This window comes from Lontra canadensis, unplaced genomic scaffold (assembly GCF_010015895.1).
Source record: "Lontra canadensis isolate GAN:19392208 unplaced genomic scaffold, GSC_riverotter_1.0 scaffold11, whole genome shotgun sequence".
NCBI classification, from domain to species: domain Eukaryota; kingdom Metazoa; phylum Chordata; class Mammalia; order Carnivora; family Mustelidae; genus Lontra; species Lontra canadensis.
Window position 1 is genome coordinate 1,474,174 of NW_022631005.1, and position 144,179 is coordinate 1,618,352.

At 36.8% G+C, this 144,179-nt stretch overlaps 1 protein-coding gene across 4 annotated transcripts; it reads left to right on the forward strand.

The window, feature by feature from the left end:
• Positions 1-18,801: 18,801 nt before the first annotated feature.
• Positions 18,802-87,229, forward strand: MTX2 (metaxin 2). Of its 4 annotated transcripts, none has more exons than XM_032855966.1 (11): positions 18,802-19,045; positions 19,780-19,819; positions 45,172-45,219; positions 46,430-46,476; positions 69,711-69,783; positions 73,306-73,382; positions 74,685-74,777; positions 75,274-75,312; positions 75,694-75,819; positions 77,122-77,198; positions 86,771-87,229. In XM_032855966.1, the coding sequence occupies exons 5-11, from the start codon at positions 69,723-69,725 to the stop codon at positions 86,952-86,954; spliced, it is 657 nt and encodes a 218-aa protein (XP_032711857.1). In that variant the 5' UTR covers positions 18,802-19,045; positions 19,780-19,819; positions 45,172-45,219; positions 46,430-46,476; positions 69,711-69,722; the 3' UTR covers positions 86,955-87,229. The 4 variants fall into 4 exon arrangements, with proteins under 4 accessions (XP_032711857.1, XP_032711858.1, XP_032711854.1 ...); XM_032855967.1 differs by lacking the exon at positions 19,780-19,819 and adding an exon at positions 86,392-86,428 and having other exon boundaries at positions 86,771-86,866; XM_032855963.1 differs by lacking the exon at positions 19,780-19,819.
• Positions 87,230-144,179: the final 56,950 nt, after the last annotated feature.

The following is a 144,179-nucleotide window of genomic DNA, read 5'->3' on the forward strand; positions in this document are numbered from 1 at the left end:
ATATTGGACTAGGCAAGAGGACACCAAAAAGTTAAAAAGACTCCTCTTCAGTCTGGCTGGGAATATAGCTGGGATAAAATTAAGGAAACAGGGTGATGTGTACCGGGTGGTAATGAAGACCCAGGGCCAGAGAATTTAGGAAGGCCTTTATAGACAGGACTTGAGAAAGGTTAACAAGGTAGAAGAGGGTGGACCTGCGGGGAAAAAGTGATAAGGTTTTTCCAGGTGGGATAACTAGAGTCATCAGAAACATGGGAGCAGGAATATTCAATGCTTGTCTTTGAAGAGTGAGCAGGCCAGTTTGGCTGGAAATAATTATATTATTATTTAATGAGTCTTTAATCCCAAATTGTGTATAGCAGCTTAGCTGTTATTTTAGCAAATGTGGTAGCTATTATTGCTATATTTAGCCAGCCTGTGGTACATCAGTCTCTCCAACTGTTTACAATTACTTTTATTAACTCTAGGGAAATTATTGATGTGTCTCAGAATCTCACACTGACACAGTGGAACAATCGGCAAATATTTATTGAATCCATACAGTATGTGAGTCCTCATGAGGCATAAACCTAGACTGGAAAGGTTCTAACCCTAAGGGAGCAGACTGTTGTTGCTGTTATAAAACCCCCTCAAGGAAAAAACAAAATAAAATACAAGATCATACAGCCAATTTAGCACTTTAAAAAGTAAACCTTCAAGCAACCTATACTTACAGAAATGATCTTACTCATACTTAGGATGAGAAAAATCACTGATGAATCTAAACCTCTAGCTTGGGTCCAAGTCTCTTCTTATCCCCATATGAAGACAAGTATTTGGGGCGCCTGGATGGCTCAGTGGGTTAAAGCCTCTACCTTCGGCTCGAGTCATGATTCCAGGGTCCTGAGATCGAGCCCCACATCGGGCTTTCTGCTCAGCAGGGAGCCTGCTTCCTCCTCTCTCTCTGCCTGCCTCTCTGCCTACTTGTGATCTGTATTTGTCAAATAAATAAATAAGATCTTAAAAAAAAAAGACAAGTATTTCCTTTCTCTTTTTAACCTACAGATCTCTCTTTTTTAAATTTTTTATTTATTTGACAGAGAGAGAGATCATAGGTAGGCAGAGAGGCAGGCAGAGAGAGAGGAGGAATCAGGCTCCCTGCTGAGCAGAGATCCCAATGCGGGGCTCGATCTTAGGACCCTGAGATCATGACCTGAGCTGAAGGCAGAGGCTTAACCCACTGAGCCACCCAGGCCCCCCTCTACAGATCTCTTCATGGTGTCCCATAGCATACCAAACTCTAAGTTCTGCAAGAACACATCTTCTCCTCTCCCTAACACACCATTTCTCTTCAAACAAAACATAACAATAGTAGAAACCATTTTCATTGTCACTTTTATCACAGAAGGCCAGCCACCAAAAAAACTTCAAAGCAAGCAAAGCCAAGCCTGTCCTTTCTCTAGTAATTTCCACACTGGTAAATGGCACTATTTCCAGATTGACCTTCTGACCCAGTCACCAGGTCAGAAACTTGGGGCCCTAGAAGAAGACCACGTTGAGATGGGGGATAATGGCGTACGTGAAGGTGGTAGAGATGAGACTGTCATGAGGCCAAGGGGTGTGTCTGTCTTGATCACTAGATTTCTACAGTACTTGGCACTTAATAATTGTCCTATAAATATTTGTTAAATTAAGTAGAAACTTGCCTAAGAGTGGACATTATTGCTTTATCAAAAGGGAGAAATAAATTAATATTCATCTTTTGCTTTTTCTAGATAGCATGAAGTTTGGCCTACAGATTCTTGAATTGTTACTATTGGCACTTTCGTTTGGTTTCCTCAGGGGCTGAACAGAATTCTGAGAGCTACCTTCAAAATCTAACCAGTATTTACAATCTGACTTCTAAGGGAAATTGAACTCAGTGTGTTGAGCAGCCAATTTATAAAAATACCTTTGGAACACACTTGTTTGAAGATCGAGGATTCGCTCTTCTATGTGATAAATGCTAAATGACTATTTCAGGTGCTAGACACTAATAGTGAATGAAGGAGGGCAAGATTGCTTACAGAGGGCTAAGTGAGAGAACTTTTCAAGATGGAACTTTTAAACAGAACCTTTAAGAGTGGGCAGGAGTTGGGAAGACAGAGAAAAGGAAGAAGGGCCTTCTAGATGAGAGAAAAATCGTGAACAAAAGCAGGAATTAGAAGAGGTCAGGAGGGATAGTGAGTAACTGTCTTAAGTTGTGAAGAGAAGTATCAGAGATATGTAGAAAGAATGTTACTGCAAGAGTAGCATTTTTAGGAAGATTAATTGGTGGTTGTCTGTGGCATGATTTGGAGCTGAAAGAGACTGGAAATGTGAAAATTAATTAAGAGTCTATTTCATAAATCCTGGCATGAGATAATGGCCTAACCCAGAGTGGTAGTGGATATACCAAGAACATGGAAAAAGATAACAGGAAATGAATGATATTTTGTTATTTCGCACAGCAGAAATTATTCTCTAGGCTTTCTGATTTATAACAAAAACATAAACTTCAGGGACTAGTCTCTCAAATACATCATTGCAAAACCTTGTATTATTTTTCTTGAAGTAGTTTTTGTTTATATAAAAATCACATTAATGTTATATAATTATACTGATACAGTAACCAGTAGAACTTTTCAATTTAAAAAAGGCACACTGATACTTGTATGTCTGGCGAAATTGTGGGTTAGACAATCTGAAAAAGTCTCTTGTTATAAAACACTTGGAAATCAGGGTAAAATAAAGCATCCCCATACACCAAAAGTGAAGACTGAGTTGAGAATGAAAACAGTGTGGTGAAGGATGAAGTTATGACTGCCATGGAGAGTTTACTGGTTTTGTTAACTCAGAATCCGGGGTTTATTATCCCATGCAAGAGCATGAGAGGCTTTGGGCCAGTATCAAGTTGGACACCCCCACAAATGCTAAAGTTCCCAAGTATTATGTCCTCAGAGAAAGGGCAAGCAAGGAAAAATCTGTCTACCAACACAAGGAGGCAACCAGGAGTTTTTCACCTGTATTCTAGGTGAACTAAAATCATATTCACGTTAAATTCATAATCACAGGTCTGCACATGGATTTGTTGTTTGAACTTATACTATCTCTAGGGGCCCAGGAACTCTCCCACACTGAGAAATCAACCCCCCCTCCCAAAAATGAGGTTTAGGCAAGGTTGGTATTACTCATGGAGTGCTTGGTAGAAGAAAATGAAAACCTTTCTGGAAGGGTATGCATTTAGTCATACTGGCACATAGTTTCCACAGAGGAAGCCTGGCAGACTAAAATTATAAAATACACAGGAAATAATTTACTATGAGTGAAGTTTTGCAAATACATCATATGGCATGATTAGGCCCCAAGAACTTCAACTCTTGGAAGTATTGGTTAGATATTATAAAATATCTGATTTATACAAATGTGGATTCCAAAGAGGACATTAAGAACATAATAAAAGAACAAACTATTTAAAATTTTAAAAAAGTATTTTGGGGTGTCATTCTGGGCAGACTGTTAGGAAAAGGGAGCTATTTGGGCATCAGCATGGTTAAGACTGATGGTTGGGAGTTGTCAGCATTCCAATCATGGTGTCCAGGGAACTGCTATGAACTTTCATCCTATTCAATTAGTGCCTATGCTAAAAATGTCAGATATCAGGGGTGAGGCCTTGTGGCAGGGATCTCCAATGAGGTGGTGATAATTTAAGTCAAATTAAGTAAAAGAACAGTGGTTGTGAGATTTCTCTCCAGTTGGAAATAAGACCCCAGCAGTCCAGTAGAGTGTAGGGCTGGTGATGGTGTTAAGGAGGTGTCAAGGTTAGCTACTGACAAGGACTAGGGTGACTGTCAAGACCCCAGTCAAAAGGGCTTGAGTTTAGGACAGATATATATCTAGGAGATGGGTTACCAAATAAACTGGAGAAGAAGTCCCATAATGCAGATTATGTATGCACAAAGAAGACGGGGGCAGGGAAGATGGAAGGCAGGTAGGTACGGGTACCTTTGATCCCAGAGTTAGAACAACAAGACTCATTCCAGACCCTACATACTGATGGAAATGGGGTTTCCGATATGCTACCAGGCTTGGTTCGGATTTGTTCACAGCTGGAGCAAATTGAGGACTTACGTTGGTCCTAAAATTCCATGAGGCAGGCACCCATCAAGCTGACTGTATTTAGATATCTCCTTATCTCTAGACTGTGCAAGGCCTTGAGGCCTTAAAAAAATTAAGAATATTGTATTAGTGTTGGATAATCAAGCAATTGTCATGCCTTCTAATTTACTACAAAATATCATGCAGATGTTTCTTTCATGTGACCTCTATTTAAGTGAATGCTACATCTCAGTGAACAGATTTATGATAAATCCATCCAACTTTTTGTTGTCTTCCACTGTCCGTATTAATTTCTTTTAATGTGTTTTTTGAGAGAAGCACTTTCTCCTATTCTGACAAAGTATTTCTCGAGGAGTGACTTTTCCTTTAAAGTTTTTAATTTAAAATGTCATTTAGAATGTTGGAATATTTAGGATGGTTTTTATTTGAGAGATAGAATCCCAGTCAGCCCTGTCCTCACTCTGCTGCCATGTTGTTGCCCACTTAGTCGGGAAGGACCCTGGCAGGAGCTGCTCACTTCTGGAAAGAGCCTGCAGCTTCTGGATTCCCAGGGTTGGGGATTTGCTTCTGAGAACCAGAGTCTTTATGACCCTCCTGGGTCAGACCTCTTGGGAACTGTGCTGCCGGATTGCTTGTGAGTTTCCAGAAACTCCTGGGCCTTTTGACTCAAATGGCTCCTTGCTGCCCTCTGCCCTCAAGAGAGCCCCCCCTCCCAACCCCACCCCTGGCCCCAACGCACCCTCCTGTTGTCTCCAATTCTGGGAGCCTGCCTTAGAGTGTCTTCCAGTGTGCTGTTCGGCTGTACTCTTAGAGTGTCTTCCAGTGTGCTGTTCTGTGTGCTGTTCGGGTGTGACAACACTGGCAGTACTTTGTGGCAATCTTCCAGAGTTAGAAAGTTGTTTCCTGTAAAACAGAAATAAAATTCCTAGATTCTGTTGTTTGACTTTGAGGGCAGAGAGGAGGCTAAAGAAAATTGGTTTAGAGTGTGCTCTAAAATGTCCAGAGTATGTTCCAAGATGCGTCTCATTTTGAGAAATTCATTTGGAAGAAAAAAGATTGGTTAAGGAAACTCTAGGTTAGCTGGAAAACAGAAGTGTAGAAATCTGCATGCCACTCTCCATTATGGAAACTCAGAATTCCTAGGAGCATGTTAATAGTTCTTAGAAGTCCTCTGGTAGAGAAACCTCTTTAATTTAGATCAATCAGTGCTTTCCAAACTTTTTGATCTCCATAACATTTTTTGAAGAATACATATTATTATCTTGAAGGAACTAGGATGGCGGGGACCAAGCTTCAGAAAACACTAATTACCTGTATCTGATGGCATTTGCTCAGGCTTCATTTTCTTTGTAGCTTCTGCCACAGAGGCCCACTTTTACTCCCTGGATCTTTCTTTGTTGGCCTTTGTGACCTCCCTTATTCTGATGTTCCTTCTACCCCCTCTCTGTGTCCTAAACCTGGGTGCTCTCCAACATTCAGGCCTCGGTTTGCAGTTCTATTTTAAATTTTTTAAATAACTCTCTTCCTTTGGGATCACATTCTATCTTCTGGTTTCAATCAATACCCATATAGATTAAAAAAAAAAAAATGAAACCCTAGTATCTCTCCTAGCTCTAGTCCTGCATTTCAAAATGCCTCCAGAATATTTTCACTTGTATATTCTGCTGTTACCTCAAATTCAACATGTCTAAGCTTGTCTTCCCACAATATGTATCCTTTTCAGTGCACATACACAAACAATAACCTGTTACAGTTCATAAAGGTAGAGAAAGCCCCATATTAGTAGCAATAAAAAGATTAAATACTCAGAAGTATACGTAATAATAAGTGTGTAAAACTGGATGTGAAAAATTTAGAACACTCCTGAAAGTAAAAAATGTAGACTTGAATAGATGGAAAAGCATCATCTATTCTTGGATAGGATGTGTCAAGATTATAAAAATGTCTTTAAGTCAATTTATAGATTGAATGCAATTCCCCCCAAAATATCAACAAGGTGTTTTTTTTTTTTTTTAATGGAGCTGTATAAATTGATACTAAAGTTCTTATGGGAAAATAAGCAGGCAAGAATATTCAAAATAACAGGTCACCTGGGTGGCTCAGTTGGTTTAGCATCTGCCTTCTGCTCAGGTCATGATCCTAGGGTCCTGGGATCTAGCCCCACATTGGGCTCCCTGCTTGGTGGGAAACCGGCTTCTCCCTCTCCCACTCCCCTGCTTGTGTTCCCTCTCTTGCTGTGTCTCTCTCTGTCAAATAAATAAATAAAATCTTAAAAAAAAGAATATCCGGAAAAACATTAAAAAATTATGAGAAAAGAAAGACGCCAAAGAAGGTAAACTACTTCATGTAAAAAGGAAGGAAATTTTAAGAAAATCAACATTTATTTGTTTATTTGTGCAAATGAAATGCAGAAAGGGTAAACCAGAAATGAGATTGGTTACCTCCAGGAAGTGAGTGGGAATGGGTAGAAATAATGTGTAGTAAGAATGAGGAAGAGTGACACTTATCTGTGTCTGTCTTTTTGTGTTGCTTTGACTCAGAACCATGACAATGTTTCACACCCTCCCTCCACCCTCCCCAGCAAAATAAATAAGTAAAGTCAGCCAGGACTTGGGAGGAAACTTAAGTGGAACATGAAAAGTAACAAATAAACTTAAGTGCATTAAATGAATAACATAATTGCACTGAAGCAGTTGGGGAAGGAAAGAACTAACCTAATCAACCTTGGAAAACAGTTTTTGACCATAAACTGCAAGGTAAAACTCAAAATCCTGCACAGAAATACTGTACTCTTCTTAGTAAATTTTTTTTTCTTATGGGGATATGAGCTTACAATTCTGAAACTACTTTATGTGTATACTGTAATTGAACAAATAAGAAAATATATTGTGGATAGTGAGAACCACGTTTCTCCCTGTCAGAGAAAGAAGTTACAAATAATAAAAGGGGGGAAACCTAGAATGAATTTAGTGGTATTGGATTAAAATTGAAGGTATTAGTATGAACTTATGATTTTATGTATATATGTGTGTGTGTGTGTAAAACATAAAACATATACATACACACAGAGAGATTAATAGTTTGGAAATAAATATAGATGTGTGTGTGTATGTGTTATTATACGCACATATATTTCCTATCTTTGTTCACTGAGTGGGCCTGGGAGCAATGAAAACCCAATAGGACTGGGCTTATCTAACAACCAGGTCTTTGTTTCTAAATATCACTCTCTACTAAAAGAAACCAGAGGTTTTTTTTTTAAAATGGCTGATTCCAGGGCTAGGGCAGGGAAAATACAAAATGCACCTGGACCATCTTCTAGTGTCAGAAAATAAGGAAATGCTCAAAAAATGATAAAGGTATTTTGAAAAGACACAGCAATCAACGTGTACAATTTACCAATAACTGAGTCTGGGGAAATTTGAGCAAGAAAATAAAAAATGACACTTTGGGATTATAACCAATAGAATAAAATAAATATCCATGAATCCACACTGAAATAAATAAATATTTGAAAAAATAAATAAATACAAGGGGAGAAAGCACAGCTCTTTCTGCAGTAATATTCTAATCCATAAATGTAGAAGGAATGATAAAAATAGAAAATCACCATTAGTCAAATACCAAAGCAATAACAGTTGCAGGCAAGACCTATCAACACATAGTACAACTAGTGGACAAAATATCAGAAACAAGATTGTAGAGTCTCAAAGTATCTCTTACAATGTACTTCTTACTTACGAGAAAAATGTAACTGTACATTGAAGAAAAGTCACAGACACTAACTTAACTAAGGGGATCAAATTTAACATGACCAGTAATAGGATATATTGACTTGTATCCTGATATGATAGACTGAAAAAGGCACAACATTGCTTTGGAGGTACTTTTACCAAAAATAATAACATCAATTTATCATGAACATATCAGAGAAACCCAGATTGAGAAACATTCTACAAAATAACTGAACAGAATTTTTCAAAAGTGTCAAAGTCATGGAAGACAGAAGAAAAATAAAAACAGAGAAACTCTTCATGTCTTGGAGGAGACTAGAAATAAGACAACTAAATGCAATGTGGGATTCTGGATTAGAAAAAGGCAGTTAGAGGGAAAACTGGATAAATTAGTATATGGTATGTAGACTAGTTAATTGTGTCACATCAGTGTTAATTTCTTGGCTTCAGTAACTTACTATGTTATAGTTTACCTTTACAAATACACCTGGGTGGCTCAGTCAGTTAAGCCCTTGGCTCAGGTCGTAATTTCAGGGTCCTGGGATCGAGCCCCACATCAGGCTGCCTGCTCAGCGGAGAGTCTGCTTCTCCCTCTCCCTGCTGCTCTGTCTACTTGTGCTCTCTATCTCTCTGTCAAATAAATTTTTTAAAAAATCTTAAAAAAAAACAAAAATAAAAAGACTTATGTCTTGCTGTAATCATACATTTCAACAAAATAATGAGCATTAAAGGAAAGTGGAAAGATACATTGATAGTTTATCATGAGAAAAACATATAGGCTATTTATATGACCTTTAAGTTGTTATTAGATATCAAAGTAAATTTTTTATTATTATCTTTAAAATTCTTTAAAATTCATTCATTCTTTTTTTTTTTTAAAGTAAGCTCTATGCCCAGTGTGGAGCCCAACATGGGGCCCAAACCCATGACCCTGAGATCAAGACTCAAGCTGAGATCAAGAGTCAGTCAATCAACCAACTGAGCCCCCCACATGCCCCTAAAATTTATTCTTTTAGGTATCATCTTCGCTCACTGTATTTTGATATCATTTTAACATACTGAGATTTTTTTGTTTTTCCTATTTGTGTGTAAGTATGTGTGTAACTACACTTCTATAGATATCTTATATAGGCGGGTTCTATTCACTCAAATAGGGGTGTTCCCTTCTCTCTATCTAGCTATAAGTCCTCTGGAGAAAACTGGATGAGGATCCTGTGTGGAGACATTGAATTCTCCTAACCTTTCTTAAGCTAGTGAAAGGTCTTCTTTTTGGAGTTTCTGATACTTTAGTTGCAGTCAACATACAACTAATGTGCTTTGAGTAGCCCGCATGCGTATCTTTTTTCTGAAATTGGAAGAGTAGCCTGATGACACTACTAGTGGGGGGTACATGAGTGGTTCAGTTGGTTAAGCATCTGACTTCAGCTCAGGTCATGATCTTTGGGTTCTGGGATCAAACCCCAAGTGGGGGCACCTGGGTGGCTCAGTGAGTTAAGCCTCTGCCTTCGGCTCAGGTCATGATCTCAGGGTCCTGGGATTGAGCCCCACATCGGGATCTCTGCTCAGCAGGGAGTCTGCTTCATCTCCCCCCACCCCCCTGCCTACCTCTCTGCCTACTTGTGATCTCTTTCAAATGAACAAATAAAATCTTAAAAAAAATAAAAGACAAAAAACAAAAACCCAGGTGGAGCCCCAGGACCAGCTCCAAGCTCAGCAGTGAGTCTGCTCATTCCTCTGCCCCTCTCCTCTGCTTTTGCACTCACTCTCAATAAATGAATAAAATCTTAAAAAGAAAAATTAATACAATTTTGAACAAAGCAGAGGCATCTGTTCCTTGTAATTTTTATACTTGGAATTAGGTTCTTTACTGACAGTAAAATGCAGACAAAACTCAATAGAAGATCTCACCAAGATACTAGCCAATAGGATCCAGGAGTACATTGAAAGGATTATTCACCACGACCAAGTGGGATTTATTCCCAGGCTGCAAGGTTGGTTCAACATCTGCAAATCAATCAAGGTGATACACTACATTAGTAAAAGAAAGGACAAGAACCATATGACCCTCTCAATAGATACAGAAAAAGTATTTGACAAAGTACAGCATCCTTTCCTGATTAAAACTCCTCACAGTGTAGGGATAGAGGAAATATACCTCAACATCATAAAAGCCATCTACTAAAAGCCTACAGTGAATGTCATTCTCAATGGGGAAAAATGGAGAGCTTTCCCCCTAAGGTCAGGAACACAGCAGGGGATGTCCACTATCACCACCATTGTTCAATATAGTACTAGAAATCCTAACCTCAGCAATCAGACAACAAAAAGAAATAAAAGGCATCTGAATCAGCAAAGAAGTCAAACTTTCACTCTTCATAGATGACATGATACTCTATGTGGAAAACCCAAAAGATTCTACCCCAAAATTGCTAGAACTCATACAGCAATTCAGCAACATGGCAGGATACAAAATCCATGCACAGAAATCAGTTACATTTCTATACACTAACAATGAGACAGATGAAAGAGAAATCACGGGGTTGATCCCATTTACAATTGCCTCAAAAATCACAAGATACCTAGGATTAAAACTAATCGAAGAGACAAAGGATCTGCACTCAGAAAACTAGAGAACACTAATGAAAGAAATTGAGGAAGACACAAAGAAATGGAAAAACGTTCCATGCTCATGGATTGGAAGAATAAATATTGTTAAAATGTCTATGCCACCCAAAGCAATCTACACATTCAATGCAATCCCTATCAAAATACCATCAACTTTTTTCACAAAGCTGGAACAAATAATCCTAAAATTTTTATGGAACCAGAAAAGACCCCGAATAGCCAAAGGAATGTTGAAAAGGAAAACCTAAGCTGGTGGCATTACAATTGTGGACTTCAACCTCTATTATAAAGCTGTAATTCTCAAGACAGTATGGTACTGGCACAAAAACAGACACATAGATCAATGGAACAGAATAGAGAGCCCAAAAATAGACCCTCAAATCTATGGTCAACTAATCTTCGACAAAGCAGGAAAGAATATCCAGTAGGAAAAAAGACAGTCCCTTCAACAAATGGTGTTGGGAAAATTGGACAGCCACATGCAGAAGAATGAAACTGGACCATTTCCTTACACCGCACACAAAAATAGACTAAAAATAGATGAAAGACCTAAATGTGAGATAGGAATCCATCAAAATCCTAGAGAAAAACACAGGCAGCAACCTCTGTGACCTCGGCCACAGCAACTTCTTGCTAGACACATCTCAAAGGCAAGGGAAACAGAGGCAAAAACAAACTATTGGGAGTTCAAGTTAAAACACTTTTGCACAGCAAGTGAAATAGTCAACAAAAACAAAAGATAACCTACAGAATGGGAGAAGATATTTGCAAATGACATATCAAATAAAGGGCTAGAATCCAAAATCTATAGAGAACTTATCAAACCCAATACCCAAAGAACAAATAATCCAATCAAGAAATGGGCAGAAGACATGAACAGACACTTCTCCAAAGAAGACATACAAAGCCAACAGAACACAGGAAAAAATACTCAATCTCACTTGGCATCAGGGAAATACATATCAAAACCATGATGAGATACCACATCACAACAGTCAGAACGGCTAAAATTAACAAGTCAGGAAACAACAGGTGTTGGCGAGGATGTGGAGAAAGGGGAACCCTTTTATACTGGGTGGGAATGCAAGCTGGTGCAGCCACTCTGGAAAACAGTTTGGAGGTTCCTCACAAAGTTGAAAATAGAGCTACCCCATGACCTAGCAATTGCACTATTGGGTATTTACCCCAAAGATACAAATGTAGTGATCCAAAGGGCCACCTGCACCCCAATGTTTCTAGCAGCAATGTCCACAATAGCCAAACTATGCAAGGAGCCCAGATGTCTACTGAGAGATGAATGGACAAAGAAGAAGAAGAAGAAAAAAGAAATATTGCCTTTTATAATGACATGGATGGAACTAGAGGGTATTATGCTAAGCAAAATCATTCAATCAGAGAAAGACAATTACCATATGATCTCACTAATATGTGGAATTTAAGAAACAAAACAGAGGATCATAGGGGAAGAGAGGAAAAAATAAGGCAAGATGAAATCAGAGAGGAAAACAAACCATAAGAGACTCTTAATCATAGGAAGTGAGGGTTGCTGGAGGGGAGGGGGTAAGGGGATGGGGTAACTGGGGGACGGACATTAAGGAGGACATGCGATGTGATGAGCACTGGGTGTTATATAAGACTGATGAATCACTGACCTCTACTTCTGAAACTAATAATACCTTATATGTTAATTAATTGAATTTAAATTAAAAATCTAATTGAAGATCTAGATAAAATTCATGTGGGTTCATATGGATGACTGGGTTCAAGAGTGAAGAGAGAAATATTTAGTCCCTTATAAAAAATTTTCCAGAGACAAAATAGAAACCATTGCTGGGATTGTTAAGAGTTGCTGGTACCCATATTAATTGTTTCTATTTCATTTGAGTTCTGGGATACCGTTTAATAAAAAGAAGCTGGTAAATTACCAAATATTTCACACTGAAATTTGAACTGAGAAACAGCCATAAAAGATTCCTTTTAATTTTGAAGAATTATAGAGTGAGATGTTTTCATTTTATTTGGAAAGGAAAAAGTTAAGAATTGCCAAGAAAAAGGATGTTGTGCCCCTTAAAGACTGTAAGATTTAAACATGTACCAAAATAAAGTTTTGTGTAAGATAGTTGGCAAGCTTTTGGATTACTGGAGGTGTACTACACACCAGCCCAAGAAGTTATTTTTCATGTATTTAAATTTGGTATACTGACAAGGGCATTTTGCTTATACTGAAGAGTTGTGGTAGCTATGGCAACACAACTTGAAACATTTCTTAGGTAACATTGCCTATGACTTTAAATGGGTACAGACACCCTCCTTCCTTTCCTCCCTCCTTCTCTTCGTTCCTTCCCTCCTTCATCCCTTTCTAAGACTTTATTTATTTGAGAGAGCAAGCACGCAAGCAGCAGGTGTGGAGCAAAGGGAGAGGGAGAAGCAGGCTCTTCACTGATCGTTGACACAACATGGGGCTCAATTCCAGGACCCTGAGATCATGACCTGAGCTAAAGGCAGACAATTAACAGACTGAGCTACCCAGGCGCCCCTATACAGACCCTTTTTCATAGCACTTGTTACGCCGTGTCTAAATGGCTTGTTCGCCTGACCATCCTTTCAACTGGATTGTAATTCAGAGCAGATACTGAATTTTGTTCACTATAGGGTCTCCAAGATTTGGGTGAGGGCCCAGCATTGCAAAATGGGGTCCAATAATTACCTGAGGAATGAATGAATGAGTGAAATGAATCATTCTCTAAGATAGAGTCTAATTTGAAAAGAAGGCAAAGGAAAATATTGGTGATCATGTCATTGGGCATAATCTTCAAGATGCTGACGTTCTATCAGAGGTGACCTAGTTCTCCATCATGGGAACCTTTTTCTCAAAGTGACTCCAAGTGCTCAGGAGTGCTTTCAAATTTCTGTTGTCTTAGGACCATCTCTTTACCTTGTTTTCAACACTCATGTTGTAGATGCTCTTGCTTCAGGCTTCTTAGTCACCATCACTGACTCTTCAACTTTGTGTACCGGTTGTAAGATTAAAATGACAACTCTGAAAAGTTTAAAACCAATGCCACACTATCAGCAAAAACAAGGGTATCTACAACCAATCTACAAAATTTGCCAGTTTCTGTCACATACCATTCAATATTAAACAAGAGTAGTTACACAACGAGATGTGCTTGCCCAGCTGTACAAAGTCTTTCATAAGGACATACAAACAATAAGGTATTTAGGATGTGGTTCTATCTGCACGTGTTCTTCTCTCAGTATTACTATGGAAGTGAATCTCTGCTATGGAACATGGAGCTAGTCCAAGATAAAATCTCGGCAGTATAATTAAGGTCTAATAAGGTCTATATTATGCAAGGCCTAGATGTAGACCGGTCAGTCACCTTTATCCACAGTGATGAAAATACTTTTTTCCCCCAATGGTAAAAGTAGCATAAAAATAGTACAGAGAATTTAAAAAACAGCAAAAAGAAAAAAAAAATCAAGATCCCACCCTACTGGATCAAGGCTTTATTACATTTGAAAATTTTTTTTCATATACACGTTTTTACGTAGATATATTCAGAATAAAGTACATTTCTAATTCTGCTTTTTTAAATTAACATAACATCATTCATGTTTCCATGTTGTTTTATTCACACATATTATTTATAGTTTCAGAAAGTACATATCCTTGTTATCCAGCTGTGGAAGGGTGTTATATACACCATGGGATGAGACAATTGTGTATGGGTTTTTTGTTTTGTTTTGAAAAACTGTAAGTTCATTGCTATAGTGATTTAAGGTTGAGTTAGCTCATTACACTTATGTGAAAGTATCTACTTTTGCATAAATATAGTAATATAATAAATAGCTATATAAATAAATATAATAATTCTGTTGAAGGCCTCCTCAGCTTTTCCTCTTAGTTAACACGATCATTTGAGTTTCTCTCCTCCTCCCCAACCCCAGGGGCTTTAGTTAAGGCATCATTACACTTTATTAGCCCCTTTGTGGAAATAAAAAATTTTTTAAAGATTTTATTTATTTATTTGACAGAGAGAGAGATCACAAGGAGGCAGAGAGGCAGGCAGAGAGAGAGGAGAAAGCAGGCTCCCTGCTGAGCAGAGAGCCCAATGCGGGGTTCGACCCCAGGACCCTGAGACCATGACCTGAGCTGAAGGCAGAAGTTTAACCCCTGAGCCACCCAGGTGCCCCAGAAATAAAAAAAATAATAAAGAGATTAAGTGACTTTTGTAGTTTTAACACTAGCGGTAGCCCCATTATAGCACTCTCGATTCTTCTTGTGGATGGGGTACTATGATATTGGCTGCCTTGTGTCTTTTCTCTCATTTTCTTTCATAACAGATCCTGTACCTCCCTTGCCGGCTTGGTCAGTGAACGCATTCACTTGGACAAAGTGTTTCATTCAAAGGTGATTAACATCCAAACAATTATAATTCTTCCCTGAGATTAATTTATGGAAATTGAGGCTTCCAAGCTAAGAAGATGTCAAGTTGGTGCTCTAAGCAACTATTTTTCTGCCTACTGGGAGAAGATGTGTCTTTAGGGAGAAAGAATAAAGCTGAGCCGAAATGAGAGGTAGAAGGAGAGCGAGAGAGCTGACACTCTGGTTCCTAGAGGTTTTCATTCAGTTTTGTGAACTACTCTGGTATATTTTCTACCACTACAAGGCAATAAACTTAAACTTGCCTAACTGGGTTTGTTCCTTTGTAACTTGCAGCCAGGAAAGTCCTAACGAACTCAGTTCCTGGAACAGTAGATAAGACAATTTTCAACCACCCGAGAAAAGCACCCTCACTAGATAGAGTTAAAAGACTCAGCTCCTAATAATAACATAAAACTATGAGAATACCTGACCTGGCAGCGTATTTTGGAAATTAAGCCTTTTAATTACTGTTGAAAATCAGTTAATATTCAAAGAATCCAGGCCCACTATAATCAATAGTGTAGATATTTCCTGAAGTGTAGTGTTGTAGTCCATACGCCTGTAGTTCATTCGAGGGTGTGCTAGCCTAAGATACAAGAGGGTGGGATCAGAAAGTGAGAAACCGGTAAGAACTTAGTTCTGGGTTGATCATAATTTCTCAGGAATTAAACAAAATGGATGAAAGAGGAGCTGAGAGGTGTAAGGACAAATGGCTGCTACATTTCTGTACCCTTTAAAAAGTATCTTTGTCAACCCCATATATTAGACTGCCTATAGTTGCCTACAGCTCCATTATTTTTAAAGAAGTAAAAACTGTTAGTAGATTAACAAAAAAGCTCTGGGGCATAATATGGTTACCTTAGTGTTTTTAATTGTACTAACACTTTATTGGGATGGATTGAATTATCCATAATTAATTCTGTTGATGGAGATAGGAAGGGGGGGACTAATTTCATAATAAGGCTTGAATTTATTTTATCATTGTCAAGTAAATAGTACAATTTTGAAGGAATCTCAGCCTAAATTTTATCTTGCAGGCATTTTTCAAAAAAGAAAATATTTACATTTAAAATATGAACATTCTGTCAGAGAAAAATGAAATGCAGATAAAATGCCTTGATACTTTAATGTTAATAAAGTGTATATTCATGATGACAGCTCTGTGTTTCCTACTTAATATCGTAATATAAAATCTAGACTAGAGACATGAAGCTGTTTTCATGGTAGTACAGTTTTGCAAGAAAAGTGATTTTGTTAGGGCAAACAATATTCATATCATGCATTAATATTTTATTTTAAATAATTGTGTGATTATCCTTTTAGTAACATACTGATTCCCTAACACTTCTGTTTTATAACCTCATCCTTAAAACCTTCAGTGGCTTGTTTTCTTGTATTTTCCTTAATTGTGATCTTAAACAGATCTTCAGTTCTAAATCTGCCAGTTGTTCTAATACAGATGCATAAATACATTTACTCCAGTTGGTTATTTATTCAAAGACAGCTTGTTTGTGGATACTGTCAGGACATCTGCATTTTATTGGATCTAATTTTTAGTAATAAAGACCTCCCACATTATAGATTCTTTCCAGTCTAAATTAGCCTGTGTGGGAAGCAAAGGAACCATCAGTCAGGGAGAAAAAGTGAATCCATATGGTGCTGATGAGTCTTGTTTCCCCAGCTACAATGATGAAAGGGTTGGGTATAGACAGTGCCCCCAGCAGATCCGTTTCTTTCTCAAAAGCTTTCTAGAACAGGGTTGGTGTCAATCACCAGTGCAGTACCTTTGGGCCAGTCCAGATCATCGATGTGCTAGGCATCAAGGCATAGACACCTAACTGAAATTTTGAGGGCACACTCTCCTTTGCCTCTCATCTTGCTCTGTTTTTCTTGCATGTATGCCAAGTCCCTGGATCTTGCCATTCTCCTTCCACTTTGGGGCTCACCTTTGCCCTTTGGACTTGTTGGATTTTGGATTCCCTGGTCCAATTCTAAGGCCTTTGGTTCAGGTTCCCACATAATCTCTGTGATATGGAGAAATCTTAAAAAAAATTCTGCAAGTGTCAAAAAGTAGTCAAAAATTTTATTCCAGCTTTTAAAAAGTGACAAACCAAACTTGGTAACAGAACTTCAATAGGTGACAGATCTTCACTTTTACAAGTTATACTAGTTCACTGTGCAGAGAAACAGACAGGAATTGAAAGCTTTTCTTTCAATTGCCTCCCCATATCCTGGAACAGTTCATTTCTCTTGGTCAATATCATTCATGGGCTAAGGAGGAGGAAAGTGGGCATATTCTTTACTATCAGTGTTATCTCCCTTAGCACAAACAAGAAAAACCTATTATTTCAACCCACTGTCAACTCTGAATCTCAGCCAGTGAGAAGATACTGTTTCTTAATACATTGCTATATTTATGTTCAGGTACCTTTTTGAGTAAATTTAAATTAGTTTAACAAATTTCCTAGTTGCAAAGGGTGATACAAATATTGACGATTTATTCTTAAAAAATTTATTATTTAGTGTAGTGGGTAGAATTGTATCCCCCCACCCCCAAAAAAAGGTATGTTCAAGTTTCTAATCTCTGGTACCTGTGAATGTAAGCTTATTTGGAAATAGCCTTTGCAGATGAAATCAAGTTAAGATGAGGTCATACTGGATAAGGGTAGACTTTAATCCAGTGACTGCTGTCCTTATAAGAAGAGGGAAATTTGGATACAAATATACTCTGCCATGTGATGATGAAGCCAGAGATTTGAGTTGATGTGTCTATAAGCAAAGGAAGGCCAAAGATTGCTGGCAACCTCCAGAAGCTACAAAGAATCAGGAGAAAGCTAGAGTCCTTAGGACATCCAGCCTCTAAAACTGGGAGAGAATAAATTTGTTGTTTTTAAGCCATTTAGTTTGTGGTAATCTGTTACGAATTTCTCAGCAGTGAAAGGGGGCCTTGGCTCACCAGATGATCTCTGAAGTCAGTTTCACTTGTAATATTTTATGCCTCTAAATCTGTAACATATCCTTATGTTTCCTTAATTGTATGCTTGTATAAACTGTATAAAAAGTCACTTATGGATTTAATGTCTCCTCCTTTTCCTGCCCCTCTCACCTCCCCCACTCCAAAGGGAGAAGTGTGTGAAACTTATTCTGCAAGATGAGCTTCTTTTCGGGTGTCTAGAATTGAAGGGCAAATTATTTCTCAGCTTAGGGGCTTCTCATGCCTCCTCTCTGCCAAACACCTTTGAATAAAGGAATAAACACTAATGTCTGTCCATGGACTAATCAACCTAGCAGTATAGAGAAACAGAGGAAATTCAACCCAGATTTGAATCTGGGCCTCATCATACTCCCTGAGGAGGCAGTTTAAACTTTCTAAGCCTGTTTCCTTATCCATAAAATGGCCATAACAATATCGACTTCTTGGTTGTTGAGAAGAAGACACTAAATAGAATGCTGTATACGCTTTTTAAAGGGCTTGGTATGGTGCCGCTTAAAAATATTACTTGCTGGGGCGCAGGGGTTGCTCAGGCGGTTAAGCACCCCACTGAGGTCATGATCTCAGTATTGTGAGACCCAGCTCGGCGCCCTTCCCTGGCTCTGCAGTAGGGAGTCTGCCCCTCCCCCAGCTCGGGTTCTCGCTCTCAAATAAACAAAGAATTCTTTAAAAAGAAAAAAAAAAACATTATCTTGCTTAGAAAATTCTCGCTTACAGAAAGGATAGAAAGGATACTGAAAACCTCCAGGATCCCTCTTTCCACCCCCAGGTTGGAGCCTAAAGCGATCAGGAACCAGGGACCCCACCCCCCGGCCGCGGAGCCTCCGCGACCAGATTAGGACTCGGGAACCCCCGCGCCAGGGGAGGAGCGCGCCGGTGACGCGGGCGGAAGTGCTTTCTCTCCACTGTCAGCTGCGCCGGAAGTTCCTGTCCAGGCCTGGCGGTAACCTTGGGGTCCTCACCGCTTCCACCCGCACGTAGGTGGGCTGTGCGAGTCCGAGCCTCAGCCGGGATCACTCCTGGTAGCAGCAGGAGACGCACGGGTTTCAGAAGAGGACGTCAAGGGCCGGGGGGTGTAGGAACCGCGGGCGCAGAGCCGCCCAGCAGACATGTCTCTAGTGGCTGAAGCCTTCGTCTCACAGATCGCAGGTAGCGCGCGTGGCCTCGGACTGCGGGCGGAGGCGGGGGCGGCGCGGGGCAGTCGCGGGGCAGTCGCGGGGCAGTCGCGGGGCACAGCGTGGAGCTTAGGGCTGCAGCTTTGCCTTTTGTGGCATTAGGTGCTGAACCCAGGCCTGGGGATAGAGGCGGGCACGGAGTACCAGCCTCATCTCACGGATGAGTAAACTGACGAGGAGACACTTAGCCAAGGTCACATCGTAGGGGCAGTAATACCGCCTTCCCTCTCTTGGGCGTACTTTGTGCTGTTGGGTCCGGAGGAGCTAGGATGCATGGAGGAGGCCCTGAGTTCGTATGGGGGGCGTGGCCACAAGGGCCAGGTATTACAAGGCTGAGAGTGGCGGTGGCCTCGGTCGTGGGATCTGACGTTTAAGGTGATTGTCATTAATGAGTTGCCCTTGTTACCTGATGCAGTGTAAGGACCACCGAAGCTCTTGCTTCCTCTCCAAGCAACATAGTATTGCTATTTGCTAGATCTGTGGGAATCGCCGAAAAGTCTCTCAGTCTCGGTATACTTTTTGGAAAAAACTTTGATTTGATGGACTGAACGTGGCTGATGTAACTAGATTTCTCTTTTTGAGTTATTTACCATAGTGAAAGAAATTAAATACTGTTGAGGAAGTGAGGAGAGTAGACATAGGTATTGTAGGTGTAGGTTGATGGGTAATAGCTAATCTTTAAATGGAGTTAATCTTAATTTCTTGCAGGATTTTCAACATGAGTAAAGAGAGTTACCAGGATAAATAGGTACATTTGAAATAAAGTAGTATTTTGGAAATGGAAAGTACTGAATGTGTAATAAAATTTGCCAAAATGTTTTTCGTAGCACTGTATTTGTGTGAACATACATTTCTTTCTTTTTTTTTTTTTTCTTTTTCACTTAAATACATTGTTTCTGGAAGAGAGAGAAGCTCTCACTAGATTATAAGCTTCATGAGAGTAGGGATCTACTTGTTTTGGCCCACATTAAATCTGGAACACCTGTTAGTTGGTGCTTAATAAATATTTGTGACCTGAATCAATGAATAATCTTGAGATTTCAAACAGTGATTATTTCTGTGTATGTTAAAAGTTAGATTGTTGACTTAGGGGTGCTTGCGTGACTCAGTGGGTTGAGTCTCTGCCTTTGGCTCAGGTCATGATCTCAGGGTTCTGGGATCAAGTTCTGCATTGGGCTCCCTGCTCAGCAGGGAGCCTGCTTCACCCCCCTCTCTCTGCCTGCCTCTTCGCCTACTTGTGATCTCTCTCTCTCTGTCAGATAAATAAATAAAATCTTAAAAAAAAGTTAGATCATTGATTTAATTTCCATTTCTGCTATGTTTAAAAAAAATCAACTATTTCACCATTGTATGCTGATTTTGGTATACTGTATGCATATGTCCCAATGTGTGATTTCTTTTAAAGTAAAAGTGGTAAATGTCTTTCAAAAAACTTTTGATAAGTTTGGAATTTTATTTCAGTTAGTGAAATTTAAGAATTCCTAGGAATTTTATTTGTGTGCCATTTTGGCTATTTGTAATTTATTACTCTAGAAGGAAGCATTTAAAGATGAATAATTCAGTAGATGGTGTTGGGACATCTTCTAAGTTATAACACCATAAGAATAAATTCCAAATGAGTTGAAGATCTAGATGTAAAATAAGGACAAAACCAAATTGTAATAAAATAATTACAAGAAAATACAGGTGATAGTTTAATCTTGTGTAGCAGAGGAGGCCTAAGCAAGACACAGAATCTAAAGTCCCTGGGAGAAAAAATTAGCAGATTTGATTGCAGAAAAATTTAAAAAGCTTTACATGATAAAACATAAGTTTCCACAAAAATTAATGAAAAAGACAACAGGATCAAGAGTAAAGGATAGGAACAAGCAATTCACAAATAGGGAAATGCAGATGGACAATGAACACATGAAAAGATGCTGTCACTAAAAGTAGACAAAGTTTTCCATTTAGTCAAATGGGCAAGAGTGAATATGAAATTTTCTAGAACTGACAAGGGTATGGGGGAAAACATCTATCCTCAAACTGCTGGTGAGTCTAAATTATTACTGCTTTTTGAGAACTTAATATAGTAATATTAATTAAAATACTATCCTTTAACCAAGAAACTTTTCAGGGAATTTATCTGATAGAAATACCATTAGGAGTACCTTTATTTCTTATGCTCCACAAATAAGTGAAACCATATGATAATTGACTCTGTTTGACTTAACTTCACTCAGCATAATCTCTTCCAGTCCTGTTCATGTTGCTACAAAAGTTGGGTATTCATCCTTTCTGATGGAGGCATAATACTCCATAGTGTATATGGACCACATCTTCCTTATCCATTTGTCCGTTGAAGGGCATCCTGGTTCTTCCCACAGTTTAGCGACTGTGGAGCATAAAAAATAATACGGAGGACATGGGGAGATGGAGAAGAGAAGGGAGTTGGGAGGAATTGGAGGGGGAGACGAACCATGAGAAACTTTGGACCCTGAAAAACAATCTGAGGGTTTTGGAGGGGCGGGGGGGTGGGAGGTTGGGTGAGCCTGGTGGTGGGTATTATGGAGGGTATGTATTGCATGGAGCAATAGATGTGGTGCATAAACAATGAATTCTGGAACACTGAAAAGAAATTTAAAAAGTAAATAAAAATTAAAAAAAAATCCCAAATGGAAAAAAAAAAAAAAAGAAATGTTAAAGAGAGTTCTTTAAATGAAATAGAAGGGTACTAATTAGTAACAATAAAACATTTGGAAGTATAACTTTACAGGTAAAAATAAACTTACAAGAAAGTTCAGAATAATCTAATGTAAAGGTGCTGAGTTAATCATTTGTAAGCTAGTATGAAGTCTAAAAGACAAAAATAGTAAAAAAATATAATTTGTAAAGGAATACAAAGATAAATAAGATGTATATTGTGACATCAAAAACAAAAGTTTGAGAGGATAAAAGTGTATAGTTTTAGAATATGTTAAAACTGAAGTTTTAATGAATTAAAATAGACTGTTTTTATAAAAAAAATAAAAAAAGAACCATTATTTAAAGCAGTATATAGCAGTATTCATTATATCATTAATTTTAGTATTAAAAAAACACAGATGTTCTAAATATATGTCAAATTATAGAATGTCCACATTATTACAAATAATAGAAATGTTAAATATTTTGGCTTGAAATTTATGATTACCTTAAGTAAAAACAAGTTATAGGATAATATATATACTGTATGAACCCATTGTTACTAAATAAACCCTATATAAACTTGTATATGTTTAAGCAAAGAAAAATAGAATATCCAACTCATTTTAACTAGTAATTTCAGAGTAATAAGGGTAGGGAGTTGGTGGAGGGTAGAGTAACTACATTTCTGAATTCAAATTGTTATAGTGAGAATATTTTACTTGTGTATTTTAAATGATTATAATTAAAAAAATTTAAAAGATTGTATTTGGCCAAGCAGTGAAATAAGGGTTGACTAAAATAACAATTTATATGAAACACGTTTGACTTATAAGTGGCTATGAGTGTGACTCAGATCAAGCAACTATGCAGAGTGTTTTATTTCTGACAGTAATTTGATTTTCTTGGAAGAGGTCAACCTCAAGAGATTAGAGATTCATATTTATATAGTGCTATTATAAATACAACAAATAATTGTGAATTGGTTTTTGTAGTTGAGTGCTCTCATTTTTAGTGTATTGCTTATTATTTTTCCTTTGAGTGGTTGTGAGCCAACACACTCACATTTCTTTAGAAACATTTAAAGGCGTCTTGCATCTCTCTGTGATATTCTTGAGAGCCCATCTTTTAGGAAGACTTCTCTGAACTCCCAGCTTAAGGGAACTATTTTTGTCTCGTTACTACCAGTGTATTCGCCTCCAAAATCCCGCAGTTTTTACTCCTTACTCTACCTTAGCGGCTTACTCTCTTTATCTCCACTGCTATTTCCTTAGTTCAGGACTTCATCATTTCTCACTTGGATTACTGTAGTAGTGTCCGAATTGGTTTCCATGTGTCTAGTCTGCCCTCTTTCTAATACAGTCTCCATACTGCAAGCCTCAGTGGGCTTTTGTTTATGTTATTTTATTATTATTTTTCTAAAATACAAATGTGACTCCTCTTGTTTCAATGTCTTCATTAGTTCAGAACTGTCACATGGCGTATAAGATCTGTCATAAGTTAGTCCATCTCTTCAGCCTCATCTCTTGTCATTGTTAAATTCTCACTTTCCTAAACTGTAGAGTTCATCTTTGGCACATAGTGTCCTCTTTTTTTTTTTTTTTTTTTAATTTTTAAAAAAAGATTTTATTTATTTATTTGACAGAGAGATCACAAGTAGGCAGAGAGGCAGGCAGAGAGAGAGGAGGAAGCAGGCTCCCTGCTGAGCAGAGAGCCCGATGCTGGGCTCAATCCTAGGACCCTGGGATCATGACTTGAGCCGAAGGCAGAGGCTTAACCCACTGAGCCACCCAGGTGCCCCACATAGTGTCCTCTTAAGGGACAAACAAGAGTTTGCACATTTTATTTTATTTTTTTATTTTTTATTTTTTAAAAAATATTTATTTATTTGACAGACAGAGAGCACAAGTAGGCAGAGAGGCAGGCAGAGAGAGGGGGGGAGGCAGGCTTCCCGCTGAGCAGAGAGCCCGATGCGGGGCTCGATCCCAGGACCCTGAGACCATGACCTGAGCCGAAGGCAGAGGCTTTAACCCACTGAGCCACCCAGGCGCCCCGTGTTTGCACATTTTAACCTGTAAGTCTCTCTTACATTTTTTCCTGTCAAATGAGAACTGGTTCTTTTTCTCTTTTTTTTTTTTTTCTCTCTGGTAGTAATTATGATACATGGCCATTGTAGACAATGAAGTAATCCAAAAGAATCTGAAGAATAAAACAGCAATCACCTAAAATCTAACACCCAGATTAAGACTTTAACGTTTCATCATCATCATTAAAACTTTGGTGAGCAGTGGGTTGGGGCCTCTACCTTCGGCTCAGGTCATGATCCCAGGGTCCTGGGATCGAGCCCTGCATTGGGCTCTCTGCTCCACAGAGGGCCTGCTTCCTCCTCTCTCTCTGCCTGCCTGCCTGCTTGTGATATCTCTCTCTCTCTGTCAAATGAATAAATAAAATCTTTAAAAAAAAAAACAAAAAACACAAAACTTTGGTGAGCAGAGCCAACTTGTTCTCTGCCCCTAAATTAAAAAAAAAACAACACATAAATAATACAAGATGTACATACTTTTTTGTAACCTGTTTTGTGTTTAACATTGAGATGTGTGTCCTTGTCTAATGGAGGTACACATCATCATTTGCAGTAGTTACATAGTATTTCATTGTAATGAAGAAAGCATAATTTATTTATCTAATCCTATTTTGGTGGGTATTTAGTGTGTTACATTAGTTCAACCAGAGGAGCAGAAACTGGAGGATCTTGAACTCTAGCTCTAGCTTTGTATCTATGTCTCTGCACACACACACACACACACACACACACACACACGGAATTGGCTTGTGCTGTTGCGGGGGTTGGCCAACCAAGGACCGCGTCCACAGAGTAGGCAGCCAGGAAGGGGAGATCAAGGAAGAAAAGGAAGAAGAAGAGGCACGTGTAGCAGGTGCTGCTTGCAGTGTATGAACTCATAGGCCCTCTGTTAAAAAAAACTTCCAACAGATTAAATCTGGCACAACCAGGATAATCTCCCTTTAGATGAATGTAAAGTCAACTCATTAGGGACTTCATTTATATCAGCAAAATCCCTTCACAGCAGCATCTAAATTAGTGTTTGGATAACTGGGAGAAGGTATTTATGAGCTACAAAATGGCTGTTGCTTCTTTTGTCCTCCCAGAGACTGCTAGAGAATGGCCCTGTAGCTCATTATAACCAGAAACAGGAGAAAGGGAATTCTGGCAGCTGTAGTTCAGTCTAGCCAAGTTGATGGATCCTAAAGCCATCCCTGGTATATATTATTTTTCTCTAATGTGAGCAGTGCTTTCATAGACATATTTGTGGATCTACTGTATAGGTTCTTTGATAAATTTCTTAAAGTGGAAGAGGATTTTGAGTTGTTTTTGTTATTTAATAATATGGAAAGGAAGGGTAAATTGTGATTTTGAATTTTTAATTTTTGAATTAATAGCTTGGATCTTTAGATGATGATATGCTTGATTTAGAACTTTGAAGAGGGATAAAAATAATCCTGGATATTGGATCATTAAAATTTTTTTTTTTATGATTTTATTTATTTGACAGAGAGGGACAGAGAGAGAGAGAGGGAACACAAGCAGGGGGAGTGGGAGAGGGAGAAGCAGGGTTCCTGCTGAGCCGGGAGCCCGATGCAGGCTGGATCCCAGAACCCTGGGATCACAACCCAAGCCGAAGGCAGACGCTTAATGACTGAGCCACCCAGGTGCTCCCAAAAAACTCATTTTATTTATTTTAATAGTAACCCATTTTTAATATTTTAATAATAACCCATTATTTATTGTCAGGGAGAGAGAGCACAAGCAGGGGGAGTGGCAGAGGCAGAGAGAGAAGCAGACTCCCTGTTGAGCAAGGAGCCGGATGTGGGATCCCAAAGGCAGCTGCTTAACTGACTGAGCCACCCAGGCACCCTCAAAATTTTTTATAACAGCCTGTGTATTTTAAATTTTCATTTGCTTGTGTGTGTGTGTGTGTGTGTGTGTGTGTTTTTTAATGGCAAGGTTTTCTAGTACATTACATGAGATTTTTATTTATCTTTTTAATTTTTTGCTGTCACTGGGGTATGTATCCTAGGGGAGGGTGGAATATTCCCATTTGGGTTGTGTGAGCACGTGAAGCAGTCACTGTAGCCAAAAAGGATGGGGTACTGTGGTGGACAAGCCTGACCCCCTTGCTTATCCCTGTGCTAGGAGTGGCTCCAGGCTCTAGGGCTCCACAGAGCCCTCAGATACACACAAAAGGAGAGAGAGGTGTTGAGCATCAAACAGCAGAAATCTCCCATAGTGTCAATCACTTTTTTTTTTTGTTTTGTTTTGCTTTTATTTTTAAGTATTCTCTATACCCATCATGGGGTCCAAACATCCAATCCCTGAGATCAAGAGTCACCTGGTCCTCTGACTGAGCCAGCCAGGTGCCCATCAGTCATTTCTTTCACCTTGCTTTTACACTTCTGGTGGACTGTGGAGTAAGTCAGACCTGGCTACTTACTACATATGTGATCTTTATTTTATTTGTAAAATGGCGAAGATAACTTTATATATGTTAAAGATGATGAGAAAAGATACTAGTGCTTAGCCTTGTGTCTGACACACTGTAAGTGTTCCATAAGTGTTCATTAGTGTCATTTTTAGCTGTTTACCTTGTTAGTTTTTCTCTTTTACCACTCCCTGATGGAGTGAGTGGTGGTCTGTTTATTAGACATTGCCAAAACGTTTTAGCCTTAAAAACTTAGCTGATAATTATCTAGTTACTGATAATAGGAGTAAGCACCCCTTTTCGATTCACTATTCTAGATGATTTAGATATATAATCACTAATATTAACAATTTGATCCTGTTTGATAGATATTATTCTTATTTTATGGGTGAGGAAATTGAAGCTTAGGTAATAGAACATAAAGGTTAGGAACCGGACGATAGCAGTAAGACAAAACTGAGTTCTAAGTTCAACTCTGCCTCTTGTTCTGTGATTTTGGGCAGACTGTCTGGGCCACAGTTTCCTTATTTGTAAAAGGGGTAAGATGTTTTATAACATGTTTCATGCATCTAGTTTACTGGTACGTGGTAGTTTCTGTTACCACTTTCATTGGCTGAGAGCCTTTGAGGATGTTATATTTGTAATGTTATTCTTTTGCTATTTTGGACAGCAAAAGTCCAAAAGTGTCTATTTCTAGTAACTCTACCATTTTTCTGAATGACCTTATTACTTCCCCAGTACCTTGCTATACTTGAAGCGTATCAGTTAATTTCATCATACTGTAATAATCTTTTGAAATCAGTACAATATCTGTTCTGTTCTTTATTTAGAAGCTCAGTAAACTATATAAAGCATAAAAAAAAGACTTGCTATATTTCATTTATCTCATTGTGGGCATGTGGGCGCTTAATTATTTAAATTTATTAATAACATCATTCTAGGAGTAGCATTATTTTATATTATGATCTGGAAAAGTAGTTTTATGGGTTCCATGGAACCCATTTGTAAGCATCTTAAAAGTATTATCAAACAGGCATGTTTGGGGCACCTGGGTGGCTCAGTGGGTTAAAGCCTCTGCCTTTGGCTCAGGTCATGATCTCAGGGTCCTGGGATCGAGCCCCAAGTAGGTCTCTCTGCTCAGCAGGGAGCCTGCTTCCCTTCCTCTCTCTCTGCCTGCCTCTCTACCTACTTGTGATCTCTGTCTGTCAAATGAATAAATAAAATCTTAAAAAAAAAGGCATGTTTATAACATTTTGTTTTTATATTCTCAATAAAGTATTTTTTATTTCATCCCTCTTCCGTGTTAAGTACTAGGAAATGTAGACTTTATTTATTTATTAGAGAGAGAGAGAGAGATTTACTTATTTAAGAAAGAGAGAGAGCATGGGGTGGGCAAGGGTGGGGCAGAGAGAAGGGGAGAGAGAGAGATAATCTTAATCATCCTTGCATTTAGCACAGAGCCCAAGTCAGGGCTCAGTCTCACAGTCCTGAGATCATGACCTGAGCCAAAATCAAGAGTCAGACATTTAACTGATGGAGCCAGCCGGGCGCTCCGGAAATGTGGACTTTAAAAGCAGTTCGGAAGGGTACCAGAAGCTCAAAGAAGTGGAAAACATAGTTTAAAAGTCCTTTGTAAAATAGAAGTGATGCTATTGCTCACAAGGTTTATTGAGAACGCAGAGAGTGATGGAGCTATTATATCTGATAGAGCTCTTATATCCGCATGCCTGACTATCTAATGATGATGATTGTAGCAGATAATTGAAAAAATACAATTCAGGGGGCGCCTGGGTGGCTCAGTGGGTTAAACCTCTACCTTCAGCTCAGGTCATGATCTCAGGTTGCTGGGATCGAGTCCCGCATCTGGCTCTCTGCTCAGCGGGGAGCCTGCTTCCCTCTCTCTTGCCTGTCTCTCTGCCAACTTGTGAGCTGTCTCTGTCAAATAAATAAATAAAATCTTAAAAAAAAAAAAGAAAAAATACAATGCATTCAATTCTTGTTCTTGAAAATAAAGACATATTGTTAGTTTTACTTAGTATTCTGAGGATTCTCCAGGATTGAGGAAGGCACTGAGGAATTATTGAGAAGTTACTGAACTGGCCATCACATTCAGAGAATCTTCTTTCATTTATATTTGTCATGTGGATGATCTCATACAGTTGTGCTTAAGACTTGGTACATGTAAAGGGGATATCGAAGGGGCAGATGGAAAAGCAAAGCCAAAGATAAAATAGGTTCTACTTCAGAGTAAAGGCAAAGTACAATTTATTGAGAGCAGTGTGGCTTATTTTATTTTATCATACTTAAATTCGTGAATAGGTTGGAAACTGAATTCTCAGAGGCAGCGTTCGTTGCCTTTTAAAAAACTGATATGATGCCTTTTAAAAAACTTTCAAATCAGAAAAATTTGAAAGTTTCTGATCTTGAAGTAGTCCATAGTTAATCATAATGTGAGTTTTAATTTTCTTATATGCTTTATTAACACTCCATACTCTGAAATGACATGATTTTTAGCTTTTAATGTAAAAGATTTGGTGATGGGTATCCCATAAAGATTTGCTAGTCTTATTTCCGTGAAGACTTTTGAGTTATTAACATTAGCTCAAGCCTTCCATATTTGAGTGAAAATTGAAAGAAAATATCATCAAACTTATTTAACATTTTTCAAACGTTTTTGAAATTTCTTGATAAGCAGTTATCAGATGGACTGAAGATACCAAATGGAGATGAGCTATTAAATTCAGGTTTCTCATTTTTTGTTCAAAGACAGAAATTATAATATTCAGCAAATGCAGTTACAGACATTTATGTGTAGAAGTATTTGCCTTGCCAGTAAGAGAAATGCATGTTTTAATTTTTTATTGCTTTGTAAATGATCCCTCTATTCTTGAACACTCTTCTTATTTTTGTACGCTCCATAAATGAATCATGGTTTTGAACTTTTCTACATCAGTAATAAAAATGAAATTTGATTGGTTAGTGATAAAGAGGTTTCTTTTCATAAAAACAATCATTTTGTCATGGCAATTCCCATTAACTGCAACTGCGTTAGCAAAATAGAAACCGTAAAAAGCATTTCATTGTACTTATACACTTAGCTGTGTTTTTGTGCTGATTATATATTTTTGTCTTTAAGACTTAAAAGCCAAAGAAGTTTCTTCATGACTTAATCCACATTTGGATTTTCAAAAACGTTTGTTGGGTATATGTATTCCAGGGGATAAGTATCCTTAGATATTGTCTTGGACTTGGCCCCATGTCATATTCTATTACCTGGGCAAACTAGAACACTGACTAGAACGTCATACAAATAAATTATATCACTTGTTAGACAGGAAGAGGGGCTTAATTATTCCAGCATTTATTTCTGTAAGCTAATATTGGCAGCTGATGCTTTAATGATTTGACCTTTTGTTGACCTCCTTTTCTTTTGATCATTAGTCTTTACATTATAGGGGAATGTTTTGGCATCATGAATGATAAGCTTCTGATTTTTTTATTTGATAAATTTGAAAAAGATATGTGTTAATGAGAATGTACAAATAAAAGCTACTTTTTTTCATTAGACATTGTTATAATTGTAAATTTTTTTTTAAGATTTTATTTATTTATTTGACAGACAGAGATCACAAGTAGGCAGAGAGGCAGGCAGAGAGAGAAAGGGGGAAGCAGGCTACCTGCTGAGCAGAGAGCTGAAAACGGGGCTTGGACCCGGGACCCTGAGACCATGACCTGAACTGAAGGTAGAGGCTTAACCCTCTGAGCCACTGAGGCACCCATAATTGTAATTTTTACTGTCCATCAGTTTAACATCCTAGTTTGGCTAGTGGATGAGAACTGGTTATATAATGTTAACTATTTATGTGGTAATTTATATTTATTTCTTAGTTGAAACTGTAAATTCTTTTTTTTTTTTTTTGAGATTGTGAATTATTCTTTTTTCTTGCTTGAGAGAGAGAGAGAAAGCAAGCACAAGCAGGTGGGGGGAAGGATAGAGGGAAAGGGAGAAGTAGATTCCCCACTGAGCAGGGAGCCCGACCTACCGGGGCTGGATGCCAGGACCCCAAGATCATGACCTGAGCTGAAAGCAGATGCTTAACTGACTGAGCCACTTGTGAATTAGTCTTGATGTATTTTCTTCTCAGACAGATTTCTTCTTGTCATATATACTTGTACTGATTTTCCATACTGTCATTTTGTGGCTCTTTGGAGAAGGTAAAATAATTTTGATATTAAATATTTCAAAAGGGAGACAATGTTCTAGAAATGATAGAGTGCAATTTAAGGGCACGTGTAAATTATTTCATTATTTACTGTTTTGGATTATCTTTGTATCATAGGTAAATGGCTTTACTGGTCTGCTTTTTATAAAAAGATTATAGTAAGATTTGAGTTTAGCCAGCATAATTACATCATTTTTTTTCTTGGATTCTTTTTTCACCTCATTTCCTGAATAATGTAGCAACTACCAACAGAACAGAGTTTCCAATGGAGGTAAGCCATTATAGTCACTGGGTTCCAAATTCTGGGGACTGGAGGTCAGGGAGCCGTGATGTGGTCAGGAAGTTGGAGAGTGAGATTTCAGGAAGGTATATTTCCTTCTAGAGGGAGGGTGGAAATGTCAAAATCTATGCCTGAAGCAGTAAGTGGAATTTATAAATATAACATGGTCAGGAGTCAGTTTGGTAGCTGATTTAGATGGAATTCTGAGGCTTTAGTCAAATGGTTTAATATTTAATTCTGTCTTTAATGAAAGATCTGTGACTAACAGTAACTGTCCAAACTCTAACCGTTCAGTTACTATTGTAGTATATAGATCATACCGTGACTTAGGGATGTATAACAGCCATTTTATTATGTTCATGGATCCTGTGGGTTAGTTCAGACAGATCACAGGAAAGATGGCTTGCTTCTACTTCACAGTGTCTGGAAAGACTCTAAGGCTAGGGATCCAACAATTGAGGGCTGGAAACATCTGGAAGCATCTTCACTCGCACATCTAAGAATTGCTGACAAAGAACTCAGCTGTGGTTGTCTTCTAGAATATTTATATATGGCCTTTCCATGTGGCCTGGGCTTCTTGGAGCCTAGGAACCTCAGCGTAGTCAGACATTTTACTTAGTGCTCCAAAGGCATGTGTTCAAGCTACCAAAGGAGAAGATACATCACCTTTTATGACCTTGCATTGGAAGTCTTGAAGTATCACTTCTGCCATATTCTGTTGGTCACAACAGAGTTACAAGTCTGCCCAGATTCAAGGGGAGGGGATTTAACTTCACCTCTTAATGGGCAGATGGGGTAGGTGGGGTGTTGGTGACGTTCTAGAAGAACTTGTAGGACAGATTATATTGTTGTGGCCATTTTTAAGAATGTAATATGCCACAGTGGACAAGGTAGTAATATACTGGTGCAGAGGGGTCACCTGAGTCTGTTTTAATTACATCTGGGAATGGAGTAGTCCCGTTTACATAGGTTCTAAACAAAATGGGGTGGATGAGAGGTGGGTGTAGATAGAATGGTGTGTAAAGGTGGTAGGGTGTTACTGCACATTACAATATATTATCTGTGGAGCTCTCTAAAACAAACCATGCCTGGGGTTGCCTGGGTGGCACAGTGGGTTAAGCCTCTGCCTTTAGCTCAGGTCATGATCTCAGGGTCCTGGGATCGAGTTCCGCATCGGGCTCTCTGCTAGGCAGGGAGCCTGCTTCCTCCTCTCTCTCTCTCTCTCTCTCTCTCTCTCTACTTGTGATCTCTCTCTGTCAAATAAATAAAATCTTTAAAAAAAACCACAAAAAACCAAGCCTGTATTGTAAGGCATTTCTCAAACCTCATGCACACATTTGCACACCTTTTTTTCTCACCAAAAGCCTGTTACATGTGAAGGTTGAGGGCAGCTCTAGGACAAGCATATATATATATATACTTGTATATATATATTATATACATATATTTATATATATATATATTTTTTAGATTAAAAAAAAATTTATTTGACAGAGAGATATCACAAGTAGGCAGAGAGGAGGCAGGCAGATAGAGAGGGGGAAGCAGGCTCCCTCCTGAACAGAGAGCCTGATGCAGGGCTCGATCCCAGGACCCTGAGATCATGACCTGAGCCGAAGGTAGAGGCTTAACCCACTGAGCCACCCAGGTGCCCTAGGACAAGTATATTTTTAAAACACTCCATAGATGATTGGGCTGTGCACCTCTTGTTAGGAACCATTAAACAATTTGGAGAGAAAGTGAGTTTATGAGTTTCCACTGTTGAATTTAGTACATATTATTGAGATACTATCATTCCTTAATTTGCTTTGATGGTTTTATTTCCAGAGTTACAGCAATTTTTTGTGGTCAGATATCTTTCAGGCTTTAGATAGCAAAAGACCTACTTGATTTCCTACAGAATGTATTTATTTGTTGATTACCTAATATGTGCTAGGTCCTCTGCTAGGTGCTGTAGAAGAGTAAAACAATTCTTGCCTTTGATGAACTTACATTCTTTTGTAGGGCACATCCATTGAAATGGATAATTTCAATATAAAGTGGTGTATTTAATAGAAATGGTAATTAGGAAGTCTTTACTGAGCATGTTTTGTCCCTTCTCAAACTGAATTGGGATGTTAGATTTTTAGTAAACATCTCAGCTCTTCTCCCTGCCCCTCACCTTCTCTCTGGCCCACTTCTGATTTTATTTTGGACCAGTTCAGATTTTATCTCTTCTTGTGCATTCTTTCTTGTCTTCCTCAGGCAGGATATGTACTTTTGGTTTGACACTAATGTTAATAGTAATTATTGATATGTTCTGTAAGCTAGAAACTGTATAAGGCACTTACATGATTTATCAAATTTTATTCTTCCAACAGCCTTACAAGGTAGGTAATATTTCCCCTTTTCACAGGTGAAGTAATTGAGCAAGAGTAGGTTAAGCAACCTGGTTAAGATCACTCCGATAATAAGCTGTAGAGTTGGGAGGGGAACTCAGATATGTCTGACTTTAAGACCTATGTTTTTTCCCTAGACTAACTATATTCGTTACTGCATTAAAACAATTTTTTAAAAATATTTTATTTATTGTAGCAGTGGAGAGAGAGAGAGAGCATGTATCTGTGCACATGGGGAAGGGGAGTGGAGGGGTGAAGGGGGAGAGAGAGGGAGACAAGCTGACTCTGAGCTGAGCGACTCTGAGCGTGGAGCCTGTCACGGGACTTGATCTCAGAACCCTGAGATCATGACCTGAGCTTAAACCAAGGGTTGAATGCTTAACGGACTGAGCCAATCAGGTGCCCTCACTTATCCATTCTAAGTGGTTATATGTATCTCAGTCACTTGTTCTTCTCTCCCCAACCCCTTCTCCATGCTCTGTTTCCCCTTACCCACTCAACAAAGTTAGATCCTAGACAGCAGTGATAGTTTTATGTTCATATTTGTCTTTTCATCATATTTTGGTAGTTTAGTAGTTTATAAAAACCTATGTTTGTTTAGTTAAATGCATTTAATATGTATTTTCCCTGTCTGGGGATTTTCTATCTCTGCACTCTTATTCATGAAGAGATTCTGTGATGGTTGGGCTATGTTATCTTTTTTCTTGGGTTTTGTTTGTTTGTTTGTTTGCTTGTTTTTGTTTTGGGGGAATCTTGCAGTTTTGCCAAGATTTTAGAAGGCATAATGACACATTAAATCCTCTGTAAGATCATTTGTTTCATAGCTAGCTGAAAGGAGTGAGGGAGGAGGAATGGAAAGGGGTTGGAAAGGAATGGTTACCTAGCTTGATGTGAGAGACTGAGTATATGGAGAGTACTGAGAGTAGTAAGCACATAGTAGATATTTAAAAACATAGGTGCTATTACTACAGTGATTGTGTTTGATTTAAAGTAGTGGGAGAATTGTTCTTTAGTTTGAGGGACATCTATTTTCCATTTTCTAGGATTAGATTTGGGGAACTATTATAACTTGAATATTAACATTGTTAACATTGTTGAGGTCTGATACCTGTGTGGGGTTGTTTGTCTTCTCTGATGTTTTTTGCGGGGGGGGGGCAGAAATTGCACTTTTCATCATAACCAGCTGTTTTTGTATAGTTCTGCTATTGGTCTCATACTCATCTCCATTTCTGAGAAAAGTTCAGACATGGTGTCAGTGTTTCTTCTTTATGAATTTCAGATTACCATTTTTTAGAAGAGAATTCAAATTTTGAGTCCTGGCTACCAAGTTCATATCTATTCATAATCACACGTAGTTGGCCTGCTTTCTATTGGAAATTAATGAAAAATGGCTGATTATTTTTATAATGTGACAAAGTCTAAACATGACCATTTGAGAAGATGATATGTACTTACTAAGAAAGGATGTAAGGTTTTAAATTTAACTTGTATTCACTTTAGCCTCAGTTATTGGCTTGTTGTTGCTGTGAATTAGTTTTCTTGACCCTAGTTAACCTCCAGAAGTTTGTTAGTTTTATGAAATTGATCCTTGAATGCCATTTTGAAATTGATTTCCAGTTTCACATAGATAGGTTTAGGATGGCTCATGTCAAGCCTCATAATGACTAACTTAATTTTACTTTCCTTATTGATTACCTCTAATGGGAAAACTATCATTTAACCACTTTGATTCCAAAAAAAGTGAGGCCTTCATTCATTAATCTTAAAGGCTTACTCTGGAACACTATAAAATTGCAACATGCCACTAAGACATGCTTTAAAACATGGCTTTAAGCCATATGTGCAAATATTTAAGTAGAATAAGATGGACAAAAATCTTCTTGAATAATTTAAACCACACAAGCCCTCACTACCACATTCTCTGAGGCAAATGAATGAAAGCGGTGAAAAGAACTTAAATCTTCTATCAGGTATATTCTTTGTCCCAACGATAGTCTTTTTTTGCGGTACTTACCATCTGCTTCAGATTTACGGGAGTGCTTGTGGTGTGTTTGGATTGTTGGTCCTCATCTCTACAGTATCAGAATCTCAGAGTTTAGACTTTGGTGGAAATACATAACTTTATGAAGTTCCATAGATGATTCTTATTAAGGGTTGAGAACTACTGTTGTAGGATGATTATAATTACTTTAATTCTAATAATTAATTATTATTGATTTGTTTATTTGTGTAAGAGGTTTACTTTTTTAATTTAAAAAAATATTATTTGTTTATTTGACAGACAGAGATCACAAGTGGGGGGCAGGCAGAGAGAGAGGAGGGAAGCAGGTTCCCCACTGAGCAGAGAGCCCCATGCAGGGCTCCATCCCAGGACCCTGGGATCATGATCTGTGCCGAAGGCAGAGGCTCAACCCACTGAGCCACCCAGGTGCCCCTGTGTAAGAGGTTTAAATGTGTAAGAGGTTAGCTGGTGACAGCTGTGTGTTCACTGACTGGAGCCAGCCTACCTTGGGTCAGACCCTGGCTCTTGTTACTTACTAACACTGTGACTTATGCAAATTCCTTATGCTTGTGCCTCCGTTTTCTTACTGTAAAATAGGCATAATAATAATAGTGTCTACCTCATAAAGTTGTGAAATAGTTAATATGTCAAGCACTTAAGTGTACAATAAACACAGTAAGGGAGCTTAAATTTTCTATTTACCTCAACTTTATTGAGGTATAGTTAACATATGCTTTTAAAGTATATAATTCAGTGATTTTTTAGGATATTTACAGAGTTGTGATTATTACCACAAATTCTAGAACATTTCCATCACTCCAAAAAGAAGTCCCTTGCCCAGTCACTTACAGTCATTTCTATTCCCAGCCTGAAACAACTGTTACTCTACTTTGTATCTTTGTAGATTTGCGTATTCTGAACATGCCATATAAATGGAATAATACAGTTTGTTTTCCTTAGTGACTGGCTTCTTTCACTGAGCCTAATGCTTTTGAAGTTCATCCCTGTTATAGCATGTATCAGTAGTTGGTTCTTTTTATTCTGTTGTATGGATATACCACATTTTGTTCATTCATTCATCAATAGTTGGTCATTTGGGTTGTTTCCACTTCTTGACTATTGTTAAAAATGCTGGTATGAACATTCATGTACAAGTCTTCCCATGGATATATGTTTTTTTCATACTGTACTCCTGGGTGAATACCTAGTAGAATTGCTGAGTCATATGGTAATTCTGTATTTAACGTTTTGAGAAACTGCCAGACTTTTTATATTCCTCCCAGCAGTGTGTGAGTTCCAAATTCTCTACATCTTTTAAACACTTTTTATTTTCTGTCTTGTTGATGATAGCCATTCTGTGGGTATGAAGTAGTATCTCATTATTGTAATTTTGACTTACATTTGACTAATGATATTAGACTTACATTGACTAATGACTAGTGATATTGAGTATGTTTTCATGTGCTTATTGGTTATTCATAGATCTCCTTTGGAGAAAAGTCTGTTCAAATCCTATGCTTATTAAAAATTGTGTTATTTGTCTTTAATTATTGAGTTGTAATAGTTTTTTCTGTATTCTGGGTATAAGATTTATGAGTCTTGGGGAATCTCAGCTGTTATCACTGTCATCAACATTATCATTGTCTACCTAGATAGAAATGTAGGTAGTGTTTGACCAGAAGGAGATAGATTCTCATTATTTTCTAGTTTCATTCAGGGCCTAATGTTGTGAGGGGGAACGTTCTGCCCTCTGCTAGTTTTCTTGAATTTTCAATTTGTTTGCTTTCTGTCTTCCGCTTTCTGAGTGGCAGGTTATTAGAACTCATTTGCCTTGCATAGTCATTCTACTCTATCATGCATTCATGTACTCTCACTTGGGGTCATTTTAATTGCCCCTATAAAAGGGACCCCAGAGTGTTCCTTAGCCCCTTCCACCATGTGAGAACTGAAGTCAGAAGTCAGAGACTCACAAGAGGGCCTTCACCAGAGCCTGACCATGCTGGCATCCTGATCTCAGACTTCCAGCCTCCAGAACTGTGAGAAAGAAATTTCTGTTGTTTGTACGCCACCCAGTCTGTGTATTTTATTATTGCAGCCCAAATGAACTAAGATAGTAGTCTTATCACCACTTACAGAAAGCTTACCTGCCAGTGTTTTTAAGTTTATGGAAGTGTCACCATGACATTACACTTCACTTCTCCAACGTGAGCCATTTTCTGACATGAACATTGATATCAGACTATTGAGGTGATGGGAGAATGGTTTTAAACTCTGTTTGTGGGAAGAGTCACTTCCTGCTTATACATTCTGTGTAATATCTTTAAACATCCCCTATGAAACAGTAGCTCAGGGGACATTGCTATTTAATACTTTCTTGGTCTGTATTTTCTTGGATACAGTGTTATCTTTGAATTGTACTATAGTCTGCAGATTGAATTGCTTTAAATCTAGCACATAGTTCTTAAAATTCTAGTTTTGATAAAGTCCCATGCCATCATACTGAAAGCCTAGACATCTTAGAAATCCATTTAAAATGAAAGCTTTATATCATAACTGCCTAAAACTTGATAGGTGTCTGTGTTGATATCATGGAGATCATCAGCATAGTAATTATGTCAAACTAGTACACTTATTTCCTTCTTTTCTCTTTGTGTTTTGCAGTAACTTGCTCGTGTTTGTGAGCTGCCAAATGCTTTTGGAATATTTTGTTATCTCAGTAGTATTGCATTTACACCTTTGGCAGAAAGCCATCCAAATTTGGGGTTAGGTTATACATGTTTCTTACTCCATTTGTATAACACTGTCTAAATAATCTTAGGAAACTGAAGAGATGATATCTATGAGCTTTTGGAATGTAGTTGCCTAAGGATACACTGGCTCTGACTTCATTAGTGCACAAATGATAGGGTTGTGTAGAGTTATTATAGCATTAATCAATTTGATGGATTGGAAATATGACAGTACTGAAGCAGCATGTAATATTAGTGCCTATTATTCTACAAATTATGTCTTCACCTACATTCATATGCCAGAAGAGTCATGTTGTGCATTAAGAATGCAGAACTTAAAAAACAACAACAGAGGGCACTTCTTTCCATGGCCCTTCTCTTGTCCTCTTAGATTAGATCATCAAGAAATAGACTTTGGAATTAGACTTGTCTATTAGGTCATAGCACTTTCATACTATAGAATACTCTGTATTGAATGGCATAGATAGATTATCTGCCCTCCAATGACCGAATTTGATACTTGAAAGAATATTGCAGGTAAAATGTAGCATGTTTAGCATGTGTAGAGATGTAGGCCTATATATATGTGAATTTATGGGCCAGTAGTTATTTCTCTATATAAGTTATAATGGACTAGTAGATTTTTTTGTTGTTGTTGTTATATTGTATTGGTTAGTAAAACTTAAACATAGTGGGTACCTTAAAGATAATTAAATGAGAAGCAAATATGCATTTTGGGGGGCTGTGGGTAATATTTTACCCTGTGTGCATTTCCAACACTAATTTATTTATTTATGCTTTCATTTATTTTATCTTACAGCTTTCAAAAGTCAAATTTTTAATTAAAATTTTTTAATTTTAATTTTTTAAAATTTTATTTATTTTATTTTAAAAAAAGATTTACCCATTTATTTGAGAGAGAGAGAGAGAGTGTGTGTGTGTGTGTACACACATCAGTAGGGGGAAGTATGGGGGAGAGAACCTTCAGGCAGACTCCCTGTTGAATGCAGAGCCCTACATGGGGCTCCATCTCATGATCCATGAGATGATCTGAGCCCAAGCCAAGAGTCAGACACTTAACCGAATGAGCCACCCAGGCAACCCCCTTCTTTTTTAGCTTTGTTCTTCTCCAGCTTAAAGAGGAGTGGAGAAAAATGTCTTTGAAAATTTAAAAATACTCATTTGGATGAAAAAACTCCTGTTCCACTGAAGACTGAAAATTTAGGAGGCATCTCCTTTGCTTCTGGTAAAAAGACACTAAATGTAAAATAACCATGGCAATTTTGCCTTTGCAGAATTGGAAAATAGTTTTGTAAAAGGCTAAGTAGGTGGCTAAGTAGGTAAGACAACAGAGTTTGTCAGATAGAAACTTAGCTGTGAGGTGCTCTGAGCTTTATTTCTAGATGTTCTTTTATTTATATCTATAAAATAGGAATTTTTTAAAATAAAAATAATAAAAAGTTTCATAGGTCTTTTGCTAAGGAATGAGAAGCCATTCTAATTTGAGATAATGGATTAATGTGTGTCACTAAGTACCTTAGAGTAAGTTATGGTTGTGTTATGAATATGGTGTAGTAGTTTCTTATTATGAAAGAGTTTCTGAAAGGTGGGTTGTTTTACTTTGAAACTCTTAAAATAAAGCTATTAGCTTTAAATGATACTTAAAAAATTAAATCTAACTTAATTTTTATTTTATATTTTAGCATATATTACTGTAAATGCCACATTCAGTTTGGAGCAGTTGGGAAGCCAAGTCTTTAATAAATAATCTCAGGACCATAGGATTTTTCACATTCTAAGGACTTATTGTTTAGAACGAGAGATAAGATATTGACATAATAATAGAATAGAGTAGAAGGTAATATATGATATAAGACAAGTACAAACTGCTATGGACATTATAGATAAAAAAGAAATTAGATTTGTTCAGTTCAAAAGCCTTCTTGATGTAGGTGGCATTTAACCTTGGTGTTGAAAAAGGTATAGGATTTGGGTATGTGGTGGTGCCTGGAGTATTCTCGACAGACGGGAAGAAGTTCAGCAAAGTCACAAAGGTGAGAAAGTATGAAGTATGTAGGGGAAATTTTAGGTAGGATAGGAGGGTCTTGTTGTATCCTCCCCCTCCCTCCATTAATTTGTGTGTGTTCTTTCCAACCTTTTCTCATCGTCAAAAAAGATGATTTCACTAGAATAGAGGAGGACTCATCTTTGTTTAAGGGTGTGTGAATGGCCGGGTTCCCTGCTAAAATGTCAGATAAGTAGTTAGGTGTGTATCCCCTGTGTTATATAAGACAATCCTTTGAAGTACAAGAAGAAAGTCCTAGACCTTGGACTTCAATTTATTTTTTAACTTTTTTTAAAAAAAGATTTTATTTATTTATTTGACAGATATCACAGGTAGGCAGAGAGGCAGGCAGAGAGAGAGGGGGAAGCAGGCTCCCCGCCAAGCAGAGGGCCCAATGCAGGACTCAATCCCAGGACCCTGAGATCATGACCTGAGCCGAAGGCAGAGGCTCAGCCTACTGAGCCACCCAGCCACCCCTAACTATTTTCTTTTTTAATGTATGCTTTATAATGTGCATGATTTGTTAGCTTAGAAGTACTGACTGTATGATATCTAAATCTGTCTGGCCCTGAATGCCTAAATGTTTTACTGATGGGGATGTTAGATTTTAAAAAGTGATGGTGCCTGGGTTAGAATTGTAGGCTGTGGAAAGGGGAGTACTGAGATGACATGTCAGATAAGTCAAGGCCTGGGGTTAGTCTTAGGAAGGCTGCAACAGTAATATCAAGTGGGAACTGTACATTTGGTAGGAAGCAAAGAAACATATTTCTAGGTTTAGGGTCAGTGAAGGCGTAAATTTATGGAATTAGATTCTGCCTACTATGTAGGCAGCTGTTTGATATTTTTATATTTGTGTTATTGGTTATAGTGTTTAAGTTTTCCTGGTCAAGTTTCCCTTTTTTGGCCGTGCTGTATAATTTCCTTATCTTCTCTACTGCATTCTAAGCCTAAACAGTACAGAGTAATAACGGTACTAATAGTGGTAATAATAAAAACATTTATTCAGTCAACATTTACTGATTAGGTACTAATTCTGGGGAAGAAATGGTAAGCAAAGATCAGAACTGAACACTGGATTCATGATGTTTATGTTCTTTAGGGGAGATAAACAATCAGCTAGTCCTCAAATTGGTGTAAAACTGTTGTCTGTGATAAGTGGTACAAAGGACAGTGCATGATGTCAAGCTTGTGAAGAAAGTGAACTATTCAGGGAGGGTCAGTAAGGCTTCCCTGAGGACAGGACCGGCTACAGAATGTGTAGGGTCCAGTGCAGAATGATGACACAAGGCCCCTTGTTCTAAAGAATTCCAAGACTAATGGCAGAATGTGAAACTGAGTGTGGAGCCCTTCTAAGCACTGGCCCTGTGCAGTTGCTCATGTAGCATGTCCAGGGATCCGGCCCAACATCTCAGCATGTTTGAGCTGAGACACTGCAGGGTGGGAGATAGCTCTAGGTCAGAGGATACAGCAGAAATGAATCTTTGGGGTAGGAAGGAACATGGTGCATCCAGAAACTGACTGAAGGCTAGTGTGACTGGAGTGTAGAAATAGGTGGAGTGGAGTTATGATGAGGCCAGAAGGCCAGAGAGGTAGAGAGGGAGAGGTATGAGGCCAAGTTGAGGAATCTGATCTTTTTTTTTTTAAGATTTTATTTATTTATTTGACAGAGATGACAAGTAGGCAGAGAGGCAGGCAGAGAGAGAAGAAAGCAGGCTCCCCGCTGAGCAGAGAACCTGACGTGGGTCTCGATCCCAGGACCGTGGTGGGATCATGACCTGAGCCGAAGGCAGAGGATTTAACCCACTGAGCTACCCGGGCGCCCCGAGGAATCTGATCTTTACTACAAGAGCCACGCCAACTGTTGATGTGTGGGAAGCATAAAATTTACTTTTTTTTTTTTTTAAAGATTTTTATTTATTTATTTGACAGATCACAAGTAGGCAGAGAGGCAGGCAGAGAGAGAGAGGAGGAAGCAGGCTCCCCACTGAGCAGAGAGCCCAATGCGGGGCTCGATCCCAGGACCCTGGGATCATGACCTGAGCCGAAGGCAGAGGCTTTAACTCACTGAGCCACCCAGATGCCCCTAAAATTTACTTTTGATGTGCTAATAATACCAGTATCTTGCACCTTGACAACATTGCACAGTGGTCTGTCTTGGTCCCCAATCCTACCAAACTTTCTTTACAGAAAATTTGAGTTTCACCTTCTATATGTATTCCAAGGCCAGTCTTTCCCAAAGGCAAGTTTAAAAAGGCACTTCATACTGTGAGTGTTTTTGGTGGTAGAAATTGAAAATAGCATAGGTGAGTCCTGAAATTTTATTCACTATTGAATTAGTTTATGGTCTAAAACATTTTAGGTCAATGGAAGTAAAACTAGCAAGGGATAAAAAATGTTTTATTATTGTTTAAGATGTTTCTTTTGAAATGCTACAGATTTTTAAGGTATGTTGTTAACACTGTAAGTTCTTAGTCTCCCTCTCTTTTTCACATGGCAGGAGAAAGGGGTGGATATTGACTTGCCTAACCTTGGGAAAGAGGAATAGGGAAGCACTTGGTTTTTGGACTTTGTCTTTCCCGTAATAGTGTTCTCAATAAAGAAAACTTCAGTTAATATTATCCAAACCAAGAAATAGAAATAGAAATGTTCTTTGTCATGTGTGGATAATAGTGTTCATGATTCATGGATTTACTTATGAAGGCAGTTAATAGAGTTCATTTCCTAGAAGGATACTTGCATGGTTGGTTTGTAGATCCATTGCCATGCCACACAACTTAGGATTTTCACTTTTGGCATTCTATTGAATAACAGTCTAGCTATTTCTTCTCCCATGTCATATTTAAAATGTAATTATTTGAGCTGGTTCATGTAGGGGATGCACTTAAATCAGTGATGTTTGTATACTTTGAGCTGCTCATGGGTGAGATAGGTAGTTGATCATTCTTTGCATACTCTACCATTTCTTGCCTCCTGGTCCATGGATACACTGGCATGCCATGCTGCTAAACTGATATATATATATATAGATATATCTGTATCTCTCTATATATATATTTGTATATACATACGTAGTTGTATCAACCCAGTTCCTTCTCTTTTTAAATGATAGGTTCTGTTTGTGAAGATAACCTCAGATGTTTTGGCAGAGTTACTTTTCGAGAATTTTATTTTTGACAGTAATTTCTGAGTTGAATATATTTTGTATTCTGGATCAAGGAAAACAGCCCCCTCCCACCTAGTTTCCATCTTTAGATTCTATTAATAACAGAAATTTTAGTATTTGTAGGCAACTTCTCTTTTTGTGATCAGGTAGTAGGTAGGTCTCAAGGTTTCTTTGTTTTCACATATGTCGTTGTAATGGGTCTGGAGAATCCATGGTGGTGATAATAAACTAACTTTTTCATGGAACACATAAATTGCTGCTCATATGAAACTGCGATATTGCTGAGTAGTAAAGTAACTTCTGATTAATCAGAATACTTAAATTATATTGAGCAGATGCTTAATGCTAAGTGTATGTTATTCACTGTTTTGAAAACTTGTAATCCATGTCTATCACATACAAAACCTAGCTAACCGAAGTTAAAATTACTACAATATTTAATTAGAACATCTCATTGCTTTAACAAAGTTAATAATACTAGGTTCAGTAAAACTTAGATTAGCCAGAATATTTAGGGAACAGAATGGTAGGTTTAATCAATTACCCCCGTCTTTCTTTCTACACACAATTAACATATGCAAAACATGCTACAGGGTAGCATACATAGATGGGACATATCTGTACCCTCAAGAAACTTAGTTTCAGTATCTTTGAAATTTTTGTTAATTTTATTCTTATGCTTTATTGTTTTAATTAGATTTAAATGCATATAATTGAATCTTTTAAAAATTAATTGAATCTTCAATGATGTAGGATTTTACAACAAATGAAACTCATTGTATTGTTTCTCATATAGATGTAAATGTTTATAGGTGTGCTGACCATACAGTTTAGCCTAAAAGGTTATTTTTTAGTAATTTGCTGATGTCAGCTTATTTTTGTTTCCTTGACTTTTATTTTAAAAAACTATGTTACACAGGTTAACTGGGTTCTTAGTAAAATTCTGCTTTGTTAAAAGTTTACAGTATCATATAATAAATATTTAGTTTTATTGCTTTTTTGGTATATGAGTTGAAACTCGGTAGTTTTTGTTTATATGTATAATATTATGAGCAATAGCGTATAAAACTATGTATGGTGCATTATTTGCTCGAGGTTTTCATGGTATCCCTAAGTACGAGTCTAATTTTGTGTAGCCCAAACCAAATGAAAAGTAGCATTTATAATTTACAATAATATGATTTTGTTCCTTTTCGTTCTGAAGTATGAGTTAAAGCAAATTAAAGGGGTCCTCCCCCGCACTCCCTGGACTGTTCAGTGCATCTCAACGAGAGGTTAAGTGTTATGGTCAAGCCTGGCTTCAGGCCTAAAATTAGTTTTACTAGCTTTATTTCACATTGTAGGTACTTACTGCTTCATCGTTCTCTTTGACTTTGTTTTTGTGTAGTGGTGGTGGTGGGTTCAAGGTAACAGAATGTTCTATAATACAACATGGTTCTCCTGTATGTTTAAATACTACCAGCTTATAAAGAAGGTTGCATAGCCTGAAAGAGATATATTTGATTCTTTCATATAGTGTTACTTGTTTGAAAGTTTACTTTGTTAAAGTTTATAGTAAAATACTGTTTCACTTTTTTTTGATAGTGAATCAAATTCAGTATCTCATTTTTTTAAAGATTGATTTATTTATTTAAGTAATCTCTGCACCAAAGTGGGGCTTGGACTCACAACCCTGAGATCAGGAGTCACATGCTCTCCTGACTGAACCAGCCAGGCACCCCCAAATTAAGTATCTTATAAGTAACATTTTGGAGTGCCTGTGTTTGGAGGATAAGGAATAGTAGCATATAGGCTGTTTTAGTTTTTAAATTTTCACTTTTGATTGGACAGGATGTCTTCCACCTCTTCTCTGTTGAAATTACAACAGCAGCACAACTCCCTACCAAATAATAAACCAAACATACATTTAAAAGAAGTTATCTAACCTACTTATACCATATACCATACAACCTAAGGTAGTGTGATTGGTTGCTCTATTTAAAGTAACCTTGGCAATTAACTTTAATTAAATTCTCTAGGCAAATCTTTGTGCTTATTAATTGGGTTATTGATACGTTTTTGCTTTATGTACTAATTATCACTGCCTTGTTTCCACAGCTGCAGAGCCTTGGCCTGAAAATGCTACCTTGTATCAGCAACTGAAAGGTAGATACTTGTTCACAATTAAAAACAGCTCATATAAAAAAAAATGGCTCATATAAAAATATATCTAGGGGTGCTTGGGTGGCTCAGTCCATTAAGCATCTGCCTTCAGCTCAGGTCATGGATCTCAGAGTCCTGATATGGAGCCCTGCATTAGGCTCCCTTGCTTAGTAGCGAGTTTGCTTGCTTCTCCCTCTCCCTCTGCGCCCCCACCCCTGCCTTGTGCTCTCTGTTGCAAATATATAAATAAAATCTTTTTAAAAAACAAAAATATTGTTACCAGAAAATCCACAACCCCTCAACATCATTTACTTCTGAGAGAACATAAAGAAGGGATTCTCTTGTGCAATTTGTCTAGGAGATTTTGCCTAAACTTGAATCTGCCAGTGTAAACCAACTATTCATGGCCTATAAGGTCCTTAGTTTATTATTGACTCATTATATTGGCTGCTGTAGGCAGTGTAAAATGATGTGGCTGCAGTAGCAGTTGGCAGATTTACTGCACCAGTAGCTGACACAGCAGATTTTTAAAGTCCTGTGGTAAAGTGGGCTCTCAGTGAAAAGGAACTGTTAAAATGTATAGGCTAGGATGGTTCAGGCTCCCTCTAGCAGCTCTTCATATATCATCAGATCACATTATGGACCCCATTTGGGGCTCAGCAGCCTGCTGCAGTTGTCAGAAGACTGCAAAGTAATGAAGACTAATAGGCAGCAGCCCTAGTCTTCTAAGCATGGAATTTTTATTGCAGCAAACTTGTCATCTTTCTTTTGTGTGACAGACCTAGACACATTGTGCAATATTAACTGCAAGCTGGTTTTATATGATTTTGAATGCTTTTAACTAGAGGGGTTTGAGCACATACCATTTTACTTAATTTTAATGAAAAGAAGAGGAATAGTATTTCTTGAAAAGTTGAAAAATGAATTTGTTTTTAAGTGAGTGATTTTAATTAAATATTGTTGATAAAATAAAAAAAAATGATCAAATAGTTTTAGAGGAAATAGTCTTTGTTATGTACATATTGTGATAATTTAATCAAAAATTATGATTACCCAATTGTATTGATATAGAACTTCATAGTTCCTGTGGTGAAATCTGTACCTTTTATTTTTAAAAATAGGAATAGTGTTTTAAAATAAAAATATTTACAAGTATATTTTGCTTATTTAGCAGTCTCACTTTTGACTCAGACTTTTCATTGTATTTCCACAGGGGAGCAAATTTTGCTTTCTGACAATGCAGCTTCTCTTGCTGTGCAGGTAAATATGCAAATAATGTAATAATTTTCACTTTGAGTTACAACTGTTTTTTTCTCTGGGCAGTCTGCGATGTTATATATTTATGATCTTTCTGTGTGATTTACCATTATCAATATAACATCTTTTCTGTGAAGTGTGATTTTATTATGTAATATTTTCAGTTATTGTCAGTATATAAAATAAAAGTCTTCATTCTTTTTTTAAAATCACTTAATATGCTAGATTATTCTCTTAATAGTTTAGCTTTTGGCTAGATATGATGGTATTGATTATTTGTGGTGATACGTTCATTTATGGACACAGTTATTATTTGTAAAGATTTATTTACCACATATTTTTAAGCATCATTCTTTCACTGTGCTCATTCTAGTCTAATCCATTTGTTAATCTTAAAGCAGATATTCTCTTCTCTAGCTGTTTCTTATATATTTATTGATTACATTAGCGTCTCTTATTCCCAAACCACTTATTAAATGCAATAAGCTCTTCATATTGTATATCATAGTTGTGTAATCCAAAGAACAGTTAGTGGTCCTGTAAACTTTAAACTGCACCACAGGAAGAATAGAATACTTGGGGATTATTTGCTTTAAAAACTAAAAAACACTGTATATTAACTAACTGGAATTGAATTAAAAACTTAAAAAAAAACAAAACAAAACAACAAAAAAAACAAAAACAAAGCCCTTACAGATAATGCTTACAGGGCTCTGTATAACCTTCACTGATTCTATTTCCCTCTCTCTTCTCTTTCATTATCCTGAATTTGCTTATCATATGATGGGACTACAGATAACTTACACATACAAAAAAAAGGAGAACAAAAATAACTTGTATTATAGATTGCTTTTTTAATTCGTGTAAATTTAACAAATTGTATATGTTGTTTGTTTTTTTGGTACTTGACTTTGTTTTTTATATTTGTCCATATTGATAGATATACCTCTGATTTACTCATTTTTATTGATAAGTGTTATCCCACTGTATGAATACACCACAATTTACTAAAGAAAAAGGGAGAGAAATGCCTATGGAGATTATAGAATTAAAGTTATTCAAACATTTGCATATGTAGCTGTTACTTATTTAGTTAGCTTACATAGTTTGAATCACAAAGAGGATTTTATTGTCTAGCACTGAAAGATAACTTAAAAGAGAAACTAAGACATGTGGCATTTTTGGAGATGGGATGATGAGCTTCTGGAGGACAGAAAGAAAGGTAAGAGAAAAGCCTGTGAGCTTTTGCTGTGTTCTAGGCATGATGGTAAGCACTTGGTCATCTCACATTTTTTATTCAACTTGATATTCTCTGCATTTGGTTACTATGTCTGATAGCATGTCACTTAGTATATTTTTACTTTCATTAAGGCAGGGAAAGAAGGAAAAGATGGAAAGAAGAAATGTGTTTGGATAATAATTTATTCATATGAGTATCTTTCTTTCTTTTGGATTTATTTTAAAGATTTTATTTACTTACTTATTTGTCAGAGAGAGAGCACAAGCAGGCAGAGGTAGAGGGAGAAGCAGGCTCCCCAGTGAGCAAAGAGCTGGATGTGGGACTTGATCCTAGGACCCTGGGATCATGACCTGAAAGCCGAAGATAGTGGCTTAACCGACTGAGCCAGTCAGGCATCCCGTCTTTAGGATTTATTTTAAATCTTTTTACCAAAAATGTAAATTACATATATTTTATTTATTTACCCTTGTTTTACCTTCATTTTTTAAAAGATTTTATTTATTTATTTATAAGGGAGTGAGAGGGAGAGCACAAAGGGAGAGGGAGAAGCAGTCTCTCACTGTGCAGAGAGCCTGACAGGGGATTTGATCTATCCTAGGACCCTAAGATCATGACCTGAGCTGAAGGCAGATGTTTAACCAGCTGAGCCACCCAGGCTCCCCCTGCTTATTTTATCTTTAGATACTACTATTACAACTTGTGTATTTTTTTCTTAACATTAACTTTTGAGAAGCAAAAATTCTCAGTTGATTTTATGTAATAAATGTGGACTTTATACTCTTATTAATCTTTTTTTTTTTTTGGTGAGGGTGAATTTAAATTTAGCTTTCAGATACTAATAACAAACTGCATAGCATATCAGGTGTACTAGGTAAATGTTTGTTGAGTGAAAGATTCATAAGTGTGGTAAAAGCAATTCCGCGTGATAACTGAACGTACAAGCAAATTATTTGCTGTGTATAAAATAGTATTTTTCAATGTTTATCTTTGAAAAAAATAACTTCATAGCACAGTGAATATGTTCATTGAAGCACTAATTCTTAACCCTTTTTAAATTGCCATTTTTGGGATAACTTTTTCAGGACCTCATGAAAACTATAAACCATTTCTCCAGAAAACATTCCAGTGCGCACACATGAAATAGACACATACCTTAGCTTTTCTGCATATGGTTTCAGGGGGTTTATGGATCTCCTTGCTGAAGCTGTTTGGGGATCCCCTGTGAAAAATTATTGAAGTCATTTTCACCAATTAAAAGGTATTTTGAGAAGGAATAGAGTGGTTCTTAACTGAAGGAGATTTCTACCCATCAGAAGACATTTGACAGTGTTTAGACATTTCTGGTTGTCATAACTGTTGGGGAGGGTGCTGTTGGCATCTACGGGGTAAAGGCCAGGGGTGCTGTTAAACAGCTTTCAGCGCACAGGATGGTTCCTCCACAACAAAGAATTACCCAGCCCCAAAGGTAAATAGTGTGAATGTTGAGAAGCCCTGGAATGAACTAGTTTTTAGTACAAACCAAGATATCAGTATGTTACCATTAAAATAATAATAATAATAATAATAATAATAATGTTTTAAGTAATCTGGGGAAGGGAAGAAAAAAGAAACCTTAGTATACACTTTATTTAGCAACTCTGTTTTTATGGTTCCTATTAATTTACTTTCTCTCCATGGCTTCTCAAAATATAGTTGTAATTAATAGTAAAACCAGAAAAAAAAGAGAACCTTTTAAAATGCAGAATTTGCTTAACCATTTCAATTTTTTGTTATCCTACATATGTCACTTAGATGATAAATTAACCAGCATATATTAAAAATTCTTAGTTTTCTTCAATATTCTTTGACTTGACAGCTGATAGTAGCCATGACTATAAATGTGACTTTTCTAGATATCTGATGTAAACTTTATGGAGTAATTTTCTTCTATATAGTGGACCAGTATCCGTTTAGAAGAATCAGTTAAATGTGTAAAATTGATCAAAACAATGTGACAGGTATCCATAAACTGGATATTTTCTAGAAGATACCAGATATCAGGCATCAGATATTTTAATAGTCTGCCAGTTAAGCCATCAGGAAATTTAAATTTTACCTAGAGCATAGACTTGGCATTTATTATAGTCCTGGAACTAAGTGGTTAGATCTTTTTTGATTAAAGGAACCCTTATGATTTCAGTTTAAAAGAAAATAAATTTTTTTCCCATGGCTGTTATTTCCTCTTAGGTTTGCTTTTTCCTCACCCACAAAGTACTGGTATTAACCAGCAGTGTTCGTCTGGTCATATAACAGTCCTGTATGTTGATTAGAGTGAGGTATTAGTGTAGCATGTTCCTCTGGTTCTCATGAGCAGTGTGTGTGTGCGCGTGTGTATAGTGGTCTGTACATACATGTATAAGCAGTCTTTGTGTATGTGTAATTGGGAAAAGAACTTTGTTAATCTCTGTTACTGAACAGGCAAATCCACAGAGAGAGAAAGTGTGTTAGTGGTTGCCAGTAGCTGAGGAGAGGTAGAAATAGGAAGTGAGAGGTATTGGGAATAATGTAATGGGTACAGGGTTTCTTTTTGAGGTGATGAATATGTTCTAAAATTAGACAATGGTGATAGTTGCACAATTTTATAAATATACTAAAAATTGAATTGGACACAAATAAAAGGATGAATTGTATGTTGTATAAGTTATTATATCTATAAATCAGTTATTTTTTTTTTTTAAGGATTTTATTTATTTATTTTACAGAGAGATCACAAGCAGGCAGAGAGGCAGGCAGAGAGAGAGAAGGAAGCAGGTTCCCTGCTGAGCAGAGAGCCCAATGTAGGGCTCGATCTTAGGACCCTGAGATCATGTCCTGAGCCGAAGGCAGAGGCTTAAACCCGCTGAGCCACCCAGGCGCCCCCAGTTATTCTTTTTAATTAAAAAAATAATAATTCTCTGTTACTACTCTCACCTCCTAAACCTGAACTATTGTCCAACAGATATATAATGTATATAATGTTGGCCACAGACATAGTTAAAATTTTTGGGGGCAGCTGGGTAGCTTAGTGGGTTAAGCTTCTGCCTTCAGCTCAGGTCATGATCTCAGGGTCCTGGGATCGAGCCCTGCATCAGGTTCTCTGCTCAGCCTGCTTCCCCCTCTCTGCCTGCTGCTCTGTTTACTTGTGATCTCTCTCTCTGTCAAATAAATACATAAAATTTAAAAAAATTTTTATAGTAGTCCTATTAAAAAATGTAAGAAGAAACCGATGAAATGAATTTTAATCATGTTTTATTTAACCCATTGTATCCAAATGTTATTTTACCATGTGATCAGTACAAAATTGATTAATGGGATGTTTTACGTTTTTTATATTAAGTTCAAAATATGTGTATTTTACACTTAGAGCACATCTTCATTTGTACTAGCTACGTCTCTGGCTCTCAGTAGCCACATGCAGCTACTTGTATTGAACAGCACATGTCTAGAAATATAGTATGAGCCAATACCTATGAACTCCTCTGCAGTTTTTCTGAGTAATGTCTTATTTTCTTTAAGAAGTTTATGACTTTACTGATTTGGTATATGCTGTCTTTTATAGCAGCTTCCACAAATGAAATGGGAGTTGGTCTCTTCCAAATATAGAATACCGTAAACATTACTCTTTGTTGTTCCTCTGTAAAATGGAGATATAAAGAAGCTATTTTATTGGATGTCATGAGGGTTGGATGTGTTAATATATATAAAGTACTTAGAAAAGTACTTGGCACAATGTAAATATGCAGTGAATGTTGGTTATTATTTCCTTCTCTCTTACTCATTGACAGAAGTGTGTATAATCAGTATCAGTAGGAGGAATGGAAGCTTGCAGGCTTTATAATGCTTAAACACCTGGGAGTAATTAAAATAAATGTTAGGTTTAAGAATTTTTTTGGAGGTGTGCCTGGGTGGCTCAGTCAGTTAAGCATCCAACTCTCGGTTTTGGCTCAGGTCATGATCTTGGGGTCCTGGCATGGAGCCCTGTGTCGGGCTCTGCACTCAGTGCCCGAGTCTGCTTGTCTCTCTCCCTCCCCCTCTGCTCCTCTGCTCCTCCCCCAACTCGTGTCCTCTCTCAAATAAATAAATAAAATCTTAAAAAAAAATTTGGGGGGAGGGACATATTTGAATTTGTGTGAACATTATTAATTTTTGTAATCATTCACGCCGTACCTAAAAAATGTCAATATTAAATGCTTTAATTCAAAGTATTTAAAAAAAATTCTGAATAGGATTTGTTTTAAAAGTGAGTTTCTATTGAAGACTTTTATTTAAGGCATTCTACTGAGAGCTTTTATATGAAGTATCTCATTTAATCCTTACCATAACCCTGGTGTAAGGGACTATTATGTACCTCATTTTAGAGATGTGGGAACTGGGACTGAGCTTTGCCCAAGGTCATAGAGCCCACAGACTGTGGAGGTAAACAGACAATAATGATTGAGTACCTATCATGTGCTCATTACAATGCTAAGCACTTTATCCTTATTAACTCATTTAATCCTTAAAACAACTTGAAGTTTAGGTGCTATTATAATCCACATTCTGCAAGTAGTGTTAGTGAGAACAGCAATAATAACTGAAACTAAAATGTACACAGTACTTACTCCATGTGCCAGGTCTTGTTAAATGTACCTTACATATCATAGATAATTTTCACACACAGCAACTCTAGGAGGTAGGTAGTAGTAGTAGTCCCATTTTACAAAGTAGCAAGTTCAAGTGGAGAGGTTCTCAAACTTACATGGGTGTACTTGGCAGAGCTGGAATGCAAAACCAGGGAGTCTAGAGTCAAGAATCCATGCTTATAACACTTTGTTGCATATCAGTTCAGTCCAGGGACACAGATCTTTGAATTTTTATTCAAAAATAAGTGGACATTTAAATTCAAAAATCATTTCTGACATTTCCTAGCAAGTTGTATCTTCAAATTTATAGATTACTTTAAGATGTGAAAGATAAATGTGTTTCAGCTTTTGGATCTCTGAAATGTGATAAAGGCAGTCTTACCTAAGTTTTCAGTTATTGTGAAGCTCAAGTTAGATAACAAATGAGAAATTCTTTTGAAAAAAAGTGAAAGCAATAGAAATAGCATTAGAAATACAAGATGATGTTGAATGCTGAATTAGTGCCTATATTTTATGAATGCATATAATAAAATTGTTACTTTCTAGTAAGTTTTAGAAAGGGTGTTGTTTATTTTAGGAAGCCAGCTTACAAAGAAACCTGTTTTCCTTTTTTGTATGGCTTAGTCTTTTGCAAAAGTTTGGATTTACTTTTAGAAAGTGTCTTGAACTGATGACAGTTATTAGAATGCTGCATACAAGAGAATGCTACCTTTCATTTACTCAGTTTTTATACTCACTTCCAGTAAGAATAACATTTAAGCTCAGATTAAGGGAAATATCATTATTCTACTTAATATTCTCATTTCCCCCTTCTCGTGAATGAGTACTCTGTCTTTAAAAATGAAAGGGCAGACAACAAAAAAAAACTATTTTTTTCTGTTGAATATGTTGTATCATTTTAAAAAGTCAGCATTTTTATAGGCCCTATTAATTCTGGGCCATGAACACTTATATGTCACATCTGCTGATAAATTGTTAGCTGACCCTTGCTTTTTTCCTTTTAGCAAATGATGCTTTTTAGGTAGACGTATTAATTAGCAGTTAAATGATAATATCCTCCTGTAGTGATTGGGAAGAGCAGGAGAGAGGAGGAACTCTCTCTCCTTTGGATTGTGAGTCACTTGTGCCACTGGAGAAATAACAGTGCTTATGAAAATACATCCGCTGTAAACATGTCTTGTCATTGAGGTGGCTGCTGTGGACAGCTTACCTTGAGAATTGTGGAGAAAATTATTTTGAATTTTCAGTTTGGTTGGATACCTTTTTTTCTTTAAACAAGTTATTTATGGTTGTCTGCAGTTTTTTTTTTTTTAAGTGTCTGTTCATACCTGATAAAAATCCAAGTAGGATGCCGCCAGTGTGTATGTCTTAATAGAGAATTAAGAGAATACTCTTCTATGAAAAAAATTTTTTAAATTGATGTAGCTTTAAGTTTCATAGACTGTAAAAGTTTTTTGAGGTTTTTTTCATCCCTTCACTTTGATCATCCTCTGCAAAATGAGGCTTCTGTATTTACTTTCAGGAATAGAAGAAGGAAAGGAGTTTAGAGGTAGAGAAATTTAGGGAATATTTATTACATAGGAGACTTATAAAATCTTTTCAGTATTTTAGTAAAATGAGAAAAATGGAAGCTGTAGGATGTTTTCTTTTATCACTGAATTTAAAGTCTTCAGATTGACTGTCTTCTATTACCTTTTATATGCCAGCAGTATTAAAGTATTTTGGTGATTTATGCTTATAAAACTTGGAAGGACTTAAATACTTAGAAGATGATCTTCAGAAAAGATAAATTTAAATTGAGATAATTAAAATTGAACTTAAATTGCAAACAATTTAACAGATTAAAAACATTTTCTATATCAATATTAATTCCTCAACATAAATGGTGTGATATATACAAAACATTTAAATTTGTGTTACAGGATTTGTGAAAATGAAACATTCAAAATAGAATTCGGTGGCTATTAGAGTTGTCATTTTTAGTGAATAGTGAAATAAAATGGTTATGGAGGGTAATGGGTTGCTAACATAAGTATCTAGTTAACATAGCAAAAATACACTTTGCTGCAGTCAGGAGAGATTTCAAGTTAGAATATCAACCATACACTTTTCTGCTTAAAAAGTAAATAGTGAGCAGGATTTTAAAATTTGTTGCTGTTAAACAGAACAATGAAGACATAGCAGGATGAAAAAATGACAGTCTATTTTTTATACAGAAAAGGGCTAGAATTCTTCATTATTAGATATACAGTATCAGCATAATCGATCTAGCAGCATTATATTTGAGCTGAAAATACACTTAAATTTGAGGCCATACACTAGCCTGTGTGAACAAAACATCTTTCATATAGTTCTAAGATGAAATTACCCTTGAATGAATAGCATCTTCATTTATCTTCAAACCTCTTCTGTGCTCTTAGTGTATCTACTCTTTCAACATTCCACAACAAGAATTACATTACACCATTATATGAGAGTACTTCTGCAGTGTGAAATAGATTGGTTTGGAAAATGAACCTGGCTTTGCTATAAATTACATTCTCAGGTACAAAGGAATTTGTTATTTTGTTTAAAATAGTCACAAATATAATTAAGGTCTTAATTTATGTTAAACTACAAATATAGCTATTACTTTAACTGGATTAGGAACTTAATCTGTCACTTCAGGAATGATACCTAACACTTTTCATTTGTAACCTTAGATACATTATTTCAATTACAGGGTCTGCAGCTGTTTGATATAAAAAAATGAATCATTTTATAGGTAGGTTTGTTCATGGTTTTTAATTTTAAAACATGCTTCTTCAGTAAGGTGAAAAATAATTCTTTGGTTGTCATCACAGATTTTCTTTTGTGTCCTGGTAAAATGAGATATGAATTAAAATTCAGAACCATTTTTATTCTGTGCCCTGAAAATGGTATTGCATGCTTTAGAATAGTCCTTAGTGAATTCTTATGTGAAATATTTCAAATTTAATTATGAGATGAATAGAAGCTTTGTTCTAAAGAAGAAAACCCAAGGTCTGCTGTCTAAGGATAGCTTTACATGGTTAGGCTGAAAATTGCTTGTTCCCTGTTAGAATTTGGATAACTTTGTTAATGGGATCTACATACTTTAGAAGCTATGCTTATAATCCCTTAAATTCCATAGTATTACTCCATGTGAGGCACTTAACCTTTTAAACATTCAAGAACAATTCTTTAAAATTTTATAGTATTTTTATATTTTCATTGGCAAGCAATGTTGATTTTATTGCTTAAATGCATAGGATTTCTTATGTATTTAACTTGTAAGACAAGTAAATGTTCATTTTGTTTTTGGAATAAAGAAGAGGAAAGAAGATAGTTGGTGCTGTTTATTGGTAAATGATCCACTATTGAGTTACTATTAGTTTATCAAAATGAGTATGTTTTATATCCCTGCCATCTGCTATTTAGCTTATCTTAAGAATTTAAAATTTGTTGGAGTTTTTTGTTGTTGTTGTTATTTTTCTCAGTTGGGAATATTTATCTGTAAATAATGAAACAATCATTTATAAGAGCTTAAAAAAAGTAGTTTCCTTTCTTTACTCCCAAACTGTTCATTATTGAGTGCCAAATATCTGACTGGTATTGCTTTAGGTTCTTGGGTTATATAAATTGGTCTCTGTGACTATTTCATAGTTCCTGATACTTAGTATCGACCTCACAGCTTACTTTTATTTACATTTAATTCTAACAGGGAGAGCTTGTACCTTTTCCTATTCTGGTTATCTTTTTTTGTTGCTTTCCTTCTGAACTTGATTTTTTTTCTACAGCTATCAGATGTTGATGTATCTAAAGTTGAGTCAGATATTCCAAAAGTAGTTATCAGGTGATAGTTGTGTTAAGGGAGATCTGTTCTCTGATGTGATCTGTCTCATTTGTGCTTTTACTAGCATTTCATGTTTTTGATACCAAATTTGCTCTGTTTGAAGCTATTTATGCTCATTGAATTGTGTTTCTGATAATTTTTCAAGTTAAATTCCTGTTACTATTTTTCTAAAACAATATCTGCTTATTGATGTATTTGTCATTTTATTGATTTTTAAAAATCTGAATTTAACAGGAATTACATCTAACTTTTTAATGCAGTGAGCTTTGGTTCTATAAAATAACAAAATACTAATCTTTCTTGTAGCTTACTAGTTTTCTACAAATTTAGGTATGTTTTCATATTATAGTGAATATCTGTGGCTTAGTCATTGAGCAAATGTACATGAGAACCTATAGTATGCTGAGGATAAAGTAGTGAGTAACATGGAGGTGGTTAGTGTGTGCTAACAGAGCCTACAGTCTGGAGGCCTTTTATCAGTTCATTTATCAGTTTCATCAGTATGTGTGACTTTGAAACATTATTCAGAAAGTAAAAATTTGTTAATATCAAAACATCTTTATTCACTTGTTTTTGCCTTGTTTAAAATATTTTATATAAGATACATACTGTGATCATAGAAATCATATTATTTATTCTTTACCTTATTATTCTTTAAAAAAGTACTTTTGGTTATGTTCCCTTATTTAATCCTTTTAATATCTATTTAGGGATTTTTTAAATATTGTGCCCAATTGTACTGTTTTGATTATAAAGGAAAATTATTTACCTTTTTCTCTTAAGGAGGTGTTAAAGGGTAGTAAGTGAAGTCAGCTTTCTTTTGAAATCACCAAGGTTAGTCTTTCTTCTTTTGCAGATGAGTATTTGTTTCTAATATTATTACTGTTAGTCTTAATAATATATTTATTGAACTACTATGTGCCAGATAGTATATAAGATGTTTTACACATTAGTACTTCAGTTAATCTGCCTAATTAATTGTCTTCACTTTAGAAGTGAGAAAGCTTATGAGGTAAAGGAACTTTCTCAAGCTAACAGTCAGTCAACAAGATTCTACCCAGAGATGTCTCACTGGGAGACTTAAGTCTTACTGTTCTATTCTGACTCTTAATATTGATAAAGAGGGGGGTGCCTGGGTGGCTCGGTCAGTTAAGCATCTGCCTTCGGCTCAGATCTTGATCCCAGGGCCCTGGGATGGAGCCCCACATCAGGCTCACTGCTCAGCAGGGTGTCTCCTTCTCCTTCTCCCTCTCCGTCCATGTGCTCACTCTGTCTCTCTCTCAAACAAATAAATCTGTAAAAAATAAAAAAAATTGATAAAGAGGATTTCTATTCTTCTTCTTCTCCTTCTCCTTCTCCTCCTCCTTCTCCTTCTCCTCCTCCTTCTTCTTCTCCTCCTTCTCTTTCTTCTCCTCCTTCTCCTCCTTCGTTCTCCTTCTCCTCCTCCTCTGAAGTTGTCGTCATCTTCTTCTTCTTGTCGTCTTCTTCTTCTTCTTTTTTTTTTTTTTTTTAAGTAGGCTCCATGCCCAGCATGGAGCCCAACACAGGGCTTGAACTCACAACCCTGAGATCAAGACCTGATTTGAAATCAAGTGTCAGATGCTTAGCCACCCAAGTGCCCCCAAGGATTTCCATTTTTCAAAAGACATTCTAGTGTTCTACTTAAACAGCATCTTTCTTTCTTTCTTTCTTTCTTTCTTTCTTTCTTTCTTTCTTTCTTTCTTTCTTTTTTTAAAGATTTTATTTATTTATCTGACAGACAGAGATCATAAGTAGGCAGAGAGACAGGCAGCGAGGGGTGGGGGCGGCGGTAAGCAGGCTCCCTGCTGAGCAGAGAGCCCGATGTGGGGCTCAATCCAGGACCCTGGGATCATGCCTTGAGCGAAGGCAGAGGCTTTAACCCACTAAGCCACCCAGGTGCCCCAACAGCATGTTTCTTAACTCTGTATTCTGTTAGGATCTATTAGATTATGCTAGGGACTTAACCAGTGACAATTAAAGAGTGGGAATGTGCTGGGTCACCCAGTCTTAAGAGTAATGTATGGTGTGTTATGAGTCAGCAACAGAAACTTGCCCTACTCTAAATGATGGTAAAGACAGAGTCTCAGTGAGATGTGTAGCATTCTCCCTGTGCAAATGTAGTGACCAAGCCAGGCCTTTTGTTGGCTGGCTGTGTTTCTCTTCAACCAAGTTTGAGCCCTTCTCATCATTTTATGAACTGAATATTTTTATTTACTTCTTCATTTGTTCATTTTTGGTTAACATAATGCAATTCAAACAAGATGTGTGATATTTCAAGGTTTTTAATGTTATAAATTCTATTTTCTATCTCCTGTTAACATGATATTTATTGTTTTTTATAAAAGAAATTGATGATTTTTGGCTTTAAATATTTTATTTATTTATTTATTTGACATGAAGAGCACAGCAAGCAAGGGGAGTAGCAGGCAGAGGGAGAGGGAGAAGCAGGCTCCCGGCTGCAAGAAGCCCAATGTGGGACTCCATCCCAGGACTCTGGGAGCACAACCTGAGCCAAAGACAGATGCCTAATGAATGAGCCACCCAGGCGCCCCGAGTTTTTGGCTTTAAGTTTAATTTCAGGGGCACCTGGGTGGCTTATTCACTAGGTGTCTGCCTTTGAACCCTGTGTTGGGCTCCCTGCTCAGCAGGGAGCCTCCCTCTCCCACTCCCTCTGCTTGTGTTGCCTCTCTCTCTGTCAAAATAGATAAATAAAATCTTTAAAAAAATTAATTTCAATTAAGTTTGCCCCTCCAGAATCTTTCTGTAATATTTTTAGTATATTTCTTTGGAAATAAAGACATGAAGAAACTAGATATGCATAATTTTTGAGATGTTTTGTTTTATTGGATTTCTTATTAATATTATTGTTTACCTTATCTTAATTATAAGATCTCCATGCTTATTTAAAATATCCTGAATATTGGACCATATGCTCAGATTTTAAAGGACTCTTGGTGACAATGGCTTCTATTTGTGTTACTTCTCAGTATATTTTCAGAAGATAATACTACTGTTATTGGATAGCTTCTCATTGCTTCTTCTTTAACTGTGTGTTAAATTGACATTTTAGTTTAGTTTTTTTTATTTTTTTATTTTAAAAAATGTAATTTTTTTTTTTTTTTTAAATGAGAGAGAGAGGAGGGGCAGAGGGAAAGGGAGAGGGAGAATCTCAAGCCGGCTTCATAGCCAGTGCAGAGCCTGATATGGGGCTTGATCTCAGAACCCTAAGATCATGACCGGACCTGATACCAAGAGTCAGATATTTAATTGATTGAGTGACTTAGATGCCCGTTTTATTGTTGTTGTTTAATTATTATTTGAGGGGGAGAGAGAGAAAGCATGAGAGAAGGGGGTAGGGTCAGAGCGAGAGGCAGACTCACTGCTGAGCAGAGAGCCCTATGGACTCAATCCTGGAACTCCAGGATCATGACCTGAGCCGAAGGCAGATGTTTAATGGACTGAGCTACCCAGGCGCCTCCTTGTTTTTGTTTTTAATTGAAGTATCGCTGACAGATAATGCTACATTAATTTCAGGTATACAACGTAGTGATTCCACAACTCTATACGTTATGTTATGCTCATCGTAAGTGTAGGTATCATTTATCACCATACAACTCTATTACAATACCATTGACTATATATTCCCTGTGCTGTACCTTTTATCCCTGTGACTTGTGCATTCCATAACTGGAAACCTGTATCTCCTGCTTTTCTTCACCCAACTCCCCCCCCACCCCCACTCTGCTCCCCTCTGGCAACCATCGGTTTGTTTTCTGTATATATGGGTCTTTTTGTTTATTCACTTGTTTTGTTTTTTAGAGTCTGCATATAAGTGATCTCATTCTTTTTTATGGCTGAGTAATAGTCCGTGGTATGTGTCTTTGTATGTACACACTATATCTTCTTTATCCATTCATATATCGATGGATACTTGGGTTGCCTTCATATCATTGCTATTATAAATAATGTAGCAGTGAAATAGGTATACAGATATCTTTCTGAATCAGTGTTTTTGTTTTCTTCAGATAAAGGTCCAGTAATGGAATTACAGGATCATATGGTATTTTTATTTTTAGTTTTTTGAGGAACCTCCATGCTGTTGTCCGTAATGGTTGCACCAATTTTCATTCCTACCAGAAGTACATGAGGGTTCCCTTTTCTCCATATCCTCACCAACACTTTTTAATTTCTTGTCTTTTTGATCCTAGCCATTCTGACAGGTGTAAGGTGATAAATCTCACTGTGGTTTTGATATGCATTTCCCTGATGACTTCATGTGTCTGTTGGCTATTTTTATGATGTCTTTGGAAAAATATCTATTCAAGTCTCGTGCTCACTTTTTTTTTAAGGTTTATTAATTTATTTATTTTAGAGAGAGCAGGTGTGTGCACGAGTGGGGGGAGAGGCAGAGGGAAAGGGAGATGGAGGGAATCCCAAGCAGACTCCCTGCAGAGTGCAGAGCCCAACATGGGTCTCCATCTCACAACCTTGAGATCATGACCTGAGCCAAAACTGAGTCAGACACTTCACTGAGTGAGCCACCCAAGTTCCCCTTCTCACTTTTTAACCAGATTATTTGGGTGTTTTTTTGGTGTTAACTTATGTCAGTTCTTTTATGTTTTGGATATGGACTTTTCAGTTTTTAAACTTGGTGGGCTATAGATGGAGGGGACAGAAGAGATCAAAGATAACAATTCTTCTAGGTTGTGTTTTTATTCTGCATAATAATTATAGCTCTACCCCTTCTCCTTTTACTCTTTTTTTTTTAAGATTTTATTTATTTATTTGACAGAGATACAGTGAGACTGGGAACACAAGCAGGGGAAGTGGGAGAGGGAGAAGCAGGTTCCTCACCGAGCAGGGAGCCTGATAAAGGGCTATATCCCAGGACTCCAGGATCATGACCTGAGCTGAAGGCAGATGTGTAATGACAGCCACTCAGGCTCCCCTACCTCTCTCCTTTTCTTAACATCTCAATATTGCCATACTTGCAGGAAAATATTGACAAAGATTATGCTAATTTGTAGGTACTTTTGTCACCTCTTCCACAAAAGAAATGGAGATGGCCTTTAAGGTTGGGCTTCTCAACATTTGAGTAGAGTTGCTTATATGGTTTCAAAACATACAACGGTGCCTTAGTGACCAGGTCTTCGAAAAGAGAGCAGAGTTGTCTGCTAAGTGATATTAGAGAAGTCCCTATTAAAGACTCCCAAGTCTTTTGGGAAGAGACCACCAAAACCTGCTCATCCCACAGTTTTTCCTATTTTGGTAAATGGCAGTTCCATCGTTCTAGTTGTTTATGTCAGAAACTTTGAGCCATCTTTGGAGTCCTCTCTTTTTCCTGTATTCACATCCAGTTGTCAGCAAAACCTTTTGGCCCTAGCTTAAAAATACAGCCAGAATCTGACTTCTTATTCCCTTTAGCACTCTTGTCTTGATCCAGGCCACCATCATTTCTTGCCTGGATTGTTGTAGAATCCTTCTAACTAGTGCTCCTGCTTCTATTCTTCTACTCTCTACAGTCTAATTTCTGTATAGCTGCTTGTAATCCTTTAAAGTGTTAGTCAGATTCTTGCAGTCTTCAGCTCAGCACCTTCCTAAGATTGTTCGTCTCACTCAAAGTAAAGGTTGGAATCCTTAAAATTATCTGTAAGTCCTACATGATCTCCTGGTTATCTTTGATGTCGTCACTTAACCACTCACTTCCTTAATCTCTATTGTCAGACTGGTCTTGTTCCTCAGACACACCAGTTGACGCATAAGACTGCATCAGCTCTGTTGAACTTGGACTGCTCTTAGATAAGATACGTGGCTTGCTCCCTAACTTTCTTCAGGTTTATGCTCAAATGTTTCCTTACTGGTGAGCCCTTATCTGACCACTCTGCATATAACAGCAAGACCTTCCTACGGCTTTGTACGAAGGGATCGTAGCAGGTATCACTATACATATTTTCTAGTTTATTTGCTTGTCTTCTTTCTCCATTGGAATGTAAAATCCATGAAGGCCTAGACTTTATGTTCACTGCTCTGTTCTCAATGCCTAGAACAGTTGTGATACATAGTAGCTGCTTACTCTATCAAGTATGCGAATGAATGCATAAATGCTTTCCATCCATTCTTCTACACAATCAGAATTGTGTCTTCCTGTCCAGTTAGTTCACAAGAAGCTATGCATTGGGCCAAATAAATTAGCCTCTTGCAGGACTTACTGAGTTTGTTTTAATGTTTTGCTCCAGGGCTTTGGAGGAAAAATAATACAAAAAGCAGTTCTGCATTTGGCCTATGTTGTCTCATGTCATTCAGTAGCCCTTACAGAAGATTCCAGATGAGAAATGTCTTTTGGAGTTAGTATGAGAAGTTCAGTTGAGGAGCGACCCCGTTCTTTTTTGAAGACTACAAATATTCTGTTGATGGAGTCACCGCAGTTTATACAGTCTCTTATTCATGGGTATTAGGCTACTGTTATTATTAGAAGTATAAATATTATAACTATAATAGGGCGTAGGCATGAATATTGTTACATATATCTTATAAAATATTAACCAAAGATGTTCATCTGTTTCTAGCAGCACAATTGTAGGGTCAAAGGATATGTACATTTAGGGTTTTTGTAGCTGCTGCCAAACTAACATTGGGTTAGACTGCATTGATTTGTACTGCAAGCACTGGTTGAGTATCAGTTTTGTGTTTTGAAATTTGACTAAGCAGTTTTTAAAAAAATGTTTTTATTATCAGAAGTTTTGTTGCTTCATTAAGAAAATTCACATAGGATTAGAACTAGAAAATTTATTGAGTTTTAGACATCTTTAGTCTTCATTTTGTGATTTGATATATTTTCAGATTTTCATGTTTGTTCATTCATTTATCGAGCTGATCATCATTATCTGGCACAAAACTGTGTATTAAAATAGTAAATGCTAGTTCTAGAAGACAGAGGTATCTGGAAGGAGAAGCAAGAAGCATCAGAAGCTTGCCACCATGTTACTGAAAGATTGTTATAATAGGATCCCTGTCTGTATTCCCTATATTCTATTAACTACAACATTTGAAAGGGTTTTCCCAACATTTAAACTGCTAGTTTTATAATCTAATCAAAGTAGTGGCATTATTTACAATAACAACTTTTGAATCTAGGATTTAAGGTATTTGTAAGGGTTGAATAGACTGGTAACAGATCGTTCTTGTTCTTTATACTTTTGGTTTTACTTATGTACAAATAAAATATATTTTATTTTTCAAAATCATTTTTTACAAAAAAATTCTGAGCCATGGTTCCCAGAAGATATGATTCAGAAGTAATTACTGAACAAATAGAATTTAGAATCTTCATGGAGTATCATAGGTGTCATCTTCTGGGATTATTTCTAGAATTTCTCTGATTTAAAAGTTCTCAGTGAATGCTCTTTCTAAAGCATTCAGAGTCAAGAAAAATTTATAATCCTTTTGTAGTTACTTTTTTCCTTTCTCGTAATAACAGTTGGTTACATTATATATTCTTTTTATTTTTTATTTTTATTTTATTTTTTTAAAAGATTTTATTTATTTATTTGACAGACAGAGATCACAAGTAGGCAGAGAGGCAGGCAGAGAGAGAGGGAAGCAGGCTCCTCGCTGAGGAGAGAGCCCAATGTGCGACTCAGTCCCAGGACCCCAGGATCGTGACCTGAGCTGAAGGCAGAGGTTTTAACCCACTGAGCCACCCGGGTGCCCCTATATATCCTTTTTAGCTTGGGGTTAGGAATTTTAGAATCAAATTTGCTACCTTATTAATAGACGTTTGAGTTGTTCCCAGTATTTAATTATTATGGATCAAACTCTATGAGCATTGTTGTACATGCATATTAATGACTATATGCCTTTTTGGGGGGTATAGTTCTGGGCATGGAATTGTTGGCTGATAGGGTGGGCATATGCTTAGTAGTAATTACTAAACAGTGTCAAGATGGTTGGATTAATTTATACTCCCACCTGTAATGTATGAGAGGCTCGTCATATATATACACACACACACACACGTCTACTGACCCACCCTTACCCCATTCCCAAATCTGGATACCCAGAGACAACCAATTTTTAATTCTTTTAGCTGTATTATTTTTCCGGGTATTTACCTCTGTATTTTTAAGATGCTTGTGTTACTATTACTTTTAAAAATTTTAAAGTATCTATTGAATTCCACTATGAAATTCTCCTCTTACAACTCACCTTTCTCTCCTTCCCCATCTTCCCAATTGTGTTCTCACTTTTTTTGGTCAGATTAATACTAATACTTAGTATTTCCATTAGAATGTAAATGTAAATATATTTCCATTAGAATGTAAATATTGATCTCAGTTGAGTAGCTCAGTGTACTATGCACATAATCTTTCTGTGTGCTTTTCTCCCCTCAGGTTAGTAATTGTTTTATTTAATTCATTTGGGTAGTTTCTTTCATAAACTTTGATTGAACTATGATGCTCTCCCTCACAATGGTCAAATGCATCAGATACTTTTTTTTCTTTTTTCTCAGAAATACTACCTTTGAAACTTCTGTTCCTTCTACTCTAATTGGAGCAGTTCCTTTCTCTGCTGGCTTCAGAGCTGTTTTCTTACGACTGCTATTCACCATCATCCAGGGAATTCTTTTTGCTTTTTTTTTTTACGTTGGATCCCTTATTCTCTGGATCCCTATTCTTTCCCACCCCCTTCCCTCCCTTGGTTTGTTATTTTTATTTTGTGCAGCACGTTCTTCATTAGCTTTCTGAGAAAGGGTACATGGGAAATAAAAATTTAAAGACCTTGCTTATATGATACTGTTTTTATTCTTTCTTCATATTTGATTAATAACCTTGGCCTCATGTAGAATTTTAGGTTGGCAAGATTTTTTTCTTAGCATTTTGAAGGCCTTATATTACCATTGAGCTTTCAGAGTTGCTTTTGAGACATGAATGTCATGTATTTGCTCAGTCCTGTGTATGCTTCACTTTTTATTTTTCTTTTTCCTGTTTCTTTCCTTTCTCTCCCTTCTTTTCTCCCTCCTTTCATTTCTGCCTTCCTATATGCCGTGATCAGATTCCTTAAACTCTTTGTATATTAATGTGTTCCCGTATTAAAATAGGCATATCTGTTGTACCTAACTCTTGGGCAAAGCTCTTATGCAAGTACCTGGCACAGGGTCATAAGTGCTCAGTAAATATTAACCATTATAATTTTTCTTTGAAGTTGTCTTTTCTCTGCAATTTTTCTTTCCTGTCAGTTCCTTTTTTTTTGCCTTATTTTGGCTCTAAGTTTTATGTTCGAGGCTTTCCTCAACTATCTCTTGGTCTGTACTAACAATTTATATTTACGAGTGAGGTGCTAAAAAGCTGATGGGGAGATGAGGGTACTTTTTGACATGCAGGCTTCACTGTGGACTGATTGCACAGTGAGTTGCTCTTTTTGTTGGCTCCTACCCTACCCTCCCCCACCCCGACCTAAACTGTCAGCATTTGTAGGGCTTTTCCACAGTTACTTCTTGTATCTTGGAGGGACTTAATTTGGTTGCCAGTGTGTGGGAGCTAAGGGGGAGAAGGGTGCTGTGGGTCTCCTCAGTCAATGTGTGCACTCTCCCTTAACCTTTCTCTTTTCAGTGTGACAGCCCCACCGCACCCACACAGTGCCCTCTGCTATGCTTGAGACTTGGTCGGGAGTCTCTCTGGTTCGGTTTCTTCAGAAAATAAACCTCTGTCTCCTGCCAGGTTGGGGGCAGGCTAGTTGTGTGATGCTTATACAGACTTTCAGTCACTCCTCTTATTTTTAGTCCTTTACCTCATCTCCACCTTCTGTGGTACTTGGTGCCTCCAGTTTTGGAATCTCCTAGTTTCTGTGATGTGGACACATTGATTTTTTTTCTCTGCATACTCATAGGTTCAGCTTCCTCTGCCCTGCTAAATCTGTTTTCCATCCAACAGAAATGGGCAGATATCTCTGGTCTCCTTTGGTCACCTCTCCCCCTTCTTTGTGTCATTCTGGATTTACTAGTTTTCTATCTCTTCACTATTATTTTAGTAGAGTTTTTTTTTTTTAAGATTTATTTGTATATTTGAGAGAGAGAGGGAGCACGTGAGAGAAGTGTGTGTGTGGTGGGGGAAAGGGACAGAGGGAGAGAGAGAATCTCAAACAGACTCCCCAAGGAGTGCAGAGCCTGATGTGGGGCTGTATCTCATGACCCCAAGACCATGACTTAGGCCGAAATTAAGAGTTGGATGCTCAACTGACTGAGCCACCCAGGTGCCCTTATTTTAGTAGAATTTTTGAAAGATTGCAGAGGTAAATGTGTAACTTCAGTTCTTCGTGTTTACACGCTTATTAAATTTAAGGGTACTGAGTACTATGTTCTACGTGTGTGTATCTATGTTTAAAAAATTCCTTACCTTTCAAAGAATGAATGTATTTATTGACTCTAGTTTTAATTTATTCATTCTTAAGTTCTTAGTTTTCACAGGTTAATAAGTTTATCTGACCATTTTAGCAGTTGGAGTTGCTCAGCCAAGTAAACTCTATATTCGTTCTTTGTAAAATTGAAAATATTATGGTGCTTAATGTGTCACTGTCATCAAAAGTTGATGGATCTCTTGCAGAGTGTGTGGACACTCTAATATTGTGCAGATTATTTTTATAAATATTTAGCCTGGTCACTTTCAGATGATGTCAGCCTGTCTTGCTAAGATGTCTTTTATGCACGGATTATAATGACTGTAGATCCATGTTGTTTAATAGAACTTCCTGCGATGATGTAAATGTTGTTACTTGTTTTGTCCAATAAACAGAGTAGCCATTAGCCACATGTGGCTATAGAGCACTTGAAATATGGCTAGTATGACTGGGAAACTGAATTAAAAATTTTATTCAATTTTAATTTATTTAAATTTAAGTTAAATAACCACAGGTGACTGGTAGCTACCATATTGGACAGCACAGTTCTAGATTCTGATAGTATGTGCTAAGTTTTTGGTGCAAATTATTTTATATTTTTAATCACTTGAATTAGTTTGGAATAACGTATCCAGCTGAAGAAAAGGAGTTAGCAGAGTTATCCTAAATTTGCTTATTATAATTAGAACTACATTTTTTCTTTGGATTTACATAAGAATAAAAATATGAAGACTGCAATTTCAGAACTGAAAATAAAATGTGTTTTAGGTTGGTGTATCATGCTGTTTTATTTGGGGGCTGATAAGAGACAGAAAGTGAAAGTTGAAATTATTATTTTGGTACCTCTCAGGAATTTTCTTCCATCCTACAAAAGAAAGGAGAAGTACTGTTTGACTCAAAGCCTGGTTTGGATTTAATATTTTTTATATCCTCAAAGACAGTCATAGTAGTGTTCTGTTTTGCATTTTTAATGTTTGAATGAAAATATTGTGTTTGTGGTATCAGACTTCTTTGTGAACTAACTGCAGGTTAATACATAAATTACTTTTAAATCTGGGATTGTAGTAAATGTAAAATTAATCTTTGGCTAACTAGAATTATGCCATTAGTTGAGGTCTGTGCTGAGTTTAGTGTTGCTAAATTGGTCAAATGCAATCAATTGTATTGTATTAAAGTGAAAAATTCACAGGACTGGAAACATGGCTTTGATTGCAGAACATTACCATTTTGCTTAATCTTTTTTAGTAAAATATAGCTTTTTGGAATAGTGGTTAGTACAGTTACCACTGTACATTTAGTTTAGCAAAATATACAATATTTACTATTCTTATAGTAGTATAATTGTTGACTAACAAGGGAATATTATTCAGACACTTAGAAGATAATATTAAGTAGTTCTTTCAGATTCTTTTTGTTCTTCTCTGAAGGCCTCAGTTCACTTTTATTCCTTCATTCTCAGAAGGTGATTTCTTCTCCGATTTCATAGAATGTGAATATTCTCTCATTTTCTTGTCCTTCTTGCTTATCAACTTGCAGTCATTACTGATCCAACCAACCCTTGCATTAGAGTGGGAAAGGTGTCCTGTTTCCTGATAAAAGACCAGATACCTATAACTGTGCTCTTAAAATCCCTTTTTACCTTCTCATGGATCTTGTATGCCTGTTACCCTCCCTCTTTTTTGTCATTTCAGTGTTTCTGGTGTGTTTTTTTCTTTTCTATTTATCTTTTAACAAGTTCAGCCTTTCTTCATCATCGGGTACAGATATATACATCGTAGAAGCAAGACCCTTCTAATCCCTTCTTCCTTTTTTTGAAAGAGCTGCTGATACTTCTTGTCTCTAATTCTTCCATTCCTAGCAATCTGTATTTTCATAAGCCTTCCACATGATTTTGATCCTAGTCTATACTTGTGGATCAGTCAAGTAGTTCACTGTCATTGTTATAATTTGGGAGCACAGGTTATAGTATTTAGAAGACAGCGTACACTTACACAGAGAAGAATCAACTCTTGGTTGAGATGGTGTTTAAAGCTAGAAGCAGTAGTTTTTGGTGAATTAGTTAGAATTTGGTTTGGCTATGAGTTCTAGAAAACCCAAAATACCAGAGACTTAAAAAGGTGGAAGTTTATTTCTTCTTATACGCACAGGTAATCGGGTTCAATGACTCCCATGATTCTCAAGGAACTAGGCTTCTTCGTTGCTCTGCCATCTTCAACTCTCAGCTTCTATTTCATAGTTCAGTCTGACTGCTGTGGCTAAAGTCATCCTTTTTCATATTCTGGTGAGCAGGAAGGGAAAAAGAGGAGAGGCCATATCTCTTCCTTTTAAAGAAACTTCTAGCAGTGGCCCAGAACTTTAAGTCCCTTTGGCCGGAATTTAGACATTGGTCACATCCGGTTGTAAGCTTATTTCAGATAGCCATGTGTGAAGATATAATTCATGGTTTTTAAAAGGGATTGCATAACAATCCATGATTTGGATTCACCATAAATGACTTACTTCCTTATTGTTAGACATTTAAGTTGCTTGTGAGATTTTTTTACTGTAACATAGTACAAATCAACAACTTAATGTCTTAAAAAAATGAATCAGTGGGCATAAAAACTACATGTTAGAATACTGAGTATTATAGGAGAGAACTTGGAAGTAGCAGAAATAACATTTTGAGAGTTTTTCTCTAAGTCAAGAAAGTAAAGATCCCGTAAAGAATAGTGGAAAGGAATACTTTGTAAAATTTGGATGTTAGTCATCCTTAAAGAAAATTAAATCAATATTTAGTATTGCTGGCTTACACAAACTAATGTGGTAAAATAAGTGTAGATAATTTACATTTTTTTTTCTTAAGAGTGTATAAATGCTTTAAGTGTCAAGCATTTACTGGTGTCTAAATTATATTGATTTTTTTTTTTTTTAGTACTGAAATGACGTTTTATTTTGTTTGGAATACAGATCTTTCGCTTTAAATTGTTTCTTTTCTAATAAAGTGTTACTATATGAGCTTTTATTTAAATTTAGGAACTAAATAAATAAAAAGTTGTGTTCATTTTATATATACTTTCACTAGGCTAACTATACTTCTCTTGATTTGCAGGCCTTTTTGCAAATGTGTAATCTGCCTATCAAAGTGGTTTGTAGGGCAAATGCAGAATATATGTCTCCGTCGGGTAAGTTTTTAAAAATTCTGTTAATATTCTGCATTGATAAAATTGTAGTGCTGGTCCAGTTTGTACCTACTATTTTAGAAGTCCCATTTTTGTTGTTTACCCTTGGAATAATTTTCCCATGGTTTTGTAAAGTAACAGTTGTAAACTTGATAGTCTTTAGGTGGACATGGCTATTCGTTTCAACTCTGTGGTGTTAGTCAGTTACTGGAAAGTTACAGAAATTGTTTTAAGTAGTAAATAGTAAGAAAATACATAATCTCAGATATACCCAGTCTTATTTACATAGGACCGTTTCCACGTCAGAAAACCAATTTTGATAATAATGTATCCATTCATTATTATTATTATTATTATTATTATCCATTCATTCATTATTATCCACACTTCTCTAAACTATGTTCTATTATATAGAGGGAAGAAGAGAGATTATGGAATAATTAAATTTACTTGTCAAAGATCTTAAGTTCATCTCTGAGTGCTTTTGGTTTGTAATGACTTCTTTTTGTTTAATTTTATTTCAACAGGTTTTAAGATATCTATTAAGCTTTTAGCCTTTTTCCTATTTTTTATAATCAGTATTGCCTTTTCTGTGTGTCATATTGTAGATTAGGGTAAAGTTTTAAATAAATATGGTTCAGATAATTTTTAACATCAAAATATAGTGCCACAAAGCTGATAAATAAATGTTAACTAGAATTGGTAAGGATTATAATTATGGTTCTGCTGATCCAATAATAACGTAGAATCACACCTTTATGGGTAAATCCATTGAGTATAAATGATTGGGATAAATATTGTTACATTGCTTTTTAGGGAGACATTTATCTCCTCACTCTGAAAATAACTTAGAAATGATTTGTATAAAACATTTTTTTTCTTTTCATCTTAGTTTCTTAAAGGTGGTAATAATTGTCAAAAGCTGTGAGAACAGCCTCCATACACACTGGAAAGTCTACATTCATACATCTACACTTACAGATTTATGAATATACTTTCTAAAACATCTCCATAAAAAAATTTCTGGACTTGTAAACATAGACATATTTTAGATTGTTGCAGGCCATTAATTGACTCATTTTCTGTTAATTTTGAGTGTAGGTTTTATAAACTTTTTGAATTCTGGTGAGATGAATCATATTGTGTTCTCTCTATCTTTATCCTTTATGTAGTTATACAAAAAGAGTGTAGCTACATGTAAAAAAGTTGATAATCTAATACTAAAGTTGATATCTTTGGCAAATGAGGAGAAGCCCTAGAGTTCATCCACCTGTTTCCCAAAAGGACTGTACTAAGTACCACACAGGTAGATATCTTTTTATAGACTCTATGAAAGACAAATAACTATTATAGAAGCTACAGAACATAAACACACACATGCAGACATACATTCATAGGAGTCTCCTGTAGGTAGATGAAAGTGGCACTTTCTGTTAAGGAATTTATTTAAATTTCATCATAACTCTAGTATTATTCTCTTTCATCATATGATTGGGGGGATCAGGGGAATGTTTTATTTGTTTGCTTGATCTTATTGTAGTAGATTTTTAAAGCAGAGAACATTGTGGAATAATTAGAAATCAAGTCACTCTTAGCTAAGAGTTAGGAAATTTTTACTCTAATCCTTTTGTGACCTTGTCACATATTGACAGTTTCCTTGGGAAATTTCACTTTTCTTTTTTGAGCTTCAGTGACTTCATCTGTAATATGTGGTGGTTGGATTAGATGGTATTTGGGCTCTTTTTATTTCAATATTTTGTGAATCACAGACTTCCTTGCTTTCTTCTTGCTTCCTTTGTTTAAGTCCTAAAAAATGATTATTCTGCCTAAAATATGAAATAGTGTCCTCTGTTTGTTTTTTTAAATTATCTTCAATTGGTGCCAGAGAATAAATATCTCACAGTGCTTTTCTTGATACCTGCAATAATAAGGATATAACATTGGCTCCACTTTAAGTCAGGCGAGTGACAAAAACGTTATTCACTTCTAATTTGTTGCCTTGATGTATATATTTCTTTATATTTAGGGATACATGAGTACTCATGTATTTGTTGCCTTGATGTATATATCAAGGCATGTAATGATGTATATATCAAGGATGTAATTTATTGCCTTGATGTATATATTTCTTTATATTTAGGGATACATGAGTACTCATTTGACTACCCACACTGCTTTCCTGCTTCAGAATCTACAGTACTGAAAGTATTTTTAAAAAGAGAAAATACAAACTCCTTCTTCCAAGAATGCCAGACTGGATATTAAAAATGAGAAATACATTTTCCTTTCAAAATATTGTATATGACCTAAAAATAGCCTTCAGTCTAGGCATTTATCCACGCATAGTTTTCATTCTCAGATCATTTTATCTCAGAGGACCTGTACTATTTCTAGCATTAGAGTACTTACAAAGATTTTATCTCAAGTTAAAAAACATTATGGCCTAATACCCAGATAAATTCTTTTCTTTTTTGCAAGATTTATAAAGCAGTAGAAGCAAGGAATGTGGAATTCAGTGTTTTTATATTGGTAACATGGAAATGTCTTCTAAATGTATTGTTGAGTTGTTGTTTCCCTGAAGGCCTGCTTGCCTTTGATAATGCGTGTTATCCTAGGGATTTAGATGAAGCCTTGTTGGTACTCTAGGCCTCATCCATTACCCTTGGTCTGAGTGGGGCAGAGAGGAGTGAATCTGTTGAAAAGGACTACGAATCAGCCTACTGTTAGTGTGAACTGTATTTGACCTAGGTCTGATAGCAAGCTTCATCCTCTAGCTTTTGGGGTGAACTTTATTGCTATTTGGAGACTTATTTTGTTATCATCTCTGATAATTTCATCAACTATTGGTATTTCTAAAAATGAAATCCCACTTTTTTAATGTGGTATTTATTTAGAGAAGCCAGTTTTTATAAGCATGCTTCTTATTTTTTCCCCCCAAATGTGTCTGGGAACATACTTTGTGTTATAATTCATAAACTAGCATATCTTCAAAGATTGCTAATTCTTTTAAATTCCTAATTTTTTTTGAGTCAAAGACATTTATTATTGTACCATTGTGTGCTTAAAATATTGAACTTAGTGGTATCTGAGATTTAAAAGTGGATGTAAAAAGAAGTCATCTTCTTAAATGTAGTTTAAAATATAGATTGATTCATTGTACTCTGAAGAGAAAGTCCAATTACATTTCTTTCAAATCTGTCAATGGTCGTGAACCAGTGTTCTGCCTTGGTTCATCTAATTTCCATAATTAGTATTTACTGCTATATCATATAGCAGTTTGTTAGTGTTAGTTCTGAAAAGCTAATATTGTGATCAGTTCTTATATACAAATGAGAACTCTAGAAATGAATCTCCTTTTTCTTTTAAAATTAGTAATCATTTAAAAGTTTATAGAATTTAATGTACACATTTAATTATAATTTTCAAAAGTTATAGGGTTACAAAATCAGTATATTAATAAAACACAACCTGTTTTTGTATTAATTTACTGGAAGTGTCTTCATATATTTTTTTCCTCCTCAACAGGTAAAGTACCTTTTATTCATGTAGGAAATCAAGTAGTATCAGAACTTGGTCCAATAGTCCAATTCGTTAAAGCCAAGGTAATAAAAAAGATATTAAATATATTTGATCACAGTTAGTCTTTTTTTAAAAATTTTATTTATTTATTTGTTTATTTAATTTTTAGATCACAGTCTTAAATAAGTCATTCATCATTCTTTAATGTGTCTTAATATTTGTATTGATTTTAACCTAGTTTTTAAAAAATGCCAATATAAACTAGTAGAGAAATATTTCTAAAGTATAAGTTTTTTCCTCCATAATGTAAATCAATGGCAAAAGATGTAATTTGGTCTTTACAAAATGGTAGATAATTTTCTAACTTGCAATTAATGAGAGTTTTGGTCATAAATGAAAATTTAGGTTGTTATAAAATGTCAGGTTAACCTTTGAGAGAGAGATACAGAATATATTTAGAAGTTGAACATATTAATATATACATTTGAGTTCAGTATAAAGGACAACCCCCATTAACATTTTGGGGAACATCCTTCCAGACTTTTCTCTTTGCATATACAGAAAAATGTAGATCATGCTATTATGTGCTATTTTGTAACCTGCCTTTTAAAATCATAAATATGTTTGGAAATTCTTCCATGTTAATGACTATAGAAATATATTATCCTTTTAAGTTGTTGTATAGTATTTTATTGTGTGGATGTATTGTAATTTATTTACTTAAGCCTTTATCAGTGGACACATAAATTGTCAGTGTTTGGCTCTTATTATGTGTTAAGATAAATATTCTTCTACAGACACCTTTGTACACTTGTCAGATTATCTCCTTTGGATAGATTCCTAAGAGTGATGCTGAAATATTAAAAGATACTCATTTTTAAAAATCTTACCACAGATGGCTGGATTGAACTAAAGGGTTATACCATTTTATGGATCTACTCATTATTATAGTATATTAGAATTTTAAAATTAGTGTCTATTTCCCTATACATTTACTAACATTTTCTTTCCATCTTTGACCACTTTATAAGCAACACATGTCAATCTTTTGGCATTTGTTTTATTACTAATAAGGTTAGTCTCTTAAAAAAAATAAGATTTACTGACCATTCTGTTTTCTTCTATTGTGAAATGATAATATAATTTTGTCCATTGAAAGATACATTTTTATAGTGGCATATAAATACTGCTTATTAATATTTTATAGTGATAGATTATTAACTTTTTTCATGTATAATTTTAGAGATATTTCAGAAGTTTATTAGACATTTATAGTAAAAACATTGATGTAGATAAAACATTTATATTCACTCAGTAGTAAGATAACTGAAAGTTTTTGTCTATTTAATATGATGCTCTTTTAAATTTTTTTAAATTCCCTTTAGGGCCATTCTCTTAGTGATGGGCTGGATGAAGTCCAAAAAGCAGAAATGAAAGCCTACATGGAATTAGTCAACAATATGCTGTTGACTGCAGAGGTATACTAGAAGATAATAGGCCTTGAAAAGAAACTTTCCTCTTACAAACGATCATCTTTCTTATGGGTTATTGAGAAATAGGAATATAGTCAAGCAATTCTAGGGCTAGGATGGTTACTGAAATTATTTGGTTATTATGTTGAACAAGTTGTCTGACATTTACAGGTCTAGTTTTTCTGTTGGTAAAAAGGAGTGATTCTTGTCCACTCATTATTTGACTTTGGCCTTGGGAGGTTTACTTAAATAATATCTCTAAAATAGTTTAATGGTATTTAGAGATGTACTACTTTATGAATAGGAAATGCTTTTATTAAGTATTATCATTAATTAAATTTAATAATTCTGTATAGCAATATTAGCCAGAGGAGGGAAAACTCTCATATATGTGACTTTTATAAAGTTGGTTTATAAAAAATCACTATGGCAAGAAATAATTTTCTTTATCCATTTTCTTTTTGGTATTCTAAAGTTTTAGTGACTGTTCTTTTGTTCCTAGTTGTATCTTCAGTGGTGTGATGAAGCTACAGTAGGGGAGGTGAGTGGTTCTGTAGCATTTATCTTAATTAAAATTTAATGAGAAAACACTTTTGCTCAGAATCGTAAGTCCCTGCTCATAAATGAAACATTGTGGTTTATACCATTAGTGATATAGTTTTTCACTTACTTTAATTTTGCTTGCACATACATTTTAGGGAAGCTATGTGTCATTGTTTGATGTAACTGGTTGCAAAGTACATAAAAGTTTATATATTTTTAAAGGGAATGGTTTGAAATTTTAATTTTTTAGATTGCAAGCTATGTATTTTTTTCAGATTGCTGTATTTGTGTTCTGAACATATATTTTCCTAAGAATTCTGTTTGTAAAAACAGGCTTTGTTTTTAGAATCATGTTTGTCACAAAATCTTTTTGCTCTAGATTACTCATGCCAGATACGGCTCTCCTTACCCTTGGCCTCTGAATCATATTTTGGCTTATCAGAAACAGTGGGAAGTCAAACGTAAGATGAAAGCTATTGGATGGGGTAACAAGACTCTGGACCAGGTGAATCCAGATAGTTCAGATTGAAGTAGGGGGTTGCCTCAACTTTAATGCATTAAGAAATTCATGTTTTATATTTATAATTTATATATTTTTATATATAATTAAAAAAATAATTTTATGTATAATTATATTTTATATATAATATATATTTTATATTGCACATACATTTTAGGGAAGCTATATGTCATTGTTTGATGTAACTGGTTATATAATATAATATAAAATATATTATATAAAATTATATATTTTATATATAATTTTATATATAGTTATAATTTATATTATATTTCTATTAAATTCATGTTATATTTCATCTTTAAAAATCTCAGCACAATAAAAAAATTAGGAAAACATTTACTCTTATTTTTTTCTGACATGAAGTGAGTTTTGTTTTATAAAAATCATACATGCTTATTATAAAACAAATTATCTAATACAGAAAAGTTCAAAAAGGAAATAGAAATTGCTTGAGATCCTATCATCTAGAAATTGCCACTGCTAACTTTTTGGAGAACATTCTTCTAGCTGTCTCTGAATAACGTTTTCCTTAAATGGGATCTTATACCTGCCACTCTGTAATCTAATTTTTTTCTATTCACCAATATACTGTGGGCATCTATGTCAATAAATATAGATCTGCAGCATCAGGGCTTTAAAAAACCCTGTTATATACAGCTCTTAATATATCTTTTTGTTTGTTTTAAATTTATTGAAATAGCAAAATTAGAAAATTATATAGCTTTTCAAGGTCATGAGATTGAACTAATTCAATCATTAATAATGTTTCTTTTCCAAGGCTACTTGGAGTCTTAGCCAGCCAGTTTACTGCTGTGTGCCATTGACCACACTGGGGATTGGGGAAATGAATAGGGATCGAGTAAATAAAATCCATCTCCACTAGTGGGAAAACAACTCAAATGCTTTTACTCATGGTGGGTCAGCAGCAGTGTTACCATTATGAAGCAGCTTTTTTAAAATATGTAAAGTCATTTGAAGCTATGGATTCAGGAAAACATTTTTTTGTAGGGGGTAGAGTTTTGAGGTAGAAACTTTCTTAATAGTAATCCTTATAAGTAACTTAAATGTGCTTGTGTTTAAAGGAAGTTTTCTCTCAAATTTTCTTCTTATTTCTTATATAGAAAGTATTACTTATGTTCTATATGTGTTCTATAGCCTGATTCTAAATATATGGTAAAAGGTTACCTAAATTTACATTTTTGTTATAAGCTGTGATACAAATTAAATTTTAGACATTGTTTTGCTAATTTAAATGTTTTCCTTTGGGTCTATTGCCTATGTTAGGTCTTAGAAGATGTAGACCAGTGCTGTCAGGCGCTTTCTCAAAGACTGGGAACACAACCATATTTCTTCAATAAGCAGTAAGAAACTTTTTCTTTTTTTATTTAGTTTCTTTTCTATATTGTTAGATTACAGACTTATTTTGCCATAGAGGAATTGTTTTATCAAGAAATATTTTTGATAAGATTTTGTTTTATTTTTCATTTTTGCCCTCATTAAACATTTACTTAGCACTTCTTGGTTATCAGGCACAGCTCTAGGCTCTGGGATACTAACATTTCTGAAATGCGGTCCTTGCCGTTAAAAATTCTTAAGGGCAGACGTGTAAACCAGTCATTATTTTATGATATGATAGAGGTACTGCTATCTATGTGTATGTGCTGTGTATGGAACTACATCATCTTAACAAAATTCCACACTTGGAAAATGCTGTTAAAACATGAAGTCTAACCATACTTGTTTTTACAGGGTGATACCCTGGGGACCAGAAAAGTGAATAAAACTAAACAGTTATCAGTTTTGTTGGATGGACAAGCACTGTTACAAACTTATCTTTTAAAAGTTAATGAAAACTTTTATAAAGCACAGAAATTAGTATAAAGGATATGGATTAAATGTATATGTACATATATCTAAGTTGAATAATTCATTAAGACAATTATTTTGTAATCTGGAAAAGAATATCTAATATAGGCAAAGAATGAATTTCCCCTTTTTAAAAAAAAAAGTTACAGTTTTAATATATTAGAATCATCCTGTGATTCAGTTTAAGATGGGTTTAAATTAACATTTTTTTTTTTAAGATTTTTATTTATTTATTTGGCAGACAGAGATCACAAGTAGGCAGAGAGGCAGGCAGAGAGAGAGAGGGGGAAACAGGCTTCCCGCTGAGTAGAGAACCTGATACAGGAGTTGATACCAGGACCCTGGGATCATGACCTGAGCTGAAGGCAAAGGCTTTTTAACCCACTGAGCCACCCAGGCACCCTAAATTAACATTTTAATCTTAATGTTTTACTTAGAAATTCTAGCCTTTTCTTGGCTATGTAGCAAAAATTTTCCTTTTTAATTTTTAAATAAACATATAATGTATTTTTATCCCCAAGGGTACAAAGTCTGTGAATCACCAGGTTTGCACATTTCACAGCACTCACCATAGCACATACCCTCCCCAATGTCCATATCCCCACCCCCTTCTCCCGACCCCACTCCCCCCAGCAACCCTCAGTCTGTTTTTTGAGATTGAGTCTTTTATGGTTTGTTTCCCTCCTGATCTCATCTTCTTTCATTTTTTCTTTTCCTACCCCACCAAACCCCCCATGTTGCATCTCCACTTCCTCATATCAGGGAGATCATATGATAGTTGTCTTTCTCTGATTGACTTATTTCGCTAAGCATAATACCCTCTAGTTCCATCCACGTCATCACAAATGGCAAGATTTCATTTCTTTTGATGACTGCATAGTATTCCATTGTATATATATATACCACATCTTCTTTATCCATTCATCTGTTGATGGACATCTAGGTTCTTTCCATAGTTTGGCTATTGTGGACATTGCTGCTATAAACATTCGGGTGCCCGTGCCCCTTCGGAGCACCACATTTGTATCTTTAGGGTATATACCCAGTAGTGCAATCGTTGGGTCATAGGGTAGCTCTATTTTCAGTTTTTTGAGGAACCTCCACACTGTTTTCCAGAGTGGTTGCATCAGCTTGCAATAATTTTTTAAAAGGTTTATTTGCTATTATTTTATCTTTATAGGCATTCATCTTCTGTAACCATATCATACATCTTTTGTTAGAGATATTAATTAGTAGCAAAAATGACAATGATGATAGCTTAGAAACATTTGTCATATTAATGTATACTATGTATAACTGAAATTTGGGGTCCTGATTACTGAAGCACAAAGGTCATAGGATTCAAACCATGAAATCCTGGTAGGTAAAGCTTCTCCAGCTATGTTCCTAGTTCTAGTGATGTCTGCTATGCAGAGTCAATTTGTTTAGTCTCTAACACAAAAGAAATGTATCTACATATTAGTGCCAAGTCGTTCCTTTTTCTTGGTGGTAAAGGAATTCTTAGGGCTTAAAAAGCCCAGAAGAGGTGTGTTTTATCCTATGAAGTGCATCATTGTGTGTTAGGAGTTAGTTTTGTTATGCATGCTGTCTTCATGGGAGGCCAGGAGAGTATATCTGACTTATTTTTCTCATTTCATTCATAACCAGGTATCATGCAGCATGTGATTTAGTGGAAATATCAAAACAGATTTTTTTTTTCTTATAAGATTACAGTTATATTTAAGCTCATAATGAGAAACTGAACATTTAGAACAAGCATAAAACCAAAGATTTGCTATGGAAGAACCGTATTAAGATGTAGGTTTTTGAAATAATTTTACCTTGTATGAGACTTACATAAATGTTTTCCTCTAATGATTGAAAAATAGATTCATTTTTTAATTTTAGTTTTATCCCATTGTCTAACTGTGATTAGGAAAAAGTCATTTGTATTTTTACTTTAATGTGACAGAATTTTTCTCATTTTTTTATCTGTCAGGAATCATTACTTTGTGAGATACTGTACTTTAGTGACTAGAGCGCTGGCTTAAGTCTAGATAATGTAGTATTGGATTCCAGGTCAGTGGCCCTGAATTGTGTTCTTGGCTCTGATATATACCTGACTTTTGCAAGTTACTTTATTTCCCTGTGTATCTTTCCCTTACCCTCTAAAAGTAGAATAAATTTTTCTCCTAGCTAACCTTGTGGGGATGTCAAGGAGAGGAGTCATAGAAGAAACCCAGTAGTTTTACTTGATGATTCAAGGGGAATGGGTAGATGAGGGAGATCCTGCAGCAAGAATAGGAATTGGGAAAAGAGGACAAAGAAGATAAATGGTGGAAAGAAAAAATTAGAAAAGTGAAAGAGTGAAAGAAATCAGAATAAGATAGATACTAACACCGGTGGCCTTTTTTTTTTAATCTTTTATAATAATGTGGTTGGTAGCTTTTAAATATTTCAATCATATTTCTGAAATGAAACTAAAACAAAATCTCTATTTTCTGTTGTATACAAGGTATCTTACTGATGTGATATCTGTTGAGATACCTATCCAAAAGCTACTAGATCCTTTGTTCTTTTTCATGTGGTGAGCATGAACTTGGAATGAAAAAGTAAAACTTTTCTTACAGTGTTATTTTTATGTTACCTTTTCCCCCCTATGTTTAATCAGGATAGAATGAATGATACCATTGTAAAGCATTTATGAGCTCCTTACAGGTCTGTGTAAATAAAACCTTGTTAGCAGAGGATCAGTGAGTGTTGGTTAAAAGTCACTCAAATTGAGAAATTGGAAGAGGGCTTATTTTTGAGAAACAAAGTTCTGCACAAACTATTAAATGGTAAAACTTGAAAATATACCTTCATATACTGATGAGAAAGGGTATTGAGGAAATGCTGCAAAAATTAAACATGGGAATCTTAAGATGAAAAATTTCAGGGAAGAATTGGATTTTACTGAGGTTTGTTCAATAAAGAAATTACCAGTTGAGAAATTGAATCAGTAATCAACCAACAAAAGTCCCAAGACCAGACAGTTTCACAGGTGAATTCTACCAGACATTTAAAGAAGAGTTAATACCTGTTCTTTTTTTTTTTTTTTTTTTTTTTTTTTTAGGTTTTACTTATTTATCTGACAGAGAGCGATCACAAGCAGGCAGAGAAGCAGGCAGGGAGAGAGGGGGAAGCAGGCTCTCCCCGCTGAACAGAGAGCCTGATGTGGGGCTCGATCCCAGGACCCCGGGATCATGACCCAAGCCGAAGGCAGAGGCTTTAACCCACTGAGCCACCCAGGTGCCCCAATACCTGTTCTTTTTAACCTATTCCAAAATATAGAAGAGGAAGGAAAACTTCCAAATTCATTCTATAAGGAAAACATTATTCTGATACCAAAACCAGGCAAAGATACTACAAAAAAAAATAAAGAAAAAAGAAAACTAGGTAGTATCTGTGATGAGCATCGATGCAGAAATCCTCAACAAAATATTAGCAAACTGAATTCAGTAGTATATTAAAAGGATCATTCACCATGATTAAGTGGGATTACTTTATTTATTTTTTTAAAAGATTTTATTTCTTTGGCAGAGAGAGACGGCGAGAGAGGGAACATAATCAGGGGGAGTGGGAGAGGGAGAAGCAGGCTTCCCACTGAGCAGGGAGCCCAACGCGCGGAGCTCGATCCCAGGACCCTGGGATCACGACCTGAGTCAAAGGCAGATGCTTAACAACTGAGCCACCCCAGGCACCCCTATTTTATTTTTTTTAAAGATTTGTTTGTTTGAGAGAGAGAGAGAGAGAGTGTGTGTGCACATGTGAGCAGGGTGAGGGGCAAAAGGAGAGGGAGAGAGAAATTCTGAAGCAGACTCCCTGCTGGGTGTGGAGCCCGACTCAACTCGGGCCTTGATCTCTTGACCCCAAGATCATGACCTGAACTGAAATCAAGAGTGGACACTTGACTGACTGATCCACCACCCAGGCGCCCCAAGATTAAGTGGGATTTATTCCATGGATGCGAGGGTAGTTCACTATTCTCAAATCAGTCAGTATAATGTATCATGGTAATAAGAGGAAGGATAAAAACTGTATGATTATCTCAATAGATTCAGAAAAGGCATTTAACAAAAAATACAGCATCTCTTTATGATAAAAACTCAACAAAGTGGGCACAGAGGGAACATACCTCGATATAATAAATGCCATATATGAAAAATCTAACATATTCAGTGGTGAAAAACACAGTTTTTCCTTTAAGATCAGGAACAAGGCAAGAATATCCATTCCCACCACTTATATTCAACATAGTACTGGAAGTCCTAGCTGTGTCAGTCAGATAAGAAAAGGATTTAAAAGGCATCAGATTGTTAAGGAAGAAGTAAAACTGTCACTATTTGCAGATGACATGATAATATATATAGAAAATCGTAAAAACCCCATCAGAAAACTATTAGAACTCATAAATGAATTCAGTAAAGTTGTAGGATACAAAACTAATATATAGAAATCTGTTGCATTTCTGTACACTAACAGACTAACAGAGAAACTAAGAATTTACAATTACAACAAAAAGAATGAAACTACCAAGGAATAAATTTAACCAGAGAGGTGAAAAACCTGTACTATGAAAACTAAGGGACATTGAAGAAAGAAATTTAATATGACGCAAATGGAAAGATATACCATGCTCATGGATTTGAAGAATTAATATTGTTAAAAATGTCCATACTTCCCAAGTAATTTACGGATTGAATGCAGTCCCTATCAAAACACCAATAATACTTTTCACAGAACTAGAACAAATATATCCAAAGTATGTGTGGAACCACAAAAAACCTCAAATAGCCGAAGCAATCTTGAGAAAGAAGAACACAGCTGGAAGTATCATAACCCCAGATTTCAAGATATACTACTAATCTACAGTAATCAAAACACTATGTCATGGAAAAAAGTAAAGCATAGGGAATATAGTCCATAATATTGTAGTAATGTTGTGTGGTGACTCTGGTTATTGTGAGCATTGAGTATTGTATAGAGTGGTTGAATCAGTATGTTGTACATCTGAAGCTAATCTAGCATTGTGTATCAATTATACTTTTTTTTAAAAGATTTTATTTATTTATTTGACAGATCACAAATAGGGAGAGAGGCAGGCAGAGAGGGGGAAGCAGACTCCCCACTGAGCAGAGAGCCTGTTGTGGGTTTCAGTCCCAGGACCCTGAGATCACGATCTGAGCTGAAGGCAGAGGCTTAACCCATTGAGCCACCCAGGTTCCCCTCAATTATACTTTAATAATTTTAAAATTTAAATTTTAAGATACTTTAATAATTTTAAAAATCACCATTTGAGGGTGATCCCAGAGTCCTGGGATCGAGCCCCTCATCGCATCGGGCTCTCTGCTCAGCGGGGAGCCTGCTTGCCTTTCTCTCTGCCTGCCTCTCTGCCTACTTGTGATCTCTGTCTGTCAAATAAATGAATAAATCTTTTTTTTTTTTTTAAATCACCACTTGAGGGGCACCTGGGTGGCTCAGTGGGTTAAGGCCTCTGCCTTCAGCTCAGGTCATGATCCTGGGGTCCGGGATCGAGTCCCGCGTCGGGCTCTCTGCTCGGCGGGGAGCCTGCTTCCCTCTCTCTCTCTCTCTCTGCCTGCTTCTCTGACTGCTTGTGATCTCTGTCAAATAAATAAATAAAATCTTAAAAAAAAAAATCACCACTTGAGAAAATTGAGTAATTTGTTGCTCAAATTGAAATTGCTCAAAATTTCAGAGGCAAAAATATAAAAAAAAGACTGATGGCAAAGGACTTGATTTACAAACTTGAATGACAGTCCTAAGATCAATGATTGGTATATAAAGAGGGAATATGTAAATTACTCCTAATATTGTGAAAACATGGCAAGTTAATAGTGTAAGGGAAGGAAAAATTACTGAACAGAGACAATATTAATGTTTTTGAAACTTGACTGACTATGAAAGGTATCAGAAATAGGCAATCATGATAAAGCAAAAAAGTTGAGTATAGCAAAATTTTAAATGGGAAAGATTAGGAAAACATTTACATTTTACAGGATTTTTATTTTGATATTCAAATGAAAGAACAGTAGATAACTGATGGATATTAGCTGGACCTTTTGGTATAATCATTTCATAATACATGTAAATCACACCCAACTGTGCTGTATACCTTAAACTTACACAGTGATACTTGTCAATTATTTCTCAATAAAACTAGGGAAAAAAAGAATAGTGATAGCCATTGAAAATGTGGAAAGAATGATAATGCAAGATAAGACAACACATTTCTTAGGTTCTTAAAAATGTATTTATGATCCTGGAGTATTTTTCTAATAAAAGGTCTATAAAGATAGATGTAATATATATATGAAAGATCTTAAAAGTCTTAGGAGGAGAGTTGCTATCAGTATTAAAATTTCAACCCACTACTTAGCATAAGAATGGAAATGTTAGTTCTCTCTTTTTGTGGTATAGGAAAGGTAATTAAAAACTGGATTGTTAATCAAGATCTTGGCTTGATTAAACAATTCAGTACAAATATTGGACAAAGTGTGTTTTTTTTGTTGTTCTTGTCTCACATGAATTGCAAGTATTTTTCGGAGTTTATTGCTTTTTTAAAAAAATCAGGTTTATTGTATTTACACATGCTAATATTGACACCATTTTATGTTTATAGCTCTGAGTTTTAGTAGTGGTATGCAGTTGTAGAACCACTACCATAAGTGTACTTTTAAAAAGAAAAAAAAAACTTTTAAAAAGAAAGAATTATAGGAATGGGTTATTTATATATTTCATATATATATATAAATTAATATAAGTAATTGCTGAAATTTGTAAGAATTACAAAAAATATGCATTAGAAGTTATATATGTGTGTTTCATTTGATTTAGTATATTGTGTTATACTTCCTGTTAGGTGTTCTACAGTAACTTGCCACCCAGTTGTTGTCTTTATGTAACATGAGAGCCATTGCTCTGTGCTCATTACCCATATAATTCAGCACCTTTGGAGTTACATGGATGTACATTTGCAGCAAGTAACATTTTGTCCGCTTCAGGGTTACTTCTAGACCACTGTAGTTTGAATATACATTTATACTTGAACTCCTTCAGATCCTTCATTTAATGATAAAGGATGCCCATCTATATTATTGGAAGTTGCATCAGGAAATAAATTCACTTTTTTTTTTTTTTAAGATTTTTATTTATTTATTTGACAGAGATGACAAGTAGGCAGAGAGGTGGGTGGGAGGGGAAGCGGGGCTCGATCCCACGACCCTGGGATCATGACCTGAGCCGAAGGCAGCCACTCAGCTGACTGAGCCACCCAGGTGCCCCTCAAGTAGAGATGTTATGTAGACATTCAAATGTATGATTCTGGACTTTAGGAGAGGGACTGGGATTGGAGATAAATTATTGGGCAATTAGTGGCATAAAGACATATTTAAAGCCATGCAGCAGGATGAGGTCATTCATTATTAGTGATTAAGACCACATAGGTAGGGGCGCCTGGGTGGCTCAGTGGGTTAAGCCTCTGCCTTCAGCTCAGGTCATGATCCCGGGGTCCTGGGATCGAGCCCCGCATCAGGCTCTCTGCTCAGCAGGGAGCCTGCTTCCTTCCTCTGTCTCTGCCTGCCTCTCTGCCTACTTGTGATCTCTCTCTGTCAAGTAAATAAATAAAAATCTTAAAAAAAAAAAAAAAAAAAAGACCACATAGGTAGTAAGTGGCAGTTAGGATTCAAACTTAGATTTGAGGGACCCCCAATTCTGTCCTTCCAAACCAGATTACTGAAACATACTTTCACATTTAGGTAGGCTAACACATATTTTCTTAAAAATTTTATCATTATGGGACTGATAGCAATAATAGTTCATAATTACGGTGATATTTTAAAATACAGTAGTATTTTAATACAGTATATTATAAAATACAGTAGTATTTTAATATTATTGACAATTATTTTAATATAATGTAGTTTAGTGATGCCTCATCTATAGACCACTAGTAGTGAGGTAGATAAATTTCAATTTTTTGTTACTAACACATAATTAAAGGAAAAAAAAAACCCTAGAAATTTTTTTGTTGAAGATATCTTTACTTCTCCTTCAGAAAGCTAGATTATTGGGGCGCCTAGGTGGCTCTTGGTTAAGTGACTGCTTTCGACTCAGTCATGATCTCATGGGTCCTGAGATTGAACTCCTCATTGGGCTCTGAGCTCAGAGGGGAGTCTGCTTGAGATTTTCTCCTCTCCATTTCCCACCCCCTTCCCCATCTCAAAATAAATAAATAAATAAATTTTAAAAAGCTAAATTATTTTAAAAGTGGTAAAGTTAAAACTAAATCATGTTGTTAATACATTATTTGGGTAATCAAGTGTCATTTGTCCTAGCACCACAGTGAAATCCTTTGCTTTGATACCATTTTGGTTTTGCTTCTATTAAAACACTTAATAAATTGTGTTGTAATTTATGTTTTGTGTCCATGTCTCAGGATATCTTTCACGTTCTTACATCTCTATCATCTAAGCACAGTTCCTGGCACGTTGAAGACCTATTGTATTTATGTAGTGAATAAATTAACGAATAAAATGAGTATGATCAGTTACACCAGTATTACTTTAATGCATTACCACTTTAAAAAGCAAGTCACACAAGCAGCAAATTATCATTTAAAAGGTTTTTTTTCCCCATATCTTACAACAGAAACTCCAAGTTAAAAACAAAATAAACTCAAGTTGAGGTAGGATTTATTTTTGTGACTTTTTCTTTTAAATAGAGGAATAAAATGTTTGTTTGTTTGTTTTTTTAAGATGTTATTTATTTATTTGACAGACAGAGATCACAAGTAGGCTGAGAGGCAGGGAGAGAGAGAGAGGTGGAAGCAGGCTCCCCACTAAGCAGAGAGCCCAATGCGGGGCTCGATCCCAGGACCCTGGGATCATGACCTGAGCCGAAGGCAGAGGCTTTAACCCACTGAGCCACCCAGGCGCCCCGAGGAATAAAATGTTTTAAAAAGTAGTGTATATTCTGCCATACAAGTTAAATGCCATTCAAGTTACTTTCCTTTCTACTTTTGTTTTAGGCCTACTGAACTAGATGCACTGGTATTTGGCCATTTGTATACCATTCTTACCACACAGTTGACCAATGATGAACTTTCTGAGAAGGTGAAAAACTATAGCAACCTCCTTGCTTTCTGTAGAAGAATTGAACAGCGCTATTTTGAAGATCGTGGTAAAGGCAGCTCATGTATCAGATCATCTTAGAGATAATGTCTTAATTTAGCCATTATTTTTAAAAAAAAACTTAACTTGAGCTATGTTACTTGAAAGTTACAGTAAGTAATGGTATTGGAATTTTAAAACCAAAAACACTGCTGTTTGAAACCTCAGAATAAATTATATAATGCATCCTATGCATGTACTTTATACTGGTAAAATAATTCTGGAATGATTTCATTTGATATGTTGTACTCGATATCTTGAAATTTTTGTTTTCTTGAAACATGTATGCATATAAAAATAAAGCTCAAAGAACTATATGGCTGGTGTATTTACTTCTGTTTGATCTTTTTGAAGCCACTCAGAGCTTTTATACATGGAATAAACTGTCTTTTCTAAGGCAGAGAATTTGTGTTCCATACTTTTAAGATGACTTTAAGAGATACATGGTGAACCTGGGCATGGGAAAATTGTTCTTTACAAGTATGCACTTAGAAAATGTAAATAATTACAAAGCAGTTAAATCCTGGAACAGATTACCATTTAAGAGCATTCTTCATATTTAAACCTAATTGAATTTGTAAACATTTCATCAGAGCAGCTATATTTTTATATTTGGTAAAGGGATAGTTTCAGAGACCTTATTTTTTTGAGTCAAGAACATTTTAATAATATTTTATTTCTCTTGTGGGGAAGGTGGGAGTATAGTTTTCACAGAGGTATCAACAAGAATTTCTGTATAAGCACTAAGGATCATACGTTTTGTCCTTTTCAATTTTTTTAATATTTTGTAAAAAACCAAGTATGCTTTAAAGAGATGTGAAAATCATGTCATTTAAAAAATATATATATCTAGAATAATAGTACTTTTATATTTTCTTTTTATGTAACATCAGGCATTTTTACCTCATTTAATCCTTACTAAGACACTATGATAGATAATATTCCCAGTTTACAGAGGAAGGAATGGTAGACAGAAAGCATAGTGTCTTGCCCAAGGTCATAGAGCTAGCAAGTAGTAGAGTCAGAATTCAAACATTGGCAGTCTGGGGCGCCTGGGTGGCTCAGTGGGTTAAGCCGCTGCCTTCGGCTCAGGTCATGATCTCAGGGTCCTGGGATCGAGTCCCGCATCAGGCTCTCTGCTCCGCAGGGAGCCTGCTTCTTTCTCTCTCTGCCTGCCTCTCTGTCTACTTGTGATCTTTCTCTGTCAAATAAATAAATAAAATCTTAAAAAAAAAAAAAAAAAAAACATTGGCAGTCTGGCATCTGGTTTGGCTTTTAGTGAATACATTGTTTTTTGTTAAAATTATAGATTTATACCATATAAGGGATATATTAGGTTCACCTTAGTCTAAATCCCATATAAACTTTGGGTAATCTCTTTGGACTATAGTGCTATTTATATAGCTTTCCTAAACTAAATAGTTTTCTAATGTGTATTATTAAAAAATGCCAAGTTACCCGTGTTTTTGCAGAACTCTTATGATGGTTTTTTTGGGGGGGTATATATTTTTGTATATTTGTTTTGTACTTAATGATCCCTTTTTCTTTTTACAGTAACATTCATTTAATTGAACCCAAACCATTTGTACTTCATTATATGAAATCTAGACTTTTTTCTTTGAGTTTTTTTGGATATTAAGATATTCCATAAAAATAAGTTGTGGTATTTTTATCTTTACTATTTGGCTGTATTCTTATTTTAAAATGAGGAACATTGGGAGATAATGGTTATCATTCCAAGTTGGGTTATTTACTCTTCCTTAAGACTTACTGTATCTATGAGTCACTCTGGGAGGTCTTGTTTTTCTCTAGCGTGGAGTAAATCACCATCAAAACAATGCATTAGAAAGTAGAAACCTTGATTATCCTATATGGTGATATCCTATTATACTTCCTTTTATCTTTTAAATTTGGGTCCACAAAGCCAATTCATGTAGCTAAAAATGATCACTGAAAAGCTAGTTTGCTGTCTAAAAAGTTAAATGTTTTACTGCCAAAATACTTAACGTGTGTACTGAATTTGAGAATAACTAGCATGATCCTTTATTTGAATTAAAATTTATTTATTTATTTATCTATCTATCTATCTATTTATTTATTTGACAGAGAGAGAGAGACAGCAAGAGAGGGAACACAAGCAAGGGGAGTGGGAGAGGGAGAAGCAGACTTCCTGCCAAGCAGGGAGCCAGATGCGGGGCTGGCCCAGGACCTCAGAATCACCACCTAAGAGACGCTTAACGACTGAGCCACCCAGGCGCCCCTATTTAAACTAAAATTTAAATCATGAGTAGTGAGAAAGTTTTAAATCAAGGTAGAGACAGTCCACAGTGTCATTTGATGGCTTCTGAATGATGTGCATTATTGGGTTTAGCATATCTTCTATGAAAACCTTTAGAACAACTTGTTACTTTTCAGTTGACTATTGGATAGGTAGACATGGTATTAATTCATTAGGAACCCAAATCCAGGAAAAGTAGTATAAAATGTCAATCTGAGAGATTTGCTTAATGCATCTTGACACTTTTTTTTTTTTTTTAAGATTTTATTTATTTACTTGAGAGAGAGCAAAGTAGGGACAGAGGGAGAGGGGGAAACAGACTCTCCACTGAGCAGGGTGCTTGACATGGGATCCCATCCCAGCGTCCTGGGATCATGACCTGAGTCCAGGAATGCAGCCACTTAATAGACCGAGCCACCCAGTTGCCCCCATCTTGATACTTCTTTAGTGAACAGGTAGTATTTTTCTTACTGTTGTGTATGATTGTCATTTAATCATGGGCATTTAATGGGGATGGGTAGAATGTAGCTGTACATTGAGATATTTCAAGATACTGTATTCTAAAGTAAAACTTAATAACTTTTTTGAACTTATTTTAACTTACTGTTTTAAAGTATTATATAACCAGTTGTTATGAGCTAATTTATATATTTTATTGAGTCTTAAAAGGAAATGTTAAAAAGGTTGATGATGTCTAGACTGATGATAAATATTTTCCTAATCTGTTCTTAAGTTCCTAAGAATTGGGATTGGATTTCTAGCTGTAGGTTTTGTTTTGGTTTTGTTTTTTCCTTATGTTTTTGTCAAATTACAGTAATTGAATTTGTGATAAAACTGTAGTAGATTCTTTGGGATTTTCTATCTTGACAATCCTGTGTTCTGTGTCTAGGAATAGTTTTATTTAATTATTTCTAATCCATATGACTTTTGCTTTTGTATTGTTTTATTTTATTTGTTGGTTTTGCCTACAGCCCTGACTAGGACTTCTAGTATAGTTCTGACAGGAGTAGTGAGAATGGACATCTTTGCCATATTCATGATCTTAGGGGGAAAGTATTCAGTCCACTATTAAGTGTGATTGTAGGCTTTTTTAGATGCCCTTTATTAGGTTGAGAAGGTTCTTTTCTGTTTCTAGTTTGTAGAGAGTTTGTTTATGTGTGTTTAAATCATGAATGAATGGTATATTTTATCAAAGTCTTTTTCTGTACCCATTGAGATGATCATTTTTTTTTCTTTAGTGTGTGGAAATGAAGAGTTACATTTACTGATTTTCAAATGTTGAATCAGCTTTATTTTCCTGGGGTAAATCCTGTAGGATGTGATTTCCTAGATGTTGTTAAGGATTTTTGTGTCTATATTCATGAGAAATGTTGGTCTCCAGTTATCTTGTAATGCCTTGGTTTTGGTATCCTGTTAATGCTGGCCTCATTAAATGAGTCAGGATGTATTCCTTCCTCTTAGAAGAGTTTATGTTTGTATTTCTTCCTTAAGTGTTTGGTAGAATTTACCAATGCAGGCGTCTAGCCTTAGAGATTTCTTTGTTGGAAGATTTTAAACTTAAAATTTTAACTTATTTAGGTTATATGTTTCCTCTTGAGTGTGCTTCAGTGTGTTGTGTGCCTTTCCAAGGAACTTACTTTTTTCTCCACATTGTTGAATTTATGGCCATAGAGTTCTTGGTTTTCCATTATCTTTTTAATGTCTATAGCATCTGTACTAATGTCCTTTCTTTCCTTCTTCATATTTGTAATTTTTTTCTTCTCTTTTTCTTAGTCCGGTTAGAGATTTATCAATCTAATGATTGTTTTTCCAGAAATCCAGGCTTTTTATATCCTTTTATTCAAAATGTTTTTCTTATAAACAACTTAGAATTGGATCTTGGATTACTGACAGTTTCTTTTAACTGATGTGTTTAACGTATTAACATTTAAAGTAATTATTAATGTAGGTGGATTCAAATATGTCATCTTGCCAGGTACTTTTTATTTGTTCTACTTGCTCCATGTTTCTTTTAACTCTTCTTTTGGATTGTTTTTTTTTGTTTGTTTGTTTGTTTAAATGCCATTTTATCTCTACTGTTGGCATATTACTTATACATTAAAGTTTTTTTTATGCTGGTTACCCAGAGTTTACAATATATTTTTAAAATCAGAGTCTATGTTCAAGCGATATATACTAGCTTTACTCCCAGTCTGTGGCTTATCTTTTCATATTCTCAGTGATGGTTTTAGAAAAGCAGAAATTTTTAATTTTGATGAAGTCCAGTTTCTCAAATTTTTCTTTTATGGATTATGCTTTTGTTGTCATATCTAAGAAATCTTTACCTAATCAAAGTCCTAAGGATTTTCTTCTGTTTTCTTTTAGAAGTTTTATTGTTTTAGCTCTTATATCATTAAATTCTGTGTTCTGTATTGAGTTAATTTTAGTGGAATGAAGTAAGAGTCTAAATTGGGGGTTTTTTGGCCTATGGAGATACCATTGCTTTTGTTTGGCACCTTTTGTTCCATGTGAGAAACAGGGAAGAAGGATCCAGGTGGGGCTTTTGTGCCTTTACTGCAAGGGACCACAAGGGACACTTTCTTGATTCCCACCATGTCTCCAGTTTTTTTTTTTTGTTTGTTTGTTTGTTTGTTTTTTGGTTTTTTTTTTTTTGGTAAACTTCCTGTGAGGTCCTTGGACAAGAGCCTATGCGTGAATGTGAATTCTTCTTTTGTTTTTGGCCTCAAGGGTTTTAATGGTCTTTTGTGAGGCCACACTCAGCTTTTAGCAATTAATTAGAAATTTTAGCTCAGTTCTTACCGTTGACCAGTATTTTTAAAGTGAACAAATGCTTTTGTATCTTCTCTTCTTAGACTGGATTAGTTGGCCCTGTAGTCTTAGCTCTCTACTAGTCAAGAACCGAGATGAATTTGTTAGGTGGTTCATCATTATTCTAAGGATGGGAGCAATGCTCTTTTCATCTTTCTGCATTCTAAAAATGGAAATCTGGAAATCTAGGTTGCTTTTTAATCTTGAGATAAATGCTCATTTAGAATTAAAAGTGCTAAATTCTTAAAGAGGTTTTATTGTGTAAAATTGTAAACATGCAAAAAGGAGAGAAAAAAAAAACCAAAACTCCTGTGTACCTATGAGCCACTCCCTTGCCTCAGTTGCTACCAACTGAGGGCTGTCTATAATCCCATTCTTTTTTATTTGCTTTACTTAATATATGTTGTACATAAGTTCATAGATGTTTGCTTTTTAAGATATAATATACACATGTGTTCCTTTTTGTTACTACTGTTGCTATGTAGATCATCGCCACACTTCGATTTAAAAATAGAACACTTACTAGTATCTGGATGACCTCTGTATGACACTATTTTCACCTGATCCCAGCTCTTTACCCTCTTTACCCTCTTTACCCTAATCACACCTCTTTACCCTACCCTAATTGGAGGTTGCCACTCTCCTGAGTTTTGTGTTAATCACTCCCTTGATTTAATTTTGTTGCTTTTGGTCTTTGTATAAATGAAACCATACTATATGCATTGTTCTGTTTTGCTTCTTTCACACAATATTTTCTATGTCTTCTATTTAGCAGTGGTTAATTATACCGTTATTTTATTCGCGAGTGTAACATTTGATTTCTGTGTTCTCCTGTCAGTTGACATTTGGTTGTGTCCAAAGTTTTGTTGCTATAAAAATGTTGCTTGTGAACAATCCTGTACATATGTCCTGGTATAAATGTGCAACAATTTTTCCAGAGTATTTACATAGGAGTCCAGTTTCTGGGTTGTCAAGTAATGTCTATATTTAACTTTACAAGGTAATTCCAAATTGTTTTCATAAATATTGTGCCAGTTTGCAGTTTATACTTCTCTTTTTGCCAACATTTGGAACTATTAGACACTTTTTTTTAAACATGGTTATCATTTGTACTTTTTTTTTTTTTTTAAGATTTTATTTATTTATTTGACAGAGAGCACAAGCAGGGGGAGCTGCAGGCAGATGGAGAGGGAGAAGCAGGCTCCCCGCTGAGCAGGGAGCCCAATGTGGGGCTGGGAGCCCAATCTGGAGCTTGAACCCAGGAGCCTGGGGTCATGACCTGAGCCTAAGGCAGACGCTTAACCAACAGAGCCACCCAGGTGCCCCTATAATTTGTATTTTCAAGATTACCAATGGGCTTAGTATAAATTTATATGTTTATTGGCCACTGCCTTTTCTGTGTGTGTGATATGACTACTTAAGTTGGCTTTGCCTGTTTTTCTGTTGGGTCGTTCACCTGTTCTTAGTAATTTATGGGAGTCTTATTTGTATTACAGATATTAATGCCTACTTGGTTGTAAATGCTACAAATATTTACTCCTAGTTTGTGGTTTGTCCTTTCAGTCCATTTGTGGTGTGTTCTAATTTACAGAAGTTCTTAAGTTTTATATACTTGAAGTGTTGGTCAGTCTTTTTCTTTATGATTCGAGTTTTTTTTGGTCTTGTTTATAAAAAAGGAAACTCTTCCAAATCCTTATGTATAATTCAGGGTTTTAGTGTCCCATCATTTGTGAAAATAACAACTTATTATTTTCCATGGGAGGTGCGCCTTAAGCCCTTGAGGCTGACTTGTTTTCTGTATTTTAACTTATCAGGTGGACACAGTCTTGAGGAACAATATGGTTATGGTGGATCTGAATGTCATAGAGCGCATAACTGGAAACTAAATGTGTTGTGTGATATTGAGTAAGATATTTCTGTGTATTTTAGTGTTTCCCTTGTAAGTTTTGCCTACTTTATTCACTTAGGGAAGACCTAAAAAAAAAAAAAGTATGTTAAAGTAACACAGGCAAAGAACACTGTATAATGCCTAACTAAGCATATTCACTTTACTTTTCATTGAAATTTGTAGAGGAAGACAATGGGAAATCAGATATGTTGAGAAAGATATAATTTTCACCTGCATAGCCCACCTCTATAAAAGTTCAGGGAAAAAGTCAAGTTCTTCAGGTACTGGTTGGCATGAAGAATTGTCCTACAAAGGACTAAACTCTGCTTACTTGATTCCTGTGTTCCTTGCAAGGCGTTTTGATGACAATTTATGATGACTACATGAACGAATAATTCCTCCAAAATAGTAAGAAGCAAAACTAAACAAAATCCCACTAGAATTTACTCTGGGTGGTTTAAGCAAGAAAAAATTTATTACAAGATATTCATGGCTTACAGAATTTTTTAGCATACTGAAGAAATGCTCTAGGTTGTACTTTTCAGCAATGATTCCACAGAACTCAGTCACCAGTGATGCTCCTGCCTTGTATAATCAGGAAACCATGGGCTCTCCAACCATTCCATCCCTGCCATGATCAAGAAGCTGCCACGATTGGGATGCCATTGCCATGCTGCAGCACGGAGCAAGAGTCAGACAATGCCTGCTGGACTATGCATGGGCCAGATGGACGCCCACACCCTGCTTCTTAACCTGACAGAGTTAGTGACTAGATTATCGGGACCTCTGCTGATGCTGCTACGGATAAAAACAGAACCTTTATGAAAACACTTGCTAGAGAAACAGAATTGTACCTTGCACCTTACTTTCACTTTTCAAATCTTTCACAAATGCATCTATCTGAATGACTGAACCTGAATAACATCAAGAGCCCTGTTTGTAAAGTAGTCTAGAAAATGTTAAGTTTTAACTTTCTGGCTTCTGCAGGAGAGAAAGTCACCCTAAAAGGATGGTGTAATGGATGTTGAACATCAATCCACCATATTCATCAACTTTGAGGTTATAAAGCCACTCCTCAACATTTTCTTACACAAGTTCTGCCTCTGATATTAAAGTTCTTAATGTACCTGGGATTTTTTTTTTTTTTTAATGGTATAAGGTAGCTATTTAATTCCATTCTTTTCTCAAAATGGGTAACTAATTTTCCCAGCACTCTTTATTGACCGTCTTGACTGGTCTTGAGTTTTTTTGGCTGACACATAGTCCCAATTCTATTTCCTATCCCGTTGCACATAGGATTGTTTCTTGGCTATCCTGTTACATTGGTCTATTAAGTTGACTGTCCTATTTTGCATCAAAATCGAATGCTCATAATTACTGTAGTGTATACCAAGTTTTGACATCTGATAAGGCAAATATCCTGTCTTGTTCTTTGTCTTTAAGAATTGAAGTTGGAGGGGCGCCTGGGTGGCTCAGTGGGTTAAAGAATTGAAGTTGGATCTTTGCACTTCATGAAAATATTAGAATCAACTTTTAAAATTCCACCAAAAGCAAAAAATAGGATTTTGATTGGATTTACATTGAATGGGTTATTTCGGGAAGAAATACTATCTTTACAAAATTATGTCTTAATATTCATAAATGTGTCATGCTTCCATATGTTTCTTTAATGTCCTTCAATAAAGTTTTTCTCCATAGAAGTCCATCTTGTTTGTTGGTGGTGTTGCCATTTCCTCGCTTTTTCTATTCTTAGCTATTATAAAAATTTTAAGTTGTTAGTATAAAGAAATGTTTTTGACTTTTGTGTGAAATCTATCCAGTAATCCTGTTGAACCTACTTTTTTTTTTTTTTTTTTTTTTAAGATTTTATTTATTTATTTCAGAAAGAGAGTGCATGGCAGGAAGGAGGGGTAGAGTGAAGGGGCAAGGGAGAAGCAGGCTCCCTGCTTAGCACAGGGCTTACCACAGGGCTCTATATCAGGATCTGGAGATTATGACCTGAGCTGAAGGTAGACATTTTTAAAGATTTTATTTATTTATCTGACAGAGAGACAGAGAGAGGAAACACAGGGGGAGTGGGAGAGGGAGAAGCAGGCTTCCCACCCAGCGGGGAGCCCAACATGGCCTCCATCCCAGGAATCTGGGATCATGATCTGAGCCAATGTGAGCTGAAGGCAGCTGCCTAACAAGGGAGCCACCCAGGCACCACCGAAGGTAGACATTTAATAGACACTGAGCCCCTCAGGTGCCCCTAAACCTTATTCTCACAATCTAAGGATCCATTTTTATTTTCTATGGATAAAAGAATACAATTCCTAGGAAAGGCAGTTTTGTTTCTTCTAAATTTTTGTTTCTTTTTCTTGTCATATTATGGTAAAAAAGACCTTTTTTAGATTAATTAGATGGGAATTGACATTTTAAAAATACTGAGTTTCCTCTCTTAAAACATGGTGAATCTCTTCATTTTTTTAGATTTTCTTTTGTGTACTTCATGAAAGTTTTATGTTTTGCTATATATAGACTGATTTTTTTCCTTAATATAGGTTTTATCTTTCTGCTCCTTTGCATGCCCACTAACTTTTCATTTGATGCAAGATATTGTGAATTTTATCTTTTTTTTTTTAAAGATTTTATTTATTTATTTTACAGAGAGAGAGAGAGAGATCACAAGTAGGCAGAGAGGCAGGCAGAGAGAGAGGGGGAAGCAGGCAAAGAGCCCGATGCGGGGCTTGATCCTAGGACCCTGAGATCATGACCTGAGCCAAAGGCAGAGGCTTAACCCACTGAGCCACCCAGGTGCCCCATATTGTGAATTTTATCTTTTGGGGAATTGGAAATTTTTGTATTTGACTATTCTCCAGCTTTGTTCTAGGAAGCAGTTAAAGTACTTGGAAATGGTTTGATCCTCTTAGATCTTCTTTTTAATATTTGTCAGACGTGAGAGGAACAGTATTTAGTCTAGGGCTAATTATTTTCTGAGACAAGACCCTTCTTAAATGCACTAACATTTTATGAATTACGACATTTAAAATCTCAATGGTGGGAATAGGCACTATTCTTAGCCTTGTATGATCTCTGAGTACCGCTCCCTCTATCCTTTCCTTGTGTTTTCCTCAACCCCAGATAATTGTCCCATGCATGTGCACTGATTAGTATCCTGCTGAATATTTAGAGGGGATCCTCTGCAGATCTCTGGAGTTCTCTTTCCTCTCTACTATTCTACCTGCAAACTCTGCCTTTGTCTCCCTGGACTCACCTGTCTTCCTCCCCAATTTAGGGAACCTGCCAGGCTCTGCTTGGTTTCCTCTTTCCTGTGCCCGATCCTGGAAACCCAAGACAATCAGGGGCAAGCATAGGAATCACTTTGTTTTTTTTTATCCCTCAGGGATCACTGTCCTTTGTTGCCTGATATTCAGTTGTCTTGAAACCATTGCTTCATGTTTTTGTCTGGATTTTAGGTATTTCAGATTGGACGATAAATCTGGTTTCTATTACTCTTAGCAGAAGCTGCTATCCAAATAAGAGTATTTTTAATTTCCAGGATTTCTGTTTATTTTTGTTTCACAGATAACTAGTCTCTTGAGTCTCTGAAGATCTTATTTTAAATTTATCTTTGGTTGCATAAGTCACTCTTTTTGGATGATAGTTTCTGTTTTGAATTTGGAGTCTTTCTCATGGGGTTAGTTTTCTTCATGTGTTTGACAATTCTTGGTTCTCTGCTTATCTTTCTTTGCATTTGAGAGTTGTTACACATTTCTTTGGATGCTAGTAATACAACCTTATCTGGTTCTTCTCATTTTTCATGATATACTTCTAACTTGAGTTTGGTGGCAGTTTGTCTTGTGTGTTGTTTCTCATTCTTGGGATTAGTTGTTCCTTGTGCACTTCACTGTCTCTCTGGTCCCAGATCTGTACTCACTACGTCATCCTGGGAGCAAATACTACTATTGAACGTTTGCTTCTTATTCTTAGCAAAAGCTGGAGATGGAGAAGAGCTTCATCAGCCTGGCTTCTCAGAATTCATTTTTCTAATTAATCACTTGAATACATCCCTTCCTGCACTTTATATAAGGTGCCACTGACCTATGGAATTTTCATAGACACATTTTTTGTGATAACTTTCTGTTATCATTTGGGCCTTTTGTTTTTTCCAAACATTTCTATGTAGATCTAATGCCACTTACATTATTTTTTAAATCAAGAGTTCTTCAGAATTTCTGGCCCTTTGGGAACATTTTTTCTTGCTTTCCACTGTTTTGTTATGTATATATTTTTTAAACATATATATCTTTTTTGACAGTTTATGGGCTATGGGGTAGAAGGAGATGTGTACACATGTTCAGTGGTTCCATAGCATTTCATTATATAAAAATGTGCCATTAAGAGTTTTTGGTGGTTTACAGTGTATATAAGTTACATTGTAATGAACATTCTTGAACATATATCTTTACATGTTTAGGTAATCTTTCTGAAGGGTAAATTCCTAATAGTGGAAATTTTCTGTCAAAAAGTATGTGCTTCTTGCTTTTGATAAATCTTAAAAGTATATATTGTCAAATTATCCTCCTAAAAACTGTATTTACATTTGTCCAGACCCATAAAATGTACAAATAACAAGAGGGAACTGTAATGCTCGGTTACCTATGGACTTTGAGTGATTATGATGTGTCACAATGATAATGTGGGTTTGTCAGTTGTAACAATGTACCACTCTGCTGGGGGATGTTGACAATGACTATGCTATGTGAGGGCAGGGAATATGTGAAAAATCTTTGTACTTTATCCTCAACTTTGCTGTGAACCTAAAACTGCTCTAAAAAATAAAGTCTGAATTTTTAAAATGTATTTATTTAATGAAGACATATAGTGCTTACAGTGTATGAGGAGGCACTGTTCTAAGCTCTTTACAGATATTAATTTATTCTTTACAACCCTATGATTTAATATCATCACCTTTCTTCAAGATGAGAAAACTAAAGAGGTACAGAGAGATTAAGAAATTCAAGGTCACATAACTAAGTTATATCAACTTATATTCTCATAAAACTTACTGTGAAACATTTATATCTGCCAATCTAAGTGAAAATAATATCTCATTACTCTTTGATTTTGTATCTCCGATTATATAAATGAGGCTTAACATTGTCATATCTTTATTGGTTATTTGTAATCTCTGGTTTTGTCTGTTACCAATTGGATTTTTTCTTATCGATTTACATGACATGTGATCTTTGTATCATAGAGAAATTAACCCATTGTTTTCATAGGTATTGCGGATATTTGTCCTCAATTAGCCATTAGTTTTTTACTTTATTTTTTCCAGAAGTAAATTTAAAAATGTTAAATGTGTTGAGTTATATCATTCTTTTTCATTAGGGCTTTCTGATCCATGTGCTTCTTGTGGTCTATCCAGAAATTGTGAGGCAAGAGATGAGAGAGTTGAGGACTTGGCTTTATTGTTTGTTTATATATCTATTTATTTACTTGTCTATGAAATGGCTAGGCTGTTGTCCCAATACCATTTTATGAATTCACTGATTAGAAATTCCATTTTATCATACTTAATTGCAGTGTGAAATTTTATCCAGAAATGTTACAGTAACCTTAGTTATTATAGTAAGCTATAGCTTTTCCTGTTACATTGGACTATCAGTTTTCAAATAATTAAAATGCAATAGAATATGCTTAATAGTGACATTGCATCTGGCATAATTTGAATTCCTTGGAATGAATCGAAGTATTCTAAGATATTATAATGCTTTAGGGTTATTTTTATTAAAAACGGTTATAATTAGAATGAAGAATTTTAGTGCTAATTAATATATGTAATTGCCAGGATGCTAGATATACATTTATATTATAATTATTAATTTTTATAAAATTCCAAAACTTTGATTTACCCACATCATTACTATTTATTTACTTCCAATTTCATTGAGAAATAATTTACATACATCTTTGTATCAGCTTAAGGCATATAGCTTGATGGCTTGATTTACATATATTGTGAAATGATTACCACAATAAGTTCAGCTAATATCCATCTTTTCATATATATTAAAGAAGGGAAAAGAAAGAAAAAAAGGAATAAAAGATTTCTTCCTGTGATGAGAACTATTTGGATCTACTCTCTTAATAGCTTTCCTATATATCATACAGCCATATTGGCTATGGTTATCATGTTGTACATTATATCCCCAATACTTACTTATTTTATAACTGGAAGTTTGTATCTTTTGGCAACCTTTTTCATACTCCCTCTCCCTTTAACTTCTGCCTCAGGTAACCACAAGTCTTACCTCTTTGCCTATGAGTTTTATTTTTTGTTTTGTTTCAGTTTCCATATGTAAGTGAAATCACACAGATTTGTCTTTCTCTGACTTATTTCATTTAGCATAAAGCCCTCAAGGTCCAATCATGTGGTCACATATGGTAGGATTTCCTCAGTTTTTATGGCTGAACAATATATCTCCTGGCTTGAAAAGTTTCTATTGAGAAATCCACCAGTAGTCTTATGGGAGCTCCCTTATATATAACTTCTCTTTCTTGCTGCTCTTAAAATTCTTTCTATGTGACTTGACAATTTAATTATAATGTGTCTCTGTGTAATTCAATTGAGGTTCGATTTATTTGGTGTCCTTTGAGCCTCATGGATCCAGATGTTCATCTCCCCAGTTTTCAGCCTTTTTCTCTTTAAAATAAACTTTCTATCCCTTTCTCTTCTCTTTTTTTGAATTTTCATATTGCAAATATTTTTTCTTTTCCTTGAGTCCCGTAATCATTCTTTTATTGTTCTTTCTAATTTGTGCTTCTCTGACTGGGTACTTTCCAATGTCCTATCCTTCAGGTCACTGATTCTTTCTTCTGAATGGTTGACTACTTTTGTAACTCTATTTAATTCTTCAGTCACTGTATTTTTCAGCTCTAGGATGTCTGTTTTTGGTTTGGTTTGGTTTTAATGGTTGCTATTTCCTTGTTTAACTTCCATTTTTGTTCATGTATTGTTTTCCTAATTCCATTTGGTTGTCTGTTTTCTTGTAATTTACTAAACTTCCTTAAGAAGATTAGTCTGAATTATTTGACAATTCATATACCTCTGTTTCTTTAAGGTCAGTTATTGGAGTTTTATTACTTTGCTTTGATGGTGCCCTGTTTACCTGACTTTTCATATCCTTGATTTGTTACATTGCTATATGCACAATTGAGTAATCAGTCTTCTCTTTAAGACTTCATAGGTTTACTTTGGTAGCCTAGCCATTCAGCTCATTTGGGGTTTCTAGGTTTGTCTTCTGGCAATGTCCTTGAGCAGGTGGGGGCTACCATTATTTTTGGGTGAGGCAGCTATTTGAGTTCTGAGGACAGGGATGGAGCGGGGTATGCCTCTGACTAAGAACAGTTGGATTGGACTGCTGGCTTCGTTCTCTACCCAGTGAGGCTATAGGATGGGCTCCATGGTTGCCTGGATTCTCTGATTAGACTTAGAGATGGTCAGGGCTGAGTACCATAATCAGTAATAGATAGGGCTATGTAGGACAGGACCAAGGATGAATACAACTTGTTGTTTCGGGACCCAGTTGAGTCTAGAGTGTGCACTGAATTCTGTGGTCAGGTGAGGCCACTGGATTTGCTCTAAAGATAGGGGAAGCCATGGGCTGCATTCTCTGTACCTAGGGTTGTTGAATGGGCTTCACAGCTTCCTGTGTGCTCTGATTAGGTTTCCTGAGTAAAGAAGCTGGAGGCTATTTCAGCAGTGAGCAGGGCTATGATTAGAAAGAGTGGCACAGTGACAGAAATATCTCTAAAGCTGGTAAAACTCTTTGATGTTGTCTTAACTCAAGCTGACCCACACCTCAAGTTCCCTGACCAAGCAGGACCACTGGCTTTGTTCTGCAAACTCTTGGCTCTGCCTGCTTCTGAGCTTGGGTGCCGCAGGACCAGCACAGCTTTCAGAAGTTGTCACCTGCCCTTCTGGTTGGATGGAGCTGGAAGACACTCCATAGTGAGTGGGGCTGTGTCTAAGCACCTTTCCTGGGCATGGACACCTGGGTTCTAGGGCCAGCAAAACTCCTTGTTTGAGGATCTGGATAAGGAGATCTGTACTTCACTGAGTCTCCATGGTTCCAGTGCAGCCCTGACTTTGTTGTGCAGATGAGGAAACCACTTTGGTTGCCACAGTGACTGGGACCACTACTTGGGCACTGCAGATAGACACTTGGTCTGCCAAGATCTGTGTGCTGGTTGTTGCAAATCCCTCTCCTCTTCTCTGTCACAGTCAGATTCCCGGTGGTGCTGGGCCCTGCAGATCCCTCTGCAAACTTGTGAGACAAGATCAGAGTAGAGGTGCCTACAAAGTGACCTACAATGCAGTAGTGGGAGAAGTGCTGGTTGTTCCCCCTGGGTTCTCTTTTCCCAATGGGGGAATCATAGGCTCAGGGGAGACCTCTCTGAGTGGTGCTGTGCTGGCCTGGGGAGGGGCAAAGTGGTTAGTTTGTAGCTGCTTTTCTTACTCTTCTAATGCAGTCTGTCTTGGTCTCTGAGGTACTGGGGGTGCTTTGGTCTCACCCCATGTTCTAAGATTCTCAGTGGTGTCATTTTCTTCTTTTTTTTTTTTTTAAAGTAAACTCTATGTCCAATGTGGGGTTTGAACTCACAACCCCAAGATCAAGGGTCACATATTCTACCCACTGAGCCAGCCAGGCACCCAAATGATGCCTTGCTCTTGAATAATTGTTAGTAGTTCTTGTGAGGGGGAGTGAAGTCAGGAACAACCTATGTCACCATCTTGGTGATGTCACTCTAGCATTCACATCCTATAAAAACACTAAAGATATATAGTATTCATTTTATCCTTGCCTACATACCAATGAGGTTGTGTTGGAGGAGAAAGTATTATTCTAATTTGAAAAAGGATGGTTTTCGCTCATGACTCATACCTTCTTCCATTAGGGTGAGATAGTCAAAAACTATACCTTAAAAAACACTCTGTTATTTACTAAGTATTTTGAAAACATTACCAAATATGTCAAATTATTGAAATATGAACTTAGGTAATTCTACTGACTGTTATATCAATGTCCTAAGTTTGGCTTATTAGATATTATTCAGTATATTTGTGGTTTTTACACCCGAGTATTTAATATGTGTACTTTCAATGATAATTAAGTTGAAATTGTGTTCCTGAGGTGAGAGCATACTCTGCTCCCATATTACATGTATATTTTGTTAATGTTCAACATGCAATTATTTCATTTTGGTTTAATAATATATTTGAAAAAAATACCATTCACAGGCACAAAGTTGTTTCTAGGGGATTAGCTCCTTACTGTTTTTCCTTGCCTAGGTTTTCAAATTAAACTTGACAAAAGTGTTTTAAAAATAATAATGTGTAAAAGAACTATAAACTAAAACTATTAATTCTATGCTTTTTTTTCTTTAAATCAGATATGTTGCTGTACTGAACTTAATGCAGTATACTTTCATCAGTGTAGAGAGTCATTCCTAAAAAACCAGGGAGAATTTAAAACAAAACATTAAGGATATTGCTATGTTTAGGTGTTTATTGTTTTCAGTTTGAATTCCTGGTCCTATTTATTTTTTTCTGTTGGAATAAGCAAAGTATGATCACAGGAATTTTATTCAGAACTAGTACAACAGAGAAAATGAAAGCCAAGAAAAAAATACTCTGAGGAAAAACATAGAAGCAAGTCTTATTATTGACAGTTTGTGGAGTCTCAAAGTAAAAAGACAAAGCTAGTAATGAATTTAAGGCAATTAATGATTAAAAAAAATATATCCAGCCTTCTCACCTGGAAAGATCACTCCTTCTCTAGTTATTTATCATGATAAATAGTTGATGTTTTAAATAGACTGAAAGACTAATCTATGATATATTCCTGAATATAAGGCCATAATTATGTGAACAAGAATTTAACACATTCATATTGTAGATTCACAGTAATCATTTATTACCAGTCATTTGACTATATGATGTTAAAAGTTTTTTCTCACTAAAAGCAATAACAGATTAGGCATTCCTTATCTGTCTGCTCCCTTGGAGAATTTATAAGTGCTGCATTTCTTATTGGACAGCACAGGAAGCATTTCATCAAGTTCCTGAATAACCACATAGTCTTTCTCTTGGTGCTGTATTCTTTTTTTTTTTTTTTTTTTAAGATTTTATTTATTTATTTATTTGACAGAAAGAGACAGAGAGAGTGGGGACACAAGCAGGGGGAATGGGAGAGGGAGAAGCAGGCTCCCGCCGAGCAGGGAGCCCGATGTGAGCTCCATCCCAGGACCCTGGGACCACAACCCCACCCAAAGGCAGACACTCAGTGACTGAGCCACCCAGGCACCATCTTGGTACCGTATTCTTATTTCATCGCTGGACTAATACTCTTGAGAGTTAAGTTCTAATCAGTTTTGATGTTTCCATTTCCCAAAGTGCTTATTTTTACTTATTTAATAAAGATCTTTAGTTTTCAGGATCTGTGTAATATAAGTAGTCTGGATAAAGATCTGCCTAATTTACTGCTCCTTATCTCTAAAAGTGTACATATTTATTGAACTTGTAGGTATTCAAAAAATAGTTATTGAGTGAATTTGGGTCAGGGATAATCCCCCAATGTTTGCAAATGAAACAACACACTTCAAAATAACCCAGGATCAGGGCACCTGGGTGGCTCAGTGGGTTAAAGCCTCTGCCTTCAGCTCGGGTCATGATCCCAGGGTCCTAAGATTGAGCCCCACATCGGGCTCTCTGCTCTGCAGGGAGCCTGCTTCCTCCTCTCTCTCTCTCCCTCTCTGCCTGCCTCTCTGCCTACTTGTGACCTCTGTGGAATAAATAAATAAAATCTTTAAAAACAAAAAACCAAAAAAACAAAATAACCCAGGATCAGAATCAAAATCACAAAGAAAATTAGAAAATATTTTAAATTTAAGAATAACAAAAAATATATCCAAATTTGTGGGATTTAACTTAAGCTGTTGCCAAGAGGGAAAATTATAGCTCTAAATGTTAATATTAGGAAAGGAAAAATAGTTTATGATCAATGATCTCAGCTTCCACCTTTAGAATCTAGAAAAAGAGCAATTAACCCCTAATAGGTACTATGAAGGAAATAATAAATAATGGAAATCAGCAAAATAGGAAATGGACATACAATAGAGAAACTCCAAATGACATAGAAAACAGAAACACAATAGAAAACAATAAATAAAACTAAATAATTCAAAAAAAAATGGACAGCCTTTAAGACAGATGGTTCTGGAACAATTCAATATCATATTTTAAAAAGTCTTACTTCAACTACCTACAAATATGAACTCAAGATATACTATAGATCTAAATGTAAAAGTTAAAATACTAAAACTTCTAAAAGAAAATACTGGGAAAAATCTTTATGACCTTGAGGTAGGCAAAGATTTTGTAGGTGGGACATAAACACTTTTAAAAAAATGAAACTATTAAAAATCTGGACTTCATCAAAATTAAAAACCTCTGTTCTCCCAGAGACTATGAAATGATGAGGATTGCCACTCTGGGAGTGGGAGTGATTGGGAGAAAATATTTGCAATAATGTATCTGATAAACATCTTATATCTAGAACATATAAAGAACTCTTAGAAGTTAATAAAAAGACAACCCAGGTTAGAACAAAAGATACACACAGAAATTATACAAAAAATATTGTCAATGACCAATAAATGCATGAAAACAAATTTAATATCATTAGTTATAAGTAAATTAAACCACAATGAGATACCACTACATGCTTATAAAAACGGCTAAAATTGAAGTTTGACACCAACAGGTATTGGCAAAGATGTGTAGTGTCAGTTGGAATTCTCATACACTGCCAGTGGGAATATACATTGACGTGAGCATTTTGGAAAACTAGCAGTTTCTTAAACATGAATTTACTGTATGACTGAACAAATCCACTTCTAAGTATTTGCCCCAGAGGAATGAAACCATATCCATATGAAGAATTGTACCTGCATGTTCATTCCAACTCAATTTGTAATAGCCTGGATTTTGAGAGAAATCCAAAAGTCCATCTATAGATGTATTGATAAGTTCTGGTATATTCAAAGAGTGGAATACAAGCCAATAATAAAAAGGGACAAATTACTGTTACTTGCAACAACCTGGATGAATCTCAAAACTTTAGTGAGGGTAGGACGCCAGAAGTGGAAGTGTCTACTCTATGTACATATATATGAAATTCTAGAGTAGGCAAATTTAATTTATAGTGACAAGAGATCAATGGTTGCCTGAGGTGAGGCGTTTTTTTAATTTTTATTTCATTTATTTTTTTAATTGAATACAGAGGGGCACAAGGGAACTTTTTGGGGTAATGGAAAAAATTTATATTTTGATTATGGTGTTGTTTATAGGATGTATAACAAATTTTTGCAAAACTCATCAAACTATATTTTATTCTATGGAAATTATACTATACTTAAATAAGGTCGATTTAAAGAGATGAATCGAGTGACACTTTTCTCTTTGTTCTTTGAAACCTAGGGATTACCATTCTTTAAAAGTTACTGGATTTGGGAGAGGAGTAGATTTTTGACTACTAATTCAACTTATATTTTTGGTTATTTTTTTAGGTTTTCTACTTCCTCTTAAAGAGCAAATCAGTGATAAATAAATCAGTACTCTAGATTCCAATTTAAATTACTTCTCTTTACTTTTTATTAAGAATTATGAGATATTAGTGAGGGAAGAGGGTTCTATTTTATTCTCTTTCTCCACTTCCTTCAAATCCTAGTTAAAACTATTCCTAAGAGTCATCCTGAGACCTAGGTTTGGTTACCTTCCCCTCGTTTCCACATCACTTCCAACGTAGCGCAATTTTCTAGTGATTTTGATACCATGCCAGGCATTGTTTGTTTAGATAAGGGCAGAAGTAAAATATTTCTTAGCTGAAGAAATTGATGCTTATGTAATTTCGTGAATCTTGAAAATCTCTTGATATATTTAGCCACGTATTCTGGATCCAAGTTAGTTTTTAGATTTTTTTTCCCACTGTTATTGTTTAATACTTTTCCATTTAGCCAGGAATGACAAATTCAGTTCAGAAGCCAGGCTTGTAATGAGTAGAATGAGACAGACTGGATAGTAAGACAATAGGGAATAGTGGGGGCTGTGCCAAACTGGAGAATTCATCCCTCTACCTAAAGCATTAGAAAAGAAAAGAAAAGAAAAGAAAAGAAAAGAAAAGAAAAGAAAAGAAAAGAAAAGAAAAGAAAAGAAAAGAAAAGAAAAGAAAAGAAAAAAACTTGTCTGCCAAACAAATATGTCTGTAGGCCATACTAAACTGGTTGACCACAATTATGAAGCTGTTGGTTTGTGACTTGAAATATACAGTCTCAATCAAAGGAGTTTCTCAATTAGGAGAGAAGGAATATTGTGGGAAGCTTTTCAAACAATACGTATTCCCCTTACCATCTGCCTAATTGAGAACCACTGGTATACTACTACCTTGGTATCTAGTATTAAATTATAATAATAAAGTTGATGGCACCATGTGGCTTTAGTTACTGTCCATTGCTAACAGTTTTCTTTTTGCCAGCAGAGAATGGTAATTTTGCTATGGGTTTGAACAAAACTACATTTGTGCACAATTGCATTAGAGAAATGACAAGAGATAATCACATGTAGCTCTCAAATGACCCATATTACAATGTCAAGTCCTTGGGCAAAAATTCTATTTTCTCATTTACTATTCATTCGTCCATTCATTCAACCATTCGATAAATATTTAAATGCATGCAAAAATGAGTTAGTGATTTCTTTTCTCTGAAGATACTTAAAACTTAGCGTTGGGAGGGAGAAAGCCTAGTACTGGTATTCAAATGGCGAATGTCGCTGAGTTGGGCTTAATGAAGCCTCTTAGGATCAGCTGGTCTGCTAGCAAACGCTTCATTTCCTGTGGATTTCTTCCCTCACAGGCTGAGCGGAGCTCCAACAGTCCTCACAACAATTATCACCCACTTGTTCTGTAGGTCTCAAGTTTTTTTGCATTAGTCAGGTTGAAGGATTCATGGTATTAATCACGACTGAAGTTGTTATTTATCACCTGCTGGGTGAGAAATAATAATTTTGGCACTAGTGGGGCAGCAGGCCAGAGGTACCAAATTAAGTAAAACATCTAAACACTAGCAAGGATCATTTCTCTGATTAATGAATTGTTACAAAGAAAAAGTGCTACTCATTATCTGGTCTTACCAATACAAAGTGGGGCATGTAAAGAAAGAAAAAGTACTAGCTTGCTCAGTTCAATTTTTCTGTTTATTTTATTCTTTTTTTTTTGCTTTCTTTTTTTTTTTTTTCTTTTGGCCATGAGTAGATTTGTACAGCCAGTCACACTATTTTTTATTTTTTTGATACCAAATAACATAAAGGGAAAAATATCTTAAGTTTTAATAGTGTATCAGCCATTTCAATACAGTGCTTTTTGTGAACTTTAAGAAATTAAAGTGATTTCAAAAGAGGTTGGGTAAATCACCTTTAAAATGTTGGATTACCTCTTCATACCTGTATAAATCAAAGATTTTACTCTAAAGGGTTGATGTATTTTACTTTTTCTACTCTAAACTGAATACTGTTGCTGAAGGGTTTCTTTTAGAAAGGGTAAATTTTCATTTCTGGGCTTGCTTGTTTTTTTGTTTTTGACAGTTTCAAAAAAGAAAAGCTCATTTTTACTCTATACCCTAGAGTAATCTTTACCTTTCAAATGAGATTTAAGAAGTTTCACTTGTAGTCATGATAGGAGTATAGGAGTAACAGAGACTAGATTTGTTCTCCTGTCTTAAACAACTGAAAAAAAAAAAAGCTGACAAACTATAAGGAACAATGGTTTTCTGACATTAAACAGTAGTTAGTTCAGGATAGTGATCTTTGCCCGAAGGGGAAAAAGAGAGCCCTTCAATTGTCCCAGCTTCTGCTTAGTGAGCATTTCTAGGCTGCAACACAAGAGAGGGGAGCACAAACAGAGCCCACCAGGTTCCCTGTTGAGGGACAAAAGTTGAGAAGACAAGAGTTCAGAGTTCAAACAGGCCAAGGTGGCCAGAAAACACAGAGTACCAGAGAGGAGACAACAGCATACAGAACACTATGAGATCTATAAAAGGTTTTGCTTCTGGTCTTGAGTGTTGCTCATCACATGCATAAGAAGAAACTACCAAGACTCAAGGAACTATTGAAAAAAAGCAAGCAGAATGATCTTTAGAGCTCATGGTGGGCTGGAAATAGTTTGTGTTCCAACCAGTCAAGAGCGGAAAGAACACTTGATACATGTACCATTAAATGGGATCCTCAGGAGGGTGTTGCCTCAGAAGGGGATTAGGGCCAAATTAGGCCTAGGCTGAAGGCTGTGTGGACCTTCCTATGAAAGCTTGACAGCAAGCTTCAAAAGACTTGAATTAATTAATTCTGGAACTTCATTCCAGAACAAAACCTTAAAATATTTAAGGAATATAAAAGTCTCCAGCACCCAGTAATATAAAATTCACAGTGTCTGGAATCCAAAAAAAATTACCAGGCATGCAAAGAAACACAAGAAGAAAAATCGATCAGTAGAAACAGACCCAGAAATGACACAGATGACAGAATTAGTACACAGTGATGTTACAACTGCTATTATAAATATACTCTAAATGTCCAAGAAGGTAGACAAGAGAGCCCTGTGTAAAATAAATATTATTCTATGTATATAATTGATGTTAGAACTCTGAAAGTGTGCTAAGGACCCATTAAATGCTAAAAAGCCAAGATTAATATGATTGACTTTTCAGAAGAATCATTTCAGTAAGTATAGAAAACCTTAAGAAAATTGCTATTTGTATTTTCAAACAACAGGAAAAGAAAATTATCCTGAATGGCAAATTGAAATGCTGAACTTTATTATATTTATGCTTGTGTTAGAAACTATCTTAAGATGATTAATAAATATATGAAGGGTTAAAGTGAAGGCAGATGCCCAGTTCATTTGGTATGTTGTCAAAGCTTTACAATTTATTCAATAATTACTATTGATTAATGACACATTTCTGTCATAGAAGTTGATCAAATGGTTTTCTAATAGGAGTCAGTGAATACCATCTCTGTGTAAACCTAATCAGAAAATAATGTGTCACATGGAAACATGACTTCCAAAAGAGTCCAAGAAAGAAGTTAGTGTATTTTAAACTCCTAATTTGATGATGATTAATAATATGTATAGTATTTAAATTAACTAAAATTTAAAAAAATCAAATTAAATTGAAAGCATCTAGGAGAGGGTAGTCAAGATAACTATATATGGAATACTATGATAATAGTTTTTTGTGGTTTTTTTTAGATTTATTTATTTGACAGACTCACAAGTAGGCAGAGAGGCAGGCAGAGAGAGAGAGAGAGGAGGAAGCAGGCTCCCTGCTGAGCAGAAAGCCTGATTCGGGGCTCCATCCCAGGACCCTGAGATCTTGATCTGAGCTGAACGCAGAGGCTTTAACCCACTGAGCCACCCAGGTGCCCCGATACATTTTTTAAGTGTGGTTATAATATGTATAATAATAAGGCCAGATCTAAATGCCATCTACTAACAAAACTCAATCCAAATGAATTTAATTCAATTAAACTAATATTTACTGAGCATCTTTAATGCTGTATTTGTTAGATTCTGAAGGAGAGACAAAAACAGACCACACAGGTCTGTGGTCTCTAGCAGATTATAATCTATAGGGGAAGATAAGGCAAAGATGTGTGCAAAGTTAAATGAGAAGGCAAAAAAGCAACCATTTAAGAAGAGACAGAAGGCCATAGACAATTAAGTATTCCAAAAAATGACAGAGTTTAAACATGTGAAAAATTATTTACATTTAATGGAATGGTTGTGGAAAGCTTCATGGAAAAGACAAACCTGATTTGTATTTTAAAAGGAAGAAAGGAAGATAGTAGACTTTGAATAGCAGAAGACTTTGATTAAAAGGTTACAGCATGAGTAGCAAGTGCCCAGCAAATTCATGGATGGTAGGTAAATCAGTGTGATTGGATCAAAGGTTTCTGTAGGATAATCATGAAAGATGAAGTTATAAGTATAAATTTGGATGAGGTAACAAATGGCCTTGAGCACACTTTAGCAATTTTGACACTTAGGCAACGTGCAGTCGTCCTATACAGTGTGGTGTAATGGAAATTATTCTGGGCTTGGAGTCAAAAACCTTGGGTTGGACTCCTGGCTTCCACTGGTAACTGTTTAAATGGTCTCGGGCAAGTTAGCCTTCTCCAAGTTTTATCTTCCTCATTACAAAATGGGAGTGTCAATACCTGTTCTGTCCACGTCACAGGTTTGGTGTGAAGATCAAACAAATTAAGTTTTATGAAAGTCCTTTGTGGACTATGAAGCAATCTACAAATCCAAGGTGTTATTTTTATTGAAGAGAAGAATAAACTATGATTAAATTGGCTCTTAAGCCAGATTGATAAGGAAATGATGTGCTCTATGCCTCCTGTAGTTAGGAGACAAAAATGAAAGCCCCTTTCAGTAAGTTGAGGTAATGAGTACTTGGATTACAAAGATTGCCAAGAAAAAGGAAATAGAGGGGCAGATCTGAGGAAAAACTTGGAAGAAAAAGGGTACAGGGCTGATAGCTAATGAGATGTGGTGGAAGGAAAAAGTAGTGAAAAAATTTGGAGCATCGATGGCAGAAAAACCCCCAGTTGATAGAAAAGCATATTCAGGAGATATTGACAGTTTGGAAGTCAGTTTTGTATAAGTTGAGCTGGGCATCCAAATGGCAATGTCCAGCAGGCAGTTTAAAAGATTAATTTTTTATGATTCTAATTGAACAAATCACCTGAAGAATCTTTTATACATAAGAGAGATCTTTACTATCCATGTCCTTGGTATTTGTAGGGTATAGGAGAACAAAAAGCCTGGGGATTGGAGGAGGGATAAACTGGGAGTAACAGCTTTGCCAACCTTGACAATGTTCATTTTAAAACATGTAAATTAAACTTGTCAGAATAAGTTCCTAGGGGGCTGCTGGCCACATCTTAAAACTCCCCCACATGTAAATTCACTAAATCCATCTTGCTTGTTTTTCTATCATTTTATTATTAACATATGTATGTTTCCATTTTCTTCCCTCTTGTCATTAATTGAAAGAATTACAGGTAATCCGAAGTGGCAAATATTGATTGAAATTCTGTTAACTGGCTGTTCTTTTCAATTGAGAGTATTCATTTTCTGGAAATCATCCTACTGAGTCTCTACTCAGATGGCCTTGATGGGTTTTATTTCACTTACTCCCATAAGCATAACTTGATCTAAATGGGATTTTTTTCATTTTGGTAAGTACATGGATTTTTGTTTTGTAAGTTAGATTTTGAGAAATGACTTCTTTTTATTAAAATTAAGTATTTTGCTCAAGTTTTCCAAGTCCATGTTTGAAAATTTTTTTGTTTATGTCCAAATATGGTAAATGATAGAGGACAAGAACTAAATATCACATGTCTTCATTTAGTTCCCCCCACCCCTGCACAACCCGCCATTGAAAGACGGGGGCGGGGGAGATATTTTATGTCCATGTGAATTTTATAGGAAAATAAATCCATATGTTTCTGATGAATTTACACTTAACTCATCAAAATGTGTGGTTTTGTAAAAACTATTTGATGTCTAAACACATCCCTTTGGGACAGTCTTTAAACTTTTTAGTTCTTCATTGCTCCCTCTCCCTCCCTGATAAAAACAGAGGATCATAGTAAGAAAAGAATCAAATATTTGGATTGTGCGGAGCATTTACAAGTTAAAAAAATACGTAAGTAAGCAAATGAGTAATCCTGTCTCCATAGTTTAGAAATTATGTTTTAGGATCTCACTTGCACCCAGTGTGTGTGGGGATGTGTATCCAGATAAAAGAAAATCTTATTTCTGTGTTCCTAAACCTTTTTTTTTTTTTTTTAAGATTTTATTTATTTATTTGACAGGGAGAGAGACATCACAAGTAGGCAGAAAGGCAGGCAGAGGAAAGGGGAAGCAGGCTCCCTGCTGAGCAGAGAGCCAGATGCAGGGCTTGATCCCAGGACCATGAGATCATGACCTGAGCCGAGGGCAGAGGCTTTAACCCACTGACTCACCCAGGCGCCCCCTCTCTGCCTCTCAACCTTTAGACCTGCAGAAGAGCTGCCTCATCCTGTTGTGGTAGGGATGACCGTTCCCTCTCCTTCTGGTCTACAGTCATGGCAAATCCCTACAACTAATGACACCTTCTAGCTGTAGGTGTGACCCTTTCTGTTTACAACGGATGACACTAAGCAGACCTTCCACCACGTTCTCTTCCAAGCAGCCAGAACCCAGGCCGTGTGGAAGGCAGCCGGCACAGCAGTTAACCAGGGGGTGGCAAGAGCGCCCTCAGCTTTCCCCTTTATCAAAATATATTCATTCCTGTTTTCAAATCGCTGTTTTTGAGTCCTAAATCTCTCCCCCGCACTAATTTCTGCAGGTCAGACTTTGACCCCGATTGCAACAAAACCCGGAGGCCGCTCTTCAGCCGCCGAGCAGCCCGCCTCCCCGCGTGTCAGAAGCCATATCGCCGCAAATGCCTCACACACCTTGGAGCGCAGCTTGTGGAACTGATGAGGTGAGAGCGCGGCACAGCGGCGCGGGCCCGGTAATCACAGGGCTGGGGAAACACATACATCATCTGCCACCCAGGTTGGCATTTCAAGTAAAAAACCTTCACACTGTGTAAGATGTTGGACAAATGACGGCCATATGCATGTTTGTCTGTGTGCAGATGGCTGTGCGTTCTCGGAGAGGAGAAAGCTGAGCTCGGCTCTTTTTGCAGACAGTTTAATATTGGTGACACAGTTTATGTCCTCTGCAAAAACAATAATGGAGGAGAAGGTGACATAAATTATTTGCAAATCGTTTGACATATGCAGGGCATTGTCCTTGCAATAATCACCATCAGTCTGTCAGTTTAAGATATGAACCGTGCCACTGCCATTTTATATCACTGTGTTAAGCTTTCACATGCTGTAATTTTACAGATTTGTTCTTTGGAGAGCTTCTACAACACAAATCAAATCGGATTATGTTTGGTCATGTACTGTATCGTGCCCGCCGCTTAGATAAAAATAAAACCGCGCCTGCTGCGGGACGGGGATCTCGAGGTGCTCTTCCCTCCCGGATCTCCGGGAGGCGCCGGTTAAATAAACGTATCCGTCCGCGCCATTACTCAACTTCGGTTCATTTGTCAAGTTGGGGAGGTTCTTTTTTTTTTTTTTTTTTTTTTTTTTGAGAATATTGACTCGCGTCTCTCACTATAAAGATATCTCGGATGGGTACAGGATGAAAGCAGCCATTCGTGGGATTTCTGTTACAGTTTCTAGCAAATTTAACAAGTGAATATGCAAGTGTTCAGTGATAGCTCATGGTGACCTTTCATTCTGTCTGGGGTGTTACTGGGCGTCTCTCTCAATGCGAGAAAACGACTCTAAATGGTGCGTCAGAAGTCGGCGCGCGGTCCCAGGTGCTGCGGTCTGAGCTTAATGCCACACGACACACTGAGCTTATTGAGTTCCTCATGCCAAGTGATGCTGAAGACAGTGTCTTACCGTGGAGCCACGCAGAGCCAGGGCTCGCCCTCCTGGGTCTCTGTTCTATTGCCTATACCTGGACCGAGTGATCCATGCAATTTGGAGAGAGTTTCTCAGTTTCCCAGAGTTTCCTAGAAAACTACCAATTCTGAAACAGGGCTTTCTGAAGTCGAGCACAAAGATTTCTAAAGGGAAATAGGATTTGTTTTCATTTGGAAAATTTAGCTCTCTTTAGTTACCTTAGCCGAGCTGCGTCGACCTGCCCTCTCTCAGTACACATCCCTTGAAACGAAGATTTATTGCATTTCCCTCTTTGAGGTAACATTTTTTTCTCACCGAAAGAAGCCATTATCACTATACCATTTGATATCTATACTGATAAGTGCAGTGAGGCAAGCATTCGTAAATAAATTGCTTTAATCTGTCTTAAATGATGCACTTAAACCCTCAGTTTGTTCTGCGAGATTTAGAGGCTCTTATGGTTTGTCTCCCTCCCGATCCCATCTTGTTTCATTATTCTTTTCCTACCCCTCAAACCCCCCACGTTGCATCTCCACTTCCTCATATCTTATTTTTTTAAAGACTTTATTTATTTGACAGAGAGAAAGAGATCACAAGAAGGCAGAGAGGAAGGCAAAGACAGAGGGGGAAGCAGGCTGAGCAGAGAGCCGGATGCGGGGTTCAATCCCAGGACCCAGAGATCATGACTTGAGCCGAAGGCAGAGGCTTAACCCACTGAGCCACCCAGGCACCCCAACATATCTTATTCTTTTCATACTTATCTAATTTTATGTGTCTCATTGCAGTTTTTAGTGAGAGCTCTAATTTGTCCAAACTTTGACATTTCTCATCCTGTAAAAGAACAGAATTGTCTGCTGCCCATTCAGACAGGAAAAGACATCTCCAACCAGTCTTAATCACGTATGTGTACCAAATTGACTAGGCACTAGCAGAAATGGTCTGCTGTAAGCTGTCTGCTCGTGGTGTAGTGCGGGGCACCATGATGCCTTAGCAAAAGTGCAGCCTTTGGAATCAATCCGACCTGGGTTCAAATCCTACCAGTTCTGCTTCCTAGTCATATGACCTTTGGAAGGTAGTTTCTCCAATTGTAAAATGAGCATCTAATACTTACACTGTAGGTGCTGAGCTGATTAAATGTCAAATGCATAGTAGTCTCATTTTTCTCCTGCCATTTATTAAGGCAGGTGTGAGTAGGAAGGGCTATGATTTATTTTCATGCCCTGGTTTTTCTCTGTAGTATGCCAATTGATATATCCAGGGGTTAAAACAGGGATTGTGGCTTTATTATCACTCTGTTGGTGAAGAATCTCTAAATTTATATTTCATTTTCTTTGGAGTTAGAATGTTAGAAAAAATAAACAATGTGTTTTTCTTTTTGCTAGAATGGTATTTGAAACCAAAGCTGGCAAGGTAGAGAGTAGTAGGTCAGCCTCCTGGGCAGGCTCCTTGAAGATGTGCATAGATCCAGGAATATCCGTCACTCTCCTTCCACAGACACAAATGGAATCTTTCCTGGATGCAGAGAAAACCGGCACAGTTTTGGAGATCTTAGAACTAGAGCCGAAAGCCAAGCCAGGGCCCGATACCTGTTTTCTTAGACTCCCAACTACATAGATTTTTTAAAAAAAATTCATTTCTAATCTTACTCAATGAAACCTATGCTAAAGCGCATTCAACACTTTTGAATATTGTATGTGCCATCCGAACTATTTTCCAAACAAATCTTGCTGGAAGCATGGCTTCATTGTTTGTTTGTTTGTTTGTTTTAAAGATTTTATTTATTTATTTGACAGACAGAGATCACAAGTAGGCAGAGAGGCAGGCAGAGAGAGAAGGGGAAGCAGGCTCCCTGCTGAGCTCAATCCCAGGACCCTGAGATCATGCCCTGAGCGGAAGGCAGAGGCTTTAACCCACTGAGCCACCCAGGCGCCCCATGGCTTCATTCTTTTACCACAACTTCCTGAGCACCTATTGTGAGTCAGTTATCACTAGGTGACTTCTTGTGCTGAAGTGATTTCTAGATAAATAGAGGGAAACTAATATGTGTAATAAAGAAGTTCAATTTCAATATTTTGGAATCAGTTTCTGATTTCCTGATGTGTAATGGGAAGTAATAGGATTCTATGTATACTAAAATACATCAGAATACCCAAGAGTATAGGAGATGGCTGAATAATTACCTTAGTCTCTAAAATATCTCATGTATTTGAAGATGGATTATGCATGTTATTTTTTTTATCTTCAGTCGCCTTGGTATTTTCACTTAATTATTTTCTTAATTTAAACAAATGCTTAATCAGAGGTATTCTGTACCTTTTACAGGTACATATTTATAAAAAGAGATATATGTATTTTACAATGCCCAAAATATCTGTAATTTTGGGGTTTTTTTATTGCCGACTCTAAAAATTAATCTCTTTGTATCAGGGCCGTCAGTGCTTTTCTGATTGTAAGGGCAAAACCCTCAAACACACACATATCCACAGACCACCAGATCTTAAACCCCCAACAGTAAATAAACCCACTCCAAGTTTGCCCATCTCAAAGCATAAGTGCCACATTGATACTCCCTTTTTCTTTAATTTAAATATAACTGAGGTATATACTTAGCCCCTTGTCACCGTGGTCTTGTTAGAAATGCACATACCCAAAGAGATGGTGGTATTCCATTTTAGAAGGCTACTACAAAATGCAAAGCATTAAGGTTTTGTATTGTATTAACTCAAGGAAATTTAACAAGAACAAAAGCACTGTGATAGCATGCAATGTCCTTCTACTTTAAGCAAGAACAAGATTACCACTGAGGTTTTTCCTTTGTACCAAATCTACTGCTTTCTGCCCAAGTACTCATGGTATTCTGGTAATATTGAACGAGGTAAATTAGTTCAAATTTAGTTTCTTACCTGTAGACTCAAGTATGGTCTCCTTTTGTAACAGCTGGTAGAATTAACAGATAAAATATGGGATGTCCAGTGAAATTTGAATCTCAGCTAAAGAATGAATATATTTTTAGTATAATTATGCCCTAGGCAGTACATAGGACATACTTATACTAAAAAAATTATTAATCATTCATAGGAAATTTGAATTTAATGAATGTTCAGGATTTTGATTTGCTAAATCTGGCAACCCTAGTTTTTGGGTTTTTTGGAAAAAGACCATTCTTACAATATCCATATTTACAGATCTATAAATTTAGCACAGAAATACATCTAAAATAAGCCCAAAATACATGTTTATTTTGTTTTTACAGGCAGACATCTCTGTCCAGAGACCCTGGTGCAGCTTACCTGTTCCACAGTGAGAACTTTGAGAATGATTAAATAATAATTTAAAATATTCTGGGAATGAAAACATTTCCAGGATGTTTGCCTTTCTCTTACCATCAGTCTGTAGGGAGTTACTTTGGGAGCTGGATTACACAGCCATTTTCTGTTTCCTGGCTCAATATGAGACTGGGTGTTTCCATTTCACCTCCAACAGGTCACAATAGGAACAAAAGTCTTCTTCCCCACATCCAAGTTCAATATTTGGCTTTTGTTAAATGTTTCACAACTACTGATTTTGTATGCCAGTATTCCTTTTATTGGATTTTGATGTCTGATTCTGTTTCCTTCAGAGGAGTTGAATCCACTCAACAGAAAGATTCAATTTGAAACTTGTTATAAGGAATCCCCCCCCCCCCATCCCTTACATCTGGGTATCCAGGGCCACCAGCAATGGTATTGTTCTCCTGTGTTACTCCCATTGTAATGAGCTTACAATCCTGGATCTTTAGATCTACTGCAAGTTTAATTGAAAGAAGCATTTCAGCAAAAGATCTATTACCCAGCAAATTGAAGAGGAAATAAGAAAATAACATTAATGTATGTCTAGGATCCACAAACATACCAGATGAACAAATATATTGGCTCATAATTTGTTTTGAAAAGGGTCTTATAATACAAAATGTTGAATAATCAAAAGTGGTTGATAGGTGCCTATGACTAAGGCTGACATCTTTAGAAAACTACCCCTTTTTCCAAATAAGATCCATATCATAAGTAGTCAGTCCTTAATTATATAGAGAAACAAAAGTGATAGAGTGAGCACATCCCATTCATGGGCAGGCATCTGAACAGGAGAATTACCATTATCAAAGGCCTGTCATACTGTCACATGAGGGCAACATGTGTTTTAAAAATAATAGGTTATGCATGGGAGTGCCTCGCCTGGTGATGGCTTCTAGTCCCTCTGACATTCATGTAATTCTTTTAAGAAGTTTCCTTGTTGTCGTAAGCTGATTCTGATCTTGGCTGGCAACATTTATTAAGTTGTAAACATGATTTTTACAATGGTTGTACTTGTTTAGGATGTGAGAAATTTTTGTCCGGAAGAAATTTCTCTTGGTCCTCTATGTTAGCCAAGAAGAGGTCCTCCCAGACTTTTCAGACTGGGAGTCCCCATATGGTGAATCAACATCTGTCACTGATTGATTTGTGATCTTTCTTCTGCCTTTTGTTGAAGGTTTTAGCAATCAGGGAAATGACTAAATACAAGGGCTCAAATTTGACTCAGACTTATGAAAATATTAACCTTGTCCTTAACCTTTGGTGTTTTGGATTTGGTGCATCGAACAATTGTATTTGTGATTCTAGTTAATTGAGCTCTTACTTAGAACATATTCACTTATCACAAACTATTGAAATACGTGTATGTTTTAGAAGCACCAGGTACCATATTTATTAAGCTTCATATGTCCTGCACCTGCTGGCAACTTACACAGATCCAAGATAAGACGTTATCTTTTTTTAGGGGTTCCTAGGATGCAAAAACCCCATAATTTTATTGCTTTGGACACTGTTTTAAATGTTTTCAAGCTAAAATTTGTCAAAACCATTTCTAGTCTATGTATTTTTTTAAATCTTTTATTTATTTGGGATGCTATTTAAAATGATAGCCATGAATGTTAAAATCCATTTTTTGACAAGCAGGTGAAAATCTTGCCTTTTTAGGAGGATTGCCTTGCAGCAGCATACTGCTAGGTAAGTTAAAGCCCGGAGTGGGGTGCAGTGCAAGTCCCAATCCCTTCCTCTGCCATTTATGGCCAGGAAGACTGTAGGAATGAATGGGGCTGTAGAGAAGGACATCTGGAGGGAGAGGGACACGGGAGGATCAGGAGTTGCAGCTGCCAGGTGGTGGCTCCTTTGAATGGCCTGTGACTTGTCAGCTTCCATGATGATTCCTGAAAGGAAGACTTTTAATGGACTTGCTCCGTGGGGCAGAACTTGAGGAATCCACAAAGGACATTTTGAAGGAGGTTGAAATTTTACATAAACCCTTGGGATACTGAGCTAGTCACAATCAAGTATTGTTACTTGGACCATCATGGCTCTAGAGGCTCGGTGAGGCTGGTGAGATCTGGGGGCAGTCAAGATATCTACAAATAGCCCGAGTTACCATACAACACCCTATATCATTGAGAACCTTCTGTACTTTTCCTTGGTACCATGGCTCAAGGAGATTCAAGCTATTTAATAAAGTGTTAATTTGCATATTTGAGATGAACCACTGGCCAGTTGAGAGAATTTTTGCAATTAATTCCATAGATCCTAGGAGTTTCCTGTCTGTACCTTTAGAATAGTGTTTCCCAAATTTGCTACAGCATAAGAACCATCAGCCATTTGTTGAAATACAAATCCCAAGACACATCTTTTGTAGATTCTAATTCAGGAGGCTGGGAGGAGGGTGAGGTGGGATGGTGATCCATGCAATGTGGTCTGGGCTCTGTATTTCTAACAAGCTCCTCAGATAATCCTTATGATCAACAAGTTTAGGAGACATTGACTTAGACAGGGTTTATGTATGAAATGCCCTAGTTGGCTGGATTTTGTGTAGAATTTGATCTCTGGGATTTGATGGGCAAGTACATCATGTTATCCTACTCATTATTTATCTTATTTTCATTGATTTTGGTACATTTTTCTTTTTACCTCTATTGGCTAGGGAGTCAATTTTTAAAAGTATTTCTTTCTATGAGAAATGCATCACCCACATGATCATTTTAGATGCCTTTTATCTAAGCTTCTGGTCATGTGTGGATATTGAGCATGAGGCCAGAATTGTATACACTTTCCCAGACGTGGATGTACCACTGTTCCCAAGAGGGTAAGAGGGAGTGTTTACCTCTCACCCCTGATCACTTCCAGGCCCCATCTCTCCATCTCTGCCTTCCAACAACTCCAAACAGCTTCATCAACACCCCCAAAGCCTCCTCATGAGCCTCATCTCTTATAGTTTTTTTCTTCCTGGGCCACAAAACCCTTTCCAGCTAACTACATTCAACTAACTCCCCCCACTTCTTTTACCTTACTTGATCCCGACTGTCTACGCTATGTGTTCTCCATATAACACCATGTGGTGCAGCTAGGAGAGAATTCATCACATTCCATCCAACTGTCACCCTGTAAGACCAGAAGCTTTGCCTTTCCAATAGCAAGCATAGAGCTTTGCACATAGTCCAAGTTCACAACATGTTTATTGAAAGAAATAGTATTTATTTGTTATATTTTCTGATACCATCCACATTTATTCACTCGCAGGAAGATGGCAGGGGGCAGTGCATATAAGACAAAGCCCTTAAACTCTTTGGCAAGACTTAAAGCCCAGACTGTGGAGTTTCATTGAAGAATTTTTTTGCATGACTTTTTTAAATGCTGATACTCCTCTTTCAATTTTATATCAAATCACAGAGTTTTGAGAGATCCTTTTAGTATTTTGCTCCTATCAGCACTTCACATTTTAGTTCTCTTAGTGTTGTCCATACTCTGGAAGCTTTCTCTTGTGCTCTCTTGCAGAACACTTATAAAACATCAAATAGTCTCAATTCTCATCTCTACAGAAGCCAATTTTGTACTCAGGAAAATGTTTACTTTTACTTGTTTTTTTGTTTTTTGCTTCTATTCGGTAATCCTTCCTTCTCCTGCACAGAGGATACTCCAAGACCTTCTCAGTGGATGTCTGAAACCATGGATAGTACTGAATTCTCTCTATATATACTATTTTTAAAAATACATACATACCTATGACAAAATTTAATTTATAAATTAGGCACAGTAAGATATTAACAATAATAAAATAGAACAATTATAACAACATACCATAATAAAAGTTATGCAAATAGGGTATCTCTTTCAAAATATCTTATTGTACCATACTCCTCTTTCTTCATGTGATGATATGAGAAGATAAAATACTGGCTTGATGAGATGAAGTGAGGTGAATGACATAGGCCTTGTGATGTGGTGTTAGGCTACTTTTGACCTTCTGACCCTCTGGCAAAAGGTCAGAAGGAGGATCATCTGCTTCTGGACTGCGGTTGACTATGAGTATCTTCCACTGAGGAAAGCGAGGCTACAGGTAAGGGAGGGATGGGGGGACTACTGTACTTCTCTCTTCTTGACAAAACAACAAAACTTTCAAGAATAAAGATCTTGAGCTCATGGATAGCCATTTGGATAAGAATGAGTCCAGTGGGACATATATTGATGGTTTAGAATGGAAAGAAGGCCTATAAAAATACATCAACTGGAACTCATAGCAAATAATGTTATTTTGGGGAGCCATTCCTTGGGAAGAAGTGGATACTTTCAGAATGTGTATGAAAGCATCTTTTAGGAACTCATGTCTACCAACTCAACTCAAAGTCTTTACAAAGGCCTATCGGGGGGCGCCTGGGTGGCTCAGTGGGTTAAAGCCTCTGCCTTCAGCTCAGGTGATGATCCCAGGGTCCTGGGATCGAGCCCAGCATCGGGCTCTCTGCTCGGTAGGGAGCCTGCTTCCTCCTCTCTCTCTCTGCCTGCCTCTCCGCCTACTTGTGATATCTCTCTCTGTCAAATAAATAAATAAAATCTTAAAAACAAAACAAAACAAAACAAAAAACAAAGGCCTATCAGGCCAGACATGATTTAGCCTCTGCTACCTCTCAGAACACATCTCCTGTCCTATTCCCTTTACCCCCTCGGCTCCAGCCTGTAGACTTTCATGCTCTTTCTTGTTTACTCAGCCTGGACCACTTTCCCACCTCTTTTCCTTCAATCTCTGCTCAGATATCATCGTCTTAGTGAGTTATTCCTTGGCTACTCTATAAAAAAAATAGTACTTCCCCCAACCTGTAGGTCCTACCTGTCTCACTCTCAAACTCTTCCTCTATAGCACTTACCAGCTTCTGATGTACTTTATGTTTACTTGTGCATTTGTTTTTCTGTCTTCCCTGCTAGGCAGTAAACTCCATAAAGACTAAAGTTGGATGTTCTTTTTTTTTCTTTTTTAACCAAAGAGAAGTTGACACACAATGTGCTATTAGTTTCCGGTGTACAATGTAGTGATTCAGAAAGCTTGTATGTTATGGTACCCTCACCACAAATGTAGTTACCATCTGAGATTGGTTTCTCTTGTTCACTGCTCTATCCTCAATGCCTACATCAATGCCTGAAAATACAGTAGGAGGTCAAATCAACATTCATTGTTTAATATTGAATTGGATTCTCTTGCACAGTCTTCATAAAATTAGCATCATGGAATAGAACATGACCCAACTAAGGAAGAATAAAATAGTCATGGCATAATTACCTCCTAAATGATTGGGTTTTAGATAGTTTTACTGAGGTTAAAATATTTCATGGACTACTTCAATCCAGTACTATTAAGCTCTTTTGGAAGGTAGGGAAAAAAATTTACCAAGATTTATTAGAATGAAAAATGGAAACAATATAGGTAAATTATATTTACCTATATAGGTGTCCAGCAAGTTAATGCATATTTGTATGTTGCATTCTTATACAGTAGTGAGAAATAATGTTGACATGGAAAATGCTTTTGTTATACTCTTAAGTATATAAAATAAGATATAAATATGCAAAAATTAAGATTTTAACTCTGTTGTGTGTAAGATTACACACACACACACACACACACACACACGCACCACAGAGGACTGGAAAGAAATGCACTGAACAGTAATGGAACTGAGATGCAGATGGGCTAAGTAAACCACCCAAAATCACACTCCACAGTACAGGAAGGAGCTGTGTCAAATCTAGCCCATGCAGCTCTAGCCTTAGCCTCTTAGCATCTTCTGCAGCACACTGCTGGTTCTGCACCCGTCATGCTGTTCCCCTCAGCCTCACCAACACCACTCCCTCTAGCTGTGAGTTTCCCCAGTGCAGGACTGGGTGTCTAACTCAGCACCCAGAGCATGCACCAGCTCACCCCAGGGTTGTAGAGTTGAATTACAGCCTAATATAACTTTGGGTCTTATAGGTCTTCTCTCTGGGATAACAGGGTTAGACTTCAGCAGACATTAGTCAGTCTTTCAGTTTTACCTGGAAACTACTGTTGAACAGTAGTGCTCTCTGGGCTTAAGTAAGTAGAGATTTCTGCAATGGAAGTGAAAGAGCCTACCAGCATTGAGTTGATTTTTATTTCCTTCTTTTCCAGGAGGGGTACCTTTACTATTGAGCAACATGGCCAGGGTTTAGCTAAAAAGCAGATTGATTGAAAATAAGTCCAGTTGCTCAGTTGGAAGCATGTATGTTAACACCTTGGGCAACTCTTAGGTTATGACATCAGTGTGTTTGAGGGCAAGCTTAGACAAAGCATCTTCCAAGACTCATCATTGGTAAAGTTTGTTTGGATGTTTAATCAAAATACAGAGTCAGTAAATACAGCCCTGGACTAGAGTTATCTCAGGGAAGTAGCTTACAAGATGGTCACCATTTGTTCTTCTGCTTCCTTAAGCAGCTATCTCGATACCCAAGATGTCCTGTTTATAAACTGTCATTTAGGAGGCCAGGGAGCAGAGAGCCATGTGATGGATCACCCTCAGCAGGCTGACTCTGCCTGTCGCTCTCGCTGGCTCTAATTAAAAGACGACTAAGTCAGGGGTCTAAGGCAGGGATGACAATAGGGCAGCAGTCCCCAAAATAGCAGTAAAGGAAAATGGATGCCTTTGAGTGATTGCATGATGTCTGAATTAATGGCCAGGAAATGAACGATTATTGCATACTTAAAGCTAGGCTGTTTTATAAAGCTTGTGATGCGCTCAAAGCCATATACTTGAACTTGGGGGAAATTGAAGAGTAGAATTTGTTTAATTATTGCTTGACTGGACATAATGCATATCCAAGCAGTGTTTAAACTAAGGAGAAAAACACTTTCTGTTACCGCTGTTTTAGTATTGATGTTTCTAAAATAAGCATGATCTTATGAAACTCATTTCGTAGACACATGTAGTCTCCAGCCAGTTGTTGACTTAGAGAAACAGCTTTTATTGCCATTGCCTGCTTCTGACTTATAATAATATTAGTTGGTATTTACATAGCTGTTTTTCTATAGAAACAAAGCTTCTAATATCTCTCTCCCTCCTCCTCCTATCCCTCCTCTTCCTCCTCCTCCTTCTTTAAAATATATTCTCATAGCACTTCTATTTGGCAATCAGTGATAAGCATCCTTATTTTTCTGTGGCTGATTAGTTCAGTAGGTTAAAGCACCACACAAAAGAGGCCAAGGTCCAGCATTTGATTCCCCCATGGGGATGAGCTCCTCTAGGCTGCACTCCTAACCCCAGTCGCCATCTTGTAATGGTGCCCATTCATCATGGGCGGAAACGGGAGAAAGGATGAGGGTGGATCAGAGCAAATCCATCACCACTACTGGAAACCCAACTCATCATGCTGGCCTCACAGATTGGGGGCGGGGAGGGGTCAGGGAAGTCATTTTATGCAAACACCAGTGCAGTATGCAAATGGGGAAATTGAGGTACAGATACATTCTATTGCTGAATTTTAAGAAACTGAGCCTTTAGATCAACTTCAAATCTACCTTATTTTTTTCTACTTTTCAGTCTGAATTTTTTAGACATAATCCTAAAAACATTTGCTGCTATCTAGCCTGCATCACATATGGGCAGCTAATTATTTCTTAAACTATCTTTTGTTCTAAAAATAACCACCACAAATTTAATAGTTGGAAAACAGATGTCAAAGGAAACCTTGCTCCCATATATCTTCTCACAGAGAATGGCCTACCTTAGAAGAGCCTGTAGGGAATAAAGGAGAAAAAAAATACCAGAACATCACACTGACTTCCAAAGGCAGATGATTTTGGCTGAGGTAGGAGACGTTATATTTGGCCTGGTTTTTGTTTTTGCAGGACAGTTATTCTTAGAGTGGCTGACCTTCCTACTGCGAATTTCTTTTATCTTGACTGACTTTGGTTCCTCAGTTTCTCCTCCCTTTTATTTATTTCTTTCCCCTCCAGCTGGTGATGCTTCTGAGAAGCCCGGCTGCTCTCAGTTTGCAGACAGTGCTGCAGGCTGCTCTCAGAGGCCCTTGGTGGCTGATGTCCCCACTGAACGTCTCATGCATACCAAGCCTGCAATCAAGTTAACTGCAAACACCTCGCTAAGGTGAGAAAAATCTGGGCCCTGCTCCTTAATTCATTCTGTCGAATGTTATGCTTTCCTCATAGAAGGCCTTTATGAATGTTCACTGAGTTGCCAAGAAGCCAAGGTCTGTATATGCTATTTATATGCTTCTCTGGTGAGAGTGATTTGGCTTCATTTTCCAAAGTGCTACATCCACAGATAGCCAGTGTCCTCTTATCAGTTCAGGCAGGCTTTAACCTCCACCTCTGGTTTATTTCCTATTTATGAGTGGCCTCCGGGACTGGAGTCCCCTCCCCTACCGTAGCCACTAGCATTGTCCGACCCCATGTATGTTCTGGCCACAGAGTACCCGATTCTCACTGTCTAAAGATCCTGTCCCCCAGGACTCTCCTTCCCTGATTCCTGTTCTAAGCTTCTGTCCCTCTGCCTGGCTGGCAAGTCTCTCGGCTTATCTCAAGCCTTTGCCCCACCCACACTCTCTCTGCCTTCTGATAGAAAAAGAGTGTCTTGATTATCCTGGGCATTAGGAGGGTAGACACTAGGCTTTCTATTTCAGGCTCACAGAGTCATAATTAAGAGTCACGCCTCATGGATCAAACCCATCACTTTACAGCTGTGTGACCTTGGGCAAATTCCTTAACCTCTCTGGCCTCCCTCTTTTCATCTTTCAGCATAAATAATATGCCTCGCAGGTTAGCCTTTATAAAGCACTCAGAATGTGCCTGGCAAAGAGTACATGCTATGTGTTACGCAGTGGATGTGAATGTTTTCCTCCCCAGTCTTCCCTCTAACGATCTCGCCTTTTCCTTTCGCGTTGTTTTTCTAGGTGGCAGGGGGGTTGGGGTTGTATGTGTCAGCATCGGGAACTGGGCCTTGCCTGCCTGCATTCCGTGGCCAAGACATAACTGCATGGTTAGTACGTTTTCTTGGAACGAATTCATGTGAAGCCTTAGCCCTGACGTAGGATCATGACTGTGGGTTCGGACCTGCCAAGCACAGGGTCCTGATGGCTGTGGGAGCTGTCAGGTGCTTGCGGGGTGTGTGTGTGCGCGCACACGTGTGCGCATTCTTGCAGTGTGTAAATCACGACATATCTGTGTGGTCTGGGAGGTGTGTGGAGTATGGTATAAACCAGGACCTCTGGATGAAAACCCGTTTGGTACTGAGACACTCAGACGCATTTTTTAGGATGAGAGGAAGCAATTCAAGAGAATTAGAAACCCTAGAAAAGAAGGCGTATTAGAGAGAGAAAAAAAATCAAGAAATCATGGGGAAAGTTGCTTTTTGGGGAAAATTTAGCAGCTTTGATTACTTTCTCAGTATTACCATGTACTCTCTGTATCTGTGACCCTGGGGGCGCCTGATCACAAGGAGGCAGAGAGGCAGGCAGAGAGAGAAAGAGAGGGAGAGGCTCCCCACCGAGCAGAGAACCCGATGCGGGGCTCGATCCCAGGACCCTGAGATCAGGGCCCAAGTGGAAGGCAGAGGCTTAACCCACTGAGCCACCCAGGTGCCCCTTGTGTCTCTCTTGATTACTGTAACCAGAGGATTGCGCAGTGCTTTACCCCTTAGGAGATGTTTAATAAATATTTATTGACTCAAAAAGACAAAACAAATGAATAAACAAATGCAAAGCAGAATCAGACTTGTAAATACAGAGAATGAACTAATGGTTGCCAGAAGAAGAGGGGTGTGGGGTTGGGTATAGTGGGTAAAGGGCAGTGAGAGCTACAGGATTCCAGTTATGGAATGAATAAGTCACAGAAATAAAAGGTGTAGCTTAGGGAATACAGTCAATGGTAGTGTTATAGCATTGTACAGTCAGCGACGCATAGTAGCGACACTTGTGGTGAGCATAGTGTAGTGTAGGGAGGTCAGATCACTATGTTGTTCACCTGAAATTAATGTAATGTAATGTATATCAACTATACTCCAATAAAAAATTTTTTAAAATAAATCAGTCAACTCTCAAAAAATATACTGAGCAATATTATTAAAAATAAATATGTATTGTGTGTAATTGCTGAATATATGGGCAAATGTGCCATCTGTTATATCATCAGTTAAACAGGATTTGGGGTTCATATATCTTTTGTCTCCGCTGGATTTTAGGTACATAGATATGGGTTGATAATTTTTGGTTCATGACATACTCTTATCACTGGACCTAGTTTTATTGCTTCCTTATTATAATTTTATGATTTATTCTATATGATTTATACTATATGATTTATACTATATTTATACTCTGTGATTTATACTGTAATTTTACACCAAATGTCCACAAACCCTCCATCCAACACAGAAGCTCAGTCTTAACAACAGTCTACATCTGACTTCTGGTTGCCCCCATCTCTTTGACCCTAGAAAGCTACCATCCAGAATTCTAAGAGGAATAATCCTCTAAAACATGTCTTATGGGGTAGAGGTGGAGAAGAAAAACACTCCCAAGTTCCAGACAACTAACTGGCCCAGGAATTTGTGCAACAAATCCATATGCAAGTTGGAGACTGCCGCACATCTGTATCTTATTCAGGCCAGTAGAGTGTCTGGTCTGAGCCAATTCATCTTGGTGGAGAAGACTTTGCAGGCCTGTGATGAAGGGGCAGGATGGGAGGAATTTCTTTGCCTTTGGATATGAAATGCTGAACAAAGACATGATAGTCTACTTTTTAAAGTATAGAATTAAGGCTGAATTTTTGTAGACTATCAGGACTGGGGTTCATCTTTAGGTAAAAGCTTATAAAGGTCTTCCATGAAGAGGAATGTTCTCACTTACCATGTAATGAAGCTCTGGTCTCCATCCTTCAACTACTTTCAGCTCTTTGGCTTGTTTCTCCTGGTAGAACTTCTATATTCCTAAATAAGTGTATGCTTCTCTCTGCTGAGTCATCACTCTTACTCATCACTGTTCAAGACCTAGCTCCCTTACGCCACCCTCCAGTCTTTCCCCATTACTTTTGGTTAGCTCAGCGTTTCTGAATTTACAAAATTATGATGGTCAGCATTGTTGTCTGAGCCAAGTAGTGTACCATGATTACATTTCTCCTATCATGTAACTTTTCCCTGGAGTTACTAATTCCCTTGACTGTCACTGGATTTGTTTTCTTTGTACTGATGTATAGGTCTTTCCATTCTTACAGTTGCTCAGTTCCATTTCCCACAGAGTTAATTTATCTGATACTCTGTAAGTTTCTCCCTACACCCTCCCTTCTGACTATTTCTCCTTGAAAACATCTTTCCTGGATCCTGGGTCTTCTTGCTCTAATCTGAACCAGTTGCTCTAAGGTGTGTGTCCTGGGGTTTTCTTTTGCCTCTTGCCTACATTGGATTCCCTATTTTCTTGAATCACATGTTTTCCTCATCCTTGTTTTGCTGTTTTGTGAGAAAAAAAGGCCCTGAGAAGGAGGGGCAGGAGAGGCAATTGTTTTAATATTTTGCATCTCTTACATGATCTTTCTTCTGCCCTCACATTGGAATGATGATTTGGTTATGGAATTCTAAACTGAACATGCTCTTCATTGTTCCTTGTCCTCTGGGTTCTAATGCAGTCTTCCGGCATCTGATGCCATTCTTACTCCTGAACCTTTGTATGTCCGAGTCTAGCACTCTCCCATTTGAAAGCTACTGGGATCTTTACTTTATCCGTAGTGTTCTAAAATTTCCCAGTGCGCACATTTTTCATTCACGATACTAGGCTCTCAAGGCCTTTCACTTTTCAGATTTATAAGTTTCAGTTCTGGAAGTGTTTCTTATCTTACTTACTTGAGAATTTTCTGTTTTCTTTCTTTTTGTCAGTTCTAATTATCAGCTGTTCAGTGTTCTACACTGATACTCTAATTTTCTCATGTTTTTCTTTCATTGTCTATTTCCTTAGATTTTCTTGACTTTGTCTTCCAGTCCTTCTACTGGAGTTTTTCTTTTGGCAACCCTGTTTTTCTTTTCTAAAGCTTTTCCTTATTATTTGTTACCTTTTTAGAGCTTCACTTTGTTTCATGAAGCAGTATTTTTTCTTTTCCGCCCTGTGGACATTAATTGTAGTTTTTTGGATGTTTTCTTCTGCTCCCTGTATGGTTTCCCTCACCTTAAAGGTCCTCTCTTTCCTCCACCATGTTTATTGGTTTACATTTCTGTCCAACATCTTTGAGGATTTCCCCAAATGTCTGATATTTCTTAGCGTAAGTTTATAATTAAGATCAAAGGCCATATTTAAAATTATCTTTAACATTTTATTCTTTAAATAGGAATCGTCTTTGATTTTCTGATATAAGTTTGTAAAATATTCAAGTAATGCAGAGAAATGAAAATTCTCTCATAATTCTGCCTTCTAGAGAGAACCACTATTTTTAAAAATCCTTCATGTTTTTATGCATATATAAACTTATTTATATGAATGGAATTATAACATAGAGTGTTTGAAACCTGTCTTTTATTACTATCACTAGGCCCTTAGTATCTTTCTATGTCAGAACACATACTGTACACTTTTTAATGGTTATAACATTTATTTAACCAGTCATCTATTGTTGGAAACATTTAGGTTTCCAATTTGTTTCTATTATAAGTAATGTTGTGCTATGTTTTGCTGTATACACGTTTTTGTCCACCTGTCTGACTGCTCCCTTAGGAAGAAATTCCTACAGGAAAATTGCTGAGAACATAGGGAGATACATATTTAAGATTGGAGATACTGTTTGTACATGAGAAACTTAGCGGGTGAGAGTCACTGCAGAATAATCAGACTATGAATTGCCTTTTCTTCAACAAGTCCCCAGATGTAGCTCCATATTGGTCTGTTCTCTGGGCCTTTCCATTAAGGGGCTGTGATCTTTTGTTAAGGGAGTATAAATCGGACTGCTGCATTTAGAAGGGAGGTGGGACAAGAGCCAGGCATCTCGTTGTTTCATATGAAGATGGGCAGCCACAGCCATCTCTCTGCTGCTTGCTGCTGTGCTTGTGTCTCTGAGTCTGTTTCTATTTCTCCAGGGAATACACTTCCCATCTGCTGGCCTTGCAGGGTGAAGGTGAGGATCCAAGATAGAGGAGGGAGTGAGTAACTGCTCTGTTGAAGATGTCAGCCCAACACTCTGGTTTCATGGGGCGTTTAATTCCCAGTTCTGAACCCCTGGTGCTTCCCATTCCTGAGGCATTCCCAGTTTGGGGATTCTGTTGGCTGGGCTGACTTCTTCTCAATGTCCTTCTGCGGTCACTTAGCTTTTACCCTTTTTGCTTGGTCAAGTCAATTACCACCCTTCACCTGCTTCCCACATGTGTATATTGTGGCCAGGGTTTCAGATGACTCCGGGTCTCATCAGAGGTGGAGTTTGTGTTTTTGTTTCTTGTTTCTCCTATTGTTCTGTGGGTGGTTTTCAGATGGGATATGGGGGATCAGAGAAATCAATCTACAAAATCTTAAAATTGGAAGTATACAATTGTTTAAATACAGTTATGATAAGGGTCCCCAAGAGATATGTAATGAGAGATTATAATAGTGGCACCTGCCAGGGTTTGGCCATCTGAGTAGGGAGGAAAAAACGGTCTTGAGGAAAGAATATACTTGTTACCCATGAAGAAAATTGGTCAATTGGTCATATCGGTCATTTTCTTTGAGACTTGGAGGACTTTGCCAGCATTTTATCTTTAGAATTAGGTATTTTAAACTTTATGAGGATATAAATTTTTCAAGATTTACTTATTTTTAGAGAAAGCACATGAGCGGCGGGGATGGGGGGGCAGTAGGGAAGGACAGAGGGAGAGAAAATCTCAAGCAGATTCCCCGCTGAGCACAGAGCCTGACTAGGGCCTCAATCCCATGGCCCTGAGATCATGACCTGAGCCAAAATCAAGAGTCAGACACTTAACTGACTGAGCCACTCAGGCACCCCATGGATGTAAACTTTTAAAAAGCAACAAGTGTTTAAACTGCTTAAATACAATGTCCATTGCAATCTCTTAAAGTGAAGGTATATTTTATTGGAGGGTGGAGATTCTTACTTTGAAATGTGAAGTCATTTTGATATTTAAAAATACTTTCTTCAAATCCTTAACTAGTAGTTTGTGTTACTCTTTCTTCCTTTGAACATCCTGAAGCTCGGAAAACTGAATCTCTATGTCTCAGGGACCACCCCATTCTTCTTTTCACTAAACAGCCATTCAGGCAACTTATTCTCCAAAAGGAAACACTGACACTTAATCAACAAAAGAAAGTTGTACTCTGTATCCTGTTGGTATGCAGACAAAAATAGCTCTTCAAAAATAGCAGATTGAAGTTGATAATAAAAATGTCCACTTTAATAGCGAGCCTCTCTATTCCTGAGATAAGCTCCACCATCCCAAGAAATGCAGCATGATTGGGTCAGAGTTGCTCTGTTTTGTACTCATGCAAATATAGACATTTTACACTGACTGTTGCTAATAAAGACTTGTGTGGGACCCACCTATTTGTACTTTTGTTATAGTCCCATTGTTAATATGCACAGTAGCACTTTTTTTTTTTTTTTTTTTTAATGAAGTGTAAAAGAGCAGGAAGCAGTAACAAAAACCCATCGGTAGAGCTGTCCTCAGTCAGGTTCTTTGAGTTGCAGCGACCGGGCCTGTAGCATTCAAGGGTTTCCTTCACGGACGGAGGTTTATTACAACCAGTGTCAGCCTTCCCTCAGCTCATGGGGTAGCCAAGGCTGTGCCTCAGGTATAGTGTCTAGAGGAATTGTCTCTAAATTCCGATCACACGTACGTTGACCTATTTTTAGGAGGTTCCATGTTCTCTGCGTACATCAAACAGAAAATTGAAGATGATCAAAGTAGTATACAAGAATAAAAAAATTTAAAATTTCTGCCCAGATCCCAGTGTCCCATTCTTACTTTAGAGCCTACCAGTTTGAAAACAAGGCCCCGTTGTATCCCTAAAATGCAAGTTCCTAGAATTTGTCTCTACCATAAGTGAATCACCCGGTGAGAAGGAGCAGTGTCTGGACAGGCTTAGGTAGGTGGTTTTTGTCTTCCCAATGTTCATCTAACCCTGTCCTTTAGGTCACTCTGCACTCATGGAAAATTCCCTTAGCAAGGCATTGGTACAGAAACCCAGCTCCCAGAAATCATGTTCCCTTCTGTATGATTTGAAAATCTTCTGCTGGCTATTTTTAAGTCCTCAAAGTCCAGGACAAGAAATGGAACTTCTAGATTAGTTGCAGATGCCACCCCCTCCCCCTTTTGTAACTGGATGTGCTTTAATTCAAAAGGAAACTTTTCAGGCCATTAAGCTTCAATACAGTTTAATGCCTTTGGGCTGTGGGGCTTGAAATCATAGAGAAGCCTGAATAAATGTTTTAAAAGAAAACCTGGAACACAAAGTACTTTTTTTTTTTTCTTACAGCAAATTTGTTTTTAGTTTTGTGATTTTCTACCTTGTTGAAATAAAAAAAATCTTGGTCATGTCCAGACTGCAAAAACCCAAGTGGATGGCCCAGCCCCATGCAGGAGTGGATGGGCCAAGTGTGAGGAGGTCTGGCTTGTCTTAGAGGGAGGAGGGCAGTGACCTCGGCCTCCTCCTGCTCGTAGTTTTAAAATAGTCCCAAGTGACCAGTTTGCATTCTAGGCCGTAGTAACTCTTTTGCAGAATGAATAATATTTTCTTAAGCACTCTTAAGTTCTCATTCACGGCCTATTTTACAAATGATTTAATGAATAAAAATATGCTGTTTATAAGTCCCCAAGTGCATATTTTTTAGAATGGCTAAGAGAGTCGCTTTGTTTACACACATTTAATACAATGGCCAAGTGGGATGTTATTGTGGTCAGGACTCCCTCAAAATGATTTATGGGGAAAAGTGCTATCAGCCCGGTCATCTTTTTTCAGGATCAAATTCGATTTTAACACTTGATTCGCCTGAACTTGCATGGACTCTCGCCCTCCCCTCCCCTTTCAAGTGGGGAGCCTAAGGTTTGTGGATACACAAATAGCTTGCTCCAGCATGAGCCAAAGGCGGTCAGGCATTCCAGAGCAAAGTTGGGTTATCTGAAAATCTAGCCAATGTGCTGCTTATAAACTTAGAGTGAAACCTCCTTAGTCAGAAGAGCTCTGATAACCGAGATAAGAGCTGGGCTCTTCCCTCCAGACTGCAGAAAGGATCTGTCAAGCAAATTAATAATCCACCAAGGCTTTAGTGTACATGCTGTTTGAAGCCTGGGGAAGCAGCCGATCATGTACAATCAGAATGCTAATAATGAATTGTTTTTCTATGAGTTAATCAGGTCCCTAAGTTACCTCTTTTTTTAGCACTGTCCTGCAAGCTGTATTAGTTCTTATGTGGGATTTAAACAAATAAAATGGCATTGGTTTAATATATTCTCTAATTCAGAGGACACTGAGTTCAAAAGTCTTACGGTACCATATGCCATCTTTTATGTAGCAACATGCTAGCTTTAAGTGTTCTAATTTTTAAAATTAGTTTTATTCATAAATTTGCTGTCATCTAACCTATGGGGGGTGGGGTTCTGAATACTTTTATTGTTTAAATTTAACAATCATTCTCATTTTAAATACGAAATTGCTTTTGAAAAATCATCCCCCATCAAGAAAGAAAATTAGGTTTATTGTTTTTTAAGCAGTATCTCATGAGCCACTCCATTAAGAGTAGCATAGCTTGAGACAAAATTTAACTGAAAAGAGTATGTCCTTTCAAATTGTTAGGTGGACATATTAACATTTTATTTCCTTTTTAAGTGGACTTCCTAGGAATAATCTATAACCCTTGAATAAATTTCTAAAAATGTACCCTTTGTTGTTTTTGTGGTGTTTTAGGAATATCAGGAAGCTTATAATTCTGGTAAAATGGAAGAAAGGACTTAAGTATTTATTTCTCAGTAGCAAAGAGGACCCAATGATATTATACTTTATTATGAAGCCCCCAAATTAAAAATTAAAAAAAGGAAAAAATAACTAGGGGTCACATATTTATACACCCCTGTAAAGGCAAAGTCAGTATTTGACTTGAGTTGTTTAACAAATCTAGCTCAAATCAATCCAACTTCATCAACCACAGGCCACTGAAAACCACACAGAGGGATTTAGGAAGTGCGCTGCCCAGGTCAGGGATGAGTGAATCAGAATTCTTTTGAAGAGCTAAAGCTTTAAGTTGTTAAGTGTTTAAAGTGGGAAAAGTCATCTTTTTTTTTTTTTTTTTAATTGGAAAACTGAGGTCAAGCTAGAGTGGTACAGTGCCCCTTTTCAGCTGAGAATAATATTGAATTGATTGGAGGGTGGGAGATCTTGATGATCAGTTTTCAAATAAGGATGCCATTCTCTGGAATTCTGCATTAAACACAGTTTCATCTTCACCTTGAGAGGTAGTTATTCTCATCCTGCAAAAAGCATTTCCTGTGTGGTGGTAATAACACAATGAAATTTTATCAGGAGTCTCTGTAATGTATAGTCATCAATGAATCTAACAAGGATACATTTTATAAGAAAAATCAATAAGAGAAAATGATTATATTGTTGACTGGAGCCAGCATCCAGAAATGAAAAATAGGAGGGAAAATACCACTTTGCATTGGACGGGGTTTCAGTGTATATAATGTGCGGGGGACCTTCTCTTTGAAGTTATTAGGTCTCTCATGAAACAACAGGCAGCGAAGGGATGAAAATACTTCAGCCCTTTTTAAATGTCAAAAACAACCTTAAAACCACTCTTTCATCTCTAATCTATTGTTTGAATAAAGTGCAGTTTTCTGTCCCACTGAAATGTTTATATGTTTCAGTTGAAATATGTTGTGAGCCACTGTTTGGAGATGCTCATATTTACAAATGGGAGAAACTATTCAAATAGTGAACTGAAAAAAAAAAAATCAGTGATGGATTCCACCAGATAGACCTCTGGAAAACATGGGAAATGAATTTTTTAAACCTCCGAAGACAGGAGATTTTGTATTTATGTGTCATCTACCCAGCGTTGTTTCTAAATACTCAGAAGAATGAACACATGCTTGGGAAAGAGCAACTGAAACACATTATAAAGCAGAGTACAAAATAGTTAAGATTCTGAAGTGTACTCAATGTAATTGAGACTGTCTTTAATAACCACTTTTTAATACGATGGCTATATAATTCCATCATAATCCTCTAATTTTTCATCCTTAAAAAAGTATCTTAACTTGAAATTGTAAAAGTTGATAGATTGTTTGACAGGTGTTGTCATTAAATTTGAAATATGCATTTATTACCATAAATGCATCAGATTCTAGATTATGGTTTTATTTTGATACCTTAATTCTACCTATCTTTTGTTTTTAATTTTTTTAGAGAGAGAGTATGTGCATCCGTGCAGCGTTGGGAGGGGCAGAGGGAGAGGGAGAGAGAGAATCTCAAGTAGTCTCCATGCCTGTGGCTGTATACCGGGCTCCATCTCATGCCCTGGGACCATGACCTGAGCCAAAGTCAAGAGACGGTCACTTAACTGACTGAGACACCCAGGCGCCCCTTAATTCTTCTTATTTTTATCCTTTTATTTTTAAAGCTTTTATAAAGGTGTATGTAGATACAATTTTTTGAAAAAGACAGATGATTTTAAAGGCTTAAAATTAAGAACAGCAGCCCCTGGCAGCCTTTCTCTCCTGACTCCTCTTCAGTGGCAACAAGTTTTAAATCTAACTTGTTCTAGTATTTGTGATCGTGTTTCTGAATAACATCCTTACACTGGTATTTAAAATTTTCTTTTTGGCCTTTAGGTATTGCATTTGAGTTTCCTACCTTTAATGGCGAGGTTTAGCTTTCACACCATTCCTCCCTGCAAACACCCTCACTCATTTTGGTTAGATCAGTATTCAAAGTCTTTGACTAATGTATGTCTTTTCATAGGTGTCTATGATGATACCAGTTCTTTTACTGTCTGTTGTGGTTATTCTCCCTGGAATCAACAAGTCTCTTTCTCGTTTTCAATTGCTTTTATTTTCTGTTTTAGTTCTAGTTTATTCCCAAATCTTGGACATAGGGGTACGTTTTCTCAGATGACAATAAAATCAGGGAGCCCTTCTCTAACATACATCCTTCCAGAATCCCTTCTCACCTTGCTCTTGTTTAGACCGGCTCCTGGCTGATGTCCAGCAAACTCCCTTTACCATTACTGCATAGACTCCCTGTGCTTTTTTCTCTCTGTTAGATCCCTTGTTTCCTGGATCCCAAATCTTCCTCCTGTTTTATCTCCCCCTTGGATAGTAAGCCTCTAGTCTAGCAGCTTCCTAATAAAAAATGCAGAGAAAGTGATTTTTTTTTTAATTTTTGCTTTTCCAAAAATGTTTTTATACTGTCTTCACATTTGATCAATAGTTTGGCTGCAAATGGAATTCTTTTACGCAAGTGATTTCCCCTCGGTATTTTTGAGGCATTATTCCATTGTCTTCTTGTTTCCAATGTTGCCATCATGATTTCTTATGCCATCCTTTGTATATATGAAATCACCAGAGCTCCTGGATTTCTTCTTTGAGTTTCTGGAGTTCTGAAATTTCATGATTATGAGTTTTGATATCAGCCTTTTATCGTTTACTTATATTGGTTACTTGAAAAGCCCTCTTCATACGGAAACTTACATACTTCTCTGAGGGTTCATTCCCGGTGTTATTTCTTTGATGATTTCCTCCTCACCTCATTCCCTGTTCTTTCTTTGTTAAACTGCTATAATCAGAAGCTGGACTTCCTGAACAAATTACCTAAAATTTTTCATTTTATTTCCTCCAGAGTCATATATTTACTTTCTTTATTTGATTTGTGGGAATTTTCCTCAACTGTATCTTCCAGTCATTCTACTGCTTTTTGTTTCCATTTCAGGGATCATAATTCGGAAGAATTCTTTACTGTTATTTGAATGTGTCTTTTAAAATAATATATTTTTGATGATCTGACTTATTTTTTGATGTCTTCTTCTGTCCCTACATTATTTTTCATTTTCTCCATGTTGGATCCACCCTTTCTTCCTTCCTTCTTCCTTTTCTGTCTCTCATGTTAGAAGTGTTTCCTAAATGTCTAATGATTTCTGACTGTTTAAGTTGTCAGAGTATCTCTGCCATGGGATCTGGTAGCTGTGTTCATGTGTGTGCATGTGTCCAAGTCAGTACCAGATGACCAGTAAGCCTCACTGTTAGGAAACTTCCATTCTTCCACGGGGGAGTGCCCGAAGCTTCTCACATTCACAGATTTTTCTCTTGAGCATGGTTGGTTTTTCTTAGAGAGGAATCCTGCCTGGGCTCCCAGCATTCTTGGAATTCAGTTAGGAAAGGGTGTTATTCTGTATGCAGACTTCCTATTAGTCCCGTTTCCAGTTAGGAAATCCTGTGCTTTGCTGTGATTTGTAATCCTGTATTCAAAATCACTCTGATTCAACTTTTCTAGAGAATAGACCTCTAGAATTCTGCCAAGTTAGGACTAGGGCACTGTCTAAGCATGCTGGCTGGGGAAGGGAGTCTGTTGTATATGACTGCTGTGGAATATATAGATTTGTATCAATCCTTCTGTTTTCAGTTCCCTACAGGCCTACCTCCAGAGGTATCACGTGCCTCCAATTCCTGTGCCTCTCAGGGTTCTGTGGTGCAAATATATTTGCTCCACTGCTGGCTTTCGTTTCTGGTTATCATTGTTTGTTTGTTTGTTTGTTTGTTTTTGAGTTTGCTGAGACAGTTCCGACTTCTTTATGGCTTTCCAAGCTTCCACAATTTTATTACTGTTACCTCCTCACCTGTTCTTTTAATCCTTGTGAGTGAACACTTTTTCAAAAATTATTTAATTAGCACTTCAGTGGCAATTTGGAAGGGAATAATGGCAAGAGCATCTGCTGAATCTAACCATGTTTAAATAGAAACTTCTATTTTCTGAATGTTTTGATTGTCCTTCCTCTGTTAGACTTGCTTGCTCTTTCTTCTCTGGTTTCCAGAAGAGAGTTCTCTGAGGCTCAGGCTTATGTCCTTCCTTCTCTTTGCTGTTTACTCTGAAGACATCATAAATACAATTGCTCTTAGGCTGCATACTTCAAGCCTGTATCTCCGATCTTGTTTGTCATCTAAACTTGCATTTCCATCAAAACTCATAGTTCCATATTTCCATCAGCCCAGAATGGCAGAGATGAGGATAAAGCAGTTAGGTCCCAGGTGCAGAATTTATATAAAGAGTCATGTGACCTGAGACGTGAGAGTGAGCACCTTCTTAAATTTTGCATCCTCGGTTCCATGTTATTCCCACCCTAACCCCAGCCCTGCCACCTTGTACCTGTGGCCATGTTGGTTATCTCATCATCACCCAACCTACTGATGTCCAGTGCCAAGTTCATCAACATTCTATTCACAATCCTTCTCTCTTCCCTCATCTGTATTTCCTGTCTTTGTCAATAGCACCACCAATCTACTTGTCAGATCCAGTCGCTCCTTTGCCAATTCCTTTATAGTCTGACTCAATGTTTTATTTATTTGTCCTTCAAAATATATTTTTCATCTATCCCTCCCAACAGGGATTTTAGCTCTTGAAGCCTTGAACAAAAACTTTGCCTACACCAAAATTCCTTACTATTTTCATCACTTCTCTCCTAAAATCTATAGTTCTTTTCCCCACACATTTACATACAAAGCACCTACTGTACTTCCACAGTCATCTATTATCTGACTTCATGCTGATGAATTCATCTCTCTTTTAAGATTCAATACAGGTCATAGCTCTGTGGAGTTTTCAGCCACTACTCATGGCTGACCAGTCTGTTTAGTTTCTTCCTTTCTGTTCCTTTAGTCCTCATTGTCAATTTCACACTGAAACATACACTGACTTGCGGCACTCCGTGCCTCATGGCCGTTTCCTACTAGTTGGTCCAAAGCTAACTTCATCATCTTCCCATTCACAATCCACCTCTCAGCCAAATTCATTTGTCTGCCTCTGATATTTTCACTTAAAATTCTATCAATTTTTCCTATAAAACGTATCTCAGGTTCTCACACCTGCCTCCTCACCTAGATGGTAAGCTCCTGAAAGGCAAGGTGCATGTGTTAACCTGGCTTCTTACAAAGTCTAAGCAAAGAGAAGGCCCTCAAATTTTCCTTGGTAAGTAAGAAAAGCTCCTCTTAATATTTCACACAATAGCTCCCCATGAGAACAGAGGACTAATTTGTCTTTCTCTTAAAAGAATATCATTTCAAAAGCAAAGGATATTGTAAGCTTATCCCAATCCAAGATCCATATCACCATTAAGTATATATTTAAAAATATTTGTGTAGTTAGGTAAGACATTTTAAGCTGTCTGTTGAAATTGTCTGAAATGCCTACGGTATAGTCATTCAAATATATTTATGATTACTCTGATTTTTATGAAGCTAGAGCTTTATATAAAAGTTCATACAATGTAACTTTCTAAACACCACGAAACACAGCCCTCTAAATACACTGGGTCCAGTAATGTCTCTGCAGACCATCTCTACTTTCCAGCTTCTCTCCTTGATAAGGGTCTATGGTTTCATCACTAATAACAGAGATTTGAAAGCAAAGAAAAGGCAAGCAATAATTGTAAGGATTCTGTGATAAACTTTTCAGCCTTTGCAGAATACTTCACCTGGTATCTTATTCAATTATTTCAAACTTTCCCCAGCAACAAATCTCTGCAAATTATCAAACTACCAGTTATTTGAGAAATGAGAAATTCAATTAGGAAATGGTAGTGGGGTTGACAAGTACTTCTTTGGGAAGATGTGAAGTTTGAATTTAGGACTGAGTCTCAAAGGACCTAGCATCTGTGAGCAGTTTATGAGGGCAGAGTGTCCCAGATTGTGGCAGGTTTCCTGGTTTTCAGACCTGGACTCAACCCTGCTTGATTCTCCAGTGGGGTCTTACCGTGTTTGTGGTGGTGATCCAGTCACTCATGGGATCCCTGGCTCCGTGTTCACTGCATTCCCAGCACCTGCCCACGGTCACTAACAAGGATCTGCTGGTTGGCCCTAGAGCTGCTCTAAATTAACTGTGCCCATGAACCAACTGGGATCTTAATGTGCAGGTACTGATCAGGTGGGTCTGGGTCTAAAGAAGCTCCAAATGGTGCCACTGCTGTTCGTCTGAAGAACATTCTTTAAGCAGTAAGGATATAGGAATATATGAGAAGAACTCGTCATGCTCCATGGTGTTATTTTTACAAGTTAAAGTGCTACAGACATGCCAATCTTCCTTATACTGAGTTGACACGATCTCTTACTGACAATTACAGACCCATGATTCTGGACTTGATTTCCATCTCCTAGTGTCCCAGTGGGTATGTTGTTCTCCCATCCGAGAAACAGGCAGTGCAGACAAGCATGTTTTCCTTGAAATCACAGGGTCTGTGCTGATTAGACCTCTTGGGAGCCAAGGGAACTATTCACAACCCCTCGGGGTCCTGCTCATTTGGGGACTTGGGGCGTTTCTAATGCCATCCAGCTCTGAGTAATTGGATCTTCATTTTTAAGAGTGCTGCTCCGAAGTCCTTAGCTTTGACAAACATTCAGGGGTCCCACTGCTGGCTGGCAAGGCTGCCTGTGACTCCAGGACTCTGATTTATGGGGCTTCTCCCCTGCCTGTTCAGCAGGGAGTCACTTGCCAGATACTCAAACAGAAATATGACTCTGGGTGGTGATAAACATTCTGAGAAGAGGGCATGAAATGTGACTGAGAAAAGAACTGAAAAACAAAATAACATTTTATTCACTGAGCTATACTCGGCTTCTATCTCTGTGAGATAGATGGTGAATGTCCTTCCTTCGGGTGGTAGATACAGAAGCATGAAGCTCTGGGTTACGGAGGGCAGGCTGAGCAGATTTTCACAGGCTGCTTTTGCCTGGCAGTTCAGAAGGATTGATTCATTTTAAGATGGGGATATCTCCCTTTACAAATGGATTTTATTTAATTTTGGGTAACCTATTTATTTTCCAGGACATGTTGAGTTGCTATTTGTTTGAGCTGAAAGACATTGGTTCTGAACCGATATTTGTCTGTATTTGCCTATTTGAGAGGACTGGCCTCTGTGAAATTTGACATGATAGCTCAGATTAGTTTTTGCAGCTATCTAGTCACTGGATTAAGGAGGATTTTAAGATGAGACCAAACAAGGGAGGACTGAATTAATTGAGCGTAGTCTTTAATCTCTCGTTCTAAAAATGTGGCTTCCAGACCAGCAGCATCGGTTTACCTTGGAACCAATTAGAAGTGCAAATTCTTTTTTTAAAAAAGACTGTATTTATTTATTACAGAGAGAGATAGTGAGAAAGGGAACACAAACACAGGGAGCTGGAGAGGGAGAAGCAGGCTCCCCACTGAACAGAGAGCCTGATATGGGGCTTGATCTGCTGGGATCATGACCTGAGCCAAAGGCAGACGTCCAATGACTAAGCCACCCAGGCACCCCTAGAAATGCAAATTCTTAAGCTCCACTCCAGACCTACCGAATCAGGAATCCATGTGTTTATCCCCCCTGAGATCCATCTGTATTTTTATTATGTATTTACCCCAACCATTTATAGAAGACTTTAAGGTAAAAAGTAAAAGATCTCCCCAGTCCCCAGCCTTACTCTCCCAAGTGCTTCATCCTTTGCAAAAATAGCTGAGTTTATTTAACTCTTAATTTTGAAATAATTATAGATTTATAACAAGTTGCATAAAGAAATATACAGGGAGGTCTATGTACCCTTCACCTAGTTTCTGCCAATGCTAGCGTCTTGTAGCAGAGTACAATGTCAAGACCAGGAAATTGACATTGGTACACTCTACAGAGCTTATTCATTATTCCCCCACTTTACATAAACCCGTGTGTGTGTGTGTGTGTGTGTGTAGCTCCTGGCAACCTTATCACATGCATAGATTCTAGGAACCATCATCACAATCAAGGTACAGAAATGTTCCATCATTACAAGGTCTCTTGTGTTATCTCTTTGTAGCTACACCTGCTTCCTTCCCCTCCACTCCCATCCTTAACCACTGATAACCATTACTCTGTTCATTTCTGTAATTTTGTTATCTCAATTTTCTTTGTTATTTGTAAGTTTATATTTGTTATATAATTGAAATCTCATACTTCAGAGATTGGCTTTTTTTAAGACTTACTTTAATTCCCTGAGATTCATTCATGTTGTCACGTGAATCAATAGTTTCTTCCTGTTCAGTGGCTAAGGAGTAGTCCATGATAAGGATGTCCCACAGCTGGCTTAACCACTCATTCATGGAAGAACATCTGGGTAGTTTCCCGTTTTTGACTAATATGAATAATGTTGTTATAAACATTCTTGTACAGGTTTTTGTGTGAACACAAGTTTTTATTTCTCTGGGCTAAATGCCCAAGAGCGTATTTACTGGGTGATAGTGTAGTTTCATACTTAGTTTAAGAAAAAAACCTGTGAAATTGCTTTCCAGAATGGTTGTATCATTTTATATTCATAACAGCAATGTATGAGACCAACCCACTTTCTGGCCATTGCTTTTAATTTTATCCATGTACTCTGAAATGTATATAGTGATATCTTATTATGATTTTAATTTGCATTTTCCTAATAGTGAATTATTTTGAACATCTTTCCATGTGCTTGCATGTCATCTATGTATTTTTTTGTGAAATGTTGGTTTGCATCTTTTCCTGTTTTCTAGTTAGATTGTTTGATTTTTACAATTGAGTTTGAGAGTCCTTCAGATATATGATTCATTAATATTTTCTCCCATTCTGTAGCTTTTTTGCAGAGAAAAATTTTCAAGTTGTAATGAACTGTAATTTATCAGCTTTCTCTTTTATGAATTGTGGTCTTGAGGCCAAGTCTAAGAGCTCTTCTCTTAACTCTGGGTCCCAAAGATTTCCTCTTATTTTTTTTTTTTCCTTAAAGTTTTACAATTTTCCATTTAAGACTATGATCCTTTCTAAGTTAACTATGTTGAATAAAAGCAGTAACAGAGGACACCTTTACCTTGTTCCCAGTTCTATGGAGAAGGCATCCAATCTCTCACCATCAAGTGTGATGTTAGCTGTAGATGTTCTTATCAAGATGAAAAAGTTCTCCTCAATGCCTATCTTGAGTGTTTATCTTGAATGAGTATTGAATTTTGTCAAAAGCTTTTCCTTCCTCAGTTAATATGATATGATTTTTCTTCATTAACCTGTTAATTTGTTGGATTACACTGTTTGATTTCTGATTAAGGGAACAGATTTGCATACCTGGAATAAATTTCACTTAGTTGTGATATATAATTATTTTTATATATTACGGGATTCCGTTTG

Bases quoted from the DNA above. Each gene is read 5' to 3' on its own strand.
- MTX2 (XM_032855963.1), top strand. From the start codon at position 19,006: ATGTCTCTAGTGGCTGAAGCCTTCGTCTCACAGATCGCAG. The intron at 69,784-73,305 runs GTAAGTTTTTAA...CCTCCTCAACAG, and splicing joins AGAATATATGTCTCCGTCGG to GTAAAGTACCTTTTATTCAT. The intron at 75,820-77,121 runs GTGAATCCAGAT...TGCCTATGTTAG, and splicing joins GTAACAAGACTCTGGACCAG to GTCTTAGAAGATGTAGACCA.